Below are 144179 nucleotides of genomic sequence, written 5' to 3' on the forward strand. Positions count from 1 at the left end.
GTGTTCAACTCATTTACATGGACATATGTTGGTAAGAAAAATAATGCAATCAAGCTACTACTGGTCTTCTATGGAGACAGATTGCATCGATTTTGTAAGAAAATGCTACAAGTGCTAGATTTACGCAAATGTGCAAAAAGCCCCTCTGATACCACCGCATACCATGATAGCTCCTTGGCCATTCTCTATGTGGGGAATGGACATCATTGTTCCTATTCCTCTAAAGACATCAAATGGGATTGCTTCATATTGGTGGCAATATATTATTTCATAAAGTGGGTCGAAGCCACATCCTATGCAAGCATTACCAAGAAAGTAGTTGTGCGATTCATAAAAAAGAGAATTAGTCTATAGATGTGGATAAACTAAACAAATTATTTCAGATAATGCCGCCAATCTAAACAATCGGACGATATCATATTTATACTGAGAGTTCAAAATCCAACACCACAACTATTATATGTATCAGTGGAAAATGAATAGGGTAGCAGAAGCTGCGAGCAAAAATATTAAGAAGATATTGGAGAAGATGGTCATTATATATGGGATTGACATGATATGCTTCCGTTCGCATTACTTGTCCACCAGACGTCCACTGGGGCAACTCCATATTCCTTAGCCTATGGGATGAATGCAGTACTGCTAGTAAAAGTAGAGATCTTGTTGTTAAGGGTATTGATGGACGCCAAACTCACTGAGGCTGAATGGGTTCAAAGTCGGATGGACAAGTAAAAGTTGATATATGAAAATAAGTTGAAGATCCTAGTATTGAGAAAAGTCTATATATATATATTTTAAAAGAATATACCTAAGAGAGTGTGAGTGTTTGTCTAAATATTAATTTTTCAAAAAATGAAAGCTTGGTTGGCCTTGAACTAAATATTATTCTATAATCTATATTTGAAAAAAATCTTAAATTTGTGTAAATTTAAATAAAATAAAATTAAAATTTATCTGAATTTGTCTTAATAAAATTCAACACCTAAAATTGAAGCGGGTGCGGGTGCGGGTGCGGGTGCGGGTACCCCCACCCGGGTCACGTACAAGTGGGTCCATATCTCTAATAGATAAGATCACTCTACGCCTTCTGAAAATCAAAAATATCCCCGCCTACTGATACTCTTAAGTGAGCTATGCAGTTCATTAGGGACTTCCTGCTACTGCTAGTCTGCTACCGCTACTGCTCCACTGCGAGCCGTTGAATGCAGAGTTGCTTGAAGGATTTTAATGAACATCTTGGCCTCCCTTACGCCCGCAGCCGCCTCCACCACGACGTGCTTTGCTCATAGCCGCCATGCAATGCCGTCCACTACTCCCTCACGCGCCAAGTCCGAAGCTCCATCACGCGGTACATCCCAAAGCCACGACCCACGCACGCTTCCAATCTGCCATAGCCGCCCTCTGCAACACCGCCATCCGAGAGCGCAGAGGGAGCAGCTGCGGTGCCTCTCCTTCACCCAGGTACGAATCCCCTCTCGTCTAGGTTTCTGCTAAGAAAACCTAGTTTTCAATTTTTTCCAGAGCACTTGAAACTAACAGAAACTGAAAACTGGCATAAAGACAAAGGGGCCAGAACACTCGAAAGCTAACAGAAACTGAAAACTGGCAATAAAGATAAATGGGTTGCTGTAACCTGTTTTCTTATTGCACTAGACCAAACAGTTCCTCAATTTTCTTGCCAATTCTTCCTTTTCATTTCCTATGCTCTTTCAGTATCTAAATGGAGCTCGTAGGCATTTCGATTTTAGAATATATACACTGTTTGCTGATTTTTTTTTATTTTTTTTATGTGTACTTCGGTTCTCTCCCTCCCTTCCCAAGTTATGTGTGGGACTGTGATAACGGGTCGGGTTATGTATGGAGATTTTCCCTCCTATTTTTTTTATTATAATTATCTTGGCAGGCTCATATTCCATTTTTAGGAAACAACACACAAGTTGTGTTTTCAGTTTTCAAGATTTTATTTTTCTTGGTTGAATTCAAGAATGTCTGTGATAATTGAAGATTGCCAACATTTATCCCCTCTCACCCCCCCCCCCCGGGGGGCGGGATTGGATGCGTTCCTTGAAATGGGCCACATGATGGTCCATTTTGCATTTTACATTTGTAAGAGAAGCATTTTTATTGGGACAAAACCTTTGGATAGTGAATAAAGTCAAAACACCCAACTTACCCTTTGGATGGAGTGGTTGAAAGGAATTTGAATTTGGTTTAAGTATTCCCATGGAGAGTAGTAACTAAAGTAACTACTTTAGAACTTCAATAAATAGTGTGTATGTTATCCAGCAAACTACAGACGTTGAAAGAGCATTTGTAGGCCAGCGAGTTCTGTGCTATTTTCTGCAATCTCACATTGTTTTAGGGCTTGAATAAGTATTGCTGAAGGTAAGTATATCTATCTCATCTTTTGAAATCTTTCCTACAGAAACTTCTTATAAAAATAAGTTCTCAAGATTCTTATGGAACGACCCCAACATTTTAGCATTTCCTGTAAGTGGCAAAGACAGCTTTTGCAAATGATACTTAATGGTTTTGTTTCATTAGTCAAGGACCATAAAGTTAAAATTTTTCATTCAAGTTCCCAAAAATGTGCCACTAGAGTTGTTACTTGTGCCTTTTCATATATATATATATATATATATATATATATATATATTTAAAATTAGAAATCAATTTTCACAAATGATTCCAAACAGGTTCATTACTCGGGAACTGTGAAAACAAAATTTTGTACACAAATGAGCCTAAAGCTGGTGTTTGTTCTTCCCCTGCTGAGCTTTCAATTCTACAAAACCAGAACATTAAATGGAATGGAAGTTTCTTTCCCTCTATTTTTTAACAACATAGCTGACGGTGATGTATTTTCTTGCAAATGGTTTACAGTTCATGAAAGTTTATAAATTTCAGTATTTTTTTGGGGGGGGTAATGGCAATATGGATGTGCTGTCTTTATCTTCAGTAAAGTGAACATACATGCAAGTTCAACAGCTAACATCAGAATCCGTGGAAGAGCGATGGTGGTTTCTATGGGTATGCTAGCACCGAGAAAGTTTATGCAGAAGAGGAAGAAAGTGGAAGTTTTTAAAGATGCAGCTGATGAAGCTGATCAAAAGAACTGGAGGAGACTGATGAAGGAAATTGATGAAGCAGGTTCTGCAGTTATGATACTCAGACAGCACAGGATCAAGAATCAGGCTCTTCCAAGAGACCTGGTTCTGGGAACCTTGGTTAGATTTAAGCAGCTTAAGAAATGGAACCTTGTTGGCGAGGTAAGCAAAGGCAGACCTTTTTATTCCTTAGACTGTACAGGTTTTACTTTTGTTTGACGGTGAAGTATATTGTAAAGAACTTAATGTGGCTTTGTGCACTTAAAATTATATGATCCCATATTTAGGTGATTTAATCTTGAGTCACTTGCTGAGAATGAGAAGCTGTAACCAAAATATAGGTTATAGGGAACAAAAATTTTCTGCAGAAGGACCAGATTACTAATATTCCAATATTCTTTGGAAACTGCAATTTATTGTGTATTGTTTAAAAGAAATGCAATTATTATGCTGTTTATATTGTGCACATGCTTGAAATTTGTAAGTTGACTTTGTGGGCTGCCTAGTTGGAAGCCAAAGGCTCATAACCAAAAAAGTAAAAAAATATGGACGATTTAGCATTGGATATTGAGACCTTGAGCTCTTTCATAATCTGGACTTTGGACTATCTCGTATCTACATGGTAGCTCATTGAAATTGTTGTTTGTATTAATTTGTGCCTTTTCATGGAGTTGAAGGATTAGAATTTTTGCTGCACGTTACCTTATTAATCGGGCTTTATATGCTAATTTATTTTCTTTTTTCTTTTTCTAGATTCTTGAATGGCTTCGAACTCAACATTGGTGGGATTTTAATGAAATGGATTTTCTAATGCTTATTACGGCTTATGGAAAGCAAGGGGACTTTAATAAGGCTGAAAGAATTTTAAGCTACATGAATAAGAAGGGCTACGTTCCCAGTGTGGTGTCCCATACTGCTATAATGGAAGCGTATGGAAGAGGGGGTGAGTCCAATAAGGCTGAAGCTGTGTTTCGAAGGATGCAGCTGTCAGGCCCTGAACCTTCTGCTTTAACTTATCAAATAATCCTTAAGATATTTGTTGAGGTATTCTATCCGAGTTACATTCTTTATTTAAATTATTTGATGCTATCCTGTCTTGCGAAAGAGTTAATGTGTTGTGTTTTTAGTTAAGCTTTTAAGGTTGATGGCAATGGTTATTTGTGAAGTTCATGTTAAATTCTGTGAATGGAAGGAATGTTCCAATCAACCTATAGAGGTTTTAATGTTCCATTAACTTACCCAGGGTTTATTGGAAATATGATTAAAAAGGAATGGAAATTGCATTGGTGTGTGTCACGAGCCAAGCTTATTCAGAGCATTATTCTTGTTTGTGACTTTTTGTCTTGTGCACATGGGATGAGTAACCATCATGTAAATATCATAATAGGTTTTATTCAAATCGTTGAGTAGGATAATGGCTTTGTGTAAAATGGGAATACAACTCCTCGGTTAGTTTGATGTTTCTTACTATTAGAGCTATAAGAGCGTAGTATGCTCTTCGGTGGAGTGGAGGGTGGGTATTCATCAGTCATTGTAAAAGTCACTAGCTTCTGTAGACATGTTTAACCTACTTGCCTCCCTCGCTAAACACACGTTGCCTATAGATATGTTAATAATGAATTGCATTGCTTTAATGTTTACTGTGTGACTTTCATTTGCTTTCATGATTACTTATTGCTTCCACTTTTCATTTGATGGTTGTGAATGTGTTCTTGTGGTGAAATAGTTGTATACTTTCAATTGGCTAGCTAAGCAAGGGGGCCATAACTAGTGCTGCACGACCCTTTGCACGATGTGAATGTTCGGCCTGTGACAATTGGTATAATGTCACGAGCCAAGCTTGTTCAGGGTCTTGTGCTTGCTTGCCTTTTTGTACGTGGGATGGGTAGTCATCAAGTGAACAGTAGTGCATGTTTTACCCTTTGAGTAGGATAATGCCTTAGTGTAAAATTGAAGTATGACTCCTTGATCTATTTGACATTTCCTAGTGTCAAAAGTAGAATAGTGTAGAAAGCTCTTTAGGGGCGAGTGAATTTTCACCAATCATTGCAAAACTCATGAGCTTTTGTAAATGTGTTGAACCTACTTACCTCCTTCGCTAAACATATGTTGCCTATGGAGGTGTTAATAATGAATTGCGTTGCTTTACACTTTACGGTGTGACTCTTATTTGCTTTCATGATTGTTTACTACTTCAACTTACTTTTCATTTAACGGTTGTGAATGTATTCTGTGGTGAAATTGTGATGTATTATTGGCTGATTAGTTAAGCAAGTGTGCTATAACTAGAGCACACAACCCTTCACAAGGTGTGAAGTGCTATAACAGTTGGTATAATTTCACGAGCCAGGCTTGTTTAGGGCAGTATGTTTGTCTATGATTGCTTGTCTTGTGTACTTGGGATGGTGGTAACTATCTTGTAAATATTAGTATAAGTTTTATTTTCTGAGTAGGAAATGCCTTAGTGTAAAATGGGAGAATGTCTCATCAATCAGATTGATGTTTCCTAGTGTAAAATGGGAGAATGACTCATCAATCAGTTTGATGTTTCCTACTATTAGAGCTAGAATAGCATATAAATTTCTTTAGGGAAGGGTGAGTGTTCACTAGTCATTTTAAAACTCAGTAGTTATTGTAAATGTGTTTATCCTACTTACTACCCTTGCCAAAAACATGTTGCCTATGGAGGTGTTAATAATGAATTGCGTTGATTTACAATTTACCACGTGACTCTCATTTGATTTCATGATTACTTATTGTTTTCACAAGCTTTCCATTCGATGGTTGTGAATGTGTTCTTGTGGGGAATTGCTATATATTTTTGGCTAACTAGCTAGTTAAATAAGAGTGTTATAACTAATGCCGCACTATCCTTCATAAGGTGTGAAGTGTTTGACCCATGATAGTTTGGGATGCTTCTAATAAAGTTGCATGCCAGTTGATAAATTTGATTTTTTTTTTCTTAAAAAATGCAACATATGCTAACTTATAAAAAATGGTAAATCATTGCATAAAAAGAAGAAACTGACAATCTATGGAGGATACACATCTAAAATGGAGGATGGATACACATTGAAAGTAGAGGATGATACCACTATATCTTGCTGGTTTGATAAATGGATTGGAATGGACCATGTTGTGAATTTGATTCCTTTGATCAACCTAAATAAAATGAATCTCCTGACCAATTATTTATCATATTGTGATTGAGGTTGGATTGAAGTTCTGTTGTTAAGCTAGCCGAGCTTGAATATTGATGGATTGACTTATGTATACTTGTGAGTTGTGACTGCTATCACTTACATAATTTTATGTAGTTTAAGCTATTTTGAAATTTGAGGTAGGTTTGCTATTTAAAATTTGTAAATTTTTCAAAGATTTAAAATTTGAAATATATCTCACCCTCTTACTTTGATAAGATTATTCAACTTAAAAACACGAGTGTCAAGCTTCATTTGAAAATTTTTGAGGCTGTCCAATGAATGGTTGATGAATAAGATTATCATATGACTGCTATTTTCAAACTGCTAAACCACTCAGAACCATACAAAAGTGGTAAAGCTTGAGCCAAGCTTGAACACTGCACAATTTCAGTAAGTCAAAGCTAGTTTTATAATAGTTGACATGGTTTGATGCAGAAGGAGACGACAAGAAGAAGAAAGAATAAGAAAGGAGGGAGAAGAAGGAAGAAGGAGAAGAGAGGGAGAGGCTGCACGGGAGAGAGAGGGAAACTGTACTGGGATTTCTGATTTCAAAATGATGACTGTCTCATGCAACCTACAAACCAAGTATTAATACCCAGCTAACTAAAACACAAAATTACATGCAGACCCCAACATTATGGGAAATTACACTAGAAAAAAAAAATCTAAGGCAATCATAGTTTCCTAATTCTACGTCTACAATAAAGATGCTCAATATGCGGCCTAAAGGATGTAGGCGGTCCTTTGTCGCACTCCCCCAGCTAAGATGAACCTGGCTTCACAGAGTGAGACGGTAAATATATGACTCTGACAACTCAGGAGCACTCCCATGAATAGCATCCTAAGTAAGCCATGTAGCATTGGAAGCAACACTGACTCTTCATCGAACCAAGTACTATCAAAAACCACTCTGTGGAGATGCCACAAACTCATCATCCAAAATATATTCCATTGTGTCTTGTGGCTGAAAAATGGAAGGAGCCTAAGGAACTATTGACCCTACATAAGTACTAGATGACAAAGCAGAAAGCTTAATGAAGCCTTGGTAAGGTGTCAAATCCTCTACATTAAAAACTAGACTAACGATCATATGACTAGGCAAATCAAGCAAATATGCATCATGTCCAAGTTTCTTAATGATGGAGAAATGGCCAATTGCATGGGCATGGTGCTTTTTAAATTAATTTTTGGGTAGCTAGGTCTAATGAAAACCACGACACTATCACCCACATTAAATTCTCTAGTTTTGCAATGCACATCTGTAACAAGTTTGTAATCCATATTACTTATGGGAAGCTTCCGCCTAACTTCAGCATGCAAGACTCAAGCTCTGAAATATGGTCACTTGGTGGCTAAGGAGTAAGCTCAATGGGTGCAGGGTGTTTTGTAGCTGAATATACACTCAAAGGGACTCTTACTTGTGGACTTATCCATAGAATTATTATAAGCAAACTCGAAAGTGGGCAGTACCAAGTCCCAATTTCCTTGTTTTTCTCCCTCTACACACCTTAGTAGGTCACCAAGACTACGGTTTGCAACCTAACATTAATTTGGGGGTGGCAAGTAGAAGAAAACTGTGTCCTGCACATTTTCCAAAGCATCTTCCATGCTCTATATCCTTTTTTGACATTATGGAAATTGGCAAACCATGCAATATGAGTACCTCTTTAAAGAACAATTTAGTCATGATAGGTATAGGAAGTTTACATGGGACAAAATGTGGGATTCTTGGAAAACCTATTAACAACAAATATGGAATCATATTGCCGGGCACAATTTCCTAGGTCTCTCCAAGGTATTTGTGGTAGTGGAAGAGGAGTATAAAGACCAGGGTTGTGTCTTTTGGATTTGGCCAACGAGACACTATCCTAGATGTTTTCTTCTTTATAGAAGGCCAATAAAACCTATCCTCAACTAAGGCAATGACTTTATCCCTAGCGTGCAACTCCCAAACTAAGAGATCTCTAAAAGAAGTGTAGGGAATGCATAATCTAGTACCCTAAACAGGTAACCCACAAGGATGATTAAATTTGTAGAAGCTCTATGATAACGGATGACCTTTACTCACCTCCTAAAATATGAGCCCAAAATTAGGACAAGTAGAATACTCATCCTTCAAGTGATCAAATCCAATGACCTTAGCTCTCATGACATGGAGAAGAACTGCAACTTTATTGAGGCCGTCTACTACCTTATTCTCAACAATATAACAATGTTTAAGAACAAAGTTATTAAGAAACTCTAACCAACTAGCATGCTTAGTACTCAGCTTCTTCTATGAATTCAAATATTGCAAAGCAAGGTGGTCAGAAAAGAGTACAAACTCCAGTGGTAACTAATAATATCTCCAATTTTGGAGGGATCTCACCATGTTTTAAAAAAATTGGTGCTCAATAACTGCTAGTAATGGCATTGGCGGCTTCTGAGAATGTTATAAGGGATAGGGCAATATCTCAGCAGTCTTTAATGTCCATGAGACGTTGCATACTTGTGGCTATTACATATTGTGATGGCCCTTACAATGTTAGACTGTTTTTTAATGACTAGAAGAGGTTTTGAGCTTGAGCACCCCCCCTTTGTGATTTCCCCCTCTTTTCCCTTTATTGAAGTCTATAAAATCAATTTTAAGTTGGTTTAAGTTAGTATTTTTTAAATACAAAATTCTTTTTTTGTTTTATTTTCTATTTGGTATGTATTTTTTTAGAATACTAGCATTCAAATAATCTAACTTTTTCTCTCATTAAAATTACATATTTTCATATTCTAAGTTATTTCAATTTTATTATTATTTTTTTAGTGTTTTTCTCACACCTAATTCGGAGACAAAATTCTTATAATTTTTTGCATTTTTGTTCTTGTTTAATATATGAAAATTTTATATATTTTATTTTTTAGATAAGAAAAATTCCATTAGAGACTAAAAAAAACACATACAAAAGATGGCATTCTTCATTTTATATTTCCTTATATTTATGTTTCTTTGTTTAAACTTCACTTATAATGAATAAAGTAGTGACAATTTGCAAATGCATGCTTCTTCTTGCCAATAGCATGTAAATTAGCCAAGATGACATCAAATACTTGTAGTATATGTTATTATTTAAATTGATTAAAATTTACAAAAAAATTCATTTAAACCATTAATAAGTAGGATTCTAGGATGAAAACATTTGAATACATATATGTTTTTAATTAGTTTGCTAGTGCAAAAATAAAGCCATGGACGTGGTGTTCGTTACTCAGCATGTAATGTCCATGATGGTTGCAACTATTACACCGTGATCATTACCATTACATGGACTGTCACTTTCTTCTAAAAATGCAACTCTTTATCAATGTGCAATATCTCTGTTAAGAATATAAAGTTTCTCATTGAAAAATGCTATAGGGTATCTCTCTTGACTCAAAATTCCACTTATTTGGATAAAGCTTAATTTAGATTAGCACACTCTTTAATTTGACTTGAAAATGTTCTCCATTCCTTGATTATATGGTTCCATTTGTCGTTTGGAAGAATGCTTGGCTTCAAGAAGTTGAAAGTTGCTCCTGTGTCAAAAAATGTAATAACCTTGATTGGCTTTGAGTACTTATCAGCTAGTACCCAGACTGGAGCAAAGGATGAAACATAATTTCTTTTCTTGAACTGTGCTGATAATTATTCTTGAATTGAACAGAGATTATGAACCTCCTCTTCTCTTGATGCTACTGGATAGCATTAATTGTTGATTGGTTGGATATGGGAACATTCTGTACTTGGTTTAATCTGATAGCTCTTGAATTCTTCATCATCTTCGTTTGAAAAGTCTGATAGGTCTGTTTGCTCACTTTACTAGAAGGCAAGAATAGATTCTTCATTTTGCTGGTCATCCGAAGAGAAAATAGATTCAATGTCATCATCTGAATCCTAATATGAGACTTTATGTAGCATCTGGATTAGTTTGATTTTATTTTGTCTCAAAGGACACTTCTTTGCATAATGCCCCTTTTGGTTGCAGACACAACATTGGTGATCTTTTGGATCCTTCCGGTGCTTCTTCTTTCTCAGATACTTCCAACGTTTCTCTTTGTGTTTGGATTCTCTGGACTTTCTAGGAAAGTAAACGTCTTCATCTTCTTTGCATTGACAAATAGATCATCCTAATTTTCCTAAGGAGTTGCCAAATCAGAGGAATGGTTTTGGAGTCCATATACCATTTGATGATGAAGAGTGGCTACAACAAAATTAGAGATTTGGGGTGCTCCAACAATTTGGATTTGGACCTTGAGAGTAGTTCTCATATTTGGATTTAATAAGTGCATGTAGAAGTTAGTGAAGATTGTGAAGCTTACAGTTTTCACATTCGGTGTTGTTTGGATAATGGCAGTGCAAGCATGCTCGTACTTGCAGAACTTCAAATTAAGGAGCTCAATTCTGAAGCAGACAAGAAGACCTTTCCTCCCATGGATGGTAAGGTGTAACTTGACCGCACCTATGTGAATATGGTGTATCCAAGGTCTTAAATTTTGATTTCAACTCAAATTTTGAAGCTTCAAAAGTACAAAAATTTCGACGGAAATTTCGATTTCAATGTCAATTTTGATTTTGATTTGAAAAAATAATGGAAATCAGTAGTAAAGCATGGAATTTTTTGTGAAACTTTAGAAATAGTTAACATAATAATATAAGTTTTAGGACTAATATATTGCAAGTTAAATATATCTATGTTGTATATGAGGTAGAAAAGTTGTAGTATAGTATGTGTATCAAATTTATTTGTAAGATAATTTGCATTAAACATATTTGATTAATTCAAAATAAATTCATAAATTGTTTGAATATTATTTATTATACAAATAATGATAATTTAGGCATGAATGGTTGAATAAAATGTTGTTGTAAGTTTATTTTTTCGTATAATTTCAAAAGCACTTGTAATAATCTTTTGTATCGATAAAAATAAATAAATTTAATTATGAAAGAAATTTCACTTCACTCCTAAATCTTTCATTTGAATTCCGAGGAAATTTCATTGCATGGTTAAAATTTCGACAAGTTTCGCTAAAATATTGAGATTTCGATAAATTTCGGATGATTCATTGAGATTTCGAAGGAAATTATGCAAACTAATAATCGACTGCCATGTCAATTTCGAGGGTGATAGAAATTGGAAATTGTGACCTAAAATTCGACATTTTCGTGGAAATTTATGACCATAGGTGTATCCTTAGTTGAGATACAGAGCAAGCGAGAACTATGAGTCTCGTATAATAGTTCTCTTGTCTTCTCCTATGTTCTCGTGTGTTGTTTGTTTGATGAAATATCTCTCAGTGTGTTTTTTTGCTCTATTCTTCCTTGTTCTATTCTTTCTTATTATCGACACTACACTAAGCGCCCAATTGGTATAAGATTCATGGCAGCTTAAAGACTCCTTTGGAGCCTTCATCAATCCTTGAGTGATGGATCTCTTTGCCCTTAGCAGAGGTTTTTGTTCTAACTTAGTATGCTCTGTGATTGCCACATCTTATGTGGATCCTCCGCATCAGAATAGTGATGAACAAAGTTGGATTGAATGTTTCATTCTAAGCATCCCTTTCCATTGAAGTTATTAAAGAGTAAGACCTAAGGTGCCCTTGACCTGTTTGTGAGGCCGCGGAAGGCTGTGTTTTGGTCAGGCAGAGTTGGCTTCTTTGGTGATAGATATGGAATAGGAATACTTAAATTGATTCAATGCTTCATAATTTCATAAGTTGGGCAGGAGATCCGTTTATTCATAGGCAATGAGAAGGGTTTTTGAACGAGTCAATTAAAAAACCATGTCTTCTAGAGCCATCATCGCTTAGGTCCCATCCTTCAACTCTTCTCCTAGATCTTCATATGTGTTTAGCTTAGATCGTCTTGATTATTTGTATGAAGTAGATTATGTCCTTGAAGATGGTTTTGTTCCTAAAACCAAAAATCCCCAAATCACAAATCCATACTATGTCTATGACGAGACCAAGTATCCCTTAAACCTTTTGAAGAAAATCACCCACAAGAAAGCTGTGCCAAGAGGCGTAAAGGAGATTATTGAAGCTTGGCCCTTTGATTCTTGCCAACTCTTGGCAACTGAAGCAGAACAATTTGTCACCTTGGAGTCCTCTCTGGATCTTCCATGGAAGTATCTCAACCAGGGATACACCCATATTCACATAGGTGCGGTCAAGTTATTTATACCTTTCCTCCTATTTACTCTAGAATTGAGCTCCTTGATTTGAAGTTCTGCAAGTATGAGCATGCTTGCATTGCCACTATACAAACAACGCTGAATGCGGGAACTGTAAGCTTCACAGTCTTCCCTATCTTCTACATGCAATTATTAGATCCAAATAGAGAACCGCTCTTAAGGTCCAAACCATATTGTTGGAGCATCCCAAATCTCTAATTCTATTGCAGTCACTCTTCATCATCAGATGGTCTATATACTCCAAAACTATTCCTTTGATCTAGCAACTTCTCAAAAAAATCAGGATGCTCTATTTGTTAATTATGATTGCACTCTTGTCTTGAGCCATGCCCACATCCCAAGACAATTACCTAGAGAAGAGCTACTCAAGCTCATTGCAGAGTCTTGGGCCACTAAGTACAAGCAGCTGCATCATATTCCAAAGCCAATCATACTTCATGATCCCATCTACAAACCCATGCAGAATGGTGATGTTCACATCTCCTTCCCGAAGAACTAGGAATCCTTGTAGGCTCGACTTCCCAACATGTCTTTTTGACCATGATGATTCAACCTTACTAGAAGTTGTCGACATCTCCAAAAGAACGAAAGGTGGTGATCAAACCATTTGGCACTGCCATCGACATGATTGATCTAGCATCTCTAGGATCTTAATTCCCAATCCCGTACTTCAAGGGAGATTACCTTCTAGTCGACAAACCCATGACCATAAGTGGTTCAATGTTGTTTGCACATGCGATTAATGTCTAAAGGATCCTATTTATGATTCGGAAGAAGAAGTCAGAGGAAGGCGGAAAAAGAAGAATAGTGCCCAACAAAAGCTCAAGACGAGCTATGAAGACGGAGATCCAACAATTGGCTTGTTGGAAGAATCATCAAGAAAAATTGACTATTATGTCAAATATGGAGAAAATAACACACATGATGATGTGATCTTTCCTAGATAAACATGCTAAGACCGTCAAGCTATGATGGTGATTTCCCACCATTAGAGTGTGAGGATACAAGGTCACGAACAAAATATTCCTAGAAGATCAAAGATCCTATTTTCGTCAACCTAGATGGATCTACTAAATAGGTTTCTCCAGCTGAAGCAACTCTCAACTGACAAACAGTAAACGCGCCTTTGCACAAAACAGGATGCTGTAACAAATTGTTGATAACTAAAGGGAGCTTGCCAACAAAGTTGAGAATAAATTTGGCATCACAGCCATCCTCATCGGCAAATGCCAGATTCACATCCAAAGACTTCATGAAGAACTGATGTAGATGATCTAGCACATGTTAGCATTCTCACCTGCCTTCAACAAGAAAGAAGCAGAAATGCAACATATTAAAGCTCAGTTGAACTCCTTCAAGCTGAGCCAAACAATAGCACAAACAGGCGAGGATAGATCCTCTATTCCCACCATCCACTTTGGCATTCAACTCTCCTCAGCCAACTTACCAACCTATATCGATGCAGGCTTCCTTTAGAGGCAGCGATTCTTTTCTCCATCTGAAAAAGAGGCAACATACTCAATAGCTAACTCATGCCTAAAGGGTTGAAACAATGGCAGCCTTCACAACACAGAAAAAGGATAAGAAAAAGGTTGGTGAGCCAAGCGTCCCAGTTGAGAGCCACATATAGGAGTATTGGAGAAAGAAAACCCAATGTCCAAACTATTGGCAGAAATGGCCGATCCCTTGCAAAAGTGTCTTGAAGAAGCACCAAAAGAAGAAGAAACTCCACTTCTAACACTTCCCATCATAATAGAAGATGAATCATCCCAATGTTCATCTGAAGAGGAGATATAGCCTCCTAGAGCCACCATAATGACCTGCCATCCACTCCTAGATTAGAGTACGACAATCCAACTGATGATAAGGGAATAGATGACATCAACCTCTCAGAGAATACCTTATATGTTAGTCCGATGCAAAGCCCAAGCGGTTCAAATGGTAATTTACCAACTATCTCATTAGAAGGAATTCCACCAAACCAGTGGAGGAATAAAATCATAGAGCTCCATGCTTGGTGCACAGTTGAATTAATGAAAGAAGAGATTACGCAAAAAGAAGTCGTTGGAAGGGCCGTCTCCAAGTTCGTCGGTAGACTCAGAATTTGGTGGATTTATCTTGGAGATTTTCGGCAACTGTAGATATCACAAGTGTCGAATCTCGATGTCGTCATATCCATAATCATTTCGGAATTCTATGGTGCATGGGCGGACAATGTTACCAAGCTAGGGAAGAGTATATGAAGATTAAATGTTGTTCACTTAAAAGAAAAGATCTTGAGGAGCATTATATCTCATCTTTGAAAGATACTGGACTCTTTGCGAACCAGATGACATCAATCTCAAGCAAGCATACCTAAATGGCTTGCCTGATCCACTAGGAGGAGAAGTTCTCAGAGAACTTCAAATGAGTGGAAAAAGACTCGAGAACACTTCTCTAGGTAAACTCTATCAAAGTGCTCTCATGAATTTGGATGCACTTTGCAGAAAGTATGACTTGTAGAAAAGTGTCCAAAAAGTAGACATGAAGATAACCAAGGAATGTAAGAGAAAAGATCTTCTTATCAAATGCAAAGGAGATAAGCAGTGCTCTTGTTCGACGAAAGAAAGAGAAGATGTTTACTTTCCCAGAAAGTCCAGAAAATCCAAACACAAAAAGAAATGCTAGAATTATCCGAGAAAGAAGAAGCACAGGAAGGATCCAAAAGATCACTTATATTACATCTGCAGCCAGAAGGGGCATTATGCAAAGGAGTGTCCTCAGAGTCAAAGCAGCAAATGGAGAACATTTTCATGTCAAATTAAAGAGTGTGCCAATCTATATTAAGCTTCATTCGGAATGCTTAATTAGAGCCACATTCTTTGGGTGTCTTCCTAACAAAGACCTACTCATTGGGTTTGATATTATCCAATACCTAAACAAAGTCCAGTGGACAAAACTAGGGCTGAAGTTTAGGTTGTATCTCCTGCAGTGGACTAAAACTCCCAATTTCTTCCACATCACTTGGTCCCTTGAAGAAATAAAAGCCCAATTAATCCAGACATGCTATGCAGACAGCCACAGTGAATTCTTAAAGAAATGCTCAAAGCCACTGTAGAAGAATCTAGTGCTCTTTGTTAGCCTTTCATTGAAGAAAAAAGAGGATATCAACCCTACAAAGGCAAGCCATAAATGATTGAATCCGAAGCACTATTCACTAGCGCCGAAGGAATGTCTCAGCTGCAATAAGGACTAATTGAGCCCATGAATTCACAATGGGCTTGTGAGGCCTTCTATGTCAATAAGAGAGCTGAACAAACACGAAGAAAGCTCAGCCTTGTCATTAATTATCAACCTCTTAACCACTTTCTTACCGATGATAAGTTCTTGTTACCAAATCGAGCCAACCTTTATTTACTATTATCGGAGGCCCAAATGTTCTCAAATTTTGACTTGAAAGCAGCTTCTGGAAATTGAGCATCCATGTGGAAAATTGGACCAATGGACCGTCATGCCATTTGGGCTTAAGGTGGTCCCATCCATTTTTCGAAAGGCAGTGATCAAGATATTCCAACCTATCTTCCATCATGCCCTGATCTAAATTGATGATATTCTCCTTTTCTTGAAAGATATGACATCCTATGCTTAACTCATACATTAGTTTAAGGAGATAATAACACATTATGGGATCATGCTCTCAGAAAAGAAAATTATAATTGGGGCAGAAGCAATTGATTTCCTTGGGATGAAGATTAGCCAAAAGTACGAATTGCAGCCACATATTGCGACACAGCTCAACACTTTCCCAAACAGTCAAATGACGACAAAGCAACTACAACAATTTCTTGGTATAGTCAATTATATGGCATACTTTGTCCCAAAGTTGGCAGTCTACATAGCACCACTACATCAACTTTTGAAAAAGAAATATGTGCCCCCCTCGGAATCCGTACATATAGAAGCGATAAGGTCGCTTAAAGAAATGGCTATGCAATTGCCACCGCTCTAGATTCCTGACAAAGGAAAAAGAATCTTGTAGACTTTCGGAAGTGAAAATTATTGGGTTGCAGCCTTGATTGAAGAAAAGGATGATGGGACTAGACATATCTGTGGATGCAAGAGTGGAGCATTGAAAGAATCCAAATTACATTGTCACTCCACGTTCAAGGAGATGGTGAAAAGAGGAATCGAAAATTTTTTGTTCCATCTGATCGGACATACTTTTATAGTAGAGATGGACATGTCATATTTTCCAAAGATGACACTGTCGGCCCGGGTGTGCGTCTAGAGGGGGGGTGGATAGACATTTTTTGCGGACAATAAGGATTGCTACAAAATGAAACTTTGGCAAGACGCAAGTGAAGAATACCACAATAAATAACAAAGCAAATAATCACAACAAATGACAAGATGAGGGAGAGAGAAGCTCAACACAACGATTTAACGTGGTTCGGCTTCAAGCCTACGTCACCGAGCCAAGGATTCCCAAATCCACTAAGCAATCCCCTTCAAGGCGGGGAAGCCTTTACAACACAGATACAAAACCCAGCTGCTCACCAAGAGCTTACAACCACGGTGTTCACCAAGAATCACCTTAACGAAAGCTCACCAAGAGCCTTCAAGAATCACACTCAACAAAGAATGTAGAGATTACATGATGGTGCTCCTTCTTGGGCTGATGATACAAATAAAACCTCACACTACCCTCTCAGCAACTGATATATAACTAAGAATAAACAGCAAGAGAGCTTGAGCAAGTAAGAGCTAGAATGAATGCTTCACTAATTATCCCAACAACTAAATGCTTCAATCAATGTATATGAAATGAATGCTAAAAGGCTGTATTTATAGCCAAAGGGGACGTACTAGCCATTGGGTAGTTGTTGGGCATTTATTGAGGCAAGACAAAACAAGAGCTAGCCGTTTTAAACTCATTTAATGTAGTCTGCCTCTGCTAGAAATCGTCGACGGTTTTCTTTTCCAAATAGTCGACGGTTTTCTGTAGAACGGCCAAGTAATGAACCAAACCATTGACGGTTTTCTGGGCTCTTCCCAAACCGTCGACAGTTTTCTGTAGGTCAGGCCCTTTTTTAGAAAACCATCTAAGCACCTGATTTGTTCCATATTCTTTGGGTGCTTAACCATTATTTAAACAAAATAGGGACCAAGTTTGTGAGATCGTAAAACCCTAAATTTGTTAAAAAATTAGTCCTTACAAAAGTTTGTTTAAGTATGGGATATCTTGTAAAAATCTATTTAAAGGCTTATTAAGTTTGTTAAAGATATCCTATGAACTAACATGCATATGCACTTGCTCAACTCTTGCTAAGTATTTTTACCAATATTATGCCACAAGAGTTACAGGAATATCCTACCTCACACACAACCCATTATACATATAAAACATCATAAGGTCTTCGGTTGGTTGTGCCTTGAGTATTCCTTGTGTATGCTTTTGCTCATTGCTTCATCAAGGTTTGTCTGATCCTTATGCTTGCTTTAGTATCCACCTGTTTGTCTGAATTGAACTTGAGGAAAAATATTAGCTAACCCAAGAATCACTAATGGGTTGTTATCATCAAAACAAGCTTGAATGAAGAATCTTAGCCACTAGGGCTAACAGACACAATTCAAGCAAAAGATCCTGCCGCAAGGACAACCTCTCAATTGGGCAAATTGGTTCTCATGGTATAAATTCGAAGTGAAGCACATCAAGGGAAAGCACAACGTCCTTAGTGAATTTCTTTCAACGCCATCCAATCTCCAAGTTCTCTTTGCCATGGCCTCCACATCCTCTTCAATTTCACTTAGTTTCATAAAAAGAATCCAGAATCTTCTCGGTGAAATCCAAGACAACTTCCATCCTTTGCCACACCATCAAAACAGGGAACACAAAAATGATTCAGGGTCTCCAGTCTATTCTTCTTTCCAACCATGGCTTGGTTGATGCACCACTAAAAGATCTAGATTGGCACCCAATCTATCCCTACATTAATGGCCTTTGGATCCCCACACTGTCCTACCTAACCTTCTCAAAAGAGGCTTCCCTTCTCCTTTGGTATTTGGCGATAACATATCATATTGGTATGATTCTGCACAAGCTATGGACATATGCTTTCATTACAAATTAGAGGCAAAGGCCATGACAGTATAGCTACCTCAAGGACTAGTTCTTGTTCTTCAAAACTGAAGAACAATGGGTCAATTAGCTTGATTTCATGGCTGGGTTCCCATATCTGTTAGTTACATTTCACCTTAGAGGTGAAGTCCAAACACAGGGATGGGAGAAATATGTCAATATCTTCCCTATATGTAAAAGAATACAAAGCTTCAATGAAAACCCATTTGCAGATCCTCACTGATCAGTATTCCATTGGGTCGAAACAAGAAAAAACATGTGTTATTTCAATAATGTTGACCTAGATAAACTGCCACAAGACCTCTTTAACTTGTTGCATTACCAGGACAATGGAAGAGCCAAGAACACTCATTACGCAGTCTTGTTCCCACATTTCTATTGGACTTACTTGACAAGCAGGCTGGCTCTATACTATGTGGGCTAGATGAGTAATAATGGAACCATTGATGACCTCAATGTAATGGCCTATGATATAGCGGAGGAAGAAGAGGAGTACGAGGCAAGTTATGATCTCTGATATGCCACGACAACACCAGCTCTATTATTATTAGTTTTACTGTATTGTCATGTCGTTTTAAGCTTTAGCTGTATTGTCATCGTTGTTGTAAGCTTGATCAAAAGTCGCTTTAGATAAAGTGTCTTTAGCTTTATGTTATTTCCACATGTTTTGTAAGTCGAAAGAATAAAGAATATGCCACAACATATTCCCTTACTCCCCTCTATATGAGGAGAGTTCCGGTTCAAAGAGAGGCAGAGCAAGCGAGAACTAAGAGTCTCTTGTAATAGTTTTCTTGTCTTCCCCTCTATTCTTGTATGTTTTTTGTTTAATGAAATATCTCTCAGTGTGTTTCTTGCTCTATTCTTCCTTGTTCTATTCTTTCTTATAATCGATCCTACATTGAGTGCCCAATAACCCCAAAGGCATCCCAAGCAACCTCAAAGACTCTAACAAGATACGGATGCCTATTTACAGGTGCTTCAAACATATTTTGCTTAATCTCTTTAAAAGCTCTAGTAGCTCTAAGGGTTTAATGAATTTCCCTTTCTTCAAAAAATATGGGAGCCATAATGGTGTCAAAATCCCTTATGCATAGCCTATAGAAAGTAGCTAAACCAGGAAAGCTATAAGGCTCATGATCAGTGGCTATTCCTTGCACACAGACCAAAAAACCAACAAAGAGCACTCTAGATATTAAAAAGCTGCACGTCTTGAGGTGAGCATACAACGTAGCTTCCCTTAAAGTGACAAAGACCTCATGAAGATGTATCAAGTGCTGCTCCCTAATCTTACTATACACCAATATATCATTGAAATAAACCACTAGGAATTTTCCATTGGCTACAAAACATGTGTCATAACCCTCTTAAAAGTGTTAGGAGCATTAGAAAGTCCAAAAAGACGGTTTTCCACTCATCTTGATATCAATTGCACAGGTAAATCTTGGAGTACCAATTAGAGCTAGCTAGCATGTCCTCTAAGTTCCATCCTTTTGGTACTGCATGAGGACTAGGGCTATATCTCACAGGGCCCTTGTCAAGGAGTTCTTCTACTTGCTATCTTGTTCATAAACTTGGGACCTTTGGGTGTGGGCTTAGAAGGAGTCAAAATGATCTTATTGTCTTTATGCATAAAGACATGATTGTTTTCCCTACCCATGATCGGTTGCATGATGATCATATAACCTTTGGCGTGCTAACAAGGCGCGGGCCACATCCATCATCAGTATACCACAATAAATCCTACTCTTATAATCCCTATCTAGATGGGTACAAGGCACCTCCTGGTGAAAGGTAGTTTGTCTTGTCTACCTAATTCACTCTTAAAGAATGCTTATGGGACATTGACAATCCAGCTTCTAGCAAGTTAGATCAAACTATCCCACTTGCAAAATATCACGGCTGGAATTGAAATATTACGCTACATATCTAAATATCAAGTTTTGGAAGTTGCACAATGAGTCTGGTAGCTTAAATTTATCCTCCAAAAACATGTACCTACTCTGGCAATTTGTTTTTCAATTCAGCTTGAAAATCTTGGGGATAAAACTAAAATATTGTGGCTGGAAGCAATTTCTCTCACGAATCTGGAAGCTGCAGGAGGGTCTGATTCTGTTCTGTCTCACATGTACATCACTAGTGCATGGGGCACGTTTGTCCTCTGGCAATGATCTTCCAGTTGGTAGCAGATTGAGGGATGTCGAATTGATTGGTGTGGTGGCATGTCAAGAAAACACTGTCAAATGTGGGATTTTAAAGGGGGGTTGGTTGGATTGATTTCAGGTGGCGCATGGGGCCACACCCCTTGTTGGATGAAGGTGAAATTGGAGGGAAAGATCTTTTTGGGGTTTCTGTTACTGATGGTGATGTGTCGTGAAATGATGCCTGGAAGGTGCTTGAAATTGAGGGCCATGAATGTAATTTCTAGGAAATTTTCAGATGATGAACAGTGCTCTATGTGGTGATCGTGGTTTGCATTGATACCAAATTGATATAGAACAGGGATAGAAAATCAGGAACAGAGAGAGAGAGAGAGAGAGAATGAAGAAGAGAGGAAGAGGAGGAAAAGAAGAAAAGAGAAGTAGTGAGAAGAAAAGAGGTTGCTGGACAGAACAGAGAATTGAGGACAGAGTAGAGAACAGAACACAGAAAGAATGGAGGGAGAAGGGAAGAAGAAGGAAGAAGAAGAAAGGAGGTTGAGGAGAAGGATGAAGGAGAAGAGAGGGAGAGGCTGAATAAGAGGGGGCTGCTGGGGGCAGGAACTAAACTAGGAATTCTGATTTCAAAATGATAACTGTCTCATACAACTCACAAACCAAGTATTAATACCTACAACTAACAAAAATGCAAAAATGCATAAAAACCTGAGCATAACAGGAATTACGCAATAGAAAAAAATCAAATACGATCATAGTTTCATAGTTCTACGCCTAAATTATGCCGAATAGGTGGCGTAAAGGATGTAGGTGGTCCTCCATCATTTTTGTAACAGGAATGAGAGGAGGCATTGTGGAGAAGTGTGATGTTTGCAGTAATCTGGTGCATTTGGTTGGAGTGCAATGATGTACTTTGAGGGGTACCCGCATTCTGTTGATCACTGTGGAGTAGAGTGATGTTCTTTGCATCACTTTGGACTACAGCGGATGGATGTTTTAGAGGAATTTATTTGACTGACGCGCAGATGGATTAGCAAGTAGTATTTAGATTCTTGCTAGGGCAGTATTGGCATTAATGCATGTGAATTGTGAAGATTTTGTTGCATGTGAATATTTGGTGCAGTGAATCAGATTAGCCAAACAGTTCACCCTCATATCTCATGGTTGGATGTGAATTATATTAAGTTCCAGGGGTTAGGGGTGATTTTGTCCAAATAAATGTTTTACATATATTGTACTTTTATAGATAGTATAACTAAATATATAGATTGCTGTATTTTTGCAACATTGGGAACAATTTAAATTTTTTTGTCAACCATTTTTGGAAAGTGGAAGTTAAATATTCTGCATTAATGCCAATACTGCCAAACAGTTCACCCTGTATCTTATGGTTGGATGTGAATTATATTAAGTTCCAGGGGTTAGGGGTGATTTTGTCCAAATAAATGTTTTACATATACTGTACTTTTATAGATAGTATAACTAAATATATAGATTGCTGTATTTTTGCAACATTGGGAACAATTTAAATTTTTGTCAACCATTTTTGGAAAGTGGAAGTCAAATATTCTGCATTATTATTCTACTTATTTGATTCTTGCTTTTGTATGAGCTTCTTTTTGCCGGTTACTATGATTTTACCTTATGTATTCACATGGGTCCACTGCAGGCAGATAAGTTTAAGGAAGCTGAAGAAATTTTCGACCATCTTTTGAATGATAAGGAATCAAAACTGAAGCCAGACCAAAAAATGTTCCATATGATGATTTATATGCACAGAAAGGCTGGCAGCTATGAAAAAGCTCGTAAAGTATTTGTACTGATGGCTGATCGAGGAGTTCAACGGTCAACAGTTACTTATAATAGCCTTATGTCATTTGAGAATAATTACAAGGAGGTTTCAAATATCTATGACCAGGTAAACTTGAGGATTGTCCATTCTCTTTTTCCTGGTTTACAATGTTTATTTACAGCAAGGTCTTAAATTTCGATTTTAACTAATATTTCCAAGTTCCAAAAGCAAGGAAGTTTCAATGTCGATGTCAATTTCAATTTTAATTTTTAAAAAAATGATGGAAATCAGAAGCAAAACATTGGATTCTTTTATGAAACTTCAGAACTAAATATTATAAATGAAGTAGAAACGCAGTAATCCAAAACAGCAAAGGACACTGGTTTGCTGCGGTCAATAGCTGGCATAGTGGGACTTTTGTTAATGACAAAGATGTAATCTTTGATTTCTATCACACCTTTCAGGGTGCTTGACTAACTGTACCACGGGCTTGCATCCCCTTGATGCCTTTTCAATAAAGTTTTAAAATGTAAATTTATTGCCATTTCAATTTTGAGGGTGGTGGAAAGCAGAAATATTAGTGGAAATTTAAAAAAAAATGTTTCTAAAATTTAAGACCATGATGGCTTCAGGATCACCTCCATGCTTCGTTCAAACAAACTATTCCAAATAATAAATACTATGGGCAATGTGAAAAGGAAATATATGCAAGTGTCTCCATTAAACAAAGGACACAAACATCCAGTGATAGGGCCTCATTGGTACTTTCTTTTGAAGCAAATCATTAGTATGATTTAATTAAGGATCACAGTCCAACTAAAATGCCTTTATTTTTCGAGGAAGTTCAATTTTTCCAAGTAGAAGAATATAAGAGGAAATATTGCCATGTTTGAATGAAAAAAGAAAGATTTGGAAGAAAACTCCCCAGAGGAATTTAAAAGAATGTTTTATATCTACTAATGTTAGTATGAACGGAGTCAAGAATGTTCAACAAAAGGACTAAATCATTTATCTCCCTCTCATTAAGTTTTCTCACAAAGTAAAAACCTCATAACTAACCACCCTCCTGCAGAAAAAAAGGTATAAGAGATCAGACGCAGCATGGAGGGTAGATAAACGGAAAAAAAAGTCAAGACAAAGGAGCCTTCACAATCCAATGATTTTCCTAAGACAAATTCTCTCCCCATGACAAACCTTATACCACACATGAAGGAGAAAAAGATGATATATCTGAAGCAAATGTCCAAGGACTCACGTGGATATACAGCATCCCATCCATTCTATTGTTGTTTTTATTGGGAAACATTAAGAGATCATGTATGAGCAAGGTGAAGGCATTTGGAGATTTTGAATTGATCATATGTGCACACGAAATAGGATATGTGTAATTTTCAGCATTTAGGGATTTGCAATCATGTTTCGTTAATTAAAGATTTGCTATTATTTTTCTCAAATTATGCTTACTTATTCAGTTTTATGAGAAAAGCCTATATAATGGCTTGTTGGGTACAACTTTGGAGGCATATTGAATATTGAGAATTGAGCCCTAAATTGAGTCTTGCTTTGATATATTTTTTTAAAACCTCACAAGAAATATATTAAAAAAGAGAATAGAGAGAACTACAACCTAGGGGAGGACAAGAGATCCTAAACAAAATAAAACAAGAGAAAAAAATCAAAAGGAAATGAAAAAAAGATGACACTGACAAACCCTAATTAAGAAATCCCCTCTTTGAACCCTTTCGTAATTTACAGAGCTCTTAATCTTGCTAGTTCCCGCTTACCATAAGTCAGTTTTCTTTTAGTCCCATCTAATTGAACTTCAATTCCTCCGGGATTAGCCAGCCACAACCCTATATCATCCATAATGTTTTGAGCACCGACATCCTTTGCATGTATATCCTCCATCAGGGTAGGTGATAACCCATCCCTGCATTGGTCCATCACAGCCAAGTCTACACTAAATCCCTCCTCAAAGATGGAAATATTCTCCAAACTTTCAAGCAAAGAAGGGGGAAGGCATATAAGAAATAATGCCAAGAGCATCAGCATAGTTGGAGGTATAATCTAAAATTTTGCAAATCTCATCCAACAATAGAGCACTAACACATGCAAAATACTTATCATACTAACTGTCCTCTTCCGATGTAGCCCCTCGATTTTTTTTTTTTACCCTTTTGAAAATGATTTCCTCCTTTGTCTAAGTCAATCTGAGATTCCTTGAAATAAAACTTTCCATTATCATCTATTGTAAAATAATTTTCCTCCCTGCATCTTTGAGTTAGTACAATTGTTAAGAAACAAACTTTTCTTAGCTTTCCCTGCCTTCCTTGTAAATCAATGCTTATACACCTTTCATATCCACTGCTTTTTTTCAATCTCTTCCATCCTAACTTTCCCCAGAAATAGCCATCACCTATGGGCATGAATGATTACCAAAACTTTCCTCATTCTCGCCTACATCTAATTGTAGCTCCTGTTCCACCCACACATAAGAATTAATTAGAATACCAACTGAATTCCTCATTTCACGCTCACCTGTATTGGCAGCATCACCACCAGATGAGCAGAAATTTTAGTAGACTCAGCCCCATCATTTTTTTTTTTCCAGCATCCAGAGACCTTTCGCCTCCAATATTTCCCACAATATAATTCCTTGTGCTCTGCTCTGCATCAATGTTTGTTTCTTTAACATGTTGTCCACAACTTGTCACTATGACCCTAACTTGCTTGTTCCTTAAGTTCCCACAACCACCAAAAGATGACTTTTGGATCCCTCCACAGCATGATCACTTCCCTCTTCGGATTTTGACTCAGAATCGTCAACAAAGCAGGAAAGGAACCAGATCTAACAGCCTTGGAAGGTTTCTGGTCTCCCAAAGATTCCTGGGCTTTGACTCCACTCGAACCCTCGATTGGGTTTGAAGAAGTCCTTTTGAAGAGCGAACCTGGCAGTTTGTGTGTTGAGTTTGAGCTTTTGAAAACTGAACTGGACCTAAATTGACAGTACATGTATTGAGGCTGTTACTCTAAACACATTATTTAGATAGATATAAAACTCAATATATCATTTGAAGAACTGGGCTCTTCCATTGTTCCATAGTATTGTAACGTTCATAACTCCACCCTTAGTCTCTCTGTCTATGATGGTTGTGCCTCACCATTTGATGCTTTCTTAATGACAATGAGAGCAACAGATTGTTGATTTTCTCTAGCTCCCAGTTTTTCTCTTCAATATGTAAGACTTCCCCTCTCTCTGCTTTCTAGTTTCTTGTCTCTATACTTTCCTCCCATTTTTCCCCTTTAGAGTGTCTAGTTTCTTGGCCTCATTCTTTCACTTTTGTGATTTTTTCCCCTTTTCCTGAATTAGATCTGTGATCTTTTGGGCTTGTAGACATTTTTGCTCCTCTCTGAACAATCATGTATGGTTCCCATCGGTTCTAGATTTTTCCTTTCACTATTTTCATGTTTTGTTTTTCTCATTTGGGAGCACAACATGATCATCCACATTCCCACTTGACTCAAACCAAATGACTGATCCAACCTAAACCAATATGTTTATGAGTCAAGTTTGGTTTTGCATTTTCTAAAACCACTCATGTCCAATTGGAATTTATCCCCCAACGCGACTGAACCCAACCTATGCACAGCCCTAGATTGGAGAGAAAATTCCAAGAAAAAGGGTTTTGCAAGACACTGCACAGTGTGCTGGGGGGGGGGGGGGTTGTGGCTATAGGACCCTAGCTATGACAACTTTAGCTCCTCTCCCTTCCTTTTCACCCCCGCCCCCTCTTTCTTGTTGTCATCATTATTCTTTGTTTTCATCCGATTACCCTGGAACAGCAGAGTTGCAGTTGAGCTGCCACTCAGCAGATAATGCAACTTGGTTGCTTGTGTGCACCGTTAATGCCGGCACTGACCTTTTCCTGTTCTTGCTTCTATTTTAGGGAAGGGTAAAAATAGTCTGTGGTGTTGGCATATCAAGCCATATTGCTGTTGCATATTGGTTCGCTGGATCTCATTTCAGGTCAGATTTGTTTCCTATATTTCTGTCATGGCTTGCATTGTTGTCCTAAGCCATCATGCCTCAAAGCAAGTTTAACAGGTGATTACAAAAGGATATATAAAATATAAGAAGAATAAATATGAGGAGTTGCTGCTGTAACAAGGAGAGGATTGAAAGGTTCCGTCTAGGCAGTAAAAATCATTAGCCAAGTCTAGTGTACATACCTAACTTCAAGTTTTGATTAATTACATTTGATGACTTCTATAAACCAACTATATTGCAACTATAAAGACCCAAATTCAATGGAGTTAACCCAATTTCAGCAGGACAGAAATTACTGAGACATCCCTGGAGACCCAAACTCAGTTGATCTGATAAATTGTGGAATAAATAATCTAATTCTTTGCAAGGACTCTTTTGCTAGGACTTGACGGACTTCTTTGTTGTTAAAATATCCACAACTTTCCTTGATGAGGGCCAAGTTTTTGTTGTTATTGAACAATTCACTTTGATCAGGATAATATTTTTCTAAGAAACTTATAAATGTTCCATCATGAGCTTACTACAATTTTGCTTAGTTTATTGTGTACTTTGTGTGTACTTTTTTCCTTGCTCAAAATTTTACTTTAACATGTCTCTAGTTTCCTCAGTTGATATCAATTATCTGAGCAAAACTTTGGAAACATACATACCTAGTTAGTGCAACCAAAGCAAATATGTGGGGAGTTTGTATATTCAAAATGTTTGTATTTGAGAATATGTGATGAATTGCTTCTATTGGTGGAGGGAGTGAAAGGCTTTATGCACAGTTATGCAATATAATTGCTTCGACCCATCATATTCGTTTGGCTTTCCCATTTAGTTTTTTATTGATAATGAATTTATCATATTTTTGAAGAAAAAGTGTCTTTTTTAGATGCAAAGAGACAATCTTCGACCAGATGTTGTGAGCTATGCTTTACTCATTAATGCTTATGGGAAAGCTAGAAGGGAAGAAGAAGCATTAGCCGTTTTTGAGGAGATGCTGGATGCTGGTGTCAGGTATTTAAACATTTAAAATATTGTTGTTGTGATAAGCTGAGTATGAGGTTCTACAAACTTGAATGTTGAGTATTTTATGATGCGCATAGTTCAACTTGTTTGAGTTTTCAAAAGCAACCGAAGCTATGTTGTCATCTATTAATTTTTTTTAAACGCTAATTTTTAGTGGTGAAATGGTTTGCTCCTTGGGAGATAGTTGACTGCATAATGGTTTGATCATGAGATATCAATGCTAGAGGTCCTAAGTTAAAACCCCAAGAAGGGTAGGGACTAGGGAGGGGTTTGGATGGTGATTAAGTTGAGCATTTGAGCTAACTTTTTCCTTTTGAAACCTAATGCATGTTCTTGGTGTGTGATATCTTGACCTGTAGTTGGTTATCGAAAAAATTGCGATGGGGTTGTGCATCAATTTGATTTAGACCTCCCTTGCTCTTATTTTTACTTTTTTTTTTTTTTGTCCTTGTTGAGGATTCTTGTTGGGGTTGGCTGGTAAGATAGAAAGGATTATGAGAGATATTCTTTGTCGAGATGTAGGGGAGAGGAGGGATCACTTAGTTATCTTCGAGGTTGGTTGTTGACCTAAGAATAAGGCGTGTTTGGTCTTGGCAAGTCTTTATAACATTGCCTTAGTGGATAAATTGGTGGATGTTTCCCTTGAAGGTTAATTTCCTTGAACCTAAGGTGATTAAATGTATATTTGCTTTGCTAGGGAATGAGGGGAGGAGTTTTTTTTTTTCTTTTTTGATGGAAAAAGAAGTTCATTAAGAGAAAGGAAAGAAGCATGGCTTTTGAACCTGGACTGGACTGGCCTGTTCGATCCACAGACTCAGTCGGACAGGAACTGGTCACTTTGTCGGTCTGGGTGATATCAAAGAACTAGAAATAGATTGAACTGGAGTCAACCCGGTCGGACCCAGTTGAGTTGGCCCAACCCAGTCAGACCCAATGAATCCAGTGTGTTAACCCAGTTTGCATTAATAGTGACAAATATATCCAAAAGTTACAGGATGTGGGTTTTGAACCTGGACCAGTAGGAGAAGGGAGGTGCTGCCGGCAAGCCAAATATCTGTTTGTGAACGTTGCTCAACAAATAATAGATAATACACAAATATAATCTTATATTCACACATCCTTCTAGTATCCGTTAGCCACCAAATTTAGATAGAGATTTTTAATGAAATTAACTCTTTTCTCTTTCTGTAAATATTTTTTAAACTCTTCGTATGATGTAATAAAATTAATAAATAATAAAAACATTTTATAAAGTAAAAAATTATAAATTTTATCTAAATCATAACTAGTAATTATTTTTACTATAATTAAAACTATTAGGTGATTATTAATCTATGAACTTATTTATACTATTATATTTGACTATTGTAATATTATCATATTGTATGTATGTATGTGTGTATATATATATGTATGTATGTATAATGCTGAATTACCAGCTCGACTACCAGTTTGACTGACCCGATGGCTTCACTAGGTTGGCCATTGGTCTGGGTTTTAAATTGATGGAAAGAAGTATACAAGAGCTGGAAGATAAGAAATCCTCAGGAAAACAAGAATAATAATAAAAAAAAACAAGAAAAAAGAACAGACTCAATTACATGAGAGCCCTTTTCAATCCTGCTAGATGGGAGGAGTTTTTTTTTTATTATTAAAATAGTACTTTTAGGAGTTTTAATTACCAATGTAGGATAGATGAGGCTACATAATTGAGGCTATCTGCATGTTAAAAATGATGGCCAATCTGCATGTAAATGGACAGCCCACATTAAACGATTACAGGTCTGGGCTACAGGCAGTGAGCTATATGGGTTGACCTCCTTCTCCTCAGGCCCAAACGGTACTTTTTAGTAGAGAAAGAATGAAATGCCATCCCGTTGGAATTCTCCACCAGCCGCCTGATTCAATGTCCCCTTGCCTCTCTCGTATCAAAATTATTTTTATGTTAAGAAGAAGTGGAATGCACACAGTTAATTTGAGATGGGGAGTGCATTTAGGTCCACTTTTTTTGTTTTTTATTTTTTTGTTGTATTCTATTTTTGATCTTGGCAATTCCAACATATAATTATATATTATTACTATTAATCATGAGAATTGAAATAGTTTTTAGCTTCCATATTTTTGTCTTGTTCTTCTTAAATATCCTCTATATTAGAAGTTATTTTTTAATTGCAAGATTTACTAGTCAATAATAGAAAAAAATTATTTTAATTTTAAAATATTATAAATATTTATAACTTTCTATTATTTTTTTAATTCCCATTATCTCCTGATACACACACACACACACAGACAAAACACATGTATGTTTGTATGGGGTGACTTTGACCTACACTAAGTTAATTTCTTTTAATTTCATTTTTAATTAGCATTAAAATTTATTAATCCTAAACCTTCCATTTATATGCTCATAGATGAATATAACAACTGACGAAAACATAAATGTGATATAGAAAATAGATTTGAATTATTTTACATTGTAATAATTGTAAAATAAACTATGGTAACAACTTGAAATAAAAATTCATCTGTTACTTGCACATTAATAGTGAAGCATTAGTAGTAACGGTAGTGGTAATAGAAATAAGTGTTTTAAGAGACATCCCAATGGTTAACAAATTAACACTTGAGACTTTTATGTTGTAGTTCCTAAGTTTGAATCCTGGGATGGGAGATGGGATACCTCCCGTTGTCTAGCCTAGGCCCAGTACAGGCTTACAATCCACAAAAATAATAAAAATTATAATAATAATAATAGTAATAATAATAATGGTACAGAAGCGATGCTTTCCTAGTGCGAAGGCTTCCCCAACGGCTTCCTTTGACTCTGCGAGCTTGGCTGGCCCGACCTCTCCTCTTGAACCCTATTTTTTCTCATTCTCCTTCGAAACAATATTCAAGAAAACGAAACCTAGCACTGTTAAACCAATACCTATCAAGCTATTTTTTCCCTTATTTTATCAGAAAACCCTTCCGACTCCTTTTAGAACATCCTAGCAGATCTTCAACTTCTATTTAGGCAAATCATACTTGGCTTCAGAGAGCACTCAACTTATCATTTTACAGTTGTCAGAGATCCCCCAATTGTGAATCTCAGTCTCCGGTTCGGTGAGCATGGTTTTTGGCTTCTTCATGACTCTGGATGATCGGAGGTCGTATTGTAGAAGGGGGGAGTCCAGCTGCTTATCAGGTAAGAAATTGTTTGGGTGCGGAGGACATTCCTCAGTTTGGGTCAATCATAAAATATTCTGTGCTAATTGTCTCGGGCCTTCAGTCTTCAGAATTTCAGAGTTTGCAGGGACAAAATTATCTTATATATTACTAGAGAAAGAGGAATTTCTTTGGATCATTAAGTTACTGGGGGTGATTTGCGATGGAAATTGAGGTGCTGATGAGCTCTCTCGAGGAGGCTTATATCTACAAGGCGAAGGATTGTGGGTCTCGATCAATTTGCAATCCAATGTAGGAAGATTCTTACAAGTTGAAAAGGGGATTGTAGGAGTAAAATGAAGCATTATTTGTGTTCCTGAGAGTAAGAATAGTGAAGGCTGGAGGAATTTCTTTGAAGCTTTATTGCGGCTATCATATGAATTGGGCAAGGAGATTGTATTTAGATACTCGGACTGTGGTGTCTTGAACATAATTAGCCCCAAGAGGTTAACGAGGAGCAGAGTAGGGGTCCGAGGCAGCCGGAGATTCGATCCTTTGCAGAAGTAGCTGGAAATGTGCCGGCAAGGGGAAGGAAGGATTCAGGAAGGAATGATGGAGAATCTTGTGATTTTAGGAAAGATTTTCCAACTTTCCAACCCAGATGAAATTTTATATTTGCTTCCAAATATTCTAGGCTTCGGAGAGGGAAGTTTGGACCTGTTATTAATGGGCCTCTTAGTCACTAAGGGGGTAATTAAGGGGAAAGAGAATAGAGGTTAGTACCCAAGTCCAAAAGAATAATGGAAAAAGCAGCAGGGAAAATACTGAGACCAGAACCAAGGAAGAAAATACAGAAACCCAGAGGTGAAGGTTTCCAGTGAGCATACTCAGTTTAATTTATGCTTAAGGGATATGACTGATCTTCGCAAAGACCTGGGTATGGAATCAGGGTGGAGAAGGTTGAATTGGCTGAAGCGGAAGTAGAGAGTTCAGACGATGTATCTAGGCAGCAGGCCTGTCTATAGGATCTGGTACAACAATCAATGCAGAAGAAAGAGGGCAGTTCCTCTTACAAAACTGACCCAAGTTGCAGCAAAGGGCCGCATTCAGTTGTATATGATGACACTAAAATTGACGAGTTCAGTGAGGATGAAAGGTGCTCAAAAGTAGATGTTGAGCTAGCAGCTTTTGTGATTTTGAGTCCAACCTTCTAGTCTATCAGTTGAGAAGGGAGTTAGATATGGGAGGATCAGATAATTGGGAAGAACGTGTTGGAGATTTGGGTTTTGACGAAAGGGCCGAAGAATTATTATTGAGTAAGAAGCAATCTCTTATACTTCATCTTGCACAGGAAAAGAGTTCTTTATTGTCATCTGATATTGGGTAAGGATTAGATAGTTTTATTAAGCACAAGTCTGATTGAAATACAACTTTGATTGATGAGGGGTATTTGTCCTTTGCTCTTGAGCTTATTCCTATTAAGGTGGACATTGCTGTTAGTCCTTTAGGTTTTGGGAGGGGCAATGATGAGGAGACAGCTGCTCCAATGGGCAATTCGAATTCTTCGGAACCTAGAAAAAGGTATTCTTCCTATTTTTGTTTAGTACTTTTCTGATGATTCTTTATGCCACAATGAGGGAACTAATGGGGAAGTGACTTTGGCATTGGCCGGGGGTTAGTGAGAGTACTATAGAGACCCGAACGAGCTCTTTAAAGTTATGGGGTTGAAGATAGCGAGTCCTATCGGAATTGAGGTTAAATTGGGGGGGAGTCCAAAAACTTACGAGAGGGGAAAGAAAAGAAGTGGTGGAAAAAGAATTAAAAAATTTGATTTATGCCATCAATTATAAAGGAGGGAAGGGCATAGGGAAAAGGGGTAAGTGTGTTAGATGATAAAGATTATTAGTTGAAATATTAGGGCTCTAGGGGATGTTAGGAAGAGATGCTTGATTAGGGAAGTTTTGTTAAGGAATTCCCCCGATATTGTCTTAATCCAAGCGACTAAGCTTAAGGATTAGGATTTTTTGTACCATCTCAGGGTGCAACGGGCGGCATTCTAGTGTTGTGGGACACTAAGTCTATTACCAGAGTGGACAATTTAGTGGGTTTTTTCTCTCATCTTGTCTTACTTGATATTAGAGATAGGGGTCAATGTTGAACTTCTTCTATGTACGGTCCTTCTACGCTTGTTGCTAGGGGAAATTTTTGGGATGAGCTATATCTTGTTTTTGGCATATGCTCGCCGAGGTGGTTAGTGGGTGGTGATTTTAACGCAGTCAGGTTCCCTCAAGAAAAAAAGGGGGATGGGTTAATGCCTCTATACAGAAGTTTGATTTGGTTATGAGCGAGTGTGGGTTGAGGGATCTTCCTTTAGGCAATGCCAATCTTACGTGGTCAGTGGGTAGGGCTAGGGAGGTTGCTATAGAATCGATAGGTTCTTGTTTTCCATTAACTGGGTGGAGGAGTTTTCTAATCTTTTTCAAGTGGTGTTACCTAGACCCACTTCTGATAATTTTCTTATCTTGTTGGGATCTAGGAAAGTGGCTTGGGGTCCCACCTTGTTCAAGCTCGAGAATATGTGGTTAGAGCATGGCTCCTTTTAGACCAAGGGTAGGGACTCGTGGAGTGAGGATGTGGAAAGGGGCTGGGAAGGGTTTAGATTTATGAAGAAGTTGAAGAGGTTGAAAGAAAATCTGAAAGTGTGGAATATGGAGGTGTTTGGAGATATTAGGATTAAAAAGTCTATTATTCTAGGAGAGTTGGAAGAGTTAGATAAAAAAGAAAAAGGAGCGATCCTTTCTAGGGAGGAAGATGTTAAACGGGTTTCTCTGAAGAACAAATTGGAAGTGCTAATTTTTAAGGATATGAGAAATTGGAGGTAGAAGACAAAGTTTGAATGGGTTAGAGATGGTGACTATAATTCTAAATTTATTCATAGGATAGCCAATGGAAAAGTAAGGAAGAATTTGATTTGGGAGTTGGAGGTGGATAAACGGGCTACTGTCTCGGATCCTAATGTGATTGCCTCTGAGATCACTATTTTTATTATAATCTGTCTATTGAGGAGGAAGAGATTAGACTGATGGTGGAAGGATTAGTGGAATCCTTTGACTGTTGATAGGATAACTTGGTTAGAGAGACCTTTTGAGGAAGAGAAAGTTAGTGCTATAGTTTTTGGGATGGAGAGGGATAATGCTCTTGGGCCGGATGGTTTTAAGTTAGCTTTTTGTCAAGATTGTTGGGCGGTACTGAAGAATGAACTGATGAAGGTTTCTAATGAATTCTATTGGACTGGGGTTTTAAATAAGAGTATTAATTCTACGTTTATAACTTTAGTGCCTAAGAAAAGTAGGTCTATTAAAATTTTTAATTATAGGCCGATTAGTCTAGTTTCGAGTGTTTATAACATAATCACCAAAGTGCTAGCTAAGAGTTTAATGTGATGCTTGTTAAGACTTTCTAAGTACCAGAGTGCTTTTGTAGGGGGGTAGACAAACTGTTGATGCAATCTTGATTGCAAATGAAACCGTTGAGGATATTAGGAGGCAGAAGAAGGGGCTTGTTTTTAAGTTGGACTTTGATAAAGCTTACAATATAGTGTGTTGGAACTTTATGGATAAGATTTTTGTGAGGAAGGGGTTTGGAGAGAGATGGCGTAGATGGATGAAAGGTTGTATATCTAATTTGAATTTTCCGGTGATAGTGAATGGTTAGCCCAACTCTTGATCCAAGGCCACAAGGGGATTGGACAAGGTGATCCTCTTTCTTTGTTTTTGTTTGTGCTAGTGGCTGATGTTTTGAGTAGGATTGTTGATAGTGCGGCGGATAGAGGTTTAGTGAAAGGCCTTAAAGTGGGTAGGGAGGAGATCACAGTGTCGCACCTTTAGTTTGCATATGATACTATCTTTTTTCTAAAGGATCATATGCCTTCTTTCATTAACATTTTGAGGATCCTTCAAATCTTTTAAAGGGTTTTAAGGCTTAAGATTAACTTGGGTAAGAGTGGTATTGCAGCTATTAACGTGCCAGCAGAGTGTGTTAGGGATTTAGCCATGGAAGTTGGGTGCCCTAGGTTGGCCATTGTCCTATCTAGGGGTTCTTTTGGGAGGTAATCCTAGATGATCTAGCTTTTGGGATCTTGTGGTGGATAGTGTCCAAGCATTTAGATGGTGGAAGGGAGCCCTTTTTTCTTTGGGAAGGGAGGGTTACACTAATTCAGGCCTGTATTTGTAGTATTTAGTTGTATTTTATTTCTATTTTTAAAATTCCAATGGGAGTCGCTAGTAGGATTGAAAGAATTATGAGAGATTTTATTTGGTTAGAGGTAGCGGGTTCTAGGGATCATTCGGTGAGTTGGGAGGTGGTTTGTAGGACTAAGAGGGAGGGTGGTTTGGGTCTTGGAAATTTGGTTTCTAGGAACATATCTCTTCTGGTTAAATGGTTCTGGTGGTTCCCGCTCCCGCTAAAGGTTTTTTCATTGTGGCATAAAGTATCAAAAGTAAATATGAACTTGATGGGAATGGATGGGATACTAATTTGGGTTTTAGATGCTCTTCAGTAAGTCTGTGGAAACCTATATCTTAGATTTTCTTTGCCTATATTCCCCATACTAAATTTGTTTTGGGTAAGGGCTGTAATATTCGTTTTTGGAAAGACCTATGGATGGGGAATGTTGTTTTGTCCATCTCTTTTCCTCACCTTTTTTGATTGAGCTCAAGGAAAAATGATCCCATTTCTTTGTTTAGAGTAGACTTGGACAGTTATTTACCCTCATGGGATTTTCACTTCAGGAGAGCCTTGAATGATAGGGAAACTATTGAGTTATCATGTTTATTGATTATGTTGAATAATTGTAAGGTATCTTTTGAAAATGACAGTCAATATTGGTTGTTGGATTTTTCTTGTAAATCTTTCTTTGAATTCTTGGTTGAGACAATTTTCTTTTTTCCTCTTTACAAGGTTACATGGGAGGTCAAAATTCCCCCTAAAATCAAAGTATTTCTTTGGTTGGTTGTGCTTAATAGGATAAATACTAATGACTTGTTGCAGATGAGCAGACCTTTAAAGGCTCTCCTTCCTGATATATGTATGCTTTGCTTTAATTGTTCAGAGTCTGTTTCACACCTTTTCTTGCATTGTGTTTTTGCATGGAAGGTTTGGAACAAGTTATTCAGTTACTTTGAATAAAGCTGGGTTTGTCTCAGAACAGTGGAGGAGTTTTTGGCAATTTCTTTTGTGGGGTTTTGGAGGAAGAAGGAAGGAATTGCATTATGGAATTGCGCTTTATTTGCAGTAGTTTGGAGCTTGTGGAAAGACTGTAATGTGCGTATATTTGTAGGGAAGAAGTAATCATATTGGTTGGTGTAGGAAAAGATTGTTTTTATGGCTTCTTTATGGTGGATGGGCAAAGGAAATTTCAAGGGAATGCGTCTTTTAGATGTTCAACATGATTGGAAGTCTCTTATGGTCTTGAGTTTCTTTTGTCATTTTTTATTTTTGCAATTTTATTTTTTAGTTTTCCTGAGGATTTTATCAGACTTTGCTAAGGAGATGTCTTCTTTCCTACTTATAAATTCTTTCTTTATCTAATAAATTTATTTTCTATTAAAAAAAAATTGTTTAGCAGTTTTGAATGTGCCCGTGCAGCGAGTAAGGGTAAGGGGCCTAAGGGCTATTGAAGTGGGGTGTGGCATTCTAGATTGGCCTATGACTTAGGGGTTCCTTTTGGGGGTAACCCTAGAGCAATGGATTTTTGGAATCCGGTAGTGAAAAGGGTGACGAAGAGGCTAGATAGGGGCTCTTTTCTCTTCAGGGGGCTGATTCAAGCTTGTCTTTTTGCTCTTTTCGCTTTAGGGGATTGCTAGCAAGCTTGAGAGAATTATGAGAGACCTTTTGTGGTCTTGGGGGTGGGGGGATCGTAGTGTAGGGAGTTAGGGACCACTTAGTTAGATGGGATGAGGTTTGTAGGTCAAAGGAGGGAGGGCTGGATTTAGGGAAGTTGGTGTCTAAAAACATGATTTGGGTTGGATGAGAATGGATGGGATACCGATGTTAATTTAAGATGTCCTCTAGGGAGTCCGTAGAGGTCCATAGTTTAGATATATCCTTCTTTCATCTCTCACAGTAAATGTGAGGTGGGGAGGGGTTCTTGGATCCGTTTTTGGAAAGACCCTTGGCTGGATAATGCGTCCTTATCCACTTCTTTCCCTTGTCTGTTTGGACTAAGCTCCGAGCAAAATAGGCTCATAGACTCAAATCATTCTTTTTTGGGAAATTGAGTAGCCCATTGGTTTCCTAGAACCTCCATTTTAGGACACCTCTTAACAATAGGGAGTTTGTGGAGTTGTCTTCTTTATGATCTCTTTTGAATGGGAATAATCTTTCTTTGGTGAGGGATGTTTGGTCATGGTCTTTGGATCAGTCGGGAGTGTATTCTTGTAAATCTTTTTTTGAATTCTTGACTCGCTCCAATTCTTCTTTCTCACTATCATTTCATTTGGAAGGCAAAGGCTCCCCCAAATATTAAGGCTTTCACTTGGTTGGTTGTGCTCAATAAAAATAATACTAATAACTCTCTGCAAATTAGGAGACTTTTGAAGGCTCTCTCTTCTGATGTATGTGTGCTCTGCTTTCCAAGACAATTTCTCTTCTTCTTTTGCAGTGTAAATTTTATTGGAGGATTTGGAATAAGCTTTTTGGTATTTCAGGAGAGAGCTGGGTATGCCCTTCTTTGGTGGGTGAATAGTTAGCCATTTCCTTTGCAGGATTTGGTAGGATGAAAGAAAAGGCAGTCCTATGGAAGTGTGGAATACTTGCAGTGTTATGGGGGTTATGGTTGGAGTGTAATGCAGGGATATTCACTGGGAAGATATTAAATTGGACGCTGGTTTGGCATAAAATTCAGTATTTGGTCTCATTTTGGTGTGCTGGTTTGGGACTTTTTAGAGGAATTAGTTTCTCAAGTTACAGAGACTCGCAGAGATTGGAGGAAACTATTGGCATGTTGATCTTTTCTTTTAAGGTATTTATTAATTATTTTTTTTTGGGATTATTCCAGGCCTTTTATGGGAAATGTCTCATTCTCCCTCGTGTAATTCTCTTCCTATTAATGAAAATTTCTTTTGCTATAAAAAAATATTGGCATTAATAATAGCATATTAATTAAGTTTTAATAATGATGATGATGATGAAAATTCGAACTATCTTTCAGGCTTTCAGCATTCCCACGAATGTGATGCTTATGGCATCTCTTTTTGGTGTTTCTTTGGGCGTTGAAATCTGACATGGTGGGATTTTAACATTCCTTGGAATGAAAAATTGCCAGAAAACATGGGCATCCTTTTCCCGCCCTCCCCATTGGCAAACTTTTATGGGAATTCCATCTTTATGGGAATCTTAATTTTGAGAACAAATTGCCTCACAATGACTAAAATTTGTAGACCATATTGCTTCCTATTAAGTATTTCTATTACTTGGATTATTAAGTGATGCAGGTACAGCATGAAAGATCTGCAGCCATGGGAGAGATTTGAAGAAATTGAAGAGGAAGGGGAAGAGAGGAGATACAAGGGGGAGTTGCACATTCAATTCATTTCAAATTCATCAAAAACTACTTCCTACATGGCTTTCACCACTATTTATAAGAAAGCCTCTAACACACGAAATGACACATATGCCCCTAAAACTCCATTAATTTATAAACATAGCCCTAAAACACACAAATATTATAGACAAGCTCCCAAAATATGTAATCCTAATATGAGCAAACTAAACACACATAATTAGGAAACCAGTAACCCCTTGACTCTGTTCTTTGACATAGGCCTCCAAATTGGGTCGAAATGATTCATCCAAATACCTGCTTCTTGTCCTACATCATTAAGTGTTCAATTTTTCATTTTTGTGATTGTTAAAAGTTTTAGGACATGGATTTAGTTAGGTACATATTCTTAGTAGGCTCTTTTTTTTTTTTTCCTTGTTGAAAGTTTTATTATTTTTTATATATTGTTTACACACATGTCGACAGTATAATGGTGATTTTTTAAAGTGCCTGTGCAGATTCCCATGTTAAACCAAACACTAATGTGGGTATCCTGTGTACATTCGTGACAATCTCATAGAGCAAACCGAACAAAAATATTATCATGAGGCTGACATCCCATCACCAGAAATGAGATTTCCAAAAATGTCATTCCATTAGAATATTTTATGTTGCGAACCAAACACCCTCAGGGACAGATGAGCTGGTTTAACAAGGGAAAATATGCATTTAAGACAGCAGTGTAAGCATGCATTTAAGGGGCAATGAAAGCGCAAGATGGCATTCAAGGTGGGGATAGGTGTGCAGATAAAAATGCTGACTGAAAATCAATCCACAGCTGACTGCTTGTACTTGCCTTGGGAGTTGGGAAAAACTACCACCTGCTTGCATTTGGAGTTGGATACATGACCATTTACATGCAGATTGGCCATCTCCATTTTTTACCTGCAGATAACCTCTCTTATGTAAATAATTTTCCATCCATCCTCCTTTGGTAATTAGAAGTCTTAAAAATACTATTTTGGTACAAAAATCATGAGGGGAATGCTAATATTGGTATTAGGTCTTCTCAGAGTCTTCCAAGGTTCATTACTCAGATTTCTGCTGTATTATTTCCTTTCATTAGATGTAAAGCTGCTGATTTTTCTTGCATTTGTTTTTGGGAGGATGTGTGGGAGGGAGATGTTTCGATTTCAGTTATCTATGTTACATAATGTTCTTGCCTCTGTGATGGGGTCTTTTTGTCCTGTCCTACATCATCAATCTGCTCTCTTGATTGTGGAGGTGGATTCTATTCCTTGAGACTTTTAAATGTCAAAGGAATCTAAATAATTGGAAGGAAGGCAAATTCTCTTCTTTGTTCATTTTGTTGGATGCCTTTCATCCCTCTTCCAAGAATGACTCTAGGGTATGAATTTTGGACGGATTTGGGAAATTTTCTTGTAAATCGTTCTTTATTTGCTTGACTTGGTCCTCCAGGTCTTTCCCTCTTTGTTAATTGTATTTGAAAAGCTGAGGGTCTGTTTGGTTGTGGAAGCAATTTTCATTTTCCATTGCAAAAAAAAAAAAAAAGAAGAAGCTAATTCTTTATTTTTGTAGCATTTTGTATTGAAATAAATGAACAACAATAAAAAAGGTTTTGGCATTATTTCTTGTGAAAATAGTTTTATTTTCCATTTCTAATTTTCAAATAATTACAAAAAATGCTTCCTTATTTTCCAATTTTCCAAATTTATATAGACATGTTGGAAGACATCTATTTATTATTTTCTAGATTTATAACTCTTACAATATGGGAGCATAGAATTTGAATTTTGGACTTTGATTTGTGTGGATTATGTATTGCGTTTCTTCAAAATCCACAAAAAGGAAAACAAAAAAAAATCCAAATTCGTGCCCCAAATAATGAATTATATAATTTTTGGAAAACTGAAAAATGAGCTGTCTTTTTGCAATTATTTTGTAATCCAAAAATAAAAAATGGCAAATTGTTTTGCACATTTAAACAAACTCTTTATTTTCTACCTTTTTAATATGAATCGTGGAAAACTGAAAACTAAGTTAAATTTTTTATAATTCTTTGGAAAACAGAAAAAATAGAGAATGAAAAATGTTTTCACAACTAAACAGACCCTAAAATCCCCTCTTAAGGTTAAGGCTTTTATCTACTGAGTAGTCCTCTATAGAGTCAACAATAACAATCTGTTGCATAGCAGGAGGCCTTGTAAGGTTTTATTCCCATATCTTTGAATCCTGTGTTTTGATAATGTTGAGACTCGTGCATGCACTTTTTTTTTTTTTGGGAGCTCTTTGGCTGTTTGGTCTTCTTGGAGAGTTGGGTTTGTCCGAACTCCATAGAGACCTTTGTGCTTACTTCTTTTAGAGTGTTTGGTAGGGTTAAAGATGCTAGTTGTTTGGGGAGATGTGTTGTCTTTGCTATCTTCTGGGGCATTTGGTTGGAACTTGGAAGGGAATGCCCATAATTTTAGTGGAAAGGCTTTGACTTTATTAGGGCAGAATTTTTTCTCAGCATCTCTTCAGGCTCTCTGCCATTTTCCCCCCCAAGGGGCCTTGCTTTTCAGATTTTCCGTGAGATTTGCGGGCCCTGTCATTTTGATGTTTGATTCTATTTATTTTTTCTTTCTTATATATATATATATATATATATATATGTTTCTTTTGTTGTAAGAGGATATCTTATCCTTCACTCCATCTCATGCCTCCTGTGATGAACAGTTTTCTTCTTCTTCTTCTTCTTCATATTGTTATTATTTTTAAGATGGGAATAAAACTAATAGGGTTGGTTTCACTGTTAATTATGATTTATGAGTCTTTGTCATATGTATATGCTATCATCACATATTTGGTGGATATTTTGGTCTTCTATTTTCCTAGTTTGGGTTCAAAATGCATTGGTTAAAATACCATGCTGAGTTGATGGTTAGCCATTGAACATGGTACCATATGTCCTGAAACTTCTATAATTGACTTTTGTCTGCGAAGATTACAATTCTTGTTGTTCTTCTTCTTTTCCAGGCCAACAAAGAAATCTTATAACATTTTGCTTGATGCATTTGCAATCTCGGGAATGGTGGAGCAGGCTCAGACTGTGTTCAAGAGCATGAGAAGAGACAGGTGAACCTCTACTTAGCTGCATAAGGATTACGTTTGTGCTGTGTTTCTAACACAAGTTACTGTTTTCACTTCTCAAACTTGAAACCTACTCCATGTAACATCTTGTTTCCAATTGCAAGAGACAACACTGTTCCTTATTCGAAACAGTGATCCGTAATTTAGAACTTGTTATTGTGTAAGCTTTTTCTTAATAAATGTCTTAAACCTAAATTTAGACAAGAAATCACTTTCCATTGTATCTGCCAAAGTTATTAAAATTGGGATGCCACATGTGTTTTCTAGGGGTTTCGCAGGATTAGTTGAGGATCAGAAGATTTTGCCAATCATATGAAACTAGTACAGAAATGCTTCAAAATGTTTGTTTTCATAAATTTCAATGGTATAAAGTAGCTTGACTGGCAAGTGTTTCAGCACTTAGAAAAGCACAAAAAAGTAGCTTAAAAGTTAGTGTCCTCGTATAACATGGAGATCAAGGTTAAAATTGTTTAACTCCATTAAACAACTTATAATGGAGTAAATAATTTCAAAAATAAATAATAGATAAACGCAAGTCAGTCAATGTTCAACTATATAACAAGAACACCTAAAAAACCAAGAAGATGTTTTAGCAAATAAAAAATAAGAGACAAACTGTCAAGATGGCCTCTTCACATTAATGTTATATTTTATGAAATAATTTGCTTCATGATCATTGAGATCTTCAAGTTGTTAATCATGCCTCATCATCCTTGTCATCATGATGATTATTGTTAAGCAACCACTTTACATAAAAGCTCAGGTTAAAGATGTAGGTCAACAATGTATATCAAACCTTAACACTCCCCCACATGTGCAGCTTGATTGCAAGTGAAGGGATAAACGAATGATAAATAACTCCCATTGTAGGGAAAAAGATAATTTTTAACAAACAAACTATTATTGCGAGCAACAAGATTAGAACACAGGACCTCTTGGCAAGACTAGAAGCCACTTTACTTACAAAATAAAGTTAGGTTGTGGGCCAACAATGTATGTCAAGCCTTAGTAGTTATAAGATGTGTTAGTGTACTAATTTCTATCCCAACCACATTAATGTTTGGAGAACCTATTGAACAAAAATGCACTCAAATAAATTGTGTGAGTTCTTAATATTGTTAAAATTGAAATGGCTCCAAAACTCCTCTCTTTTCAGATCATTATGATATGAATCCTTATCGACTATTCATTGGGGAATCCCCTACGAGCGACGTGTCGCACTTATACCGCTTAGGTGTAACAAAAAGTGGACGAGGGTGAGCTTGATCGTTGCCCTGAAGTGATGTGCCATGTCCGCACTTGGGTATGGTGTCAAATATGAGAGAATTCCGGCATCATTTTAGATGTGGGTGGGTAAAGAAGTTAGTTAAGGAGACTATGATTAGATTAGCAACTTGGAATATAAGGACACTTATGAGTAAAAACATGGAAATTGTGGACAGAAGAAAAAATTAATCTAATCTTCCTTCAAGAAACATAGTGGGTGGGGGAGAAAGTTAGAGAAATTGAAAGATCAGAATTTAAACTTTAGTACACTGGAGAAGAAAAACATAAGAATAGCGTAAGAATTATTGCATAAAAAAACTTAAAAGATAGCATTGTAGATGTCAGAAGACTAGGGGACCTTAAGTAAGCTTAGTAGAAAACTTTAAGAGACAATTTTGGGAAGATATGGATAGTATCATATTAGGCATATGAGCCTGAGGGATTGAGAAAATATTCATAGGAGCATATTTGAATGGACTCGTTGGAAGGGATAATAAAGGTTATGAGATGATACATGGAGGTAATGGATATGGAGACAAAATGAGCCTAGAGAGATGATCTTAGATTTTGCCATGTCATATGATTTTATTACAATGAATACTTGCTTTAAGAAGAGAGAAGAATGCTTAATAACTTTCAAAAGTGGATAAAATAAATGTCAAATAGATTTTTCCTAAACTAAGAGGGTAGATCGATTATCGTATAAGGATTGTAAAGTTATCCTAGGTGAAAGCTTAACCATACATGGTACAACATAAAGTTTTAGTGTTAGATATATGTATTAAAAAATGGAAGAGAAAGGATAAAATAAATCAATGTAAGAGAACTAGGTGGTGGAACCTAAAGGGAGAGAATATTATAAAATTTAAAGATAAAATGATCAAAAATGATGATTGGACTATAGAGGACGATGTAGATACAAACACTCTTTGGAGTAGGATAGCTGCTCTATTAAAAAGATAGCAAAAGAGATTTTAGGTGAATCAAAAGGAAGATTCTTGAATTGCAAAGAAAGCTGGTGGTGGGATCAAGATGTCCAGAAAGCTGTAAAGACAAAAAGAATTTGATATAAAACATGGAAAAAATGTAGAAGTACGGAAAACTTTGAAAAGTATAAAGAGACAATAAAAGATGCAAAAAAGGCCATTATTGACACTAAACATAGATCATTTAACAATTTGTATGCTAGATTAGATATGAAAGAAGGGGAAAGAGTCATATTTAAACTTAATAGAGCTAGAGAAAGAAAGAGTAAGGACATAGGTAATGTAAAATGTATAAAAAGTGAGGATGATATTGTCTTGGTTAAGGAAGAGGACATAAAAGGAAGATGGTGAAGTTACTTTAGTAAGTTATTTAGTAAAACCAGGTAGGAGGCTTAAACTTAAAATTGACAAATGAGGAAAAGACTAAAAATATGAGATTTATTTGCAAGATTAGAGTAAATGAAGTTAAGTTTGCACTGAAAAAGATGAAAAACGAAAAAATTACAATGCCTGATAACATCACAATTGAAGTTTGGAAATGCTTAAGTGATAACGGAATTATATGATTAAAAAATTTATTTAACATAAGTATAAAAACTAAGAAAATGTCAGAGGAATGGAGAACAAACACTTTAATACCTACATACAAAAACAAAGGCGATATTCAAAATTGTAATAACTATTGTGAAATTAAACGTATGAGTTATACAATGAAATTGTGGGAAAGGGTAGTTGAACAAAGATTAAGACTAGAAATGAAGGTTTCAGAAAATCAATTTGGTTTTATGCCTGGGAGATCTACTATAGAAGTTATATATCTTTTAAGAAGATTAGTGAAAAAGTTTAGGGAAAAGAAGAGGGACTTGCATATGGTATTTATTGACTTAGATAAAACGTATGATATGATACCTATGGAAGTTTTATGGTGGGTTTTAAAAAAAAAAGGGTGTATGTAGTAGGTATACTGATGTCATTAAGGATATGTATGATGGAGTAATGACTAGTGTTTAGGACTATAGGTGGGGAGACTAGATAATTTCCAATCACAATAAGTGTACACGAAGGACTTGCTTTGAGCTCTTATCTTTTTGCTTTAGTGATGGATAAACTGTCTAGGAGTATCCAAAATGAGTTTCCATGGTGGTGTTGTTTGTAGATGTTATTGTTTTGATTGATGAAACTAGGAGTGGAGTAGAATCTAAGTTAGAATTATGGAGAGAAGCTTTAAAATGTAGAAGCTTTAGGATAAGTAGAAATAAGACAGAATATGTGAATGTAATTTCAGTAATAGTAGGAGGAATATTGGAGACCAAGTTAAACTTGTTGATGAAGAAATCAATAACGCTAGTAGATTTCGATACCTTGGATCTATTATGTAAGCTGAAGGAGAAATTGAAGAAGATGTAATACATAGAGTTAAAGCAGATTGGGTAAAATAGAGAAGTGCTTTGGCCTTTGAGTGTTCTTTGTGATTGTAGAATATCCTTAGGATTGAAAAGGAAGTTTTATAGGACGACTGTAAGACCAGCTATGCTATATGGATCAAAATGTTAGGTGACTAAGAAACAACATATCCAAAAACTAAAAGTTGTCGAGATGAGAATGCTTAGATGGATAAGTGATATACCTTTAAAAGATAAATTAAAAAAATGAATATATTCTTGGTAAGTTAGGCATAGCTCTTGTAAAAGATAAGATAAGGGAGGGACGACTCAGATGGTTTGAGCACTTGCAACGTGGGCCCTATAGTGCGCTAGTGAGGAAGAGTGAATTACTTATTGTGCGGGGCAGTAGAAGGGGTAGACCTAAAATAACTTGGAATGAGATAGTAAGGATTTGATAGCCCTGAATTTGTTGAAGGAAATTGTCCATGATCGCATAAATTGGCGAAAAATGATTCATGTAGCTGACCCCACCTAGTGTGACCTAAGCTTTGGTTTTGTTGTTGTTGTTAATGTATCTTTGCAGCCATGTCCATTGTATGCCATGACGGGAGGAGAAAGTTGGCACTCAGTTCATACAAAAGGGAAAGTGTGAGGAATTTTTTTTATTTTTAAATTCTTGAGCATAACACACTTTGCAATCAGTCAGTGTTCTTTGGTGGCAGCGAAGTGGATTTTTGATGGGCTATTGCTGGTTTTTGGAAGGTGGGGAGGTGTTTCCAAAGCACTAAAATTGATGTTGTAATGGATGGCAATTAGATCCACAACCACAGCTAGAATCTTACAGTTCATGATTCAATTCATATGATTCATATCAATTCTGTACCAAATCGATTCGAATCTTACTAGTGAATCTAAAATCAAATGAATTGTTGCCGAATCTATCGATTCACCTCGGGAATTTATCGAATTGATTGGAATCTATCGATTTCCCACGATTCTACTTATCGTATCCTGACAAACCTGACTAGTTTGAAACCGCACATGATTACCATCCATTCCTTATTTACGTAAGTTTTGTGCTTAAAAAGAGGAGAAAATAGAACTTTGGGTCTTATGTTGCCTTCACAAAATCATTCTTCACTCTAGAAGTATAGACTATATAGTGTTCTACCCATTGAGAAGAAGGGGTGGAGCACTCGCCAAGTAAATTGTACTCAATGTTTCTTATGTTGTTAAGATTCAAAAGTTAGTTCCTTTAGTAGTTTTGTTCAATTATTATCATTTTCTTAGTTTAATTATTTTTTTCTTTTAATCCGACAAAGTATATGCATTATTTCAATTTTTATTTTTTCTCAATTCCTTCCCTTAAACAGCATATAGTTCCTTATTATTAATATTTTTTAGCTCATTCTCATACTTTTCATTTGTTTGGGGACAGCATACACATGAAATATATTTTTTAGATCAAAATTCAAATGTATTTTATTGCTCGCTGTTTGTATATCAACATATGCCTGTCATTTAGAATCGATTTTGGAAAATTTACTAAATCTTACGATTCAATTTGATTCTCAATTCTCGGTTCCCAAGATTGGAATTTCGATTCACGATTCGAATCTCGATTTGACAACTATGCCCACAACCACAAATATGGGAAAATTCTTGGAGTTAGGGTTGGGATGGAATGGAAAGCAATTTTGGTAGTTGTTCTTGGGAGGACTTAAGAGAGAAGGATGGAGAGGTTTTGTACAAGAATCCATGTGTTAGTCATGTTCTTTAATCCTAATGATGGAGTTGAAGGTGTAGGATCACTGCAGTATGCTCAATCATGGAGTGATGTAGTTTCATTGAGAGAGAGATCTTTGCTAGCAGTGTGGTGGTGCGATGGAGGCAGAGGTGAGCCTTTGCACACCCATGGACAAAGTGGTTGTGTGAGGGATACAATACACGGTACTGAGGCAGCTAGGTTTTAGTGGTGGTTGCGCAAGGGATGACAATGGATGGAGGAGCGGGCCAGGTCACTTAATGATTGTGCTGGATATGGGCCACTTCTTGGAAAACAAAGATATGACAAGCTTAAGCTCTAGTCACTTAGTTAACTCAAGTGAATGTGCCTAGTGTGTAAAAGCCCAGAATCAGGAACCAAGGTATTTGCTTGTGTGGAGGCCCAATATTTTAGTAAAGAAAGTGTTCAAAAGATTTAATTCAGGCCCAGAAAAAATATAGGATGAGCTAGAAGTTGGGAAGGTTCATGTGGTACATAGGAAGTGGACGTATTCTCTAGCTCTGTTGATACTTGATAGGTAGACTGGGCAGGTGGAGGACATGGAATTTCATGGTCATTTAAATTCCTCTTCATAGGTGAGTTGAACAATTTGAGTGGCTCTTATAAATTGTATCAAGTGGGCTCAGTAGAGATAAGGAGTACTTCATATGTTGATGAGACCTGCACAGAGCTGTCTGTGATGAACCATGTTTTTGATGTTTGATTTAAGTGATCAAATAATGATAAGGTGGGAAAAAAATTGGCCTACTTTTTTATGAGGCTTGAGATCACTCTAGGTAATGTATCAGAATCTTCTATTTTATTGGGTGATATTTCTGTGCCTGATATGGAAGGATCATAAGACGCTGCAGAAACTGATGTGTTCTTTTTTTTTTTTTTTTAAATGCATTTCTAAATTTCCTGAAGCCTTGAACCGTATACCTAGTGTTTGTTATAAACAATTTGTACAAGAAACAGACAACCTAGAGAGTGGTTTTGTTTGTTAATATTAAAAAATGTATACGAAAACGACAACAATGAGCCTTAAGTCTCACTAGGTGGGATCAACTACATGAATCCTTTTTTGCAAATTCACCTGATCGAGAGCATTTTCGTCTATTAGATCAAGGGCTATTAAATCCTTCTTCACTACCTCATTCCAAGTTATTTTAGGCTTATTCCTACGCCTTATCATACCAAAAATACTAACTCACTCACTCCTCCTCACAAGTGTTCTACTAGGCCTGAGTTTCAAATGCCCAAACCATCTAAGTCACTTCTCCCTTATCTTGTTTTCAACCAGTGTTATGCTTATTGTGTATGTGCTCGTTTCTTACTTTATATTTTAATATTAAACCACACATCCACCTTAACATTCACATTTCAGCAACTTTTACTTTTTTGTACATGTTGTTTCTTAGTTGCCCAACATTATGAATCATAAAGCATAGCTGGCCTTATAATTATCTTATAAAAATTTTCTTTTAATTGAAGGGTATTCTAAGATCATACAACACACTTGACGCACTCCTCCATTTTACCCAACCTGCTCTAATTGTATGTTCTACATCTTCTTCAATTTCCCCTTTTGCTTGCATAATAGATTCAAGATATCTAAATCTATTAGTGCTATTAATCTCTTGGTTATCGAGTTTAATCTTCTCTCCATTGCTACTCCTTACATTACTGAAATTACATTTCATATATTCTGTCTTATTCTTACTTATCCTAAACCCCTTAAACTCTAATATGGCTCTGCAAAGTTCTAATAAAGATTCCAATACGCTCCTACTATCGTCAATCAATATGATATCATCTGCAAACAACATATACCAAGGATGAGTGATCTCATTTTGGATATTCCTAGTAAGTTCATCAATTACTAAAGTAAAAAGATAAGAACTCAAAGTAGAACCTTGATGTATACTTATTGTGATTAGAAAATCTCTAGATCTCTCTCTGACAGTCCTAACACTAGTCACTACTCTATCATACATATCCTTAATGACTGTAGTATATCTATTGCGAGCTCCCTTCTTTTCTTGGACTCACCAAAGAACTTCCCTAGGTACTCTATCATGTGTGTTCTCTAGGTCAATAAAAATCATATGCAAGTCCCTCTTCTTTTCCCTGAACTTTTCCATTAAACTTCTTAAAAGATAAATAACTTTTGTTGTTGATTTCCCAAGAATAAATCGAATTGATTTTCTGAAATGTTCGTTTTTAGTCTTATTCTGTGTTCAATTAATCTTTCCCATAGTTTTATTATATGACTCATAATCTTAATTCCATGATAGTTATTACAGTTTAGAATATCACCTTTGTTTTTGTATAAAGGTACTAATGTATTTTTCCTCCATTCTTATAGTATTTTGTTGGTCTTTATAATAGTGTTGAATAGATTAGTTAACCAAATATTTCCTTTATTCCCTAAACATTTCCAAACTTCAATTGGTATTTTATTTGGTCCTATATATTTCCCACCTCTCATATTTTTTTATGCCATCTTAACTTCAAGGACTCTAATTTTGTGAATTAATATATTTCCCACTTCTCATATTTTTTAATGCCATCTTAACTTCAAAGACTCTAATTTTGTGAATTAATCTCCTATTTTGAGTCTTCTCCTCATTTGTGACTTCCAAGTTAAATCTTTCATTTTGGTTTTCATTAAACAACTTATTAAAGTATCTTCATCACCTCTCTTTTATGTCTTCTTCTCTAATTAAGACATTATCATTCTCATCCTTTATACATTTTACATCACCCAAATCTTTGCACTTTCTTTCTCTAGTTCTAGCAAGTTTATAAATGTACTTTTCTCCTTCTTTTGTATCTAGTTTAGTATATAAAATATCATAAGCTTTATGTTTAGCTTCATTGTTAGTATTTTTTGCATTTTTTCTCGCTTCTTTATATTTTCAAGATTTTATATATTTCTACAATTTTTCCCTATTTTATACCCATTTATTTATGCTTTAATGGCTTTTTGAACTTCTTGATCCCACTACCAACTTTCTTTACTAGCTGAGTATCTTCCTTTGGACTCACCTAAAACCTCTTTTTCTATCCTTACGGTAGAATTAGTCTTTTTATTCCAAACAATATTTGCACCTACTTTACTCCCTACTGTCCAATCACACTTTTTGATCATTTTATCTTTGAATTTTATTGTATTATCTCCCTTCAAGTTCCACCATCCACTTCTCTTGTGTTGATTTGTGTTACTCATTCTCTTCCATTTTTTAATATGTATATCTAATACTAAGACTCCATGTCGTGTGGTCAAACTTTCACTTGGAATAACTTTACAATCCTTACAAGATAGATGATCCCCATTCCTAGTTAAGAAGAAATTTATTTGGCTTTTATTATACCCACTCTTGAAAGTTATTGAGTGTTCTTCTCTTTTTATAAAATGAGTATTCAATATAACCAAATTATAAGACATGACAAAATCTAAAATTGTATTACTGGTTCATTTTTATCTCCATATCCATAGCCTCCATGTATCCTCTCATATTGTATATTTTACTTTCCAATGTGACCATTCAAATCAGCTCCTCTAAATGTCTTTTTAGATGTTGGTATCTCTTATAAAATACTATCCATATCTTCCCAAAATGATCTTTTAAGATTTTTTGCTAAGGCTATTTGGGGAGCATACACACTTAACAATGTTCACTATCTCCAGACCTAAAGTTATCCTGAATTTAATGATCCTATCCCTTATTTTTTTAATATCTACTACATTATCTTTTAGGTCTTTTTCTATAATAATTCCCACCCCGTCTTAATGTTTCTCTTTACCACTGTATGAAAATTTAAATCCTGGTTCTTCAGTTTCTCCAACTTTCTCTCCTACCCATTTCATCTCTTGAAGGCAGATCAAGTTAATTTCGCTTCTAATTGTTTCCATTATTTCCATAGTTTTGCCCAAAAGAGTTCTTATATTCCAAGTTTCTAATCTAATTTTAGTTTTTTGGTGCTAACTTATTAACCCTCCCTTCTATACCGACTCGGTCTATTCTCTTGACTCAGGTGAATTTTGTAAGAATTCATGATAATAAGATCTGACAAAGTTTTATGTTGGCTGTCAGCTACCTAACACAACCCTGTTTCTTTATTGGGACTTGGGACCGGCTGTGTACAAAGAATTTGTGTTATGTAGGCAAAATACGCGTTTGAGTGTTTTTTTTTTCGCAAACTTATTTCACATAGACAATTTTTGAAGTCACACCCTACAACTAGTAGAAACCACACAAAAAATACAATGCATTCAAAAAGGGAAATAAATCTAAAGCATACAATTTTGGGTGTGAATCCAAGCTAGACTAAAATTTATAAAAAAAAATACATGCAATAGTACTTTTTGAAAAATTTAATATATTCCAAGACTTTCAAATGAAAGACACAAAAATGCATATATTAAGCCTACAAATCATAAACACAAAATCTCCCCTACTAACCAACTAATGGAAAAAAGAATAATAACAGTAATAAGAAAAGAAATAACAAGAGAGGAGAAGATCTTGCTGGTGGCTGAAACTAAAACGTAATGACAACCGACTGAAAATACTACAGTAAGGACCCTTTGGCGTAGGAAATTTGATGCTGCTAACGAAAATCAATCGAAGAATATTTAAATGAGGGATTGCAAGAATTCTTCAATCTAAATTCAATATTCCTCAACCCATAAAATATTTATTGCTTCTTCATGCAAATCTTTATAATAAAAAAACTTTATAATAAAAGAAAATATATTGAGGAATGGGGAGAAGAATTACCACCTAGAAGGGGCAAAAAGGGCATCCCCTTGCCACAAGGCTCCCTGCTTTGGAGGGTAGGGGTAGGGTTGTCACATTGTACGCAGCTTTACCACCTGCTTTTATGCAGAGAGGCTGTCTCCCTGGACTTGAACACGTGAATTGGTTACGAAGTAGCAACCTTACCGTTGATCCAAGGCCCACCCTCACAATCTAGGAAAGGACAAGGAATCCTTTTAAAAAAAGAACAAGACATAAACAAATAAATAAACCCAGTACAAGCAGGAACAAACCTGACCAAGGCTAACTAAGAAATCCCTTTTAAGGCTTTGATATTCTCCCCCACATGAGAAATAGAGGTAGGCAAATTGCCATCTGTTAGTCTGCTCATTCACCTGCTTCTCTCCGCCTCTTGCATCATACTCGAAGATAGAACACCCTCTAGTAGGCATACAAAAATGGATAACAATTCATAAATCCAAATCAGATCCAATATGCTTAAACCAACTCAAATCCAAATGCGGCATACGCTTGTTAAATGAGTCGGATATGATATGCAATCTGACCATCCGATTACCTGCCTCATCTGCCAAAGATTATCCTATTGATCCACTTTGTCGGGTGTAAGGCGGACACTATGATATGAAATCAAAACATTACAAATGATTATAGACTTTCAAGGATTAAAGTCATTAAGGTTCCTACCGTTCCCACCCATCCAACTGATCCTAGTACGACCTTACTGCCTGCAAATTTGTGATGCTGTTTGATTTTTTTTTCCTTTTTTAATTTCTTTGGTCACTGTAGTATAAAAAATTGGGTGGTTATGGGTGCTGAAAGTCAGCGTGGGATGTGGGTTTGTTAAATGCATGGTTGAGATTGATTGAGAAGAGATCTCGTAGGTGGAGATTGCTAGTGTAATGAATGAGGGCTTTGACTCGAGGTCTGCACTAGGAATTTTTAAAATGTTTATAGGTTTACAGAATTTTTATAATAGCATTGTATTTTTTTTGGGGGGGGGGGGTGCAGGGCAGGGAAGAGAGTAAACTCAAGTCTCCATCATTGAAGTTTTGTGTTGTAGGAGGACAACAAAAATTCCCACCATCACCCCCTTGCCTAGTGTGTATTTGAGTCGAGTTGACACGGTGCAGTACTCAAACTCAACAAGGAAAAACAAGGTTTGAAACTCGACTCAATCTCAAATGGTATATTATAAAAAAAATGAACCTTGTTTGATGAAATATCTCTAAAATTTGACTCCACTTATTTTAATATAAAACTTTCCTTAAAATATGACTTGCCGGGCTGTTGTTTTATTTTAGATGTAGACTGAATAAGAAACCAGCAAAATACTATTTAAACATATAGAACATAATAATAGAAGTCCATGATTGTCAATTGCCAAGTGCCAACAAGAAAAATTATAATTTAGTCACACTTCAAAAATCCCAATATCCAATGTATTAAAAGCCAAATAGATTTAATTGAACTGAAAATGGGATAAAATGTGTTCTTCTATTCCTCTTGGTCTTCAAAATATCTCTTATAATCTAGCCTACTTTTCCATTTGGCCATAAAAATTGCTTGAAATGATGTAAAACAAGATTTTATGCTCCAACTTAGACATATAACTCAATAGTGAGGACAAAGACAACAATTAATTTGGCAAATAAAAAGGAGCGAACACAAGTAACAATTACGGTAATACCAATAAATCAAGACATAATTCCAAAGTTATCATAATTTTAGATCAAGTTTTTTGATCTAAAACTAGCACAACAAAATGACTTTATTCTAAAATTCTAAATCATTCTTAGATATTATACATTTTGTGATTTTAGTAATAAAAGAAAAAGAAAGAAAAGGACTTGATATGAAATTGAGTTCTACATTTATCTCAACCAGCAATTGCATCAAGGAATTGGCGAGATGATCTCTCTAGGTTGTTTCTCTTTGTTGAATTGCAAAGATATGTAAAATAAAAGTAAAGATTAGTTTTTTATGAAAACGACATATAATAAAAAAGAAATGTCCTTTGACATGAAGATTACAAGGCCAATCTCCTGCACAAAGCAACACTTGCACTGTTTCTTTACTCAAAGAAGCATGATATGGATCAATCACTCCACTATCAACACTAAATATTGACTGTGAAGCCACTGTGGTGATAGGAATGGGTAAGAAGTCTACTGCCATTTTTGATAAGGTACGATACTTCAAGTTATTTACCTTCCACCACTCCAATGCATTAACCTTACTTGAATCTCCTTCACACACGTAAGACCCCTCTTCTAAATAAATATCTAAATTAGATTTTTGTGGCTGAATAGTTTCAACCCTTCTTAAAAATTGCATAAATTCTGACCACCTAGTTGATGAACCTTGTCTACTTTCAATCCAACACAAGAAATAGCCACATTTTTTTGTCACCCCAAATTGCATTATGCATACTCAGATATTTCTGATGAATCTCATACAATGCTTGTTTAGCATTGCCTATATTCTCTTGAATTTCATTTAAGGAAACATTTTTTGAAAAATGGGGTTAAATGCACTTGTGGTCACTCAACTATTGACTAATATGAATTGAGGTAACTAACTTTTTTTTTGTGCACTGAGGTCATCGACTACCAAATCGTTGCAAGCTCCCTCTTTTCGTCAAGTTTAAACGCCCTCCATTACATATGTTTATGTGGAAGACACTTTTCGTGTGCGTGGCAGCTTTAGTCCCACCTTGGTAGATGCCACTTCATTCCTTCTAAGAAAAGTCATGTGACTCCTCCATGGAGTTATCATTTTAACTCCTGCTATTCTAGGGTTTTGGAAGGTGGAGAAGAAGACAAAATTGCTGAATTGAAGCTCTGTAATGTCCTCTAGCATGAATGCAAGTTCCTTCTTGCCACAATAGCTTAGTAGCACAAATGATGACAATTTGGACGGAGGCCAACCCAGGACGGGGTTTCCTTGGCTGCCAAAAGAATGGGGTAAGAGATTTGGTCTTGCTTGTAGTCCCCTTTGCAATTTTCCACCAATGTTCTTGATTATGCTCATTTTCTTCCTCAAATCGTTCCTGTCATGTGATTAGACCTCTCTACATCAGATCGTTCCTGTCATGTGATTAGTGGACTGCTTAGGAAACATAGAAGGTTGGAGAGGATTAAGAGGCTTAGGGGATTTTTATTTCTCCTTTGTTAGGGATATTTTGTTTTGAAGTCCTTTTTATAGTTTGGTGGGTGTTTGTGTTAGAAGGGGACTGCCCTTATTTTGTTATGAGCAGTTGCTGATGTTGTGTACCATGTATTGTGGCAAGGGGGACAGCCTATTCTTTCTTCAATCTTGTAATTGTACCATTTTCAATGGTATATTTTCGTAACAATCCAGTTGAAGTAATGAAATATCATATGGTTTAGTGAACCCATGGCAATGGATTCTTTTTCAGCTTGCAATGGTGATTGCACATTATTCACAAGAGTACACTGAAAAAAATAAATTAAGAATATGATTGCACAAAAAGCGAGAACAAGATATAAATGCTCATCTGAACATAGTCATTTCATAATGTGCATTCAAAAATATTTTTTCACATACTTCACTCAAAATTTGTGTGCATAATTCTCTCATAGAGTATGTAGAGCATACTTCAATGTTTGGTAGAAACATTACACACTAAAAATATAATTTTTTCGAAAATAAAACAAGGCCATTAGAGACCTATGGTATAAAGCACAACAATGTTTGTCACACCAATTACCAATTACAGACTTTTCTAACACAAAACAATGTTTCCCCCAATAGAGTTGCCAAATCAGATTAGATCACTTCATCATTCCATGCTCCCTTTCCCAAATGTCTTGAGGGTACTGGCTCAGCTGTTGGTTTTTTTCCTACCTTATTGTCGATCTGCTCTCCTTTGAGCTTGAGCCTAAGCCTAAGATGGACTTGCCTTAGCTGTGTTCCCTCTTTTCCTTGTGTTCCATGTGTTCTCGTGCTGGTGTTTCCTTGTGGAGATGTCCCTTGAGAGGGGCCCTCATGATCATCTCTACCACTCCTCTTCATAGCATATGGGGTGCCTTCAGATGTAATTGTTGGTTTGCCACCCTATAGAGCAATGCAATTAGTCATAAGCATATTGAATTAGAAATTAAAGATAAGAAAATAGAAGAAACACTCCCATTTGGCATCCACTTCATAATTGTCATAGTAGGTGCCCCTCCCTATGCATGTTGTGCTTGTCTCCTTACCTATACCCCATTGAAAGAACCATTCATAAGGTGGGGCAATTTCTATAACAGGAAATGTATTTACAGGTAGCTTAGGTCTTTGACTATGTTTCCTATTCTCCTGATGTGCCCTCAATGTCCTTTGTTCCCTTTGTTGCTTCTTCTCTCTCTCTGTTCTTCCTGTGCAGGCTGCTTTTTCTATTCTTCTTGTGCAGCCTGTGTGCTGTGTGTTTCCTCAGCATGTGCTCCTTGACTTGTTTCTCCATATTGGCACCTTTTGTTGTGCCCTTCTTTCCCACAAACACTGTGCATGTCATTTTCACTCCCTGCTTGGACATCTTCTTGGAAGTCTCCAATTCTTTTAGCTCCTTTCTCCTCATTGTTTGCCTTCTGCTTTTTTGGAGCTTTGGTTGATTTGGGGGCTGCACTATGGCCACAATCTTGGCCCATTGATTGGGTTTATCACATGTCCTTATATTCTTATGAATGTCTCCAACCTGTAGCACTCATAAACAAATGATTCAGGTTACATGTTTGCATTATTCATTTAGGATTTTGTTGATGATGACTATGATTTCGGAAATGATGGGGGAGATCAAATACCAATGGATCCATCTGTTGAGAAAGATAATGAGAATGTTTGGGAGAATATTAAGGAAAACATGAGGGAAGGAGGGGACTCAATGCTCCATCAAGTAAGCTGCACACTAACCCTGAGTTTCAAGAGATATAAGGAACTATCATTTCAATTTTATACTTCCTTTGTCATATCCACACAAACCCAAATCCAAAATCTAAATTCCATGCTCTTAAACTAAGAGTAAGAAATCAGAAATCTAGAAAATAATGAAAAGATGTTTTCCAACTTTTCTATACAAGTTCAGAAAATTGGAAAACAAGGTGGTATTTTTGTAATTATTTGAAAATTGAGTTTTTCATATTTTATACAAATATTATAAAAATAAAAATTAGATTTTTTTTTTTTGTAATAATTCTTTGGAAAACTAATGATGGAAAATGAAAGCTGTTTTCCATGACTAAACAGGCCCTAAACACTTCTAGAATTTCACTGGCTTTCTTAGCCTTTTCCCAATCTTCTTTCTTTGGATAACGAATTATAGGGCTGATCTTGGAATCTAAGAAACAACTCCTTTAAACTGAATTGTTGTAACCATCTCATAAGTTGATTTCAATGTGTTTTGAAATTGAGAATCAACTTACGATGTGGCAGCTGTAACTTTTGCACAATCTTATAGAATATCTTTAATTCTTTATCCTTACCTTATTTTCATTAGTATAACCCACACTTTCATGAATATCTAGACTTGGCAATGCGGATCGCGTCATATAATCCATGGCAGATTAGGCGGATTATCGGGTGAAGAAATCATAATCCATATTTGACTCGTTTAAGTGGCGGATTGGTTGCGGTTTGGGTCGGATAATTCATGGTGGATGGCGGATAATCCGCCATTCTCAAATATAATTTTATTATTCTTTTATTAATAATTTATTTTGTGTCATAATAATTGAAGTTGTATTCGACAACTTGCGATTAGTTTGTGTATTAACTTTTCTAATCATCTACTAATCAGGTCATCTACTAAAATCCGAAGCCCCAAAACTTCTACAAGACATCAAACTAAAAAGAAGTCGTTTCATGCATCTTCCAAAATAATCAACCACAAATCCATTTTTGAATTCAACTGGATCGTCTGAATTGCCCAACAAGCAACAACAAACAACAAAAAATTTCACCAATTGCCAAAGAAGAAGAAGAAGAAGAAGAAGAAGACGAAGGAAAGGAAATTATATCACCCCTAATTTTACATTAAATCTCCACAAATATGGTCTGAGCATGAAAGAATTAAAAAAAATTTACATGTGATGAATCCCATGATTTTGGGACTCGGAATAATAATTTCTCAAAATGGTTTGGGCAGACAGTAAAAATTTTAGAAGTCTAAATCTAAGAACAAAGACTAACAGTAGGGAACATAAGATAAAATGAGATCCCCAAATCCAGGGTTTGGGTAGACAATGCTCCATGATGGAGCCTCCACCAACCCTATCATGAAGAGAAGTTATTCCCAAGCCTCTTCTAGGTCATATAGGGATGGGGTGTGTACCGGGGGGAGAGAGGGGGAAACACACACGCGTAGAGAGATAAAAAAAAACATGGAATCTTCCAAATTTCTATCAGATAGTAATGAAAAAGGGAAATTAATTTACAAGAGAGAGTGTTGAACTTGGTTCGGCAGTTGGCACTTCGGCACGTCGTCTTCAAGGCTAGGATTTTGCAAGGAGAAAGAATAGGGTACTACTGGGCGCTGACAATGTTGGCAGTGTGGGCTACACGATCAAGAGGCTGTGAAGGCGTGAGCCGTGAGTCGTGAAGCAGTGAATAGACTACAGAGTAGAGACAAAATTGAAGGCGTGATTCTTGAAGCAGTGAGTGATTGGCAGCGAGTCAGCGACGGTGACAACGATTACGATTTTGCCAGGAAAACGAGGTTGAAAATGGTTCAAATGGAACCCTAAGTCTAAATGCCAAAAACCTGCACCTACTAAACGAAAATGAACTGATTCAGAGTGATGAGTACACTGTACACCGTACACTCTATAGTTACTGAATTTTGAAAGTGGGCTGGGCCGGGGGGCGCGGCTGCATGCTTGGTGTGCGTGGGCTGACTTGCTTCCTGGGTCCGGCTGGGTGGGTTGGGTGTTGTTGGGATTTATGGGTTAAATTGGTTATTGGGCTTTAAGTGGATTGACGAATATCCATCGGATAAACTTGAATCAGCCCGTTGATGTGGCGAATATAAAATGTAAAGCCATATTCGACTCATTTAACAAGAGGTTCAATTATAAGTCGGTTAAAGCGGGTCGGATTCAGTTCGGATTAACGGATTTGTATCTATTTTGCCAGGTCTATGAATATCCTTAGTAGCTTCTTTTATTTCTTGAAGACCATATTGAATCATAATATTTAAAATGTGAGCGCAATCTAACCCCCACAAACCAACTAGTTAGGACTTGTTGGTATCATTTTTTATTTTTTTATTTTCTATTTTCGTTTCTATACAGAAAGGAAACATATTATGACAACGCTTTTATAATGTTTCCAGCTTTCTATTTCTGTTGTCGGTTTTCATCTATTCTCAAAAAATTGAAAATGGTAACATATTGTTAGAATACTTTAATATGCATAATTAACAATTGTGAACTAAATCGTTCATTTTATACATAATTTTAATTAAAATAAAAATAAAATGACTATATGAATTTAAAATATGATTAAAAATATATCCATAAAATTTCTATAGTTTTGGAAAAAAATCGTTTAAAAAATATTTTTACTATTTTTCTATTTTCATGTGCAATAAGATTGTTCCTGTAGCACTTAAAAGTGATTTTGAAATATAATAATTAAGTAAAATAATTATAATAATTTATTTTTAACTATAATAATTTTTAGGTTTATTTTTTATTTTTTATTGTTTTTAAATCATATTTTTTATTTGTTATTTTATTCAAGGATAAATGGAATTTGTTTCAATCAAGGTTTTAATTTGTATTAATTTTATAAACATTAATAGTTTTTGTTTCTTATTTTTGTTTTCATAATTTTTGATAGTGATACCAAAAAGTAGCCCCCTTATTTCTTGAGAATGTGTCTTTTAGAATTCGAATACAACAATCATTGGCACTGGAATTATCCATTGAAATGGCGTAGATATACAAAAGATAGATATAGGAAGGAAAAATATATGTTGACTTATATGTTAAAATTATGTATCATTTTAAAAATAATAGAAAACTAATTTTTTATACATCAGTTTTGAAACTTAATTTATTCTCAACCTCAATTCAATCAAACACTTGTAAATAGCATTGGCTAATTCAATACCATGAGGAGGAGGTAGGTGAACAAAGTGGAGAACACGCATCAATGAAAATACTCAATCTTTTGTGGTTTTGAGCACCACAAATCAGTTGTCCAGCTAATTTTGTTTGACATTCCTCAATAATGGATTCAATTTCTTCTTCTCAGCCTCACACACTTTAAAACAATCATTTCTACAGGATGGATGTGAAATCTTTTGCCATTCGGGCATTCCACGCTTTTGCATCATGTCAAAGCATTCCTCCTACAAAATTGAAAAGGGATGCTCATGCATGAGTTTTCAATGAGATGCACCCTCTCTCATCTTTTCCATGTCAAAGTCAACATCATGTAAAGCACTAGCCCCTCCCATTTTCTCCTTATTGTGACTTGCGAGTTGATTTAGATGACATAAAATTAATTTTATTTTGTTTGCTTTAGAATAATTCTTTTCTTTAGACATGTCTTCAAGCATCTCCCCAAATGAGCTAATGCTTTCTTAGTACCGTTAGACAAGATCAATTTCTTTAAATTCTTGCCAAACTTCAGATATCTTTGCTGTCTTTCTACTTTAATCATCCTCCTCCTCATCAACATCTTGACTTGTATTTTCATTGGCAGCACCCTCACTGGCAATCTCATTATTTTCAATTTCGAACACACCTTGTGCCTCAATTTCTTTATCCAACACTGTATCAGTCTATTGTGAACAGTGTATACACAAACTGTCTAGCAGAAAAATATTGTTTTACTTTTCAGTTAGTCTAGAAAAACTAAGCTGAAAATTCAAATGCATCAATAGATTAATGTGATACGTTAAAGCTTGACTAGGCTTGAGAGAGAGAGAGAGAGGGATGCAGCCATGCAGGGGAAGCGCAGGCTGGGGAGCTGTGGGAACAAAATGAAAAAAATCCTACTCTGAGGCTCGATAGAGAGAGATACAGCTGTGCAGGGGAAGCGCAGATTGGGAAGCTGTGAGGAACAAAATGAAAGAAATCCTAATCTGCAAGGAGTAAATGACCAACTAGGCTCTGAAACTTTGATGTGAACCCTAAAACTTATTTCCTTTAGTTGAGCCTACTTAAAAGCTGTTTAACCTATTTCTTACACGAGTGCTATAGACATTCCATGACTTCTTCTTTATTTATATTTATTTTCGTACTTTTTCATAACATAAAGATTGTTGAGAGCCCTCTGGTGTGAAAACAAAAAGTTTGTGACACTGAAATGGACTCATTCCGCCATCCAGCCCAATAAATCCCAGATGTGTTGCATGCAGCCTATTACTCTGGCACAGCCCTCAATCAGAATCCATTGCTGTTAAAATCAATGACCTCACATGGAATCCATCTTCAAATTCAAGTCAAACTTAGAAAGAAAAAAAAAGAAAAAAGGAAAATGTATTCCTAAACACCCCACTGTCTATGGGAGAGGGGAACCAAATAGCAGTTCATGAAGGTGGGGGATTGCATATACCCCTCCATTTTCGGTTGATGATCTCTTTCCTATAAAATCAAGTTGAGGCTTCTTAATGCAAACAGGGCAATTCTCACCTAAACCACTAAGAATGCTCCTCCTACATTAATTCAAGAATTAGTCAGTGATGACCTTTTGAGGCACTCGGATCTAGATGTTAAGGTTGCTGTTGCTGCTTGCTTTAGTGAATTATGGTTATCACAACCACAGATATTCTTTATCCTGATGCCAAAGTGGAAGAGGTGTTTGAATTGATTGTGTTTACTTTAGAAGATTTTCGTGATGGACCTTGTCATTCATACTACAAGAGGATCTTAATTCTTGAAAATGTGGCCATACATAAGCCTTCTCTTGCTATGTTAGATCATGAATGTGATGCATTGGTCCTTGGTATGTTCCATTGTTGACTTGCATCCATTAGAGAATATTATTCCAGGCAAGCATTTTTTGGCCGTGAAGAAAATTGTAACTATTGTCTTAGAGGGAACTGATGCCATATTAGTACATTTCTGTGCACTCTTTTCTCAAATGTGAAACCTGACAACAAATACATTTTTCCTGTTGCTCAATGTTTAGTCAAGAGTATAATCAATGCAGGTCTTCCTAAGATGTGATGATATCTAGCCAATGTGTCTTTTGAAGATTTTTTAAATGAGCGAAAAAAGAATGAAGAGAAAAAATAAAAGGTCATGCGACAAAGATCCAGTTAAAATTGCAAAGCCTCAAGTGTTAGACTGAAGTTATTCATGAAGGTTCCATATGCAAAGTATATTGCTCCTGGCAACTATTTTAGCTTAACTTAGTCTTCAAAATTCACTCTTTTTTTTGCGAACTTTGTAAAGGGAAGCGGCTACTTCCTGGCTCATATGTCTTGACAAGCCTACGGAATTTTATTCTTCTGTATTCTAAAACTTGAGGTTGACTTTTCACCAACTAGATGACAATGATAGTGTAATGGATGAGGCCTGCAATGCAGACTTAACACGTTTGGAATTTTTGAAATTTTTGGGCAAGGTCTTGTAATTTTTCATTCTCTAGGATTTTTCTATTTCTATAGAATTTTCTTAGTAGTTTTTTTTCCGGGTCATGAGCTGGTAGATTATAGGGTTTTATTCATTAGGAAAGAAGTATCCTAGTAATTATTAATTTTGGTAATCTTTATTTTCTTGTTTCCCAAGTATATTGATTCCTTAAATTCCTGTCCTATGTAATGGATTAGGAGCTTTTGTTTGAAGTGAATTGAATATTTAGAATCATCTGTGATTCTCCTTTCTTTCTTTCCTTCTGCTGATTTCTCTCATGTTCAATTTTCCTTTTCCTGCATGGTGTTGTTGGAGCTATCAATGGTGAGGGAGGACTGCTTTCATGTAGGTGGCTTCTATAGATGGCTAAGGCCACTTTCGTAGGCTAAACATGTCTTAGTTAGACGAAAAAAGGGCTGGGGAAGCGTGTCATTGCGTCATTTCTCTAGAAGAGAAACAAGTCCCTTTATCTCTTTCCCCAGATGCCTACTTTTAGGGGTACCATTTCATTTTCTGAGATTTGCCGATGAAATTATGCATTTTCTGATGCACAGAAGCTTTCCTGAGGCAAAGAAGGGGGAACAATTTAAATTTGGTGGCCCAAGCACCAACAAATGCACTATTCTAGTATTAAATTATGGGGGCATGAAAAATGATATGACCAAATTCATCTAACTTTCATTTGCTTGGTGCTTGGGAGTATGTTTGTTGAAGAATACACTGCGAATTCTGCAGCTTGGTGGCAAGATCCTAATTTTTATGGAATGAGGATGTGGTGACCTCAATGTATTGGCAGGGACCAAACTCAGATTCTTCTGCCTTAGCTGCAATTCTACTTTATGCCATGGGAGGTGCAATTGGAGTGGCTATCATATGGAAGATGAAGTAAAGAAGACTACTTATTAAGTGTTTAAGCCCATGCGAGTTATTAGGTTTTGAGCAAGCTGCCTCCTGGTGTACTCCATTCATCTGAGGCTAGTCAAGTGGCAGTTCAATTTTAGAATAAGTGTTGTTTCTCAGGGTATGATCTTCATTTTTTTTTCATTGCCTATTAAGTCTGCAGTTGTGATTGAAAAAAAAGGTTTGAAAGGAGAACAAGCACTCCCAAATTAGTTGGTGTTATTTGGCCATAAATCTTTCAAACTAGAGTTGTGGACAAATTTGTTCATTGGTGAGTGATACTGGGAATTGCTAATGTGATATTTTGATGGCATCATTGTAAAGAAGGTGGGAGTGAAGGTCGAACCATGTCATGGACCATTTTTGGTTATCTTGATTAAAAATATGAAGTTGAAGGTTGATAAATCCTATGTACAATCACACCCACTATTGGGAGCCTCAAGCAGACGAAAGTGTCATATTTGGCCTCACAAGCTCTTCATATATTTCTAGGAAGGTTACAGGTTTGATATCACAATGCACAAATGCCAGATATGGCGGCTTGTATTCCTTCACCGCTGATGGGGGCTATTCTATCACTTGTGCGACACCCACAAGTGACAAGACACTGAATCAGAATCAGAATTCATTCAAAGAGGTTTTCCTTATGTTTCTTACTTGTGCTCCTAACTCACCAAATTTGAGTTCAAGTGTTGGGGAATTGATGTAGGACAAGAACATATATTTTGCTTGATACATGCAGTAACTTTTGGAAGCCTAAGTTGAGTACCATGAGTCCACCCCCAAGAATGAGCTATCTTGGTGACAAGAACTTGCTCATGGTTGTTTGGAAAATTAGTGATTACTTTATACTTATTTGTTATTTCTATTTAGGATTTAGTTTTATTTTGTTGGATTTGTTCCCCTAGTAACCCTCATTTTATTTTTCAAGCAGTTGTAATTCACTATTTTAGATATAGTTTGTATCTTTGAGTATTTTGTGATCCTATTGTGAGGGTAACTTCTCTCTTTCTTTTTGCTTCTTCCGAAAAAGAAACAAAAATCAATCCCCCCTTTCTTCTCTTCTCCTTGGTCTACTGGCGCAGCCTCAAGATCCTATTGAGGCTATGACCTATCCATCCTATATATTCCAGTTTTTCCAACAATGAGATCAAGTAGCTTTATGTCATTATTTCAGTTCTGTTAACTGAATTTCCATCTGCATTATTCAATCTGTACATTGATTGTTTTTAGTATGCACAATGAAGATGAAATAACTGGGTCTGAAGCAAAAAAAAAAAAAGAGGAGTTTAAACATCAGGAATGCCTTGAAATTCTTAAGCTCTCTTTCTATGGTTTCTTGAAGGCATTTGCTGTGAAATGAGTGTTTTATGCTCCGACCCAGAGATAGCTCTTAGAAACAAATGTTTACTCATGATCTCTTGATAGAGGGAAGGATCTTGAATTTCTACTGTTTGTTCTTACAAAATCATACTCTGCTCATATGTTTAGCTCTTTATCATATGAACTATCCTCCCTGTGCAGCTATGTGGAAAGTATATCAGCCTATAGGCAGGGCACACGAGGAAAGTATGTTTAGCTCCCTTTTCCTTAATACGTGTCTTAGACATTCAGGCAGGAACCACCTGGTTTTGGAATTGTTGCTCAGTTGGGCTACTTATAGGATGTGGAGGCTGCTCTGGATTCTGAACTTTGTTTCCATCGGGAGAGGTCTTTTGGGAAACAGAAAAATGGCTATTGAGACATAATGGGCATGATGCAGGGGAAAACAATAGCAGTAGAAAGCAATCTTATCTGCCACAGTTCATACTTGATTTGAAATAAATTTAATTGTTTTTAAAGCTCATAACAGGGCTTTGCATGAGACTGATGGAAACATTTCAGATAGTATTGAAATTGAGATTTGCATAAGGTTGTGCCTTGGGTTTAGCATCTGAGTTCTATGTTCTAGTGTGTGTTTGTTTGGGGCTGCATGCTTTTGGGTTCTGTTCTGAAGTTTTCTTGTTTTGGGTGGGCCTGCTGGTTGCTTAGTCCTGTATTTTAATTGTTTCTTGCTTGGAATTTTACTAGATTGGTTGTATGGTGGCCTGTTACTGAGTTCCAACCGGAGGGATGCTATGCATGTAAAGTATGTGCTGGAAATTGGCATGTTATAAGTATACATATCCATGTGTGTGCATGTGTAGATCTACTGCACTGCTCTTAGCAGTGTATTTTTTTACAGGTACTACCCGGATCTTTGCTCTTACACTACAATGTTATCCGCTTATGTCAATGCTGCTGACATGGATGGTGCTGAGAAATTCTTCAGACGACTGAAACAAGATGGATTTGAACCCAATGTTGTTACTTATGGTACATTGATAAAAGGGTATGCTAAGGCAAATTGTTTTGAGAAGATGATGGAGAAATATGAGGAAATGCGGGAATCTGATATTAAAGCGAATCAGACAATCTATACTATAATCATGGATGCGTATGGCAGGAGTGGAGATTTTGGCAGTGCTGTTATTTGGTATAAAGAAATGGTATCATCGGCGGTGCCTCCAGACCAAAAAGCAAAAAATGTCTTTGTGTCTTTGGCAAAAACAGCGGAAGAGCAGAAGGAAGCTAAAGAGCTTGTGGGGCTGCTACCCGATGACAAAATGATTGATGAGATTTCAAATGTCGATGACAACAGTGATGATGATGATGACAACAGTGATGATGATGACGACGAGGATGATACTGTTGAAAATGATAATGCTGTGCATAATGTACCTTTCGAAGACAAGCAGGATGATTTTACAGTTTATGATGGCGATTATCAACAAAATCAAAGTGACGTGCATTTTCCCGCATTATGTAATTTGTAAATTCAATATTTGTCATATTACGCTTGCCATAAAGCTTGAAAATTATATTTCAATGAGGTTAGAGCGCTGTTGAATCTTGTGAGTATTGAGGGATTATATATATGCAATTGTAATTTTTAGTGGTGTTTGTAGCAAACTCCATTTGCCTTCCCACGGAAGTAAGGAATCATCTTTTTTTGCAGCATCATTCCATTTGGGGTGAATGCAGCTGCGGCTTATTATATTTGAAGAAGGATTTGGCTGAACTTTGGCTCATTTAGTTGTAAATATATATTCTTTTCAAAAAAATTACAAAAAAATTAAAATTTTTTTTTTCAGTTTTGTAAATGTGTTTTTTATGAAAAATTGGGATATTTTTGTTTTGACAATATTCATTTGTCAAAATTTTCATTTTTCATTTTCAATTTTTAAATAAACACAAAAATGTCAGTTTGATTTTTAATTTTTAAAATTTGTATGAAAAAGTAAACAATTTTTTGGATCTTTAATTTCCCATATAATTTTTGAAATGTTGGAAAATATGGTGTGATTTTATAATTATTTAGAAATCTAGAAATGAAAAATAAAAATTGCTTTTTGCAATTAAACAAGTCTATTTTTTTTTTTTTTTAATCTTTATAATACCAATCTTACAAAATTGAAGAACAATTTGACATTTCTATAACTATTAATGATTATTATGGTCAGTTAGCACTATTAGTATGTCTTAGGGTTATGTTAGTATGACTCTATGAGTTAGTAAGGGTATTATGATTATTGGAATGTATTTGACATATATTGTGAATGGAAGAAGAGACCTATTATTAATGCAAGTCTTCTATTTTACCCAATTATTCGACATAATATTAGAATAAGTTTTGACCTAAATCATACCGGCAAACCTAACACCAAACTTGATAGCCCTATTCAAACATATCGTTATAGAAGGATCATCCAAACCTATTTGGTGGTTATAAACAATTCAATAAGGTGCTAGAAACTTCCCAGACAACATTGTCTTCTTTATAATTTTACTAACCCTTTTGTATTTCACAAAACCAACACCATAATCATCCATAGAAACCTGTGATTTGTAAAAGGGTAAAATTTTGTTGTTGGAGGGCCACTCATGTGCCCTCATGCACTGGCCAATTGTCGCAAGTTTGTCCCCACGACACATACGACCTTTTTTTTGGTTAGTTTTGCTTACGATTTCCTTAAGAATGCTTTAGATCCTTCTCAAGTGGTTGACCATGTTTTTTTTTTCTTTGGTTCAAAGACTCAGCCTTTTTCTATTAATAACTTGTGCCAAAATTTCGTTGGTTGTTCTTCAGTATTATTAATATGATCGATTGGTGCCTTCCGTAGGTGGCAATGTTTGTAGTCTTTTTTCTGGGAGTTGTCATAGCGCTATGTCCGATGATTGGTGACTCATTTGTGGTTGATTCGTTTGTGGTTGTTTTGCCAGCACGGGAGTCCATTTTTGGAGTTCCAAGAGAATTGGAGATTGTGCGCATTGGAATAGTGACACTAAATTCCAAAAATGAATAGTGTATTATTGTTGGATACGTGATTCATATTGAGTGGAACTAGAGCCGGCTCTTCCATTAGGCAGCTGAGGTGCTCGCTCAGGGCCCCAAAAATTTTGGGACCCCTAAATTTTTTTTTAATGTAATAATATATTCTTGGGACCCCAAATTTTTTTTTTTTAATTAAATAATGTTAACATTATTTATTTTGCTCTCTTCCCATACATTGACTTCCCAACTAACAAATAAATGAAATTATTTTTTAAAATATAAAATAAATGCAATTTAATTCTTTTTCTTTTTTCAAGTCTCATTGACTTCTCAACTAATAACTTTATTATATTTCTAATTATCTATTACTCTCATTTCTTTCTTTTAGCCTCTCTAAAAAAATCTTTCCATCTCTCACACTCTCTTACTCTCATCTTTCGGTCTCTCTATGATTTTTGCTCCGGCTCTTGTGTTCATCATCTTCGAACCTTCGATTTTTTGTAATTTTCATCAACCATAATTTTGAATATAAAACTTTAATTAGTGATTTTGCATCTCAAAAAGTTAGAAAAATTAATTTCAAATAAAAATAGAAATTAAACAAAATATTAAGGGTCTTTGATTAAATCATTCGCCTAGAGCCCTATATTGTGAAGAGCCGACCTTGAGGGGAACACATGTGCCGAGAAAGTATAGTGATGTAAAGAACAAGGAGACTAGTTGTAGGATCAAACCGTTGACGGTTTGGTCGATGGTATGAGTGACGGTTTGCTCTCGATATCAAACCATCAATGGTTTTAGTCTGTAGTAGGAACAAAGCGCTGATGATGCTAAATTCCCTACCTACGTCTCCTACGCATAAGAATCTGATTACTACTACGACATGGGGGAAAGAAACTCTGGAGTTGGAGGATATCTCGTGTGCCCTATTGAGTTTCCATCAAAGGAAGAAGGTCGAAAATGCTTAAGGTGACGGACTCGTGGTGAAGGGGAACCAGGATCGTGGGAGGAGCAAGTTTCGGGGTGGACCGAGTAACAATAGGGCTTGGTCCAATTCTAGGGAGTGGAAGGGCGTGCGGTGTTTTAAGTGCGGGAAAAAGGGGCACATAAAATTCGATTGTCTGGAGAGGAATAAAGGGAATAATGAAAATAAAGAAGGTTTATCAAACACGACGAATGTAGTGGAAGAATGAGACTCTGGGAGTGGTGATGATGACGTGCTCTCAATTTCATCTGGGTCAGACGAGTTCACGAATTCTTGGATCTTGACTCGGTATGCTCTTATCAAATGATGCCTAACAAAGACTGGTTCACCACCTACAAATTGGTGAGTTCTAGTTTCGTTTTGATGGGAAACGATGCTGCCTGCAAAGTTGTCGAGATGAGGAATATCAGAATCAAGATGTATGTTGGTGTAGTGAGGACTTTATGTGATGTTCCGCACATACCAGAGTTGAGGAAGAATCTGATTTCGTTAGGCACCTTATACTGTAACGAGTTTAGTTACAAGTACGTGGGGTAATGAAGGTGAGCAAAAGTATTATGACCATGATGAAGGGGAAGAGAGTACTAGAGAATACACTACTGGGTACTATGGTTGTAGGTGGAGCTGTAGTCGCAACGTCTGAGTCCGACAGTACCGTTTTGTGGCATATGTGGTTAAGGCATATGAGTGAGCATTGAATGAAGGAACTTCACAATGGAAATATTTTGGAAGGGGTCATATCATGTAGGCTGAATTTCTGCAAGTACTATGTGCTTGGGAAGCAGAATAGGGTTCAGTTCATGAAAGCCACGCACAAGACGGAGGGAATACTTGACTACATTCATTCGGATGTTTGGGCACCAGTGAGAGTGGCATCACGAGGGGGACGTGTACTTCGTGAGTTTCATCGATGATTACTTACGAAAGGTTTGGGTGTACTTCACACGACACAAGTCAGAGAAGTTTTCCAAGTTTAAATTGTGGAAAGCTAAGGTGGAAAACCAGATCGGGAGAAAGATTCCTTAGGACAAACGATAGAACTGAGTACACGTGTAGTGACTCAAACCTATACATAATTTTATACAATGAAAGACCTCAAATTCATTTATACCAGAGTACTAAAAATCCTTAATTGCAATAATATCTCCAATATCAAATTTAATCACATCCTTAGAAATTCTAAAATATGCAAAAATAACAAATTTTATATTTGATCCAAACCGCTCTTTCTAATCCCACCCATGCTTCCACTACGCTACTTTGATTTCGGTTATGCTCCTTAAGGTATCTGAAATATAAGATAATAATGGGGTGAGACACCTCTCAGTAAGTAAGGACTAGATTATTATTAGTGTGTGACTGACATGAGCTTTATAGTATAAAAATACATTTAATAAATTTTACCTTAATAAAACTGCATTTGAATAATTGTAAATCAATTATAAAAAATAAAAACATACTTTCCTTCAAAATATGATTTAGGCCTAATAAATGGCCCTGATCACATAAATATATAAATATATGTACTTTTCTCCAAAACATCATTTAAACCTATCAAATAAACATAATCACATAAATATTCAAATATGTATAAAAGAACACCTTTTGGCTTATGCACGTCATGTTTAACCCTCATGATCGGGTTGTGTGGTCCGAAGACTGAACTTATCATTGGTTGGCCTACCAAAGCTAAGTCAAAAGCTTATGTCTGTAAGGTCAGTTTGCCTACCACATCCTAGTCTGAAAATAGGTAGGTACAACCTTACTCAGGCCAAACTGACTATCCACCGCCAGCACTTCAACAATAGTGTGGCTACACTAATATTCCTCTATAGCTATGACACCGAGCATCCACTACATCTGACCCATCAGGGTTCTCAAAACATATAATTGCAATTTATGCAATAAAACAGTATCATAATTCCATCATTTTCTCAACAAACAGGTTGTAATAAAATTACCTCAATATTTGCCATAAATCATGTAATAAATATAATACCATAAAATTCCAAATTTGCTCAATTACGCAATAAAATAACTCATGCCACACAATTTATATAATAATTAAAACTCCATAGCTTGCTTGTGAAATTTCTCTCTCTCTCTCTCTCTCTCTCTCTCTCTCTCTCTCTCTCTCTCTATATATATATATATATATATATATATATAGTTGGTAGATTTAGATTAAAAAAAACTATATTTTGAAAAACCCTAAATGTGATCAGCTCCCCGTAGTATAATTTAACTCAAATATATTTAAATCAAAGCTGACATAATATCCCCATAATTATATATTCTAATTTAATTAGTTAAATTTTAAAATAAAAACTGACATAATATCCCCATAATCATATACCCAAATTTAATCGACTAAATTTTAAAATAAAAACTGAAATAATATCCCCATAATCATATACTCAAATTTATTTGATTAGATTTTTAAAATAAGAACCTGACATAATCTAATCCACTTACCCTAACCCTGAAGTGGTGCCTAAGATGTGCGGATAATGAAATCTCTCTGGTTAAATCCTTGGAGAGCGAAGCTGGGACCCGGGAATGATGTTCGTTTTTCAAGTTGGCCAAAAAATGCAAGAAAAATTAAGAGAAGAAAGAGAAAGTGAAGAGAGAGATTGATGAGAGAGAGAGAAAGAGAGAGAATTCGGCTAAAAGGGGGGGACTTCTCCAGGAAGTCTCTCCTTTATGTATATATATTATATTAAATTATTATATTATATTATATTATTATATCATATTATATTAATATATTATTATATTATATTATTTAATTAATAATAATTAATTAATTAATTATTTTTTTGCACTTACATGCATATTATTTTTGGGGTTGTTACAACATGAATTCGAGCTTTAGAGAGGTTTGCAAGCAGCATGGCATAAGGAGACATTTTACAATACACTGGACACTACAAAAAAATGGTGTGACAAGAAGGATGAACCAAACCCTAGCTGAATGGGCTCGGTGTCTCAGGTTGAATGCTGGACTTGCTATGAATTTTTGGGCCTAGGTGGTGAGTATGACTTGTTTCTTGGTTAACAGATCACCAAGGGCATCACAAGATGGGAAAGTTGCTGAGGAGGTGTGGATAGGTAATGAGGTAGACTACTCTAGATTGAGAGTATTTGGGTGTCTGGCCTATGCACACGTTCTTGGTGAGGAGAGATCAGAACTTGAGGCAAAGTCTAGACGTGCATCTTTTTGGGATATTAGAAAGGAGTGAAAGGGTTCAAGTTGTGGGATCTGGTGGAAAATAAGGTGGTGATAAGTAGGGACGTGGTTTTCCATGAGAAAACCATGTTGTGGCATTCTAAGGAAGAAGAAGAGAAACAAGTGCCAGAAAAATGTAGTAGGTATTTCAAGCATGTTGTGCAGGTGAAGTTCAGGACTCAGAGCAGAAATGCAGGGAGTTCTAGCTCGAGAGATCAGCAGGTGGTGTAGGTGGAGTCAGAAACTCAAGGTGGAGATAATGATGTTTAGAACACAGGGAGTTATAGCTTGGATGGCTAGCAGCCATGTTGCAGTATAGCTGTAGACAGAGCTAGACACATCGTTAGGCCACCCCCCAGGTACAATTTTGACGATCTGGTATCTTATGCATTCATCACCAGCAGCAGGGATCCTACTGCTTTTCAGGAGGTCGTGCACAACTAGGAGAAAGGTAGTTGGATGGGCGCTATGGTGGAGGAGATGAAATCACTGCATAAGAACCAGAAATGAGACTTGGTGGAGCTTCCAACTAGGAAGAAGGTGATTGGATGCAAGTGGGTGTAAAAGAAGAAAGAAGGAGTTTCAGAAAAAGAAAGAGAGAAGTTCAAGGATCACTTGGTAGCAAAGGGATACTCGCAGAGGAAAGCAGTTGATTGTGATGAAATCTTCTCCCCTGTGGTTAGACACACTTCCATCAAGGTAGTGTTGGGACTTGAGGCGCATATGACATGCATCTAGAGCAGATAGACGTAAAGATGGCGTTTCTCCATGGTGATTTAGAGGAGTTGATTTACATCACACAACCAGAAGGCACTTGGTTTGTCAACTGAAGAAGTCACTTTACAGGTTGAAGCAGTCTCTGAGGTAGTGGTACAAACGATTTGATGCCTATATGATCCGTATCGGCTGCAAAAGGTGTGAGTACAATTACTGCGTCTATTTGAGGAGTCTTGAGGACGGTTCTCTCATATTTTTGTTGCTTTATGTCGACAACGTGTTGATTGTTGTACAAGACATGATTGAGGTGAATCAGTTGAAGACTATGTTTGGTAAAGAGTTTGACATGAAAGACTTGGGTGTAGCCAAGAGGATTCTTGGCATGGAGATTTGCAAGGATAGAGTTGCAGGGAGATTGTGATTATCTTAGGGCAGATATATGGAGAAGGTGTTGGAGAGGTTTAGCATGAATAATTCTAAATTGGTGAGTATGTCGTTAACAAGTCATTTTAGGTTGTCTACCGCCCAGTGCCCAAAGATAGACAATGAGGTTCGTGATATGTCGAAAGTCCTCAATGCCATTGCAGTGGGGTTTTTGATGTATGTCATGGTGTGTACAAGGCTGAACCTGGCACATGCTGTCAGCATGGTGAGCAAGTTCTTTTCGAATCTTGGTCAACAACATTGGAATGCAGTCAAGTGGATTCTTATATACTTGAGGGGTACAACCGGATATGACATTATGTTCAGTAAATAATAGAGTGATCCATTAGTGGTAGAGTATGTGGATGCTGACTATGTAGGAGACTTGGATAATAAGAGGTCTACCACAAGGTATGTAATCACCCTTGTGGGAGGACCTATTTATTGGAGGTCTATGGTGCAGTCACTTGTTGCCTTATCTACTACTGAGTCGGAGTACATGGCAGTAGCTGAGGCTGCCAAGGAAGCGTTGTGGCTCACAGGATTGGTCATGGAGCTGGGTGTGTAGCAAGGTGGAGTTCGGCTACAGTGTGATAGTCAGAGTGCCATCTATTTGGCGAAAAACCAGGTGTATCATGCGAGGACAAAACACATTGATGTGCAGTTTCATAGGATCAGGGAACTGGTTGATTCAGGTGAACTTCTGATTGAGAAGGTTCACACGTCTGAGAATGCAGCTGATATAATGACCAAGCCTATCACAACTGACAAGTTCAAGCATTGCTTGGACTTGATCAACCTCTCCAGGTGCTAGACAGGAGGAGGTCCCAATCTACAGTCCCAGGAGGAGCAGCGGGTTATGCTTTCATATTTCTCCTAAGTGGTGAATATTCGCCAAGGTGGATATTGTTGGAGATGTGGCTCATATTGAGTGGAATGCATGTGCTGGGAAAGTATAATGATGCAAAGAATAAGGAGGCTAGTTATAAAATCAAACCGTCGATGGTTTGCCTAAAACCGTCGACGATTTCGTTCGGCGCAGGTTACTGATTTTTGAATTTGGTGATCAGTAGATTGAGGGATTCAGAGGTTTTTCCTCCGGGATTTGCTGCAGAAGTGTTTTACATGTATTCTAAGACTTTTGTGCGCATAGGGTAAGAATATAAACCATATTTTGTAATCTTTGATGTAAGCTTTACGATATGATAGTGAAAATTAGTCGTTTACTCCCGTGGACGTAGGCACATTGCTGAACCATGTAATTTCTTGTGTCTTTGATTTTATTGCTTTCCATTATTCTCATTGTGATGGCTTGTTCCGTATATTCATAGTTGAGTGCTTGCATTACTTCATCCGGATTCGAGTTGTGTGTGTTTTCGCTGTGCATTCGAATAAAAAAATAATCATAAAGAAAGAGTATTAAAGGGTTTTACAATATCAAGCATCCTAGTGAGCGTCTCATCACATTCCATATTTAGCTCAGGAGGGTAATCCTATACTCTATATAATGTCATCCAGTATCTTTTACACTAATCCTTGGATTATTGACTTTGTTGCCGCAAACTAGTTCCTACCTTAAGTTTTGTGTCTAATCTTGAGTTCGAGCCTTTTCATCATCATGTTCCCTTTGCTTCCTGAGTTAGCAAATAGACTGTTAGTCATTTCACGCTAGTCCATTCCAATGTTTGGAGGCCTACTCATGTTTTGTCAAATTAGGGTATAATTAATGGGATAAGAACAATAAATTCTACTCTCTCTCTCTCTCTCTCTCTCTCTCCCCTATTTTGTACATTACTAAGTCCACTTTCGATCTCATGTCAATTAGTAAGCTTACAAAGTCACTAAATTGTTTGTAGTCTTCTTTCCTAATTTTGTGGTTATTTAGGATTTGAAGACAAGGAAGCCAATTAGCATAGGACGTAAGACTTGTGGACTTTACTACTTTGAGTTGCTCTCTCCTTCCATTGCCCGTGCAACACTACTACAACACTTTAAACCCATTGTCTTTTGTCTATGGAAAAGTTAAAAAAATTAGTTCCTACCTTAAGTTTTGTGTCTAATTTTGAGTGTGAGCCTTGTCATCATTGTGTTTCCTTTGCTTATTGAGTTAACAAATAGACCGTAAGTCATTTCATGCTAGTCCATTCCAATGTTTGGAGTCCTACTCATGTCATGTCGAATTGGGGTTTTTGATACTTTGTTATATTTATGATGACTATTCTAAGATGAATGGGTTGTATCTAATAAAAGATCGTTCTGAGTTGTTTAATATCTTTTGTGCCTTCTATTTTCAAATAAAGAGCCAATTTGATACGTTAGTTAGAGTATTATGATATTTTGTAGTGATAATTCTAAGGAGTACTTCAATACCCAATTCACTACCTATATGACTAATTTTGTTATAATCCTTTTTTCATCTTGTGCCCACAACTTAGAACAAAATAGAGACTTAGAGCGAAAAAACAGATATATTCTCGAAGTCACTTCTACGATATTGTCTCAAATGAATGTCCTCAAAGTATATTTTTTGGAGTGTTACTATGCTCACTGCTTGTCCTCCCATCAATAAAATCCCATCCTCTGGTGGTAAAATCTCATATTTAGTTATCTTCCCTAAGGCTCCTTTGGTCTCCCTTCCTCATATATTAGACTATAGTATTTGAGTTTGATCTTCGACAGTGCATAGTAGATCACTTTGTATTTTATTGTCATATTCTATGTGGTAGGATTTTGCTTATTGTGTATGTGGATGATATTGTGATTAGTGGAGATGATGATCAAGACATCTAGGATTTAAAGTTTTTCCTATAGACTAAATTTTAGACCAAAGACTTGGGATCATTGAAGTACTTCTTGGGTCTATAAGTATCGAGGTCTCCTATGGAAATTGTCTTGTCGCAAAAAAGTATGTTCTTGATCTTTTAGATGATATTGACTATTGGAATCCAAACCTGTTGATACTTCCATGGATTCTAATTGTAAGTTAGTGCCAAGTATGGGTGATTTTTTTACCTAATCTAGGATGGTATCAGAGATTTGTTGGAAAGTTGGTTATCTTATAGTTACTAAACTGGACATATTTTTCATAATAAGTGTTGTCAGTCAATTTCTTGATTCTCTCAGAACAAGTCACTGGTATGCAGTAATTCACATCTTGAAATATCTCAAGTTGCACCTAGGAGAGGTCTCTTATACCATGATCGAGATCAAACTTATATTCAGGGATATACATATGTAGATAGGGCCAAGTCACCTTTCAACAGAATATCCATAGTCAGGTATTGTATCTTTGTTGGTGGTAATTTAGTTTCATAGAAGAGTAAACAAATTATGGCAGCTACTTCAGGTGTTGAATTAGAGTATAGAGATATATCCCACACTACATGTGAGCTTGTTTGATTAAAGAACATGTTGGATACCTATGGAGTTAATGTGTGATAATCAAACTATTATTCATATTGCTTCCAGCCCGATCTTTGATGAGTAGAAATAACACATGGCAGTTGATAGCCACTTTATTCAAGAGAAACTTGTGCAGAAGCTCATTACAACCACTCATATGAGTCTGATTTGCAACTTACTGATTTATTCACTAAAGCCTTGGGAGGTGCTTGTGTTAAAAACTCTTTTGTATCAAGTTAGGAGCATATGATATATATGCTCCAACTTAAGGGGCCGTGTTAATGGCTATTTTAGTCATTTAACATTATTAGTATGTGTTATGTGTTAAGAGTTATGTTAGTGTGAGTTAGTAAAGGTATTATGACCATCATATGTAGTTGACATATATTGTAAATAAAGGGAGAAACTGATTATTGAGGTAAGATATAGAAATGATTTTGACATGGAAAAACAAAAATTATCTTCCACAAAATTATTGGAGCAGAACCTCTTTGCCAATACATGAGCCAATAATTTCTACTTTTTGGAAATGCAGAAATTGAGTGGATTTTTCGAGAAACATAATTTCACAAAAGCTGGTAGGCAAACATTGATCCGTACTCACTCAACCTAAAAAAAGAAAAAAAAAAGAAAAAAAGAAGAAGTGGAAAATTGGGAAAAAAAAAAAAAAAAGCACAGAAAAAACCAGCTGGTAGGAAGCTAGCTCATGTAGATAAGTTGAAATTAAGAAAGAAAACAGTATCCTCAGCAAATGCTCATATGCTGTCCACCAAGGTCAGGACTTCTTCATTTGCAGATTTCTTCAAGCGGTCAACGGCTTTTTGAACCTGCAAAAGCATTCATTGAGGATCAGTACACCAAAATGCAATTCGCCGTATTGAAAAACAGTTCAGATAATGGAATGGAGATGAGATGACCTCTGCCTTCCAATTTGTTCTGGCCGTGATTATTATAAGGGTTACTGTCTGTAAAAGAACTCCAATTATCATCCCCCACCAAATCCCCTGAAAAGTTAACCCAATCAGCATAGTGCCACTGCGGTAGTACTTCTGTAATTGAGAGAAAGCGAGAGAGATTTTGAACTTACTGCAACTCCTAAACTTGTTTTGAAGCCAAGAACACATCCAATGGGGAGACCTATTATATAGTAAGTGGCTAGGTTAACATAAGCCACAACAGCTTGCCAACCACACCCAATGGCCACCCCTGTTTTGAAATTCCAGGCATGAATGAAAAAAAAATGTTCAGCAAATAAACTGAAATGGGTTGAGCACATGAAGCTCAATTGAGATGTAGACATACGCTGTTGTTACCTGAGAGTATGGGTTGAATCCCATTTAATAAAACAGAGATCGCTAGCAATGAGGTCAACTTGGAAACCGCCTCAATGACCTCAGTATCACTGGTAAACAGTTTGCTTAATTCAAGCCGAAATATTAGAATAATTGCACTGAAAAAGATACTGATGAGGATGCTTGTTCCGTTCACCACAACCACTGAGAGTTTTGCAACCATAGGACGACCTGCCCCCAGTTCATTACTCACTCGAACACTGCACTTGATTCCATCCCAAGTTATCAATCAGATTAACAAGTGTTATCCCCCTCCTTGCTGAGAAATATATGAGAACCAGAATACTAAATAACATTCTATGAACAAGTTCTTCACATACCTGGCTGCAGCGCTCAGGCCTAACATAAACATCATGTCCCAATTCCAGTAGTTCATGCTGCAGTAATTTACAATTGACCAAACCAGAACTAGTTTGTAAAATTTGATTACCAAATATAAATAGGTATTATATATAGTGGATATGAAAAAATAATATGGGTGGTGCCAACTTACCAGATGGAAATGGAGTCCAAAAATAATATGGGTGGTGCCAACTTACCAGATGGAAATGGAGTCCAAAGAGATTGTTGGATTTGGAAGGAGGCCAGATATAAGCACAAGTCCTTGGTTGTACCATATCTCCAAGCTGCATTACCGAATCATCACACTTCGCCATTAAAAGTTGTAATGGAACTTCTACAGGACTTGGACCAAAAACATGCGTGGGAAAAGAACACATGAAACAAGACACCACGTAACATATATAATGCACTACTTATGCTCTGTCGCATTAGGATTTTTCATATAACTGGAACCCACTTTATGTTAGTGGATTCTACATGATAAAATTGGTGCAATGTAAATCCTCAATGGTGCTTCTGTTCTATGTTTTCTCACTAGTCCATTTCTTTTCTGAGAGAGAGAGAGAGAGAGAGAGAGAGAGAGAGCGGTTACCACAACATGACAGCTGAAGCGACAGTGAGCTTGAAGTAAGGCCATATCCCTTCGAAAGCTTTAACAGAGAAACCAAGCCAAGTCTCCTTACAAGATGGACTAGAGAGAATGTAAGCCCCATTTATGAGGGCCAGAATCCACCAAGAGAGGCTGAGGGTAAGAGCAGCCCCAAGAAGGCCATAGTCCAACACATAAACAACCAAATAGGTGAGGGGCACATGGAGCAAGAACACCCCAATGGACATGTAAGCCAGAGGGTTCACAATGTTCTGGGCCTGCAGGAACCTCTGCATGGGGCAGCTAATTGCAAACGCATAGAGTTGTAGGATCAAACCGCGTGCAAAAATCTGGCCTTGGGCACTGATGCTGTCCGACTGCCCAATGGCTCGCAGGATTGTGCCCGAGTACCAGTAGATGACTGTGAGGAGAATGGCTGCTCCCAAGTGCAGGATGATTGCTCTCTGGCATATTACCCCCATTGCTCCGTACTTCTTCGCTCCATAAGCCTGCCCACATACTGTTTGAACAGCGCTAGCCATCCCCAACTACATGTGTTTTTGATTATTAATGGGGAAATTAGAAAACAAAAACAAAAATAATCACAGCTCGGAACTGTTAACTAGATACCTAGGAGAGCAACTGTACATATCTTTCTTGTTTTCAATGGATGACACTTTGAATGCAATTCGTCGGTATGTATAAATATACAGTACATAGGCAAAAAGATCAATCCAATTCTCCATTGTTGCATATGGAAGTATGAATTAGAACTGTGAATCTGAAATTGTATGAGTTTAGAAAGAACTCTATATAAATTTGTATTAAAATTTGCAATTCATGTGTTTGTGCGGGCACATATGGCGTGGGTTCTCTATTATATTGTTTATCCTTTTTCAAACTCACATAGTACAGAAACAATACCCAGTCATTATAAACAACAAATTCATGGAAATTTGAAGCTCATGGAATTTGAAACACCAATCTGATGGCCAACTTACCTATATCTTTTCAATCCAAAGTGCTGCAGTCACGTCAAATTTCTCATTCGTTAATGATTTGCTAAAATCTTTTCAAATTCACACAAATTTTATAAGCAGTTAAGGCAAGTCCTCTCGCCCAATCTCGGAAGGTATATAGGATATTAGAAGTTTTTGGAACTTTTTTTTTTTTTCACTCTTTTTAGGATCGAGTCTAAGTTACACTATGAGAGTCTCTCGCTGCCCCTTTACATTCCTTCACGAAGTTAGTACTAAGAGCTTAAAAGACTTACAATTTGGAAGTCTCAAATTTCAACTATTAGAATGTTCCCGAAAGACCTTTACACTCTGTTTCGACATGACATGTTAAGGACTGGTTTTTTTACCAACATGGATTATGCAGTTGGACAACTTCGTCTAACTTGATTTGGTAATCCTATACTCCGCCAATTTCCACCTTCCTATATACTAGATTGCAACATAACAACATTGATCTAAAGTTTTATACACGGCATAAGTCAATAAATCTGCACGCGTAAAGAAATAGCAAATGTAATTGATACAAAATTCAAATTAGCTCGATTGCCAACATATCAATAGTTAAAAATTTTCATCACAATTATAGGCGAGTGATGTCAGATGAAAAAAAAAAAAACATGCGGTACATGCTTTTGCGTCCAATAGACAATCAACAAGCAAAAAAAAAATAAAAAATTAGGGGGAATTGAAAATGAAATAGAGAAGAGGTGGTGGCAGATACCATAATGCCATAAGCCAGGCCTTGAATTCCAACGCTGGCAATGGAGGCCCCGGCGAGCTCGAGCGCCCCTAAATGCCCCGTGAACATGAGCGTCACAAAACTGAGCATGTAATTAAAGATGGAAACCACGATGGAGGCGCCGGACAAGAGCCAGAGCAGCCTCGACTCCCAGCCAACCAGCCGCGGCCACCAGCGCACCGCCACCGGCTTCTGCGCCAGAAACTCCTCCACCTCGTTGAAGGACAAGTCCTGTATCCGCGTGCGGGAGTTCAGCCCCAGCAGCAGCGGCTCGTACTCCGCCGACCCCATGTGCACCTCACGTGACCACCCCCGCTCACCTGCCTGCTAGTCTGAAGCAGCCGATTGATGTTCTACTTCGATAATGAAAGAATGAATCAGAGCAGAGCAATATAGGATTTTATTTGTAATCACAGATGATGTGTTCGTGTGTTTATATATATGCATATAGACATATGGGGGAATTGGGAAGAGGAGGGGACGGGGCGGGGATTAAGGAAATTGGAATTGCTCCGACCGGTAAGTTTATTGAATTGTTGGCGCGCGGGAGAAGGAAAATTAGCTATACTAACTTTATTTGTTGTTTGATTTTTGCTTTGATGTTCACCTAACCATGTCTCATGAGTTAATCTCGCGTGTATTATATAAATTATTGATTGTTCCAAAAATGCCCATTTATTGATAATTAAAATAGATATAAATTATTAAGTTGATAAATTTGTAAAAAATTATGCAATGATATATAGCTTTAATACATATTTATGCTCATAGTTATTGAAAATTTGTGTCTATTATTGTACATAGTGTATAGTTTTTAGTCTCACTCTCTTGTATAATTATATACACATCTCAAAATTGTAAGTTAAACACACAAAGTGATATGCACTTCCTCTTGTATAGCTCTCTCTCTTTTGCTTTGTTCTTGGAATTAGAGCAAGGTTGAGTTCCTTGTTTAAGGTCCGGGCTTTCAATTGAGCCGTATGCTCTGCACTCGCCACGTATGTGGAGCTCGTGCATCAGAAAGCTTTATTGGTTGTAGGTTGAGTCGTATGCTTTGTACTTGCCGATTTTAGTGGATCTTGTACGTTAGAAAATTCAGTCAACTATTTTCCTAGTGCGTCATTTCATATTGTCACTTTCCGGTGATCATTTTCCGGTTACTTTTCCAGTAACTCCATCGACTTTTTTGGCGACTTTCGAAGCCATTTTTCCGGTGAATTCTAGCGACTTTCCCGGTGCCTTCCGAGGCTTTTTCGGCGACTTCGGCAACTTTTCCAGCAACTTTCCCGGTGACTCCGTCGACTTTCGACGTCCTTTTTCAGGTGACTTCCGGCAACCTTTCCGGCAACTTACTTTGCTTTGTTGCGTTGATACTTTTGAAAGGGAGAGGGGGAGGATGGTGTTTGTGCCCCCACGCCAAGACATCCCATGGCCCAAATGCCTTCCATTCTCTTTTATGGTGCTCCATCTTATTCCATTCTCTTTTATGAGTTCTTTGGAGATGGTGAGGGCCATATGCAATGTTTTTGTTTAACCTTCTATATTTCTCTCTCTCTCTCTCTCTCTCTCTCTCTCTCTCTCTCTCCCCTATTTTGTACATTACTAAGTCCACTTTCGATCTCATGTCAATTAGTAAGCTTACAAAGTCACTAAATTGTTTGTAGTCTTCTTTCCTAATTTTGTGGTTATTTAGGATTTGAAGACAAGGAAGCCAATTAGCATAGGACGTAAGACTTGTGGACTTTACTACTTTGAGTTGCTCTCTCCTTCCATTGCCCGTGCAACACTACTACAACACTTTAAACCCATTGTCTTTTGTCTATGGAAAAGTTAAAAAAATTAGTTCCTACCTTAAGTTTTGTGTCTAATTTTGAGTGTGAGCCTTGTCATCATTGTGTTTCCTTTGCTTATTGAGTTAACAAATAGACCGTAAGTCATTTCATGCTAGTCCATTCCAATGTTTGGAGTCCTACTCATGTCATGTCGAATTGGGGTTTTTGATACTTTGTTATATTTATGATGACTATTCTAAGATGAATGGGTTGTATCTAATAAAAGATCGTTCTGAGTTGTTTAATATCTTTTGTGCCTTCTATTTTCAAATAAAGAGCCAATTTGATACGTTAGTTAGAGTATTATGATATTTTGTAGTGATAATTCTAAGGAGTACTTCAATACCCAATTCACTACCTATATGACTAATTTTGTTATAATCCTTTTTTCATCTTGTGCCCACAACTTAGAACAAAATAGAGACTTAGAGCGAAAAAACAGATATATTCTCGAAGTCACTTCTACGATATTGTCTCAAATGAATGTCCTCAAAGTATATTTTTTGGAGTGTTACTATGCTCACTGCTTGTCCTCCCATCAATAAAATCCCATCCTCTGGTGGTAAAATCTCATATTTAGTTATCTTCCCTAAGGCTCCTTTGGTCTCCCTTCCTCATATATTAGACTATAGTATTTGAGTTTGATCTTCGACAGTGCATAGTAGATCACTTTGTATTTTATTTTCATATTCTATGTGGTAGGATTTTGCTTATTGTGTGTGTGGATGATATTGTGATTACTGGAGATGATGATCAAGACATCTAGGATTTAAATTTTTTTCTATAGACTAAATTTTAGACCAAAGACTTGGGATCATTGAAGTACTTCTTGGGTCTATAAGTATTGAGGTCTCCTATGGAAATTGTCTTGTCACAAAAAAAGTATGTTCTTGATCTTTTAGATGATATTGACTATTGGAATCCAAACCTGTTGATACTTCCATGGATTCTAATTGTAAGTTAGTGCCAAGTATGGGTGATTTTTTTACCTAATCTAGGATGGTATCAGAGATTTGTTGGAAAGTTGGTTATCTTATAGTTACTCAATTGGACATATTTTTCATAATAAGTGTTGTCAATCAATTTCTTGATTCTCTTAGAACAAGTCACTGGTATGCAGTAATTCGCATCTTGAAATATCTAAGTTGCACCTAGGAGAGGTCTCTTATATCAAGATCGAGATCAAACTTATATTCAGGGATATACATATGTAGACTGGGCCAAGTCACCTTTCAACTGAATATCCATAGTTAGGTAATGTATCTTTGTTGTTGGTAATTTAGTTTCATAGAAGAGTAAACAAATTGTGACGGTTACTTCAGGTGATGAATTAGAGCATATAGAGATATAACCCACACTACATGTGAGCTTGTTTGGTTAAAGAACATGTTGGATACCTATGGAGTTGATGTGTGATAATCAAACTGTTATTCATATCGCTTCCAGCCCGATCTTTGATGAAGAGACAAAACACATGGCAGTTGATTGCTTCTTTGTTCAAGAGAAACTTGTGCAGAAGCTCATTACAACCACTCATATGAGTCTGATTTGCAACTTACTGATTTATTCACTAAAGCCTTGGGAGGTGCTTGTGTTAAAAACTCGTTTGTATCAAGTTAGGAGCATATGATATATATGCTCCAACTTAAGGGGCCGTGTTAATGGTTATTTTAGTCATTTAACATTATTAGTATGTGTTAAGAGTTATATTAGTGTGAGTTAGTAAAGGTATTATGACCATCATATGTAGTTGACATATATTGTAAATAGAGGAGAAACAGATTATTGAGGTAAGATATAGAAATGATTTTGACAGGGAGAAATAAAAATTATGTTCCACAAAGATTCGTTCCCTTTCACTTCCTCAAAATTATTAGAGCAGAACCTCCTTGCCAATACATGAGCCAATAGTTTCTACATTTTGGAAATGCAGAAATTGAGTGGATTTTTGGAGAAACATAATTTCACAAAAGCTGGTAGGCAAACATTGATCTGTATTCGCTCAACCTAAAAAAAAAAAAAAAAAAAGGAAGAGGAAAATTGGAAAAAAAAAAAAAAAATGCACGGAAAAAACCAGCTGGTAGGAAGCTTGCTCATGTAGATAAGTTGAAATTAAGAAAGGAAACAGTATCCTCAGCAAATGCTCATATGCTGTCCACCAAGGTCAGGACTTCTTCATTTGCAGATTTCTTCAAGCGGTCAACGGCTTTTTGAACCTGCAAAAGCAACCATTGAGGATCAGTACACCCAAATGCAATTCGCCGTATTGAAAAACAGTTCAGATAATGGAATGGAGATGAGATGACCTCTGCCTTCCAATTTGTTCTGGCCGTGATTATTATAAGGGTTACTGTTTGTAAAAGAACTCCAATTATCATCCCCCACCAAATCCCCTGAAAAGTTAACCGAATCAGCATAGTACCACTGCGGTAGTAATTCTGTAATTGGGAGAAAGCAAGAGAGATTTTGAACTTACTGCAGCTCCTAAACTTGTTTTGAAGCCAAGAACACATCCAATGGGGAGACCTATTATATAGTAAGTGGCTAGGTTAACATAAGCCACAACAGCTTGCCAACCACACCCAATGGCCACCCCTGTTTTGAAATTCCAGGCATGAATGAAAAAAAAAAGTTCAGCAAATAAACTGAAATGGGTTGAGCACATGAAGCTCAATTGAGATGTAGACATACGCTGTTGTTACCTGAGAGTATGGGTTGAATCCCATTTAAGAAAACAGAGATCGCTAGCAATGAGGTCAAATTGGAAACCGCCTCAATGACCTCAGTATCACTGGTAAACAGTTTGCTTAATTCAACTCGAAATATTAGAATAATTGCACTGAACAGGATACTGATGAGGATGCTTGTTCCGTTCACCACAACCACTGAGAATTTTGCAACCATAGGACGACCTGCCCCCAGTTCATTACTCACTCGAACACTGCACTTTATTCCATCCCAAGTTATCAATCAGATTAACCAGAATACTAAATAACATTCTATGAACAATTCTTCACATACCTTGCTGCAGCGCTCAGGCCTAACATAAACTGCATGTCCCAATTCAAGTAGTTCATGCTGCAGTAATTTACAATTGACCAAACCAGAACTAGTTTGTAAAATTTGATTACCAAATATAAATAGGTATTATATGAAGTGGATATGAAAAAATAATATGGGTGGTGCCAACTTACCAGATGGAAATGGAGTCCAAAGAGATTGTTGGATTTGGAAGGAGGCCAGATATAAGCACAAGTCCTTGGTTGTACCATATCTCCAAGCTGCATTACCAAATCATCACACTTCACCATTAAAAGTTGTAATGGAACTTCTACAGGACTTGGACCAAAAACATGCGTGGGAAAAGAACACATGAAACAAGACACCACGTAACATATATAATGCACTACTTATGCTCTGTCGCATTAGGATTTTTCATATAACTGGAACCACTTTATGTTAGTGGATTCTACATGATAAAATTGGTGCAATGTAAATCCTCAATGGTGCTTCTGTTCTATGTTTTCTCACTAGTCCATTTCTTTTCTGAGAGAGAGAGAGAGAGAGAGAGCGGTTACCACAACATGACAGCTGAAGCGACAGTGAGCTTGAAGTAAGGCCATATCCCTTCGAAAGCTTTAACAGAGAAACCAAGCCAAGTGTCCTTACAAGATGGACTAAAGAGAATGTAAGTCCCATTTATGATGGCCAGAATCCACCAAGAGAGGCTGAGGGTAAGAGCCGCCCCAAGAAGACCATAGTCCAACACATAAACAACCAAATAGGTGAGGAGCACATGGAGCAAGAACACCCCAATGGACATGTAAGCCAGAGGGTTCACAATGTTCTGGGCCTGCAGGAACCTCTGCATGGGGCAGCTTATTGCAAAAGCATAGAGTTGTAGGATCAAACCTCGTGCAAAAATCTGGCCTTGGGCACTGATGCTGTCCGACTGCCCAATGGCTCGCAGGATTGCGCCCGAGTACCAGTAGATGACTGTAAGGAGAATGGCTGCTCCCAAGTGCAGGATGATTGCTCTCTGGCATATTACCCCCATTGCTCCATACTTCTTCGCTCCATAAGCCTGCCCACATACTGTTTGAACAGCGCTAGCCATCCCCAACTACATGTGTTTTTGATTATTAATGGGGAAATTAGAAAACAAAAACAAAAATAATCACAGCTCGGAACTGTTAACTAGACACCTAGGAGAGCAACTGTACATATCTTTCTTGTTTTCAATGGATGACACTTTGAATGCAATTCGTCGGTATATATATATATATACAGTATATAGGCAAAAAGATCAATCCAATTCTCCTTTGTTGCATATGGAAGTATGAATTAGAACGGTGAATCTGAAATTGTATGAGTTTAGAAAGAACTCTATATAAATTTGTATTAAAATTTGCAATTCATGTGTTTGTGCGGGCACATATGGCGTGGGTTCTCTATTATATTGTTTATCCTTTTTCAAACTCACATAGAACAGAAACAATACCCAGTCATTATAAACAACAAATTCATGGAAATTTGAAGCTCATGGAATTTGAAACACCAATCTGATGGCCAACTTGCCTATATCTTTTCAATCCAAATTGCTGCAGTCACCTCAAATTTCTCATTCGGTAATGATTTGCTAAAAACTTTTCAAATTCACACAAATTTTAGAAGCGGTTAAGGTAAGTCCTCTCGCTCAATCTCGGAAGGTATATAGGATATTAGAAGTTTTTGAAACTTTTTTTTTTTCACTCTTTTTTAGGATCGAGTCTAAGTTACACTATGAGAGTCTCTCGCTGCCCCTTTACATTCCTTCACGAAGTTAGTACTAAGAACTTAAAAGACTTACAATTTGGAAGTCTCAAATTTCAACTATTAGAATGTTCCCGAAAGACCTTTACACTCTGTTTTGACATGACATGTTAAGGACGGGTTTTTTTACCAACATGGATTATGCAGTTGGACTACTTCGTCTGAAACCAAAGCTTTTCAGAACCAAATTTAAAAAATCCCAATTGATCCTATCATATGCCTTAACTATGTTCATTTTGATCATTACATTTCTACCATTACACTTCTTATGCAGAGAATGAACCATTTCTGATTTGGTAATCCTATACTCCGCCAATTTCCACCTTCCTATATACTAGATTGCAACAAAACAACGTTGATCTAAAGTTTTATACACGGCATAAGTCAATCAATCTGCACGTGTAAAGAAATAGCAAATAAAATTGATACAAAATTCAAATGAGCTCGATTGCCAACATAGCAATAGTTAAAAATTTTCATCTCAATTATAGGCGAGTGATGTCAGATGAAAAAAAAAAAACATGCGCTACATGCTTTTGCGTCCAATAAGACAATCAACAAGCAAAAAAAAAAAAAAAAATTGGGGGAATTGAAAATGAAATAGAGAAGAGGTGGTGGCAGATACCATAATGCCATAAGCCAGGCCTTGAATTCCAACGCTGGCAATGGAGGCCCCGGCGAGCTCGAGCGCCCCTAAATGCCCCGTGAACATGAGCGTCACAAAACTGAGCATGTAATTGAAGATGGAAACCACGATGGAGGCGCCGGACAAGAGCCAGAGCAGCCTCGACTCCCAGCCAACCAGCCGCGGCCACCAGCGCACCGCCACCGGCTTCTGCGCCAGAAACTCCTCCACCTCGTTGAAGGACAAGTCCTGTATCCGCGTGCGGGAGTTCAGCCCCAGCAGCAGCGGCTCGTACTCCGCCGACCCCATGTGCGCCTCGCGTGACCACCCCCCCTCACCTGCCTGCTGGTCTGAAGCAGCCGATTGATATTGAACTTCGATGAGGAAAGAATGAATCAGAGCAGAGCAATATAGGATTTTATTTGTAATCACAGACGATGTGTTCGTATGTTTATATATATGTATATAGACATATGGGGGAATTGGGAAGAGGAGGGGACAGGGCGGGGATTAAGGAAATTGGAATGTAACTACCATTCCATTGATAGAGCGATGGAATTGTACCGACCGGTAAGTTTATTGAATTGTTGGCGCGCGGGAGAGAAAGAAAAGTAGCTAAAACTAACGTGATCTGTTGTTTGTTTTTTGCTTTCATGTTCACCTAACCATGTCTCACGAGTCAATCTCGCGTGTATTATATAAATTATTGATTGTTCCGAAAATGCCCATTTATTGATAATTAAAACAGATATAAATTATTAAGCTGATAAATTTTTCGAAAATTATGCAAAGATATATAGCTTTAATACATATTTATGCTCATAGTTACTGAAAATTCGTGTCTATTATTGAACATAGTGTATAGTTTTTAGTCTCTCTCTCTTGTATAGTTATATACACATCTCAAAATTGTAAGTTAAATGATACGGAACCCCAAGAATGAACGTCTGGAGTCTCCAAATCAAATTTATCAAAACCCCAAACCCAAAATAAGATTCAACATGACAGTGGATCCTTGACCTATTGCTTGACGTGAAGTACAAACCAAGAATATCAAATTAATGGGATGAACACCACAAAGGTAGCACCTTTGATAAGTTTGGTAAAAGTTCAATGAAGAACTTGAAAAGAAATAAACCTCACTTGTAATTGTATTCAGCAAAAATAATCATCCTTTAATACAATAGAGAGTTGACAACCTATTGAAAGTAAAAGAAACCCATGACATCAGTTCGGCCAATAAAAATAAGTTATGACATCAATCTGATCAATAAAATAATCCCACATAACCTTAAGCATGCCATGTCATTTAATAAAACATGAGCAAGTCACATGCCATGTGTCATTTAATGAAACATGTGCAAGTCACATGCCATGTGTCATGTCATTTAATGAAACATGTGCGAGTCACATGTCATGCTTAATCGACACAATTGGCCCACTATTTAATCCATAAAAATTCCCCAAACAACCCTTATTGACTTAAGGTTCCAGCTTCACACGCCTTTAAACAATTTAACATCTTAGGCTCTTCAAGAAACTCTTTTTCTTTAGTGTCCATGGCCCTCATTGACTCTTGCTCAAACAACTTCTCGATTAGTCCTTGCATAGCTTCCTTGACCTTCTTGGCTCTAGCTCTTGTGATGGGTCTGCTTGGCATGTGCAGATCATCGTGTGCAATCGGAGCTTGTGGGTTCATATCATTCCCCCTCTCTTCAAAAAGATTCATCCTCGAATCATCACCTACATCAAAAGGATAAATCCGAAACATTGAAAGTTGCATTGACCTTATACGCACCTAGTAGATCCAACTTGTATGCATTATCGTTGATCTTTTTTACCACTTGAAAAGGTCCGTCACCCCTTGGGTGTAGTTTTGTTTTCCTTTTAGTAGGAAACCTCTCTTTTCTCATATGCACCCATACCCAATCTCCCGGTTCAAAAGTAACGAACTTGCGCCCTTTATTAGCTTGAGATGAATATTGTCGGTTCTTCTTTTCAATGTGCTACCGTGCTTGTTCGTGGATCCTCTTCACCAAGTCAGCCTTGTGTCGTCCGTCTAAGCTAGCTATCTTATTCACAGGTAGCGGCATTAAATCCAATGGAGTCAAAGGATTAAAACCATAAACAATTTCAAATGGAGAAAAATTAGTAGAAGCATGCACAGTTCTATTATAAGCAAACTCAACAAGTGGTATGCATTTTTCCCATGATTTTAAATTCCCTTGAATGACCGCACGCAATAAGGTTGCTAAAGTCTGATTAACTACTTTGGTTTGACCGTCGGTTTGAGGATGACAAGTAGTAGAAAACAATAACTTAGTTCCTAATTTTCCCCATAAAACCTTCCAAAAGTAGCTAAGGAATTTAACACCTATCACTCACAATTGTCCTAGGAATGCCATGCAATTGCACAATGTCCCTAAAAAATAAATTGGCTATATTTGTGGTATCATCAGTTTTATGGCAAGGAATAAAATGTGCCATTTTAGAAAATCTATCAATCACCACAAATATAGAGTCCCTACCCCCTTTGGACCTAGGCAAACCTAATATGAAATCCATTGAAATGTCTACCCAAGGTTTACTAGGTACAGGCAAAGGAGTATAAAGGCCATGAGATAAGACCTTAGACTTAGCTTGTTTACATGAAATGCATCTAGAACACACTCTCTCTACATCTCTACGCATATGTGGCCAAAAGAAGTGTTCATGCAAAATATCTAAAGTCTTTTGTACCCCAAAATGTCCCATCAAACCCTCGCTATGTGACTCTCGCACAAACAATTCTCTTAGGGAGCAGTTAAACACACAGTCTATTCTCCCTAAACAAATGTCCATCATTCCTATAGAATTTATGAAACACAACTTTATCACATGCCTCATACACATTAGAAAAATCAGAATCTTTAGCATATAAATCCTTTATGTACTCAAAACCCAATAGCTTAGTGCTAAGTGTAGTAATTAGGGCATACCTGCGAGAAAGCGCATCAGCCACGACATTTTCTTTCCCCTGCTTGTACTGAATGACATATGGGAAGGTTTCGATGAACTCTACCCATTTGGCGTGGCGGCGATTTAGCTTACCTTGCCCCTTCAAATGCTTTAATGATTCATGATCAGAGTGGATCACAAATTCTTTAGGCCACAAGTAGTGTTGCCACGTCTCCAATGCCCTCACCAAGGCATACAACTCTTTATCATACGTGGAGTAGTTCAATGCTGCCCCATTGAGCTTTTCACTAAAATATGCAATGGGACGCTTATCCTGCATCAAAATAGCTCCAATACCAAGCCCGGAGGCATCACATTCAATCTCAAAAGTTTTAGTGAAATCAGGTAAAAGCAACAATGGAGCAGAACATAAACTATCTTTAAGCATTTTAAAGGAATGTTCTTGTGCAGTACCCCATTTAAACCCCACGTTCTTTTTTATTACTTCAGTTAAAGGTGTAGCAATGGTGCTAAAATCTCTCACAAACCGCTTATAAAAGCTAGCCAACCCATGAAAACTACGTACATCAGTCACAGATTTAGGAGTTGGCCAATCTTTTATTGCTTTCACTTTTTCCTCATCCACTTCTACACCTTTAGCACTCACCATATAACCCAAGAAAATAACCTTTTCCATAAAAAAAATCACATTTCTTTAGGTTAGCAAACAATTTTTATTTTTTAAGAACATCTAGTACACCTTTCAAATGATCCATGTGATCATCAAGATTCTTGCTATACACTAGGATGTCGTTAAAGTAGACAATAACAAATCTGCCTATAAATGCACGCAACACATGATTCATCAAGCGCATGAAAGTATTAGGTGCATTAGTCAGACCAAAGGGCATAACCATCCATTCATACAAACCGTACTTTGTCTTAAATGTAGTTTTCCATTCATCACCCGGTTTCATTCTTATTTGATGGTAGCCACTTTTTAAATCCATTTTAGAAAAGATGTAAGAGCCATGCAGTTCATCTAACATGTCATCTAATCTAGGGATAGGATGGTGATACTTTACAGTGATTTTATTGATGGCTCTACAGTCAATACACGGGTACCGCACACAGACTCATGCTCTCCCTCACATGCCCCTTGGCAAGTAGCTCCTCAACTTGTCTTTGAAATTCCTTAGTTTCTTCGGGGCTGCTACTATAGGCTGGACGGTTGGGAATCGTAGCCCTAGGGATGATGTCAATCTGATGCTCAATTCCTCTAATTGGTGGCAAACCATTGGGCACGTCCACAGGAAAGACATCTTTGTATTCCTGCAGCAAAGAAACAATAGCACTAGGCAAGGAAGAGGTGAGTTCGTTAGTGCTCAAATATGCCTCCTTGTATATGAGTACAACTAGAGGTCTTTGTGCATAAAAAGCTTTCATACACTCGTTTTCTTTTGCATACAAACTCACTTTTTCCTCTCTCGTTGTTTTTCTCTCATTTTTACCACTTTTTTTTTTTTTTCCTAATTTCAATGCTCTCTGCCTCTCCTTTTGTTTTATTCTCAGCCTCTTTTTTGTTTTCCTCATCATTTGCTCTTTTCAATCTCACTTGATCTTCATACACTTGCTTAGGAGTCAATGGTACAAGGGTCACACTCTTCCCATCTTTTAGAAAGGAATACCTATTCTTGAACCCATCATGAGTGACACGTCGATCATATTGCCATGACCTGCCCAATAAGATGTGACTAGCATGCATAGGGACCACATCACATAGAATCTCATCAGAATATTTTCCAATTGAAAATACAATCAACACTTGCTTATTCACCCTAACCTCCCCACACTCATTCAACCATTGAAGTTTGTAAGGCCTAGGATGTTTTATGCATTGCAACCCCAACTTCTTTACTAATGTGGTACTAGCTACGTTAGAGCAGCTCCCTCCATCGATGATCATGCTACACACCTTATCATTGATGTAACATCGAGTATGAAATATATTCTCACACTGCTCCTTATTTTCATCTTTCACCACATGCATGTTTAAAGCTCTCCTAGTTACTAATGCCTCACCATGGACAACATACTCAACATCACTAGAATCTTCTAGTGAAGGCACGGACTCATGATCGCTCTCTTCATCATCAGTATCAATAGTACCATCATCTCTCATAATCATTGCTCTTTTGTTTGGGCATTGTAATGCAATATGGCCAATCCCCAAACACCTAAAACACTTGGTATTTCTGTACCTACTAGATTGAGAAGAAGTTATACCTTTTTCATGGTTGCCCACTTTGTCTTTGCCTTTCTCCTTCTCTTCCTTGGATTTGGAAACAACCATTTCTTCTTTTGATTTCCCCCAATTCGGTTTCCATGTGGAATGGGAAGCCGAATTTGTTGTAGCATGCTTGTTTCCACCCTTGTGTTTGAGTTGTCTCTCTACTTTCATTGTCATATGCACCATGTCCTCTAACTCCACATAGTGCTGCAGCTCCACTATGTTAGCAATTTCCCGGTTCAACCCATATATGAATTGTGCCATCGTAGCTTCTCTATCTTCCTCAATATTTGCCCAAATCATAGCTATCTCCATCTCCTTGAAGTAGTCCTCCACACTTTTGGTACCTTGGGTGAGGCTTTGAAGACATTGGTGTAAGTCTCGGTAGTAGTGGTTTGGTACAAATCGCTTCCTCATCACCGCCTTCATTTCAACCCACGTCTCAATAGGTCTTTCCATGTTTCTACGCCTACTAAGAAGAATTTAATCCCACCATACCAGTGCGTAGTCAATGAACTCCACAGCTGCCAATTTCACCTTCTTTTCTTCGAAGTAGTTATGACACTCAAAAATGAGCTCAACCTTCGTTTCCCATTCAAGGTATACATCTGGGTTATTTTTCCTTTGAAAAGGAGGAATCTTCATTTTGATGCTTCCAATGTTTCTATCGATGTTATCTCAACCCCTTGGCTCCCATCGAGGTTGTGGCTATTGCCTAGCACCTCGATAAGTAAATCTTCCCATACCTCCTTGTTCATCATCACTTGCTTCATTGCTACCTATATCATATTCAAATTCAGCAATCGGAGGAGTATGTGGCCATCGTCGCCTTTCATTGGATTGCCCTCTTCTCAGTCCATCAATTGCAGCGTCTTGTCTATCCAATCTATCTCTGAACTCCCCCAAAACCGTATTGAGTCTTTCAAACTGCTGTTGAATGGCTTGCAAGGTGAAGAATGAGTCTTGTGGAGGGTTCTCATTCTCGCTACCTTTGCTGGAAGTTTCAGCGCCAACCACCTTTCTACTCATAATTTCAAACCCGCAAAAAAGATATTAGAGAGAGGAAAAAAAAAATTCCTCACTCACTCCCTTACGTGTTTACTCTCCAAACAATGACACTCAATGCTCGTGTTTTTGACACAATTTTTTTTTTTTGGCTTTTTCCCTCCGATACACTTACACACTCATGCCTCTTACCACTCAAGATTTCTCTTTTAGTTCTTTAATGAACTAATCCCAAACAAATCAAACGCAACTAAATCAATGAAAACAACTAAACCACGACACGAAACAACGAAGGAAAGACAAAAAGAAGTCAAGAAAACAATAATGACGCAAACGAAATAAAAGAAATTCAATGGAACAAAGTAACCAACTTGACCAAAGATATATTCAAACACAAATCAAAATACTAAGCTGCTGCGTCCTCTTTTTTTTTTTTTTCTTTTTGGAATGCAAAATACTGCCTTTTCTTTTTCTTTTTTGAATGCACAAAATGGTTTTTTTTTTTTTATGTGCTCTAATTGGCCTTGCTATATTTCTTGCAATTTCCAGCCACAAAAGATTCAATCTTGATGATGGACGGTATTAAAGAAGAGATAGAAAATTTTGAAAATAAGAAAACAAGATAGGTAGATCGGATGATAGAAGAATATTAAATAAGGATAAATGATTATAAGATAAAAGAATTTTCGAAAGCAAACAAGAAAAATAAGATAGATAGAACCTGATTTGAACCAAAGCTTTGATACCAAATGATACGAAACCCCAAGAATGAATGTCTGGAGACTCCAAATCAGATTTATCAAAATCCCAAACCCAAAATAAGATTCAACATGGCAGTGGATCCTTGACCTATTGCTTGACGTGAAACACAAACCAAGAATATCAAATTAATGTGATGAACGCCACAAAAGTAGCACCTTTGATAAGTTCGGTGAAGTTCAATGAAGAACTTGAAGAGAAATAAATCTCACTTGTAATTGTATTCAGTAAAAAAAGAATCATCCTTTAATACAATAGAGAGTTGATTACCTATAGAAAGTAAAAGAAACCCATGACATCAGTTCGGCCAATAAAAATAAGCTATGACATCAATCTGGCCAATAAAATAATCCCACATAACCTTAAACATGCCATGTCATTTAATGAAACATGTGCAAGTCACATGCCATGTGTCATTTAATGAAACATGTGCAAGTCACATGCCATATGTCATGTCATTTAATGAAACATGTGCGAGTCACATGTCATGCTTAATCGACACAATTAGCCCACTATTTAATCCATAAAAATTCCCAAAACAGCCTTTATTGACTTAAGGTTCCAGCTTCACACGCCTTTAGACAACTTAGCATCTTAGGCTCTTCAAGAAAGTCTTTTTCTTTAGTGTCCACGACCCTCATTGACTCTTGCTCAAACAACTTCTCGATTAGTCCTTGCCTATCTCCTCGACCTTCTTGGCTCTAACTCTTGTGATAGGTCAGCTTGGCACGTGCAGATCATCGTGTGCAATCAGAGCTTGTGGGTTCATATCAAATACACAAAGTGATATTCACTTCCTCTTGTATAGTTCTGTCTCATTTGCTTTGTTCTTGGAATCAGAGCAAGGTTGAGCTCCTTGTTTAAGGTCCGGGTCCTCAATTGAGCCGTATGCTCTGCACTCGCCACGTATGTGGAACTCGTGCATCAGAAAGCTTTATTGGTAGTAGGTTGAGTCGTATGCTCTGTACTTGCCACTTTTAGTGGATCTTGTACATTAGAAAACTCAGTCTACTATTTTCCTAGTGCATCATTTCATACTGTCACTTTCCGGTGATCTTTTTTCCGGTGACTTTTCCAGTCACTCCGTCGACTTTTTTGGCAACTTCCGGAGCCATTTTTTTGGTGAATTTGAGAGACTTTCCCGGCGCCTTGCGGGGCTTTTTCGGCGACTTCGGCAACTTTTCTAGCGACTTTCCCAGTGACTCTGGCAGCTTCCGACATCCTTTTTCAGGTGACTTCCAGCAACCTTTCCGGCAACTTGCTTTGCTTTGTTGCGTTGATACTTTTGCAGCGTATTCCTCTTCTTTATAATGGACGGTGATATGCCTACCCAAAATTCTTGCCCAAATCAATCACTACATATGATGTTAAGTGTGTTCAATTAATTTTGCAGCCTTCCAAATCAATCTCTACATATGAATATATATTGAAAGGGTGAGGGGGAGGATGGTGACATGGTGTTTGTGCCTGCCCATGCCAAGACACCCAATGGCCCAAATGCCTTCCATTCTCTTTTATGTGCTTCATCTTATTCCATTCTCTTTTATGAGTTCTTTGGAGATGGTGAGGGCCATATGCAATGTTTTTGTTTAACCCTCTATATATTTCTCTCTCTCTCTCTCTCTCTCTCTCTTACATTATGTGTAGTACTGCTTACACAATACAATCCATCATTTATGTAAATTAAGAAAAATAAAATATCAAAAAATTTATATTTTCATGTTTGATTGTCAAGAAAAATAAGAAAGAAGATATATATATATATATATATATATATATATATCACATTCAAAAACAAAATTTTGATTTTACAAATCATTAATTTTGATTTTTTATAATTTTCAATTATATTAATTTTTTTTATTTTTAATATTAATTCATATAGAAGGAAAATACAATGGATCGTTCATATTTTTTTTTTCCTTTCATTTTCCTAAATTAAATCGTTGATCCAAACAGATTCTAAAGGTTTGTCAAACATCATATGTAGAGATTGAATCTCCTTCGTACGCAAAAATTGTCGTCATCATCACCATCGTAGCCTCCCAGTTCGCAGCTCGCACACAGTTGGCGACGGCAAGTTTGAACCTCCTGTTCCAGATCAGTAGATCTAGTCTTCCCCTTTTGGACTTCGGCTTCCCCTTCACCAACTTCGGCTACTCCGGCGAGGCTCACGTGCTCTCTGCGTCTGCGAATCGCCGCTCGCCCCTCGCCGACTCTGCCTGATTGCCTCTTGGTCCTCTCTCTCAAAATCTCAGTCTCTCTCCGTCAGTCCGTCTCTCGACTCTCAGTCTCTCACTCACACTCGAAAAGTCGAAGTCGATGCCAGGCAGTGCAGCTGTGCTGCACCACTGCAATTGACGGCCAGCGGCCTCTGCGACTTTGCCTCCCTCCACGTCCTCTCAACTCTCAAACAGGTGAGGACCTAAGCCCAGAAGGAGAAGACGCCACGGCACCAGCGCCGTCGTGGCTCGGAGCACGCTGCCAGAGATTGTCATCGTTGCACACTGGAAGGAAACTGCCGTCGTCGCTGCACGCCGCCAAAGAAGGAGACCGTTGCCGTCGCAGTAGGTCCTAATCAGACGCCACCGCACACTGCATGCAAGTTTTTTCTTATCTCTGAATGGCGAGTTCTTGCGTGCCTCCTCCTCGGAGGACCAAACAACACTTACGAATGCAAGTCAGGCTCTTTCCATCTCGAAAACTTTAATTCTAATTTCATATATTGCAGCGCAACCTCGTTGGCGTCGGCTCGTCGGCGCCTTGGGTGGTTGGGTAAGGCTCGTTCCCCCTTTGATGGCCTCACCGTCGGCTGGGAAGGCCACCTAGGCTGGTTCCAGAGTGCAATTGTATGCGCAGGTCGTGAATAAAAAAGTGGAGATACCTGCTTTCAAAATTCTTATGAGATTGCCAGTTAATATCAATGGTGAATTGAGATTTATTTTCTAAAAAACGGAGATGGTTAAGGCTAAAAAAGAGTTTCGTTTTGCATTAGTGATGAAATTTTTGAAGAATCGGCCATCTATTGATATATTCGGTTATTAATTGTGAAAACATGGGGTTTGATAAAAATTCCAACGATCAGTGTTATAGATGATTACCATGTGCGTATACACATGAAAAATGAACGTGATTTTGTGCATGGGTGGGCAAGGGAAGGTAGAACGATGGAAGGTAATTCATTTCAGCTATTTAAGTGGACAAAATATTTTGATGTAAAAAAAGAATCTCCATTGGCTCCTCAATGGATTTTCTTATCAGGGTTACCAATGCATCTTTACCGAACGGATTTTCTTCAAATTATAGCGACTCATTTTGGTCATTATCTCAAAACCGATAATGCAACAATTAATCATACGAGAGCCTCAGGGGCGCGTTTTTGCGTGAAATTTGACCTGACGATGGAGCTAGTTAAGGGATTTCCTCTTATTTTATCTCCAAAATAATGTATTTGGCAAGAGGCCAAATATGAAAAGATGGGTTTTTTTCTACACTAAATGTTGTCGGCAAGGACATACCTCGATCATTTGTAGGGTAGGAGAGAAGCGAAGGGATGAGGGAAAATATAAAGAGAAAAAGATATGGAAACCAAAGACAAGTGACGGTGTAATGGAAACTAGTACCGATGTGTATAAAGGGGCAAAGAGGGTGTAGCAGGAAGCAGGACCTAGTAATGTGCCAATGATGAAGACGACCAAGGATAGGTACCCTGTATTATCGAAAATTCTTGCGACTCAAGAAAAAGGGGATTATGCAATTCAAAAATCTGATGTATCACAGAGAGGCTTGGAAAATAATATGAATGAAGGTTCAACAGAAAGTGATGAAGAGGAGTGTGAGGAAGTTGGGTGTGATGATGATGCTTGAGTTTCATATGGTAAACCTATGTCTCAGGAGAAAGTGGATCATTCGGATAGTATTAAATAGACTGAAGGTGGGAACCATGGTTTGCATCAGGGGGAAATGACTCTGGGTTATTCGTTCAAGAGGGAGGAAAGTGAAATTTCAATGTTGAAGGGAAAATAAAAAATGTATGACTCTGATACAGGGCAGAGATGGACTTCCAAAAAACACCAAAACAGGAAAGAAAAAATCTGTGAGGAAATCTTAGAGGGTTCACATCAGACCGCATAAATTAAATTTATGACTGATACAATTGTTTTTTGGAATATTAGAGGGTTAGGCAAGTCTAGAGGCGGATTAAAGAAGCTGATCAATAAGTTTAATGTTGGTTTGTTTGCTATTTCAGAACCTTTCGCGGCTGAGGAGCAGATGGTAATGCTGAGTAATTTTCTGAATTATCACCATTTTATATCTAATGAAAATCAAGGCAGTAAATGGTGGCTATTTTGGAAGGATATGAATGCCTTTGAGGTGATTTCAATCACAACTCAGATGATCTCCGAGTGGTTTTTCAGGAACGGCCAAAGGATTTTGGTGAGTTTTGTCTATGCCAAATGTTCTTATGTTGAAAGAAGGGAATTATCGTAGAAACTGGAGGCGTGCCAATCGGATTTCCCTTGGTTGGTAATGGGTGATTTTAATGTTATTCGAATGGATGCGAAAAGAATTGGTGGAAATCCAAGACCACTCTTACCTTTGATGGAGTTTAATGACTGTTTACATCATTGTGGTCTCTTTGATTTATCAAACACGGGCTCTCGTATGTCATGTTGCAATCGCCATGAAGAGGTGGCTCGTAGTTGGGCTAAGCTTGATCGAGTTCTTATTAATAATCCTTTTTCCAACCTATATGGTCCAACTAAATTCAAATATCCGAGTCAGAAGTCTTCAGATCATAGTCCTATAGTGGTGTATACGAATACGCCATTCTCTTTGTATGGCCCTACCCCATTTTGGTTCCTTAATATGTGGAGTTCGCATAATTTGTTTTTGTTGTGCATTAAAGATGCTTGGATTAGGAATGACTTGGCCTCGAGTCTTTTGAAACTTGCTATTCGTCTTAAGAGAATTAAAGTTGTGTTATGTGCATGGAATAAAAATGTTTTTGGGAGAGTGGGAGAAAACCTACAAGCTCTCGAGGAAAGGATAGAATCTCTAGAAAATCAGCTACAATTAGGTTTTTATGAGGAGGTCGAAGCCGATTACTTGACTACTAAGTTGGAGATTCAGGTGTGGGAGAATAGGGAAACATCTCGCCTAGGACAAATTGCAAAAAAAAAAAAAGATGGTTGATTGAGGGGGATCAAAACTCTAAATTCTTCCATTCAGTTATCAACGAGAGGTGGAATAAGGGCCGTATAGACCATATGGTTCTGAACAACGGGAGGATTTTGGATGGTGCGGAAGGAATACATAATGAAGCTACTGTTTTTTTTCAGAATTTTCTCTCAGAGGCTTTAGTGGTTGAATCTTGTGATCTCTCCGAGTTAATTTAAAGGCAGATTTCAGATGCTAATAATAATTTTCTCTGCGCCGATCCAAAGGAAAAAGAAGTTAAAAGAGTGGTGTTCTCTATTTTCAAAGAAAGCAGCCTGGGACTAGATGGGTTTGGCTCTGAATTTTATATTTCTTGCTAGAACATTGTTTAAAAAGATGTCTTGGATGCGGCAAAGAATTTTTTTCAGGGCACTCCTATTTCCAGGTTTTTTTCCTTTTCGTTTCTTGTTTTAATTCCAAAGGTGGACAATCCTTCTAGCTTTGATAAATTCCGGCCCATTGTTCTGGCCTTTTCGTTTTTCGTTATGATGAATGAAACTTTTAAAGGGTTTTTTCCATCTACTAGAAGCTTGAGGCAAGGGGATCCACTTTCTCTTTATTTATTCATCATAATGGAGGAGGTTTTGGCAAGGTTGCTTAGGAAAAACTATGAGACATGTTGTATTGGACAATTTAATCATCCAATTGGGGCCCCTTTGGTTTCGCATTTGCTTTATGTAGACGATATTCTTATTTTTTGCAAATGGCAAGAAAAGGTCTACTAGAAATTTGTTTTACACTCTGGAGATGTATGAAAAGTGGTTGGGTCAAAAAGTTAGCAAGACAAAGTCCGCGTTATTCCTTTCGAAATACATTACTCCTACTCGGAAACGTAGGTTATTGAGAATCACGGGTTTCATGGAAGGTAAATTCCTAGCTATGTATTTGGGTGTGCCTTTGGTTTCTGGAAAATTGTCTTTTAGGATCTTGGAGCCTTTTGTGGAGAAGATTAGGAAAAAAATTGCAGGGTGAAAATTTAAGTTGCTCTCGCAAGGTGGAAGAATGATTTTATTAAGACATGTGTTGTCTAGCATGCCGATACATTTGATGTCAGTTATTAATGTTTCACAGGTCACATTTTCTCACATCAACTCTCTTCTCGCTAACTTTTTATGGGGAGAGGTGAAAGGTAAAAGGAAGATTCATTGGCGCTTTTGGGAGAAAATTTGTAAACCCACCTCGGAAGGGGGTATGGGCTTGAGTGATCTTAAAGAAGTCCATAAATCGCTTCTCATGAAATTTGCCTTCAAACTGATCACTTCTAACAATCTATGGTCAGGTTTTTTTAGGGCTAAATATTACAGAAATGATCATTTATTAATAAGGAATGGGAGACCAAATGATTCTCGGTTCTGGAAATCAGAGATGGCCACCATTCCAGAAGTTATGGATAATGTTAAAATTTTGGTGAGAGGTGGGATTCTTCTTTTTACTTCAATAGCTGGCTTACATCAGGCCCGTTAGCGGTGCACATTGAGGATATTTTGAACAAGAAGTTTTGTATTAAGGATTGTTGGTTGAATAACAACTGGAACTCTGATTTATTAATGGAATTAGTTGGGGTCAACAGAACAATGGAAATCTCGCAAAATGTTCTAGTTGGTAAAAGTGGTTAGGATATTTTCATCTGGAAGCCTGCCCTTGACAACATTTTCTCTACAAAAATGGAATGAGAGGCAGTGAGGAGCAGAAGTGATAATTTTGAGTGGAATGACTGGTTTTGGCATTCTCTATTGCCTAAAAGAATCTCAATGTGTTTATGGAAAGCCTGGTTTAGATGCTTGGCAGTAGATGATAGAATTCAGGCAAAAGGAATATTGATGGCTTTGGCTTGTGATTGTTGCATGTAGAGAAGTTAGGAAAACACTAATCATATTCCTTCTTTAGGCGTGGTGGCTTCAAAGGTTTGGTGTCGGGCTAGTGTGGTGTTAGGGATTCCTTTCCAATAGTTCCTTCCCTGGAAAAGCAGAATTGCAAATTGGTTCCACAATGCTTGAAAATCATCTATTAAAGGTATTTTAATCGGCTTGATTCTGTGTTTGATTCCGTGGTGCCTCAGGAATTGAAGATGCAAAGCAAGAATGGAAGGAGTTTACCAAAGTGCGGATTAGACGTGGAGAAGTTTTTGATACTAGGTTAGTTCTTTAGCTGAGAGCTTTAATTCTTTTTGAAAATTGAAGATATCAGACATTACGATTTTAAAAGAGTTTCAAATTCAACATCAGGGAGTTTGCGCAAGGCCTGAAAAAATTATCTCGTAAGTTAAACCCCCAGTAGGATAGATAAAACTTAATTGTGATGGGAGCTGTAGGGGCAATCCGGGTACTTCAAGAGGTGGAGGAGTCATTCAGGACTGCCATGGCATGGTGAAAGCGGCTTTTTCAAGCTATTTTTGGCAATGGTATGAACAATAGTGCAGAATTAAAAGCAATCCTGGAAGGAATTCGTTTATTTAAATAACTTCATTATTTTAACGTGTTTATTGAAAGTAACTCAGAATTGTTGTTGATTGGTTTCGGAAAGGTAGATGTACCTTGTGGTATCTTTGGGATTTTTGGGAGGACCTTGTGGCGGAGCTAGAAGGTGTGAACTTCATGGTGATCCATCAATATAGGGAAGACAATAGTGTGACTGATTTTCTCGCTAGAGAAGGAGAAATGGGAAACAATGTCATCTATGAAAAACAACATCTTTTACCATGTTCTCTAAAAGGTATCCTTTGGATGGATAGGTTGGGTCTCACTTCCCTTTGTCATTAGTTCATCCTCTCGATTTTTGTTTTGTTGGTTTTGATTTTTTGATTTTAGTTTATTTTATTATGTTTGTTTTTTGCTAGGCTTGTTTAAATTTGTTTCTTATTTAGCTTTGATTGGATTTGTAGTCCTATTTTGGTTGGTTGTTGGTGTGGTTTTTGGGAGGCCTTTAATGTCTTTTTATCTGTAATTTCCCAATACTCGTCTTGTAACCATGGTATTCCTCCGCCAAAAGTGAGGGTATATCAATAAATTGTTGGAGGTACTGCCCTTCTTTAGTTAAAATAAAAAATGTAGAGATTGATTTGGAAGGTTGCAAAATTAATTGAACACACTTAACCTAGAAGAAATATTTTATGGTGACTTCGCTGGCTTCTGATATCCTTTTTTAGGCGACTTTCGACAACCTTTTCGGTGACTTGCTTTGCTTTGTTGTGTTGATACTTTTACAACTTATTCCTCTTCTTTACAATGGTTACCAAGGATGGTGATATGCCTATCCGCATTGCCAATGGTACCTCTCGTCCCATTTATACCCAAGGCAATGCCCAAAATTTGGTAGGCTTGCTAAGGCTTGGGTCCTTAACTGCCAAAAATAATATTTATAACCTAACTAATCCCAAGTTCAGTAGAACAAGGAGTGGGTTGGGTGTTGAATTTTAGGGGCTCAGTGCAGTTGTTTATCACTTCTAGCCTAATTTACTACACTTTGTATAAAAGGAAAAATATGAGTTTGTTGGTGTTTCTATTAACTATGAATTCAAGTAAATTATATTAATACTACTCCTACAAAGAAAATCTCAAATCATGAATCCAACTTAGGCTGTCATTCACGATAGCTATGTTCGGTCAGCTATCAGAACTAGGTTAAATGATTAAGTGAACCATTCGAGTGGCATAGGGTAGCGAAGGTGCACTAATCGTCTGGAGCACAATCGGGAACCAGGGTATACCTTATCCAGCGAGCACAAGAACACCCTACAGGAACCGTAACCTATTATGTATAAGTGACTGAATTCCTAGCTATGCTATCCTATCCCCTAGAGTTTCATCACATTCAGAGAAGTAAATATGCATGGAAATTAAAGACATGGTATTTAAAGTGCAAAATTGAAATCAAAGCAAAGTAAAGAACATGTATTGAAAAAGGTATCAATTGCAGCTCGAAGGCCTGTCACTAGCAATCGAGATTACAATCGAAGACCAACTATCTATGCGGAAACACCCAAAACTAGAAGATTGTCACAAGCCTTTAAAGAATCTAAACACAAACCAGACAAGAAATTGAAAGGAAAGTAGTAAATCTAATCTAAGTGGCACCTAAAGACTCTCTAAGTCTGTCACTAACCAAAGAGGGGCCAAATGGGAACCCTAATCACATATTCAAAGATTAGTTTTATACCCAAAATGGTTTACAAGCATTTGAATTCAAATCAGGAAAGTTTTGGCAAAAATATCACGAAGAAGATTGCTGGGCTCACGCACTGTCGACCAGGTCGCACCCTAGTCTTCCCTTGGTCACAACTTGGTCGAGTCTTGTAGGAATTCTAGGGTTCAAACTTCAGGCTTCCTTGACCTGGTCACGCCTAGAAGATCTTCTAGTCGTGCCACAAGTCGAGACTCTCGGGATCTCAGCTTCAACTAGTCTCTGTTTAGCTGACTTGGTTGCACCTCAGGGTCTCTTGATCGAGCAACTGGTCGAACCTTTTAGCATCTCCAATTTAGTATGAACTCTAGAGTCTTCATTTTTTGACCTGTTCGCCCCTTGTGTTGGCTTGTTGCACCACATGGTCGAGCAAGGCCTTGTTTGCTTTGATGGACTGAGGCTTTGGGGACTTGGTTGAGCACCTGGCTGAGCCTTGTGCTTTCCAATTTCTCCCTTGGTTTTTTGCATTGCTTAACTTCTCGGTTTTAACTTCATTTTCCTAAAACATCAACAAACCACGCATAACTTTGAACTATGATAAGAAAGGGTAAATACAAGATAAATGAGGACAAACCATAGGTAAATGGGGGCCAAAAATAGTGAATTTAGGGACACATCACAACCCCTAACTTATACTTTGCTAGGTTCTCGAGCTAAAAGAAGAAAAACTAGAAAACTATAAAAGATAATCAAATCCTATCTTACCCTATTTCATGGGAAACCACATGTGCATTTACCATTTAACAAGGCTTTAAACCCGAGGTGACCCTATTGGAGGAGTTATATCTCGTGGGGTTCCAGGGATATACCCACAACCGAATCTCAGTGACATAATAGGTCAAGACTACACAATCATGCTATTTCAACATCAGACATATACATTAATACAACTCATACTCCTCCATAGATAACTCTATGGGGTTATATACACTTCGAAGGCTAGTCACTCTAACATTTCCTCCACAGTGTATACCATCAATAAAATCATAACTCATAGAGAATCAACCAGCAATTACAACTCAAAGTAATGTCATTGAAACTAAGGTGTAGTCCAAAAGGGGGGGGGGTGAATTAGGTTTTTCAAAATTTCTTTGAAGTATTTTTAAAATTCACAACCTTTAGTAAATTCAGAAAACCACAAGAGTTGTTTAATTTTAATTCTTAATTTTATCAACCCAAAAATTTAGTCTCAACCAATTCAATGACAATCAACAACCAAACATCAATTAATCACTAACAAGTCAAAATACCATGTATAAGCTGCAACACTTGGCAATATTCGGCATTGTACAAACTCAAAGTAGAGTTTTGAATGAAGCCCTATATTGATTTTGATTACAGCCCTGTTTAACTTTTGTTTGCTTCCTTTTAACTAAGGTTCACAAACGACTAATCAACCTACCCCCTTTAACTTTTCCCGCAAAGATTAATCAATGTACTCCCCTAAATTAAGTCTTCTCATCTAGGTTTATCTTCCCAGCACTTCAATACTACCAGCACAATTTATATATGCAGAAGTTAGAGAGAAAGGGGAGAGTTAGATCGAGATTTTTCGAGGTTTGACTTATACCCAGCCTGAATACAAGCATATGCAAAAATTTAGATGCTTCTTCTTCATCTTCTCTAGGCTTCATCATCAACCTTCGTCCTCTTTCTTCAATTGTGTTTTCTTCTCCATCACCTAGCATCATCTAGTAGGAGCAGCACCTAATATCCATAGGATTGTACTGCGTGAAAGCTAGCCAAATGCTTTCAATACACCAATTGTTGATAAGTGATGATAGTTGGTCCTAAAGAGAAGAAAAATTCTCTTGAAGACATTGGCGTCCAGATTTCATGTCATTGCTGAAGGTGGTGAAGTGATGACAAAAACGGCGAACCAAGCACGGGGTAGCATCAACAAGGTTGTTGTTCAGGAGCTTGCCTTTGCCTTCCCTCCCTGAGAACCATTGTGCTCTATTTTTCATATCCAATTTGTTTGAGCGTATAGTATTAAAAAGATCATAATGATACGTTGAATAAAGAAATTAGTAGGTGAGGAAACATGTAGATGATCGATATCAGATTCAAATTCCTCTATAGGGAAGAATGACCCTGAGAGACCTTAAATGTATATCATCCACTTAGAACTAAGCTTGATAAATCAAGTTTCTTGCCTTTGAGCACCCATAGCAAAAGCATTCAGGTACGAGATATAAGCTGAGACCATCCTGAGGGAGTATTGTTATGTGATGATTCTGTTGATGTCTCTGGGCTTGGAGGTTAGATGTTTGTATAACGAAGGATTTCAACGAAACAGGTTCATACCATGATTAATGGAAGAAAAAGGCTTTCGGAGTAAATCCTTGTTCCATTATCCGATGATCCCAAAGTGGGACATTCGAATCTCTTGCGCTATGTTGAAGATGTTGGCTATGGTTTCAGGTGTAAGAGCAATTGATTGCCCATTACTTCCGTAGTAATTACAGAGTCTCGTTAACCCCATTAGCATAGCAAATTTTCACAAGTTAGGGAAGTGGCCTTTGGCTTATTAGGTAACAAAATTTTGCTAACGCTAATCACTGAACATTGATAGAAATGTGGGGAAATTTATGTGAAAAAGGAATTTCAATAATTTTACCCAAAATCGATCTGCCAAACGATGATGATTTTTTGAAGAACTCTTGTCCCCCCCACCCCCCGCATTTGAGTTACAATCCTTGTTCAATGGACGAGTCCTCAGAAGCTTGTGAGGAAGTCGTATGCCCAACAGTTTTTGTTCTTCGGCATTTGAATTTTAATGAAAATCGAATGGTTAAAACCCTAGATTTTTGTGGGGGAATGATTTTGGATGATGATTGCTCGAAGGTTAATTGAGGTGTTTGGATTGGAGTGCTGAAGACCGAAGATGAGTGAAGAGAAGGAGGGCAAAAAACATGGTCAGTTGACTGACTGCTTGAAATGTTCGGGTTTGTCGCAGATTTTATTTTAAGCTCCGTTAGTCATTCGGCAGGACTCGTGCTCAGTTGGTTGACCTTTGTTCTTTTTTTAAATTTTTTCTTCACCAAGCTCTCTCTATGTACAATACGGCTTCTTTTTATAGATAAAATCTATCTTCCGGTAAGGTGTGGACGCCTATGGGTCATACCTGTTTTGATTATGACAAATCCTCAGGTATTTAATTCGCTGAGCTAATGATCAAGTTTATCTTGGCGGTAATCATAAGATGCCTCAAGACCCCGTAGGAAATGAAGTACCCTAGTTATAATTTATTTGTTGATTTCTATTCGAGTATTGTAATATTTAAGTAGGAATGATCTATAATAATTGGTGCATATCATGCATGCAGAACTATAAAGCTCACAGACCATAGAATGACTCTAAGTCCCTACACCAGCACTTGAAAATCAAATGACCTTAGATGGACCTAGGGACACAACTTCGTTTTACCGATCACTAGATTTTTTCGATGTCTTCAAAAAGGACTTTAGAAATGACCCTAGGAACCTCACTCATACACTTTTGTGTTTATGTCCATTGAAAGGGTGATTTGTTTGGGTTAAACCAGGATCGAAATGGCTCTAAATTGCACACTCGGTCGACCGAACTTCCCTTTACAAAAACGCTTGGTCACTTGAACAGGTCTGATCCAACAGTTTTTGACCATAAGCCCTATCGCCCAAACCTGCACATAGTTCAATTGACCCCAGTCGCCCAACTCCCCAGGGGTCAACTTTAGATTGACTCCCTGGGTGACTCTAGCATATGTTTTGTAATATCACCACCTGGTTGAACTCAAGTTCCCACATATGGGAACTTAACTATCTGGTCGACTTACTAGCTCAGTTTCAAAATGGGTCCTGGTTGACGCGAACCTCGAAGGAGAGGAAAATCGCCTTCGGCTTACAAGTCCCAGTTCGACTGAACATGCAGTTCATTTTGTGCCAGTCGATTGAACCTCACAAAAAGGGTTCAGACTTACAAGTCTGGTCGACCAAACTCACAAGTCATTTATGCCCGTCGACCTAACCGCATGAACTTCGGTCAACCAACTTGTCTGGTTTGACCGTTTCTCTTGGGTTGCCCCATATTTTTTTATTGCCTTTAACTTTTTAATGGTGTTAATTTATTTAAATATATTAAAACTTTTATCTTTTCCATTTGTCTCCTTATGGTCCATATTTTTGGTTAAGTCATAGATAACCCCTCATTTGGAATAATTATCAAGAGATAGAAATACAATTAGTGAAAATCTTCTCATCTAAAAATCCTATTTTTGTCCTATTCCACTCCAAATACGCTCATACATTCATTCCTTTTATACTCTTAGGTTGGTGAGAGTTTTATATTGTGTCATTGATTATTAGAGATAGCTATACGTGGAGAGATTAGGAAAAAAATTGGCAGGGTGAAAATTTAAGTTGCTCTCGCAAGGTGGAAGAATGATTTATTAAGACATGTGTTGTCTAGCATGCCGATACATTTGATGTTCAGTTATTATGTTTCACACAGGTTCACATTTTCTCCATCAACTCTCTTTCGGCTAACTTTTTATGGGGAGAGGTGACGGTAAAAGGAAGATTCATTGGGCTTTTGGGAGAAAATTGTAAACCCACCTCGAGAAGGGGGTATGGGCTTGAGTATCTCTCTAAGAATTCCATAAATCGCTTCTTAGAAATTTGCCTTCAAACTGATCACTTCTAACATCTATGGTCAGTTTTTTTATGGCTAAATATTACAGAAATGATCATTTATTATAAGGAATGGAACCAAAGATTCTCGGTTCTGGAAATCAGAGATGGGTCCCCCATTTCAGAAGTTATGTGATACTGTTTAAATTTTGGTGAGAGGTGGATTCTTCTTTTTCTCAATATCTGGCTTACATCAGCCCGTTAGCGGTGGCACATTGAGGATTTTTAACAAGAAAGTTTTGTATTAGGATTGTTGGTTGCAATACAACGGGAACTCTGATTTATTACCATTGGGAAAATTAAAAGTTGGGTCAACAGAACATGAAATCTCGCAAAATGTTCTAGTTGGTAAAAGTGGTTTAGGAATCTTTTCATCTGGAGCGTGCCCTTGACAACATTTTCTCTACAAAAATGGAATGAGAGGCAGTGAGGAGGTGCAGAAGGTATAATTTTGAGTGGAATGACTGGTTTTTGTGCTTCTCTAATGGCCTAAAAGAATCTCATGTTTTTAGGAAGCCTTGTTTTATATTGTTGGGTGCAGTAGATGATAGATTTCAGCCAAAAGGAATATTGATGGCTTTGGCTTGTGATGTTGCCATGGTTAGAGAAGTTAGGAAAAACACTATCAATTCCTTCTTTAGGCGTGGTGGCTTCAAAGGTTTGGTGGTCGGCTATGGGGTTGTGGGATTCCTTTATCCAATAGTTCCCTTCCTGGAAACAGCAGATTGCAAATTGGTTCCACAATGCTTGAAAATCATACTTTAAAGTATTTTAATGGCTTGATTCTGTGTTTATTCCGTGGTGCCTCAGGAATTGAAGATGCAAGCAAGAATGGAAGGAGTTTACAAAGTGCGGATTAGAACGTGGATAAGTTTTGTACTATGGTTAGTTTTCTTTAGTCTGAGATCTTTAATTCTTTTTGAAATTGAAGATATCAGACATTACATTTTAAAGAGTTTCAAAATTCAACATCAGGAGTTTTGCGCAATGCTCTGAAAAATTATCTCGTAAGTTAAACCCCCCGTAGGATAAAGATAAACTTAATTGTGATGGGAGCTGTAGGGGCAATCCGGGTACTTCAAGAGGTGTAGGAGTCATTCAGACTCCATGGCATGGTGAAGCGGCTTTTTCAAGCTATTTTTGGCAATGGTATGAACATATGCAGAATTAAAAGCATCCTGGAAGGAATCGTTTATTTAAATAACTCATTATTTTAAACGTGTTTATTGAAAGTAACTCAGAATGGTTGTTGATGGTTTGGAAAGGTGATGTACCGTTGGTATTTTGGGATTTTTGGGAGTGACCTTTGTGGCTGGAGCTAGAAGGTGTGAATTCATGGTGCTCCATCAATATAGGGAAGACAATAGTGTTGACTGATTTTCTCGCTAGAGAAGGAGAAATGGGAAACAATGTCATCTATGAAAAACAACGCTTGTACCATGTTCCTAAAAGGTATCCTTTGGATTGATACGTTTGGGTCGCACTTTCCCTTTGTCATTAGTTCATCCTCTCGATTTTTGTTTTGGTTTGGTTTTATTTTTTGATTTCATTTTATTTTCTTATGTTTGTTTTTTGCTAGGCTTGTTTAAATTGTTTTCTTATTTTTAGGCTTTGATTGAATTTGTAGTCCTATTGTTGTGGTTGGTTGTTGGTGTGGTTTTTGGGAGGCCTTTAATGTCTTTTTATCTGTAATTTCCCAAATACTCGTCTTGTAACCATGTGTATGCCTCCGCCAAAAGTGAGGGTAATCTCAATAATGTTTGAGGTACTGCCCTTCTTTAGTTAAAATAAAAAATGTAGAGATTGATTTGGAAGGTTGCAAAATAATTGAACACACTTAACCTAGAAGAAATATTTTATGGTGGACTTCGCTTGGCTTCTGATATCCTTTTTTAGGCGACTTTCGACAACCTTTTCGGTGACTTGCTTTGCTTTGTTGTGTTGATACTTTTACAACTTATTCCTCTTCTTTACAATGGTTACCAAGGATGGTGATATGCCTATCCGCATTGCCAATGGTACCTCTCGTCCCATTTATACCCAAGGCAATGCCCAAAATTTGGTAGGCTTGCCTAAGGCTTGGGTCCTTAACTGCCAAAAATAATATTTTATAACCTAACTAATCCCAAGTTCAGTAGAACAAGGAGTGGGTTGGGTGTTGAATTTTAGGGGCTCAGTGCAGTTGTTTATCACTTCTAGCCTAATTACTACAATTTGTATAAAAGGAAAAATATGAGTTTGTTGGTGTTTCTATTAACTATGAATTCAAGTAAATTATATTAATACTACTCCTACAAAGAAAATCTCAAATCATGAATCCAACTTAGGCTGTCATTCACGATAGCTATGTTCGGTCAGCTATCAGAACTAGGTTAAATGATTAAGTGAACCATTCGAGTGGCATAGGGTAGCGAAGGTGCACTAATCGTCTGGAGCACAATCGGGAACCAGGGTATACCTTATCCAGCGAGCACAAGAACACCCTACAGGAACCGTAACCTATTATGTATAAGTGACTGAATTCCTAGCTATGCTATCCTATCCCCTAGAGTTTCATCACATTCAGAGAAGTAAATATGCATGGAAATTAAAGACATGGTATTTAAAGTGCAAAATTGAAATCAAAGCAAAGTAAAGAACATGTATTGAAAAAGGTATCAATTGCAGCTCGAAGGCCTGTCACTAGCAATCGAGATTACAATCGAAGACCAACTATCTATGCGGAAACACCCAAAACTAGAAGATTGTCACAAGCCTTTAAAGAATCTAAACACAAACCAGACAAGAAATTGAAAGGAAAGTAGTAAATCTAATCTAAGTGGCACCTAAAGACTCTCTAAGTCTGTCACTAACCAAAGAGGGGCCAAATGGGAACCCTAATCACATATTCAAAGATTAGTTTTATACCCAAAATGGTTTACAAGCATTTGAATTCAAATCAGGAAAGTTTTGGCAAAAATATCACGAAGAAGATTGCTGGGCTCACGCACTGTCGACCAGGTCGCACCCTAGTCTTCCCTTGGTCACAACTTGGTCGAGTCTTGTAGGAATTCTAGGGTTCAAACTTCAGGCTTCCTTGACCTGGTCACGCCTAGAAGATCTTCTAGTCGTGCCACAAGTCGAGACTCTCGGGATCTCAGCTTCAACTAGTCTCTGTTTAGCTGACTTGGTTGCACCTCAGGGTCTCTTGATCGAGCAACTGGTCGAACCTTTTAGCATCTCCAATTTAGTATGAACTCTAGAGTCTTCATTTTTTGACCTGTTCGCCCCTTGTGTTGGCTTGTTGCACCACATGGTCGAGCAAGGCCTTGTTTGCTTTGATGGACTGAGGCTTTGGGGACTTGGTTGAGCACCTGGCTGAGCCTTGTGCTTTCCAATTTCTCCCTTGGTTTTTTGCATTGCTTAACTTCTCGGTTTTAACTTCATTTTCCTAAAACATCAACAAACCACGCATAACTTTGAACTATGATAAGAAAGGGTAAATACAAGATAAATGAGGACAAACCATAGGTAAATGGGGGCCAAAAATAGTGAATTTTAGGGACACATCACAACCCCTAACTTATACTTTGCTAGTTCTCGAGCAAAGAAAAACTAAGAAAACTATAAAAGATAATCAAAATCCTATCTACCTCCTATTTCATGGGAAACACAATTGCATTTACCATTTAACAAGGCTTTAAACCCCTAGGTGACCCTATTGGAGGAGTTATAGTCTCGTGAGGGTTTCCAGGGAGATACCCACAAACACGAATCTCAGTGGACATTAAATAGGGTCAAGACGTAACACAATCATGCTATTTCACATACAGAAATATAACATTAATACAATCAGACTCCTCCATAGATAACTCTATTATAAAGACAACTTCGAAGCAAGTCACTCATACATGTCTCAACAGTGTATATCCATCAAGAAAATCATAACTCATAGAGAATCAACCAGCAATTACAACTCAAAGGTAATGTCATTGAAAACTAAGGTGTAGTCCCGAGGGGGGGGGGTGAATTAGGTTTTTCAAAAATTTCTTTGAAGTATTTTTTACAAATTCACAACCTTTAGTAAATTCAGAAAACACACAAGAGTTGTTTAATTTTAATTCTTAATTTGATCAACCCAAAAATTTAGTATCAACACAATTCAATGACAATCAACCAACCAAACAATCAATTAATCAACCAATCAAAATACCAATGTATAAGCTGCAACACTTTGCAATATTCGGCATTTGTAAAAACTCAAAGTAGAGTTTGAATGAAAGCCCTATATTGATTTTGATTAAAGCCCTGTTTAAACTTTTGTTTGCTTCCTTTTAACTAAGATTTCCACAAACGACTAATCAACCTACCCCCTTTAACGTTTTCGCAAAAGATTAATCAATGTACTCCCCTAAATTAAAAGTCTTCTCAATCTCAGGTTTTAGCTTCCAGCACTTAAATACATACCACACAATTTATATATGCAGGAATTTAAAGAGAAAGGGTAGAGAGTGAGATCGAGATTTTTACGAGGTTTGACTTATACCCAGCCTTGTAATTACAAGGCATATGCAAAAATTTAGATGCTTCTTCTTCATCTTCTCTAGTGCCTTCATCATCACCTTCTTCCTCTTCTTCAATTGTGTTTTCTTCTCCATCACTAGCATCATCACTAGTAGGAGCACAACTAATATCCATAGGATTTGTACTGCGTGAAGAGCTAGCCAAATGCTTTTCAATACAACCAAGTTGTTGATTAAGTGATGAATAGTTGGTCTAAAGAGAAGAAAAATTCTCTTGAAGAAATTGGAGTCCAGATTTCATGTCATTGCTGAAGGTGGTGAAGTGATGACAAAAACGGCGAAACCAAGCAAGGGGTAGCATCAACTAAAGGTTGTTGTTCAGGAGCTTGCCTTTGCCTTCCACTACCCTTGAGAAACCAATTGTGCTCATATTTTTCATATCCCATTTGTTTGAGCGTAGTAGTATTAAAAAGATCATAATGAGTACGTTTGATAAAGAAATTAGTAGGTGAGGAAACATGTAGATGAGCGAAGATCAGATTCAAAATTCCTCTATAGGGAAGAATGACCCGGAGAGACTTAATATGTGATATCATCCACTTAAGAACTAAGCTTGATAAATCAAGTTTCTTGCCTTTGAGCAAACACCATAGCACAAAGCAATTCAGGTACGAGATATAAGCATGAGAACCAGCCTGAGGGAGGATATTGTATGTGATGATCTTTTGATGTATCTGGGCTTGGAGGTTTAGATGTTTGTATAACGAAGGATTTTCAAACGAAACAGGTTCATTAACCATGATTAATGGAAGAAATGCTTCGGGAGTAAATCCTTGTTCCATTATCCATGATGATCCAAAGTGGGGACATTCGAAATCTCTTGAGCTTATGTTGAAGATATTGGCTAGGGTTTCAGGTGTAAGAGCAATTGACTTGCCCATTACTTCAGTAGTAATTACAGAGTCTCCTTTAACCAAATTAGCATAGCAAATTTTCACAAGTTTAGGGAAGTGGCCTTTGGCTTGATAGGTAACAAAATTTTGCTAACCTAGATCACTGAACATTGATAGAATGTGGGGAAAATTTTATGTGAAAAAGGAAGTATCAATAATTTTACCCAAAATCGGATCTGCCAAACAGAGATGATTTTTGTAGAAACTCTTGGCATTTGAAGTGACAATCCATTGTTCAATGGAGGAGTCCTCAGAAGCTTGTGAGGAAGTCGTATGCCCAACAGTTTTTGTTCTCGGCATGTTGAATTTTAATGAAAAATCGAATGGGTAAAACCCTAGATTTTTGTGGGGGAATGATTTTGGATGATGATGCTCGAAGGTTAATTGGAGGTGTTTGGAGTTTGGAGTGCTGAAGACCGAAGAGGAGTGAAGAGAAGGGAGAGGCAAAACAGGGTCAGTTGACTGACTGCTTGAAATGTTAGGGTTTTGTGCTCAGATTTTATTTTAAGCTCCGTTAGTCAGTCGGCTGGACTCGTGCTCAGTTGGTTGACCTTTGTTCTTTTTTTAAAATTTTTTCTTCACACAAGCTCTCTACTATGTAACAATACAAGCTCTCTTTTTATAGATATAAATCTATCTTCCGGTAAAGGTGTTGACCCTATGGGTCATAACCTGTTTTGATTATGACAAATACTCAGGTATTTAATGTCTGCTGAGCTAATGTACAAGTTTATCTTGGCGGTATCATAAGATGGCACTCGAAGACCCGTAGGAAAATGAAGACCCTAGTTATAATTTATTTGTTGTAATTTCTATTCGAGTCTGTAATATTTAAGTAGGAATGATCTATAATAATTGGTGCATATCATGCATGCAGAACTATAAAGCTCAAAGACCATAGAATGACTCTAAGTCCCTACACATCACTTGAAAATCAAATGACCTTAGATGGACCCTAGGGAACACACTTCGGTTGACCGACACTAGATTTTTTCGATGTCTTCAAAAAGGACTTAGAAATGACCCTAGGACACTCACTCATACACTTATATGTGTTAGTCATTTGAAAAGGGTGATTGTTGGGTTAAACAGGATCGAAATGCTCTAAATGTGCACACTCGGTCGACCGAACTTCCCTTTACAAAAACGCTTGGTCAATTGAACAGGTGCTGAATCAACAGTTTGACCATAGCCCGATCGACCAAACTCACATAGTTCAATTGACCCCAGTCGCCCGAACTCCCCAGGGGTCAACTTTATTGACCTCCTGGTTGACCGAGCATATTTTGTATATCACCAACCTGGTTGACCAAGTTCCCACATATGGGAACTTAACTATCTGGTCGACTGACTAGCTCAGTTCAAAATGGTCCTGGTTGACCGAACCTCGAAGGATAGGAAAATCGCCTTCGGACTTACAAGTCCAGTCGACTGAACATGCAGTTCATTTTAGTTCCAGTCGATTGAACCTCACAAAAAGGGTTCAGACTTACAAGTCTGGTCGACCAAACTCACAAGTCATTTAATGCCCGGTCGACCGAACCTCATGAACTTCGGTCAACCAAACTTGTCCTGGTTGACCGGTGCTCTTGGGTTGCCCCATATTTTTTATTGCCGTTAACTTTTTTAAATGGGGTTAATTTATTTAAATAATATTAAAACTTTTATAATTATTCCATTTGTCTCCTTAATGGTCATATTTTTGGGGAAGTCTATATATAACCCCTCATTTGGAATAATTAGCAAGAGATTAGAAATACAATTAGTGAAAAATCTTCTCAATCTAAAAATCCTATTTTTGCCTATTCCACTCCAAATACTCTCATACATTCATTCCTTTTATACATCTTAGGTTGGTGAGAGTTTTATATTGTGTCATTGATTATTAGAGATAGCTAATACTCCCATTGTCTTGCTTGAGTATTTGATATTGATTTTGGGGAGTTTATCAAAGTTTATCCCACAGATTTGAATATAATAAATCTTGTGTTGGGATAAACTCAGAAGCTTAAGGATCTTTGCATTGTCATTGCAAGATTCCTATAATTATATTTTTGTGTGCAAAACATTTTACAAAACTTGTTTTCAAAGAACTCTTGTGCTTGATACAATTTGAGAAAATTTGTTTGAGTTCGTTTGAATAATATTGCTAGCGTCTTTGAAACCCTAAGCTTGCATTGAGATATTTTATATTTTGTTTCAAAGAAAACCTTATTTATGCACTCTTGGGCATATTTGAGATTATCCATAATTCTGAGTGTTGATTGCACACGTAGAGCACTGAGCTTATAGTTCATACATACTTGAGGTGCATTGATTAGATATTGTGCATATTGTAGTACATAATCTACTTTGTTGAGAAGCACATTTCCATGTACATAAATTCATATATGTTGTATTTCCAGGCACGACCTTGAAGAGGGAGACTAGTCCCTTGAAATAGTCTTGGATTGGCTTAGAACCGATTAGGAAAGTTAGGTGCACCATCCTGTTAAGGTGTAGGTTAAGGTGAGTCATGCTAATTGACCTGGTTGTAAAGGTTGAGGTCAACCATGTGCTAATTGACCTGGTTGTAATCGGTGCCGCTCCACTTGTTAAGTGAGCTTTTAGTGGAATCCTCAGGCATGTGAGTTAGAGGTAGGGACGTAGGCACAGTTGGCCGAACCACGATAACATATCGTGTGTTTGTTTACATTTCCGCACCTTATATTTACCGCACATGTATGTTATGGTGTGAATGATGCGCATGATTTAAATTTCTATACATTATATGTACTTGTTCATTTGGGATTGTATAGAAAGATCCTAGGTAGCCAAATCATATTGATTTCTGATTTTACCTAGGAGAAAAGTTTAAAATTCTAATTCACCCCCCTCTTGGGAATACACCAGTTCTAATAATTGGTATCAGAGCCTCGTGGAATTGACTCAAACGTTTTTGCTAAAAAATCGAGATGACTCTCATTGGTGTATCCTCATCCGGAGAGGGACAATTACCTTCTAGGCCTCTTGTATTTTGTGGTGTCGATTGCACCACTTGGAAAACTAGAATGAGCCTTTTTATAAAATCAATGGATTAAATGGCCTGGCTGGGTGATTGTTAATGGAATTCGTATGCCCTTTGATAAAGATGATATTAGGTTAATGCATGCGAATTCTTATGCCATGGACATGTTATATCTTGCTTTAGATTCTAATATTTTTGTTGATTTTATGGCATGTCATAGTGCACAGGAAATCTGTGATGGACTTAAAAAGAAATATGGAGAATCCTAGGAAAAGGAGACCATCGCTCCAGAAGTGTCATGCTCAGAAGGTTAGGGAGTGGTAAGTGATAGGGAAATGGCATCAACAGAAAAAGAGGTATATAATTCTAACTCAAACTCAATTGATGATTCTTACATTAACTATTGTGATATGTCAAATGCTGAATCATCAGTTGACTACCATGATAATTCTGTTGATGATGCATATGATGATTCTTATGCTGAATGTTATATTGTATCATATGATGAATCATCTAATATTCCCTGTGATAATACTATTGAAAGTGCATGCAATGATTCATATAATAACTGTGATATATCTTATGATGAATCATGTACTGAGTTGATAAATCAAAGCATGCCTTCATATGAGAAGCTAGATAAAACTTTATTGAAAATGAATAAATTTCTAGTGGAGTTATCTAAGTAGAAATCCATCTTGAAAAATAAAAACAAAAGCATGGCAAAGCAATTAAGAAAAATAAAAGATTATTATGCCATCTTAGAAAAGAGAAAGATTAAGAAGATATTGAAAATTATCTGCTTAAAAGAAGAAATAGATGATTATTCTAGAGCTTCACTCGAAGTTAAAAATGAAAGGAATAATCATAATAAACCCTTAAGAATTAAAAACATATTCAAGAAAGGTTCATCCTTTAAATCCAAAGTCTGCTTAGTTCGAAAAATGAAATGACACATTCAATCTACTTGTCCATCTAGAAGTGTCAGAGGCTTAGATAGGAAGATAAAGTGGGTAATTATGAAAGCGAACCCCGTAGGTACTAAGGAAAAATGGATTTAAATTAATAGTACTTAATTATTTAATGTTTCCTTAGTTCCTAGGCTTAGGTTTAGGGGGTTAGTAATGCCAATAGGCTTGGGAAGTGGCTTGGGTTTAAAATGTAGAAGCTTTGTATACACATCCACTTCCTAACGGACAAGGCCTCTATGCCTGGTATATAAAATGCTTAACTCGTGCTTGCAAATAAAACATCTTAAGTTAAGCAACTTTTGTCTATTGCACAGAGATGAGCTTTAAGGATCCATTCTATATATCATCATACCCTAAACTCATTTTTGAATATGAAAAGCCTAAATCAAAATCAAGTCATCATTCTAGGCTTAAAGCACTATTGATCATAAATGACTAATATATATTGAGTGCTTCTTATAGCTATAACCAAATTAGAGGCATCCGCTAGGGGATTGGTCCCTTTGAGCTTAAATTGTAAATCCTTTAATTTTTGTTTAATCCCTCCATAGTAAATCTTTACCAAACCACGATCATATCAGGTATAGATTCATCCTTTCCTTGGGTTGTATCCTTGTTCCAAATTGTGATAATATCTAAAGGATACTTTCCAATCACCAAAGAGCATTATTCACAACATTCACATATCCTATATGCTCTTTGCCCAAGCATGGACATGATTACCATCATAGAAATATTTTGAAAAATGTCCTTTCTATCCTAAATACTTTTCTATACCCATTAGTGATTCAAATTTTCAAAGAGTATTTATTTATTTTCCCTTCGCAAGCTCTCAAATCATTAAGTCATATCCTTTAGAGTTTTATGTACTTAGAGATGAGTAGAATGGCTAATATGATTGCCTAGCTCTCAGTATAGATGAATGTATAAAATTCAAGTAGACCTATGCATGTACAACTTTAAGTCAAAAGCCATTCTAGCTCGAGCCTCTCTCACATATTGAAATATTATAAGAAAAGAGGCTTAAACGAATATACGTTGTGACTTTTTAGTCAAATAAGCCTAAAGCATTCACGCCAAGATTAAACCATTGAAAATCTTATAACTCTTGGCTAAAGAAATTAGAAATCGAAAAAGGTATTAAATAAGTTAAGTGCATAACTCAGGGGGAGCTTTTACCTTCATATCTATATAAATTTGTATGCTCTTATATTCTTATATCGTTTATGCCTTTATGCCTATATGCGCATAGCATTGTAGCACACTATCCATGATTTGATTAATGGCTAAAATTTCTTTGATGGATAGTTTGTATCTCTACTATTGAGCTATACTGAATATCTTGAGTTGACTATACTACTGAAATGCATGCTTAGTCTAGAATGCCTCCTACATGGCGGATGCAGTTGATGAGAATTGCATGCTGGTAGTGAATTTAGGTTCTTGTGTGCCTTGAACTTAATTATAAATTGCCTATTTGAACCTATTAGGTACAGGTTTTATGGACAAATGTCCGATTTACAGACGACATGCTGCCAAAATTTTGACAGGAATTTTCCCAAAATAAAACCTTGTGCTAAAGATGATTATGATAAAATTAATGTTAAAACATTTTTACAAGGATGAGTGAAACCAAATTGAAAATTAAAATTCATCCTTGCATAATCATCGAATAATTAGGGAAGCCCAGCTCCATCCTTATAGAAAGAACTTAAAGAATCCATATGCATCACTTTCATCCACTGAAATATCGAGGCTCTTGAGAATACCCTAAAAATTATATCCAGTGCTTAAAGGATTATGATTTGATATGGAGTGTTCTTGAGTCATGAACATTATTGCATGCCTCAATATACACTCTCTGACGCATCTATGATCTATAGGGACAACTATACTAATCAAGTGACAAATGCAATTGACAAAGACTCAGTATAGTTGATCTTAAAGATTTGGATTCATAGCTTGTACTACTAAGCATAATGAAATTAATCTTTGGTTAGTATAAGCTGTAACGACCTGAAGAATAATGGTATTTAAATAATAAAAAGGGAGGGAAATGGAAATAGAAATAGAAGGAGGTAGCGGGCTTCGTTGACGAACACTTCGCGTTTGTCAACAATGTTGCACTTTGAATGTAATAACCCGACAATTGTTTACATAGGGTCTCGTTGAAGAACACAGGGAGTTCGTTGATGAGCACATAAGTAGGTCTCATCGACGAAGTCATGCCTCGTCGACGAAGTTATGCCTCGTAGATGAGAAGATACCGAGAGGGGTTTTTGGATAGCTTGAATTTCGTCGACGAGGAGGTAGGGTTCGTCGACGAAATTTTTTAAGGACTCGTCGACGAGATGATGTGTCTCGTCAACAAATTCAGACCTATAAATAGTTGAAACCTAGATTTTTTGATGAAAATTCAGCACAAACTCTCCCTCCCCCTCCCCCTCTCTTAAACGCCGCTCCCTCCTTCTCTCTTCGATCCTGACCCCATTTCTCGCCGGATTGAAGATCTGAGGCTACCATGACGCTCCTGGCGAAGTTCTCTGCAAGTCTACCAGAGCTGATTGTGGGAGAATTTGGTTCGAAATTCATCCCAAATCCAGGGTAAGGTATTTTATTCAGATTATGCTTTTCTCGTAGTTATAAGAAATGTTGTAGGTAAGAAAATACTGATATTTTGTTCTGGGGGATGTTGTTTTCAGGGTATTGAGTGGAGAACCCTGCGGGTGTAGGGCTAGAGTTCAGTGAGAGGGTTTTCAGATTTAAGGTAAGGGAAATATACTATGCTAGGAAATTTACTTACGTTATCAGAAATTATATACATATATATATATATATATATATATTTATGCATGTATACTAGTTATTATATAGAATACGAATTTTTAAAGTATGTGTGGCCTGAGTAGATATTATTTGATATGGAGTTTTATACAGTTTTTCAATATATCAAGTTGTACAGATATAGTTAAATATTTTTGGATTTTATATAGATAGAATGTGTATACATATATAGTTTTTATTCAAATGATTACACAGACAGATATATATATATATATATATATATATATGACAGTATACATATGTTTATTTAGATTAGAATATATATAGTATTTACAGAATATTATGTTTTTCCAAAATGCCATAACACTCAGATTATACAGACAGAAGATATATATATATATTATATAGTTATAGCATCAAGATGCTACAGATATTACAGTATTTACAGTAGAGAATTATAGTGTTATGGTTATTTTGGAAACATAATGAAAATAGTAAAAAGAGTATATATATAGTATCATATCCCTGTGAAAAGATTACAGACAGATACAGTATATAGAGCACGCTACCGTTGCTAATACAGATAGAGTGCAACCACATATTTCAGATAGTGTGTGGGTACCGTCAAATTGTGCTTGGAGAGGATGCAGCTCCCCGGTACGCTGGGTTGAGGGGGCCAATTTGACGAGGTAGCAGCCAGTCCCGCGCTTAGGAGTGGATAAAGTTTCGCCGGGCTGAGGTAGTGTAGAGTATGATGACTTACCTGGAGGGCCGACAAGGTTAAGTCCCGCCTACGGTCCGCACAACCCTGTCATGAGGGGTCAAACCATGTCATACAAAGTCTCAAGGAAAGAGCACAATTATTTATATGTATGCAGTTTTAACAATTTTTTCGTATATAGTATGATATAGCAGTATGAATGATAGAAAGTTTAGATGATATAAATGTTCTAAGCTACTATATATGTGTTTTACAGATTTTTTAGATCATGCAGTTATATATATATTAATGTTATAGTTTTACGACTCGGTCGCCACACACTAGTAATAGCATATGTCCACTTACTGAGTGTCATCTCACCCTATTGCTTTACCATTTTTCAGGTAAGCCAGCTAGGCGAGCAAATCAGGCTCGCGGATAGAGAGTTGACTTGCTTACCCTAGTTGTATGGTAAGTTTTTAATAGGGTTTTGTACATTTTTTTTTTGGGGTAGACAATACTGGAGGGAGTTATTGTATATGACTATGGTCTGTATGTACAGAATTCTAGTATTGTATAGTATATGTGGTTGTATAACTTATGTTTCCGCTGTTTAGGTATTGTTATATAGATATATATAAAAAAAAATGGAGAAATTTTGAGGATGTTACATTTTGGTATCAAAGCCTGGGTTGCTAGGTTCTATAGACTCTAGAATACAGTGAAAAACAATATCAGAATATAAGAAAAAGAATTTGAGGTTTGTTCTGTGATCTGGATACAGGATTCGTGGTGGTTTTTGTGTTTTTCCTGGGGTGACGATTTCAGGAAAGCCATGGTAAACTACTGACGAGTCGTGTATTTAGGTTGCAGAATTGGATTTTGGGGTTAGGATCAGGGAGGATGGTTAATATAGAATTTGAAGTTTTATTTAAATGGAATAAGTTACGTTTGTTTGAGAAATAGGATTCTGAAATGGTGTTCTCTATATTTGTAGGATGGACCCAAGAGGCAGTAGCACTCACGTTGGAGACGATGGTGTCGGGCCTTCTGATGTAGGAGGTGCGGATTCAGATGCTGCGCTACGTAGTGTGGCTCAGCAAGTTATAGCTAAGATAGCATGGAGCTCTAAAAAGCAAGGAGGTCCATCTCTAGTTCAGGGATGTACCATAGAGAAATTTATGAAGATGAATCCGCCGGCCTTATTTGGAGTGGCTGATCCTATAGTTGCTGAGAACTGGGTGGAGAAGGTAGAGAAGATTTCGACAGTTCTTCACTGCACCGATGAGCAGAGGGTCTTATATGCTACATATAGACTGGTGGGGGAGGCCGAGAGATGGTGGACAACTACCAGGCTATTGGAGGAGCAGAGGGCTATACCAATGCCGATGACCTGGGCTCATTTTAAGGATATATTCTTCAATAAATACTATCCTGCCTCATTCAAAGAGTCCTGAGTACAAGAGTTTCTGAGTCTGTCCTAGGGGTCAATGACGGTCCAGCAGTATGCGGTGAGATTTATTGAGCTCTCGCGTTTCTGCCCATATATCATCCTTGATGAAGTAAAGAAGGCCAAAATGTTCGAGAGAAATTTGAGGCGAGATATTTACAGGTAGGTGGCGGTACTAAGGATCCAGGATTTTGCAGAGTTGGTTGACAGGGCCATTATAGTAGAGGAGAGTCTGCCGAAAGAGACTGAGACACAGAGTCAGAAGAAGAGGACCACACCCTCGAGCTTTCAGGCGGGTCCCAATCGAGGCCCTTAGAGAGGAGGTAGATCTGGCGGAGGTCAGAGATAGATGGTAGAGCAGGGTGGATTTCAGGGTGGTCAACCTCCCACCATTTGCACTAGATGTGGACAGAGACACCCGGGTGAATGTCGGTTGGGGGAGAATGTTTGTTATTGCTACGAGAGACCCGGTCATATGGCTTGATCTTGTCAGATGACACCAAGTTATGTATCAGCTCCTAGGCCATTTCGGGGAGGATACCAGGCACCCTGCAGAGATCAACAGAGAAATACCGCACCGGCGAGGGTTTATGCGTTGATACCGGGAGACGCTGAGACAGCTGGAGACGTGGTTACAGGTATCCTTACTGCTTTACCATATACAATTATTGTTTTGTTTGATATAAGTGCCACCCATTCCTTTATATCATCGGGATATGTGAAAATAGCTAGAATAGAGACACAACCATTAGATATAAAACTGTATGTGGGTACGCCGATGGGGTCTGTGGTGAGATGTAGGAGGATACTTCGGAATTTTCCAGTAAGTATTTAGGAGAGGGTATTATTAGCTGATCTAGTGGTTTTAGATATGCAGGGGTTTGATATGATACTGGGTATGGACTGGCTAGCTACTCATCATGCCAGTATAAATTGCAATCAGAAAGAAGTTATTTTCAGACGCTCGGGCGAGCAAGAATACAAATTCGTGACTTCACGCGTACGTGCCTCACCACAGCTAGTGTCGGCTATTCAGGTGAGGAGACTGCTATAGGGTGGTTGTCAGGGGTATGTTGCATATATAAAAGAATTTCCAAAAGAAGAATTGAGACAAGATGACATACCAGTAGTGAGGGAATTCCCAGATGTCTTTTCAGAAAAATTGCCTAGTTTGCCGCCCGACCGTGAGATTGAGTTTACCATAGATCTGTTTTCAGGATATGAACCAATATCTAAAGCACCATACTGCATAGCCCCAATTAAGTTAAAAGAATTTAAAGAACAATTACAGGAATTGCTAGATAAAGGTTTCATTAGGCCCAGTGTGTCGCCTTGGGGTGCGCTAGTTTTGTTCGTGAAAAAGAAAGATGGAACCATGGGATTGTGCATCAATTATAGGGAGATAAACAAACTGACAGTCAAGAATAAATATCCTCTCGCTAGGATCGATGATTTATTTGATCAGCTTCAGGGGACCTAGGTTTACTCTAAAATTGACATGCGGTCGAGTTACCATCAGGTGAAAGTTAAAGTAGAGGACATTTCGAAGTCCACATTTAGAACTAGATATGGGAATTATGAATTCTTAGTGATGCCATTTGGGTTCACTAATGCACTAGTAGCATTTATGGACTTAATGAATCGGGTGTTCCATTAATACTTAGATCAGTTTTTGGTTGTATTCATTGATGATATACTAGTTTATTCGAGAAGTTTTGAGGAGCACGAGATCATTTGAGACTGGTGTTGCGGGTATTAAGGGAAATAAAATTATATGTAAAATTCAAGAAATGTGAGTTCTGGTTAAGGCAGGTTACTTTTATCGGCTATGTGATCTCTGAAGCAGGTGTATCAGTTGATCTGAGTAAAATAGAGGCAGTGGTGAGTTGGGAAAAGCCAGGCAACGTTCAGGAAGTCAGGAGTTTTTTGGGATTAGTAGGCTATTACCAGTGCTTCATTGATGGCTTCTCTAAACTATCAAGTCCATTAACAAGACTTACAAGGAAAAATGCGAAGTTTAATTGGACTGACGACTGTGAATAGAGTTTTCAGGAGTTAAAGCGGCGGTTAGTTTTAGCTCCGGTATTAGCTATTCCATTAGGGGTGGACGAGTTTGTAATATACAGTGATGCCTCTTTGAATGGTCTTGGATGCGTATTGATGCAACACGACAGGGTTATTGCATATGCATCTAGGGAGCTTAAAGAATATGAGAAGAATTATCCTGTCCATGATTTAGAGCTTGCTATGGTGGTGTATGCTCTTAAGATTTGGAGGCATTACCTATATGGTGGAAAGTGCGAGATTTTTACATATCACAAGAGCTTGAAATATTTCTTCACCCAAAAAGAGTTGAATATAAGGCAAAGAAGGTGGCTAAAGCTTATTAAAGACTATGATTGCACGATTAGTTACCACCCAGGAAAAGCAAATGTAGTGGCAGATGCTCTGAGCAGGAAATTAGGGGGACCCGTACTGGTAACTATGGAGATTCAGAACTCAATTCTGATGGATTTGGAGAGGCTCAACATAGAATTGATAGAGGAGTGTCCTCAGGCAGTTATTTCTAGTCTAGTGGTTCAGCCTATGCTATACGATAGGATTAAAGTAGCTCAGGGTGATGATGCGGAGTTAGCAGAGGTGAGGGCTAGAGTGCGAGATGGTTAGGGAGAGGAGTTCAGCATATCAGAAGATGGAGCTCTACGATTCCGTACTAGGCTATATGTTCTTGAAGATACTGAGATAAGGAGAACTATATTAGAGGAGGCTCACAGATCCCTATGCAAGGTTCATTCCGGCATTACTAAAATGTATAGGGATCTATAAGAGTATTTCTGGTGGAGTGGAATGAAGAGGGAGATAGCCAAGTTTGTTCAGCAATGTTTGATGTGTCAGCAGGTTAAAGCTGAGCACCAGAGACCGACAGGACAGTTGCAGCTATTGTTTATTCCAGAGTTTAAATGAGATCACGTTTCGATGGATTTTGTTATGGGGTTACCACCTGTACGTCAGGGGTTGAATGCAATTTGGGTGGTTATTGATCGTTTGATGAAGACCACTTATTTCATTCCGATTAAAGTTAGTTACTCCATAGATAGATTGGCAGAGATATATGTTCGAGAGATAGTTCGTGTCCATGGCGTACCAGTATCCATAGTTTCAGACCGAGATCCTCGGTTCACTTCACAATTCTAAAAAAAATTTCAGGAGGCTATGGGTACACAGCTAGCATTTAACACTGCTTTCCACCCCCAGACAGATGGTCAGACTAAGAGGATAATCCAGACATTGGAAGATATGCTTTGTGTTTGCGTGCTTGACTTTGGAGGTGGCTGGACTCAGTTTATGCCGTTAGTCGAGTTTGCCTATAATAATAGCTACCAGGTTAGTATCGACATGGCTTCTTATGAGGCATTGTATGGTAGAAGATTTCATTCTCCTCTCTTCTGGGATAAGGTAGGCGAAAAGCGAGTTTTGGGTCCAGAGATAGTACAACAGACTTGTGACAAAGTCCAACTAATTAAAGAAAGAATTAGTACAGCACAGAGTCGGCAGAAAAGCTACGTAGACACTTGCCGCTGAGAGTAGAGTTTGATGTGGGTGATCAAGTATTTTTGAGGATAGCTCCTCTAAAAGGAGTTATAAGGTTTGGAAAGAAGGGCAAGTTGAGCCCTAGGTATATTGGCCCTTTTGAGATATTAGAGAGAATAGGGTCAACTACCTATAGGCTAGCTTTGCCACCGGCTTTGGCTCGAATTCATGACGTGTTTCATGTTGCTATGTTAAGGAAATATGTCCCAGAACCGTCTCACATAATCAGCTATGCAGAGATAGAACTCAAGGATTCACTAGATTATGAAGAAAAGCCAGTGCGGATTTTAGACAGAAAGACACAAGAACTGCGTACTAAAGAAATTCAGCTAGTAAAGATTTTGTGGAGAAACAATGCTATGGAAGAAGCCTCATGGGAAATCGAGGATGAAATTAAAAGGAAATACCCACATTTGTTCTAAGAGTAATCAAATAATGTAAATAGTTAGGTAATGTTTCTTTTGCAAGTACATGTACTATTTAGATAGTAAGTAGTCTTAATTTTATTTGTGTAATCTCCTAGAACATAGAATGTAACCACGGTATTCCTCCGCCATAAGTGAGGGTAAGTAATAAAATAAATAGAACCTTTACCTTTACGAGATGATAGAGTGTATAATGGTGTTCAATCCAAATAGTAAATTTCGAGGACAAAATTTTATAAGGAGGGGAGAATGTAACAACCCAAAAAATAATGGTATTTAAATAATTAAGAGGGAGGAAAATGGAAACAAAAAAAAAAGGAGGTAGCGGGCTTTGTCGATGAAGGCTTTGCGTTCGTCGATGACGTTGCACGTTGAATGTAATAACCTGGAAAATGTTTACACAGGATCTCATCGACGAAAACAGGGAGTTCGTTGATGAGCGCATAAGTAGGTCTCGTCGACGAAGTCACGCCTCATCGAGGAGAAGATACCGAGAGGGGTTTTTGGACAGCCTAAATTTTGTCGACAAGGAGGTAGGGTTCGTCGATGAAATTACTTAAGGACTCATCGACGAGATGACGAGTCTCATCGACAAATCTGGCCCTATAAATAGTTGAAACCCGAATTTTTTGATGAAAATTCAATGCAAACTCCCCCCCTCTGTCTCTCTCTCTCTCTCAAATGCCTCTCCCTTCTTCTTTCTTCGATCCTAGCCCCATTTTTCATCGGATTGAAGATCTGAGGCCACCACGACGCTCTTAGTGAAGTTCTCTGCAAGTCTACCAGAGCTAATCATGGGAGAAGTTGGTTCGAAATTCATCCAAAATCCAGGATAAGGTATTTTATTCAGATTATGCCTTCCTCGTAGTTATAAGAAATATTGTAGGTAAGAAAATACTAATGTTTTGTTCTGGGGGATGTCGTTTTCAGGGTATTGAGTGGAGAACCCTATGGGTGTAGGGCTAGAGTTCAGTGAGAGGCTTTTCAGATTTAAGGTAAGGGAAATATGCTATGCTAGGAAATTTAGTTATGTTATCACAAATTTTATATATATGCATGTATACCAGTTATTATACAGAATATGAATTTTTAAAGTATGTGTGGCTTGAGTAGATATTATTTGATATGGAGTTTTATACAGTTTTTCAGTATATCAAGTTGTACAGATATAGTTAAATATTTATGGATTTTATATAGACAGAATGTGTATACATATACAATTTTTATTCAAATGATTACACAGATATATATATATATATATATATATATATATATATGACAACATACAGATGTTTATTCAGATAAGAATGTATATAATATTTATAGAATATTATGTTTTTCCTAAATGTCATAACACTCAGATTATACAGACAGATTACATAGATAGAAGATATAGACATATTATATAGTTATAGCATCAAGATGCTACAGATATTACAGTATTTACAGTAGAAAATTATAATGTTATGGTTATTTTGGAAACATAATGAAAACAGTAAAAAGAGTATATATATATATATATATATATATATATATATATATATATATATATATATAGTATCATATCCCTGTGGAAAGATTACAGACAGATACAGTTTATAGAGTACGACACCGTTGCTAATACATATAGAGTGCAACCACATATCTCAGATAGTGTGTGGGTACCATCAAACTATGCTAGGAGAGGATATAACTCCTTGGTATGCTGGGTTGAGGGGGCCAGTTTGAAGAGGTAGCAGCCAGCCCCGAGCTTAGGAGTGGATGTAGTTTGGCTAGGCTGAGGTAGTGTAGAGTATGATGACTTACCTGGAGGGCCGACCAGGTTAAGTCTCGCCTATGGGCTGCACAACCCTACCACGAGGGGTCAAATCATGACATACAAAGCCTCAGGGAAAGAGCACAGTTATTTATATGTATACAGTTTTACAGATTTTGTCGTATATAATATGATATAGTAGTATGAATGATAGAAAGTTCAGATGATATAAATGTTTTAAGCTACTATACGTGTGTTTTACAAATTTTCTAGATCATGCAATTTTATATATATTAATGTTATATTTTTATGACTCGGTCGCCACACACTAGTAATAGCATATTTCCACTTACTGAGCATTGTCTCACCCTATTACTTTACCATTTTTTAGGTAAGCCAGTTAGGCGAGCAGATCAGGCTCGCGGATAGAGAGTTGACTTTCTTACCTTGGTTGTAGGGTAAGTTTGTAATAGGGTTTTGTACATTTTTTTTTTGGGTAGATGATACTGGAGGGAGTTATTGTATATGGCTATGGTCTGTATGTACAGAATTTTGGTATTGTATAGTATTTGTTGTTGTATGAATTATGTTTCCGCTGTTTAGGTATGGTTATATAGATGTATATAAAAAAAAAATGGAGAAATTTTGAGGATGTTACATAAGCAGTTAAAGAATCTAGGCACGTACTCAAATTGATAGGGGGAGCATCTAGGCATAAATTCCTATCTTGTTTTGCTCACAAATATTTTTAGCTTAGATCCATTGTGAACTCACTGTGGCATGTGCTTAATCGAAGTGACCTTTGTGAAAATCTTAAGTTGATTTATATTTCTTTGCCACATGTTATTTGATTTGTCATATGATCGTGCATGTGATTGTTAAATTCTTATGATCATTATGGTTGTGGTTTTTTGGTTATATCTTAGTATGTGTTTAATATACAAACCATAAAATTTGTGCTTGCTTTTTTAAAAATTAAAGTTTCTTTTTTCGCAAGCACACCCCTAGTACTTTTTGCAAATATCAAAGGGGGATATATATATTTATATATATATACATATGCATTTATTCTTATGCTTCATGGCAAGAACTAATTTCAAAACAAACTCTTTTTCCTCTTGCCTCATTATTATTATATACATATATATTTTTAAAATTGCATAACTGGTTCAGTAACTTCATATGAAAATGTATGCGATCTAGTTAGACTATTTTTATGCTCAAGCCCTCTTTTTAGTATCATATGATGTGTGCTTTTAACTCAAATATTTCACGGGTCTTATGATACATTTTAATTTCGATGGTTTGTGTATATTGTCGGTCTAATCATGTTTGTTATGTCATTTGAATATTTTAAATAACCCATTATATTGTTTGTATGCTTAATTGATGAGGTTATTTTTGTCATTCTTTTTGCATTATATGGCTATTATATTTCTTCAATGACTGAAAAATATACCTCTAATTTATGTTTTGAGAATATTGGACTGTTTGAATAAGTAGCTATGGATATATTGTCAATCAGATCACTTGTATACAAACATGTTTTGGGAAATGTTCTATGTTCAAACGGCATGCTGCCAAATTTTCTAAAACCCTTTTCCCAAACATATCTCGTATATAGACGATTATTTGCCTATGTAATTAAATGTTTATCTAGGCCCTTTTTGTTGTTGCCAAAAGGGGGAGAAGTAGGCAAGTATTTGTCATCATCAAAAAGGGGGAGATTGTTGACCCTATAAGTCATACCCTGTTTTGATTATGACAAATACTTAGGTATTTAATGTCTGCCGAGTTGATGTGCAGATTTATCTTGGCGGTAACATAAGATGACACTCGGAGACCCGTAGGAAAATGAAGACCTTGAAGACCATAGTTATAATTTATTTTTTGTAATTTCTATTCAGGTCTGTAATATTTAAGTAGGAATGGTCTGTAATAATTGGTGCATATCATGCATGTAGAACTACAAAGCTTAAAGACCATAGAACGACTCTAGGTCCCTACACATCACTTGAAAATCAAATGACCTTAGATGGACCTTAGGGAACACCCTTCAGTCGACCGACACCAGATTTTTTCGGTGCCTTCAAAAAGGACTTAGAAATGATCCTAGGACACTCACTCATACACTTATATGTGTTAGTCATTTGAATAGGGTGATTGTTGGGTTAAATAGGACCAAAATGCACTAAATGTGCACACTTAGTCGACCAAACTTCCCTATATAAAAACGCCCGGTCGACTGAATCAATGCTGGGTTAATAGTTTGACCATAGCCCGGTCGACCGAACTCACATAGTTCAATTGACCCCGGTCACCCGAACTCCCTAGGGGTCAACTTTATTGACCTGTTGGTCGACCGAGCATATTTTGTAGATCACCAACTTGGTCGACCGAGTTCCCACATGTGGGAACTCAACTGTATGGTCGACCGACCAGTTTAGTTCAAAATGGTCCCGATCGACCGAACCTTGAAGGATAGGAAAATCACCTTTGGACTTACAAGTCCGGTTGACCGAACATGCAGTTCATTTTAGTTCCGATCGACCGAACCTCGCAAAAAGGGTTCAGACTTACAAGTCCGGTCGACCGAACTCACAAGTCATTTAATGCTCGGTCGACCGAACCTCATGAACTTCGGTCAACCGAACTTGTCCTGGTCGACCGGTGCTCTTGGATTGCCCCATATTTTTTATCACGATTAACTTTTTTAAATGGGGTTAATTTATTTAAATAATATTAAAACTTTTATAATTATTCTATTTGTGTCTTTAATGGTCATATTTTTGGGGAAATCTATATATACCCCCTCATTTGGAATAATTAGCAAAAGATTAGAAATACAATTAGTGAAAAATCCTCTCAATCTCAAAAACCTATTTTTTCCTATTCCACTCCAAATACTCTCATAAATTCATTCCTTTGATACATCTTAGGTTGGTGAGAGTTTTATATTGTGTCATTGATTATTAGAGATAGCTAATACTCCCACTGTCTTGCTTGAATATTTGATATTGATTTTGGGGAGTTTAACAAAGTTTTTCCCACAGATTTGAATATAATAAATCTTGTGTTGGGATGAACTCAGAAGCTTAAGGATCTTTGCATTGTCATTGTAAGATTCCTATAGCTATATTTTTGTGTGCAAAACATTTTACAAAACTTGTTTTCAAACAACTCTTGTGCCTAATACGATTTGAGAAAATTTGTTTGAGTTCGTTTGAATAATATTGCTAGCATCTTTGAAACCCTAAGCTTGCATTGAGATATTTTATATTGTGTTTCAAAGAAAACCTTATTTATACACTCTTGTGCATATTTAAGATTATCCATAATTCCGAGTGTTGATTGCACACGTAGAGCATCGAGCTTATAGTTCATATATACTTGAGGTGCATTGTTTAGATATTGCACATATTGTAGTACATAATCTGCTTAGTTGAGAAGCACATTTTCATGTACGTAAATTCATATCTATTATATTTCCAGGCACGACCCTAAAGAGGGAGACTAGTCCCTTTGAAATAGTCCCGGATTGGCTTAGACTAGGTTAGAAAAGCTAGGTGCATTGTCCTGTTAATGTGTAGGTTGAGGTCAGTCCCGCTAATTGACCTGATTGTAAAGGATGAGGTCAGTAATGTACTAATTGACCTTATTGTAATCGGTACCGCTCCACCCGTTAAGTGAGCCTTTAGTGGAATCCTCGAGCTTACGAGCTAGAGGTGGGGACATTGGCACAGTTGGCTGAACGCCGATAACATTTTGTGTGTTTGTTTATATTTCGGCACTTTATATTTACCGCACTTGTATGTTATGGTGTGAATAATGCGAATGATTTAAATTTCTGTACATTATATCTACTTGCGCATTTGGGATTGTATAGAAAGACCCTAGGTAGCCAAATCATATTGATTTTTGATTTAACCTAGGAGAAAAGTTTAAAATTCAAATTCAGCCCCCTTCTTGGGAATACACGAATTCTAACAAGAGGTTTTGTGAAAATATCTGGCCATTGGTCAATTGAATTCACAAATTCAAGTATAATATCCTCTTTTTGCACATAATCTCTTAAAAAATGATGTCTTATGTCAATATGTTTAGTTCTTGAGTGTGATATCGAATTTTTAGATATGTTTATTGCACTAGTATTATCACACTTAATTGGTATGGTTGAGTCTTGAGAAGCCATTTTCTAGTAAGAATCCGCTTAATCTCTCATACCAAGCTCTAGGAGCTTGTTTTAATCCATACAATGCTTTAGTTAATCTAAATATATGATCAGAATGCTTTATGTCCTCACAACCAGGAGGTCGTTCCACATAAACTTCTTCATTTATGAAACCATTTAGAAAAGCACTTTTTACATCCATTTGATATAATTTGAATTCTTTATGAGATGCATATGCTAATAACATCCTAATAGCTTCCATTCTTGCAATGGAAGCAAAAGTCTCATCGTAGTCTATTCCTTCCTCTTGATTGTATCCTTGAGCTACAAGTCTTGCTTTATTTTTTACAACTATGCCATTTTCATCCTTTTTATTCCTAAATACCCATTTAGTTCCAATTATTGAGTGGTCACCGGGTCTAGGAACTAATTTCCATACTTTATTTATTTCAAATTGGTTTAATTCTTCTTGCATAGCTATTATCCAAGAATCATCGCTCAAAGCTTCTTCTATATTTTTAGGTTCTTCTTGTGATAAAAATGCATAGTGGTTACATAAGTTCTTTAATGATGATCTAATAGTTACTCCTCTAGTAGGTTTTCCTATTATTTGATCTTTAGGGTGATTTCTTACATATTTTCATTCTTTTGGTAATTCAGTATTTTCAACATTATTATTTGATTTTTCTTTATTTTCTTCTTCTTTTGCTTCTACAATTTCTAAGTCTTCTAATTTTTGAGTATTTTGAACTTCTTTAGCTTTTGTTGTTTTATTGAAAGGATTTTCTTCATCGAATGTTACATGAATTGATTCAACAATAGTAAGGGTCCTTTTATTGTATATTCTAAAAGCTTTACTTTTTAATGAATACCCTAAGAATATTCCTAATCGGCTTTTGCATCAAATTTTCGTAACTCATCTTTATCATTTAATACAAAGCATTTGCATCCAAACACATAAAAGTAATAAATGTTAGGCCTTCTCTTTTTCCAAAGTTCATATGGTGTTTTATTAAATTTTGATCTTATTGATACTCTATTGATTACATAGCATGCAGTATTCACAGCTTCAATCCAAAAGTATTTTGATAAATTGTGTTCATTTAACATTGTTCTTGCCATTTCTTGAAGAATTCTATTTTTTCTCTTAACAACTCCATTTTGTTGTGGAGTTCCAGGTGCTGAGAAATTATGACTAATCCCATGATCATTACAAAATTTATCAACATCTTTGTTGTTAAATTCTCTTCCTTGATCACTTCTTATGTTTGAGACATTATATCCTTTTTCATTTTGAAGTTTCTTGCATAGATTTATCAACATATTACAAGCTTCATCCTTGGAGGCTAAAAATAATACCCAAGTAAACCTAAAATAGTCATCAACTATTACAAAGGCATATTGTTTAACTCCAAAACTTTGAGTTCTAGTAGGACCAAACAAATCCAAATGTATAAGTTCTAAGGGTCTACTAGTTTATATATGTTTCTTCTTTTTAAAGCTTGTCTTTATATGCTTTCCAAGTTGGAAAGCATCACAAATTTTATCTTTCATGAACTTTGTGTTTGGTAAACCTTTAACTAAGTTCTTTCTAGATAGGTTTGATAATAAGTCCATGCTTGCATGTCTTAGCCTTCTATGCCAAAGCCAACTAGTTTCATTTATTGCAGCCAAACATGTTACATCTTGAGAGACTAAGTTTTCAAGGTTTATACAATATGCATTGTTTACTCTATAGGCCATGAATAGAATTTCATGATTTCTAGGGTCTTGAACTGTACACTTATCTTTCTTAAATATTATGTCATGACCTTTGTCACTAAGTTGACTTATACTTAAAAGATTATACTTTAGTCCATTAACTAACAAAACATCATCGATAGTAAGTGAGGGTTCTTTACCAATTTTACCTATACCGACGATTTTGCCTTTGGCATTGTCACCGAAGGTCACATATCCTCCATATTTTTGAATTAGAGACATGAACTTTGTTCTATCTCCCATCATATGTCTTGAACACCTGCTGTCCAAGTACCATTTTTCTTTTGATGGAGTAGTCCTAAAGCGTACCTACAAGGAAGGATTTTTGGTGTTACTTTTTGGAATCTAAACCTTCTTAATTCTTTTTAAACCATGTCTAGTTTTACTGTTTACTTTCCACTCATTCTTAACTTTGACATATTTCTTCTTAAGTGGACAATTAAACATTATGTGTCCCTTATTCCTACACAAGTAGCAAGTAGTATGTTCATGTATATTTGTAGAGGATGTACTTGCATAGTGTTTTGCTTCTTTTACAAAGTATCCCATGAATAAGTTCTTCTTTCTTTTGTTTGCAATTCTGTTTTAACCTATTCCTTCTTTATTACTAGCCATCCTTTGTTGTCCAACCATTTTCTCAAAATTCTCTTTTCCTTTAGTAAAGTTGTAAATGATCTTTTCTTTATCTTCAATTTTACTTTTGAGATAATTTATCTCTAGATTTTTCTTGCTATCATCATTCACTTGTAGTTTTACTAATTCTTGAGACATATTATTAATTTTCTTCATTAAATCATCAATATGAGAATCCTTATCTTTTTTAGCCAATTTAGAACTTTCTAGTTGATTCTTAAGATTCTCATTTTGTTCTTTTAAGGTTATGTTTCTCTTAGATACTTTGATGAACCTATTGTGTAAGTTTAATAGTTTAGCTTGAATTTCTTTGTAAGAAGGCATACTTTCACATGAATTATTACAAGATTCTCCACTAGATTCTTTCAAAGAACTATAATAAGAATTTACCTCAGCATTGTGTGCCATGAAGCACATGTTGGCCATCTCTTGTATCGTCCCATGTAGCTTTTATTGCAGTCTTCTTCTTCTTATTCTTTTCTTTCTTGAGCTGTGGATAGTCAGGCTTAATATGTCCAACCTTTTTACAATGATAACAAGTAGGAGGATCATTCTTATTCTTGTTTTCCTTTTTACTTGTTTCTCCTTTATCAGTTTTTACACCTCTAAACTTTCTAGCGAACTTCTTGTTTCTTTTAAATAATTTCCCAGGTCTTTTAGTGATAAATGCAAGTTCTTCATCAGCTGATTCACTTGTTTCATCACTTTCTTCTCTTGAGCTTTCTTTAGATGCTTTAAGAGCTATAGATTTCTTATTTTTGTTTTCAGCATTCCTCTCATTCATAGCCATCTTATAGGTGAGAAGGGATCCGATTAGTTCATCTAGTGAGGTATTTTAAAGATTTCTTCCTTCTGTTATGGCTGTGGCTTTTGGTTCCCAAATGGGTGGAAGTCCTCTAAGGATTTTACGTATCATCTCATAAGTGGAATAATTTTTCCCTAAAGCATTTAAGGAGTTTATGATATGGGTAAACCTAGTATACATGTTTGTGATGGATTCTTCTGGATTCATCCTAAAGGCTTCATATTCACTAGTCAACATATCAATTCTATTGTCTCTAACATCAATGGTACCTTCATAGGTTACCTCAAGTTTATCCCATATTTCCTTTTCCGTTTTGCAAGCCATGACCCTATTAAACTCATTTATGTCAAGAGTACAATATAAGACGTTTATAACACTAGAGTTGACTTGTAACATTTTATGGTCAATTTCGGTCATGTCTTTTTCTTCCTTATGACTTTTGTTTCCATCTACAAGCTTGGTAGGGATAAGATCACCATGTGTGACAACCCTCCATGCTTTCCGATCCATGATTTGAAGGTAAATCCTCATTCTTTGTTTCTAGAATGTATGGTTAAGTTCACAAAAGATCGGAGGTCTAGTTGAGGATTGACCATCTCCAAAGGGAGCTACACCTATGTGTGCCATTTAGATCTTTTTATAGCTTCTATTTAAGATTTACTATAACACAATTCCGATACCAATTCAAAACTAAGGTGTAGTCCCAAGAGGGGGGGTGAATTGGATTTTTTAAAAGTTTCTTTTAAGTCTTTTTTACAAATTCACAACCTAAAGTAAATTTAGCAAACACACAAGAGTTGTTTAATTTTAATTCTTAATTTGATCAACCCAAGAATTCAATATCAACATAATTCAATGAAAATCAAGCAATGAAACAATCAATTAATTAACTAACCAAACAATCAATTAATCAACCAATCAAAATACCAATGTATAAGCTGCAACACTTTGCAATATTCTGCGTGTTGACCTTATAAGTCATACCGTATTTTGATTATGACAAATACTTCGGTATTTAATGTCTGTCAAGTTTGTGTGCAAGTTCATATTAGCAAGATCATATGATGGCATGAGATAACTTGAATAAAGACTCATAATAGTCATTTATTGTAATTTATATTTTGTTTAATTCAGGTTTGTAATAGTAAACTAGTAATGGTCTATAGTAATTGATGTGCATCATGCGTATAGGAACTGATAAGCTCAAAGACCTTAGAAAGACCTTAGGTCCTTGCACTTACACTTAAGTTAGTCCCCGTTATCACATATGCTATCCGGGGAGACTTTTGAATTAAAACAGGACTTAAGGTATAAAAATAGTGAGGTTTCAGGTGACTGAATCTTGATGTTCAAAACACCTCAGTCGACCGAACTGTTGAATAGTTAGCGTGTTGACCTGACTTCGGGCGACCAAACCAAAAAGACTTTACGGTCTTTGGTCAACCGAACATTTACCTTGACTTTTTCAACAACTCGGGCGCCCGAACGTTAACGTTCAAATCACCCTCGGGCGACCGAACATATGAGTTTGGTAAACCGAACTTGAGACTAGGTGACTGAATCTTGGACAAATTGGAAAATTGATTTGGTCAGCAAACCGAATCCTCATTTAGACACCCAAACATGAAAAAGTTCTTTTTCTATTGTGTCTGTTCGGGCGACCGAACCTATGGCTCGATCGACCGAAACTCTCGGGTTGGCTAAAATTTTACTGCGGTTAATTGGGGTTAAAGAGGGTTAATTTTTTAAAACTCAATTAAAATAATTTTAATAATTCCCTATGTATCCCCAACGGTTATAAAATTGGCCAAGTCTATAAATACAAGTTCATTTGCTCATATTAGGATTGGATTAACATTTTGATTAGCAACAAAATCCTCTGAAATTTTTCAAAGCTTATTCTTTCATACAAAGCCTATACTCTCTCATACAATCATTCCTTTGCTAAATCAATCCTTGTGAGAGTTGTTTGAGTAGTTTTACATTATTTTCATTTTCTAGAATCTCTCATTGTATACATTGTTTGTTTGATTTTGGATTGAGAGTTAAGCATTTATTTTTTCCCTGATTTTATTTAGTAAATTTGTGTGTGGGAAAAATCTTGTAGCTAGTGAGTCTTTGCATCTTCATTGCAAGACTCATTGAGCTTGTATTTTTTAGTGTGCAAAAATATTTTCACAAGCTCATTTTTCGAATATCTCTTGTGCTTGAATATTGAGAAAATATTTTTAAGGGATATTTAGAATACTCTTGGTAGAAATCTTTGAAATCCTAAACTGTGATTGAGATTTACATCTATACGTAGTTTCAAAGGTTAGCTAGTTGATACACTCTTGTGCTTGGTTGGATATAGTCATTACTATTAAGTGTTGATTGCACACATATAACACTGAGTTTATAATTCTTATATTATTAATTTGCATTGATTGATATTGGTACATATCTGCTTAGTGTAAGAAACATATTTGTTTGTACACAAATCTGAATATCTGTTGTATTCCCGACGTATGGTTAGAAGAGGAAGACTTGCCCCGTGAAAAGTCCCGGATTGGCTTTGACCCGGTTAGGAAAGTTAGGTGGACCATCTTGGTAAGGTGTTGTAATCAATTCTGCTCCATCCGTGAAGTTAGCCTTAGTGGAATCCTTGTACTTGTCAGCCAAGGCGAGGACGTAGGCAGTATTGGCAGAACCTCGATAACATTTCTTGTACCGCACTTTAAATTTCAGCACTTGAATGTTTGTATTTAATTGTTTAAATATTTGATTGGGATTGTATAGAAAGACCCTAGGTTGTGAAATATTGCTAACATATGGTTTAACCTAAGAATAAGTTTAAAATTCCAATTCACCCCCCTCTTGGGAATACACCAAAGTCAACAATTGGTATCAAAGCCTCACGACATTGATTTAAACGTTTTTGCTAAAGATCAAGATGACTCACATTGGTGTATCCCCATTCGGAGAGGGACATTAACCTACTAGTCCTCCATTGTTTAGTGGTGTCGATTACACCACTTGGAAAATTAGAATGAGCATATTTATAAAATCAATGGGTTGGATGGCTTGGCAGGTGATTGTTAATGGAATTCATATACCCTTGCATGAAAATGACATTAGGTTAATGCATGCAAATTCATACACCATGGACATGTTATATCTACCATTAGATTCTAATTTTTTTTTTAATATTGTGGCATGTAAGAGTGCATAGAAAATCTGGGATGAACTCGAAAAGAAATATGGAGAATCCCAGGAGAAAGAGATCGCCACTCTAGAAGTCCTAAGCTTAAATGATTAGGTAGTGGCGAATCATGAGCAAGTAGTTTTAATAGATAACAAGGTATATGAATCCAAATTTATATCTATTGATGATTCTTGTGCTAACTTTTGTAGTATATCATGTGATGAATCATCTGATGCCTCATATGGCAATTCTATTAAACCTAGTGATTATACTAAGAATGATGCATGCAATGATTCATATTATAATGATTGTAATAATTCCTGTGTTGAATCATGTGCTAATTTGATAAATGAAAGCATGCCATTTTACGAAGAACTAGAAAAGGATTTACTTAAAATGCATAAGCCTCTAGTCCGGATGTGTAAACAAAAAACTATCATGAAGAAAGAAAATAAAAGGGTGGCAACACAATTAGACAATCTAAAAGATTATCATGCCACATTAGAAAAGAGAAAGATTAAGAAGATATTGAAAATTATCTGCTTAGAGGACGAAATAGATGATTATTTTAGTGTTACAGTCAAAACTAAAAATGAAAATAATAATCATATCAAACCTTTAAGAGTTAAAAGAAAGAGATTTTTCAAGAGGGGTTTATTTTATAAATCCTATAATCATAAAAATTTTCCTGCATCATCTAGTAAAAATTGGGTTTGCAAGCACAATCTTCCACTTTTATTCAAAACTTGCTTGCACCATAAAATAAAAGGGCACATCTGGTTTAATTGTCTATCTAGAAGTGCTAGTGGCTTGGAAAAAGAAATGATGTGGGTTATCATTAAGGTGAACCCCGTAGGACCTAAGGAAAAATGGATTTAAATTAATTAATTATTTAATTCTTTCTTAGTTCCTAGTTTAAGGGTAGTGATGACTGTTGGCCTAGGAAGTGGTTGGTGCATAAAATTCCAAATATTAGTATATACATTCACTATACACTATATTGAATACTAAGATTATTAGAAATACATGTAATATATCCAATTTGAACTTAATGCGAATATATATATATATATATATATATATATATATCATAATGATTGGATAAAATATTAAAACATTGGTTGTAACATAAATTGAATGAAATCCACTTCCAAAGGGACAAAGCATTATTTGCTTGGTAAATAAGTCAAATTGCTTAACTCACGCTTAAATATGATCATCTAAAGTTAAGCATACTTTATCTATTGCACAAGTTTGAGTTTTAGGAAATGAATCCTTCTTGTTGACTTGATAGGTCACGACCTGTTTTGATCATGACAAATACTCTTGGTACTGATGGTTGTACTAAGGCTTGCATGCAAGTTCACTGTGCATGTGTATTCGGACTAAAAGACATACCATGATGGCGTGTGGTGTTCGTGCCAAAGAATGAAGAATTATGTGTTGTATTTGTATTTATAATTTCATTTCTTCATTCTAGAATGTAATTATTATGGATACACTTCTGCAGCTTGTAATAATTTGCATTATACATGGTAGGTAGGTATGCTCATAACAGACCATAGTTGGACTTTAGGTACCTACATTTAGTACACAAGTCCCCAACATCACTCTTCATATCAGGGGAATCAATCAGGCTAAAAATGAACTTAATAGAAAACATTGAGAGGGTTTGGGCAACCAAACCTATGCCGTGTAAAATGGCTCGGGCGACCAAACAAGTCAATATGTTGACTTGGTGTTCGATCACCCAAACCACTTTTGAGCATATCTTCCTTGGGCACCCGAACATGTGTCAGAGCACTTTTCAACTACTCGGGCGGCCGAATGATCACGTTCAAAATGGGCTCAGGTGACCAAATTGGTCAGTTCGGTTAACCGAACTTGGAACCGAGCACCCGAACTAACGAACAAATGGTACTGACTTTTGTTCAGCCGACCGACTCTCAATTCAGGCACCCGAACCATTAAAAATTGGATTTTTGATTGAGTTTATTCGGGCACCCGAACCTTAGGCTGGGCACCCGAACCTCGTGGGTTAAAATATTTTTTGCCGATTTTTTAATGGGGTAAACTAGGTTAATTTTCTTAATGGCTTTTGAAACAAATTTAATTATACCCATTGTGTCACCAACAATCAAAAAATCCTCCTTGCCTATAAATACCTGTTCATTTGTCATAATTAGTAAGAATTAACATTTTGATGAAGACAAAAATTCTCTCAACTTCCAAAATCCTATTTTAGCCTATACTACTCCCAAAAACTCATACACTCCATATTTCTTGATCTTTCAAGTGTTGTGAGTATTTCTAAACTGATTGTGCTTAGTCTTACTAACTAATACTCTCATTTGGTGCATTGTTTGATTGATTTTATTTGAGAGTATAGCCTTAAGTTCTTCCACCGATTTTACTTGATAAATCTTGTGTGGGAAGACTTAGAAGGTTATGGTTCTTGCATTGTCATTGTAAGACACCTAAACCTATATTTTTATGTGCAAAAATCCTTTCCAAAAGCTAGTTTTTCAAACAACTCCATTGTACTTTGTATATTGAAATATCTTATTTAGATTGTTTGAATCAACTTGCTTAGCATATTTGAAACCCTGATATGATTTTGTATCATTCACGTGTTGTGTTTCAAATCTTGCTTTGATATGCACTCTAGATCTGGACTGATAATCTATACTTGATTGAGTGTTTAGCACACATTAGAGTACTAAGCATATTTACATATCATTCGTGCTTGCAATATTGATTGAGCTGTATTGGTGCACATATCTGCTTGTGTAGAAGCGTATTTTCGTGTACAAATTTTATACACATTAGTTGTATTCCAGGCGCGGGCCTGAAGAGGGAGACTAGCCATGTTGAATAGTCCTAGACTGGCTTAGACCTGGTTAGGAAAGTTAGGTGCGCCATCCTTGTAAGGTGTGTTGGTTGAGGTCGGCCCCCTAAATTGATTTGGTTGTAACCAGTGCGGTTTCACCCATTAAGTGAGCTTTAGTGGAATCCTTGTGCTGGTGTAGCCAAGGCGGGGACGTAGACAATTTGGCCAAACCTCGATAACATATTGCATATATTGTTTACTTTTCACACTTTACTTTTACTATACGTGTATGTTTATCTGTTGATTGCATAGACTGACCCTAGGCTGTGTTATATTGTTGTTAAAACCAGTAGACCTAGGGGATAAATTTTTAAATTCTCAATTCACCCCCCCTCTTAGCGTTGGACCAAAACTAACACTTCTAGTTAAACATCTTGTCATAAACTCATCTTGAAATCATAATATACCTAATAAAATGTTTAGTCATCACTTTAGGCTTAAAGCACTATTGATCATAAATGACTAGTATATATTGAGTGCTTTTCACAAGACATCCTTGTAATCAAAATTAGAGGCATCCACTAGGGGATTATTCCCTTTGAGTACAAAATAAAAATCCTCAAATCTTGGTTCACCTATCTCCTCTATAGGAAATCTTTACTACACCATGATCACATTTAGTAAAGAGTCGCTCATTTCTTGGCTCGTATCCTTGCTCATAGTTATAATCATATCTAAAGGATATATTTCATTCACCAAAGAGCAGTGTTAAAAAATTCATATACTCCTACCTGCTCTTTTGCCACAAAGGTGTGGACATATTAACTAGCACAAAAATATTTTGAAAAATGTCCACTCATTCTAAATACTCTTCGGAACTCAATAGTGATTTAAATTCTTAAAAGTATTTATCCTCTCTCACAAGCTCTCAAACATCAATCAAATTTTTTAGAGCTTTTGTAGTAATCCTAAAATAATAATAATAATAATAATAATAATAATAATAATAATAATAATAATAATAATAATAAAAATAATAATAATAATAATAATTTATTTATTTATTTATTTAAAAAAATAATTAAAAAAATTATTATTATTAAAAAAAATAAATTAAAATTAATACTAAATTTTTTTTAAATAATTTAATTAATTAATTAATCTTAATTAAATTATATAATATAATAATAATAATATTATATTATAAAAATATATTATATATATATTATTAGGTAACCTAAAGCTTCAATTGAAGCTTCAGGAACTTTCAGACAAACAGAAGAAGAAGCAGAGAGAGAGAGCCGCTTTCATCTCCTCCGCCTCCTCTCCCAATCTCCTCCATCACGTCTCCGTTATTCGCCCTATCAAAAATCTGAAAATACCGTTGAACTCTGCTCGCCGCCACCGACATTTCTACTGGAGCAGATATGTCGTGGGAGCAGCGTAGGCATATCTACGACATATCTTCTAGGGTAAGGTCAAATCTCAAACTTACCTCAATTTCTCTTAAACTATAAGTCCCATTAACGAACGGAAATTTTTAGGAGACTCATGGGGAGATTCTCTACAATCTAGCTAGAGCGAGTTTTCGAATTGGAGCTCCGGGGTACCAATCCTAAATCGGGGGTAAGTTTGATAATTTAGAATTTTATTAGGCTATTTAGGGTATTCAGAACCTAGGGGGATTTTAGGAAAAGTTGCTCTAGGAATTATGACGGATAATATGGTGAAGTTTGAATTTCAGGATTTCATGGGTTTTTGAACACTTTGGGCGTAGGCCAGAGTGTGATCGGGTTTTTTTTCAGGAATCAGGTAAGGGGATTAAGTTAAGTCAACAATTTTATGAAATTTGAATCAATTAAATTATTATGCTTATATAAATATATTTATTTATTTATTCATTTGGGAATTTAAAGGCTATTTTAGAAACCAACTGTTTAAAATGGATTTTACAAACTTAGGATATATGGTATGGTATTTTTGAATAAAATGAATGATGAAAAGTTTGTTTATTTATATAGATATGTTA

At 36.8% G+C, this 144179-nt stretch overlaps 3 protein-coding genes across 4 annotated transcripts; 1 reads left to right on the top strand and 2 right to left on the bottom strand.

The window, feature by feature from the left end:
• Nucleotides 1-1090: 1090 nt before the first annotated feature.
• LOC131148774 (pentatricopeptide repeat-containing protein At3g59040-like) lies at nucleotides 1091-66138 on the top strand. Its single transcript, XM_058098689.1, has 7 exons — nucleotides 1091-1461; nucleotides 2960-3269; nucleotides 3861-4151; nucleotides 22454-22702; nucleotides 27499-27623; nucleotides 41362-41460; nucleotides 65372-66138. The coding sequence occupies exons 1-7, from the start codon at nucleotides 1295-1297 to the stop codon at nucleotides 66000-66002; spliced, it is 1872 nt and encodes a 623-aa protein (XP_057954672.1). The 5' UTR covers nucleotides 1091-1294; the 3' UTR covers nucleotides 66003-66138.
• A 10554-nt stretch (nucleotides 66139-76692) lies between these two features.
• LOC131148660 (protein DETOXIFICATION 41-like) lies at nucleotides 76693-80801 on the bottom strand. 2 transcript variants are annotated; one of them, XM_058098525.1, is made up of 8 exons: nucleotides 80281-80801; nucleotides 78544-79088; nucleotides 78149-78235; nucleotides 77930-77986; nucleotides 77571-77809; nucleotides 77345-77463; nucleotides 77175-77261; nucleotides 76693-77084 (listed from the first exon to the last, which is right to left on the bottom strand). In XM_058098525.1, the coding sequence occupies exons 1-8, from the start codon at nucleotides 80587-80589 to the stop codon at nucleotides 77013-77015; spliced, it is 1515 nt and encodes a 504-aa protein (XP_057954508.1). In that variant the 5' UTR covers nucleotides 80590-80801; the 3' UTR covers nucleotides 76693-77012. The 2 variants fall into 2 exon arrangements, with proteins under 2 accessions (XP_057954508.1, XP_057954507.1); XM_058098524.1 differs by having other exon boundaries at nucleotides 76693-77261; nucleotides 80281-80750.
• A 3158-nt stretch (nucleotides 80802-83959) lies between these two features.
• Nucleotides 83960-88015, bottom strand: LOC131148661 (protein DETOXIFICATION 41-like). The gene is made up of 8 exons (XM_058098526.1): nucleotides 87568-88015; nucleotides 85709-86253; nucleotides 85325-85411; nucleotides 85152-85208; nucleotides 84833-85071; nucleotides 84607-84725; nucleotides 84437-84523; nucleotides 83960-84346 (listed from the first exon to the last, which is right to left on the bottom strand). Exons 1-8 carry the CDS (start codon nucleotides 87874-87876, stop codon nucleotides 84275-84277), a joined length of 1515 nt encoding a protein of 504 aa, XP_057954509.1. The 5' UTR covers nucleotides 87877-88015; the 3' UTR covers nucleotides 83960-84274.
• Between the last annotated feature and the right edge of the window lie 56164 nt (nucleotides 88016-144179).

This window comes from Malania oleifera, chromosome 2, assembly GCF_029873635.1.
Source record: "Malania oleifera isolate guangnan ecotype guangnan chromosome 2, ASM2987363v1, whole genome shotgun sequence".
NCBI lineage: Eukaryota > Viridiplantae > Streptophyta > Magnoliopsida > Santalales > Ximeniaceae > Malania > Malania oleifera.

What these genes read in the sequence shown, in the direction of transcription:
- LOC131148661 (XM_058098526.1), bottom strand. Translation starts at nt 87,876, where the DNA reads ATGGGGTCGGCGGAGTACGAGCCGCTGCTGCTGGGGCTGAACTCCCGC. An exon ending in GGCCTGAGCGCTGCAGCAAG is followed by an intron (nt 85,072 to 85,151) that starts GTATGTGAAGAA and finishes AATAAAGTGCAG; the next exon opens with TGTTCGAGTGAGTAATGAAC. An exon ending in GATTCAACCCATACTCTCAG is followed by an intron (nt 84,726 to 84,832) that starts GTAACAACAGCG and finishes ATTTCAAAACAG; the next exon opens with GGGTGGCCATTGGGTGTGGT.
- LOC131148660 (XM_058098524.1), bottom strand. Translation starts at nt 80,589, where the DNA reads ATGGGGTCGGCGGAGTACGAGCCGCTGCTGCTGGGGCTGAACTCCCGC. An exon ending in GATTCAACCCATACTCTCAG is followed by an intron (nt 77,464 to 77,570) that starts GTAACAACAGCG and finishes ATTTCAAAACAG; the next exon opens with GGGTGGCCATTGGGTGTGGT. An exon ending in AAACAAGTTTAGGAGTTGCA is followed by an intron (nt 77,262 to 77,344) that starts GTAAGTTCAAAA and finishes TTAACTTTTCAG; the next exon opens with GGGATTTGGTGGGGGATGAT.
- LOC131148774 (XM_058098689.1), top strand. Translation starts at nt 1,295, where the DNA reads ATGCAATGCCGTCCACTACTCCCTCACGCGCCAAGTCCGAAGCTCCAT. An exon ending in GGTGCCTCTCCTTCACCCAG is followed by an intron (nt 1,462 to 2,959) that starts GTACGAATCCCC and finishes CTTTATCTTCAG; the next exon opens with TAAAGTGAACATACATGCAA. An exon ending in AATGGAACCTTGTTGGCGAG is followed by an intron (nt 3,270 to 3,860) that starts GTAAGCAAAGGC and finishes TTCTTTTTCTAG; the next exon opens with ATTCTTGAATGGCTTCGAAC.